We start from the raw sequence: 144,179 nt of genomic DNA, 5'->3' as shown, positions 1-144,179 counted from the left end.
AAACATGTACTTCTTATTTTCCATTTGAGTGTCTGTGCAACATGATAAGAAACGTAATTTACACATTTGTCATTTATTTGAGATAATGTTGCTATATTATTACCTTTACACAAAGGTTCTTTGAAACCATCGCTGCACCCTTCAAGGCAACTTCCATTCACATGGTGACAAGTTGTTGACGTACGACACTGGCCACAACTTAACGAACAGTTCACTCCATACAATGTGTCTGGACACTCTTTTAAAATGGAATAGAATAACCATATAAAATGTAGAAAGGAGAATAATTATTACTATGTAGGAGGGATCTTCCCTTATTATGTTTAACGTTTATCACAAACCTACAGCAAACCATAATGCGGTGTATCAGTAGGTACAAATTGGAACTGACATTGTGATGCCAATATATTATATTTATTTCCATGTATGACCTAATCACTACTTTTTACTATATTGACTCCAGATGAAATAAGATATGTTATCTGTGTTAATGAACGATAAGTTGTATTCTGAGACGTTTCATAAGATGATATCACAGGCATACATTCGATTACGTGCGAAAGATCGTACTGCAGACACTACAATAACCAACATATATGTAAAGCAAGTAAATTCAAGTTCTCCACAAAGTCGGGATAGAATGTGTCTATGTTGTTACATACTCTCATGGCACAGCGGGCGTTGATATCCAGCCTCACACCCAGTAGAACATGTCCCATCTTGCCTGGAGCAGTTGTTGTTGTCCTGACAGTGTCCACAGTCCCTGCATAGCGACCCGTAGGAACCAGCCGGACATGCTGTTTAGCAATAAGTACAATTGGAACTGACATTGTGATGCCAAAATATTGTATTTATTCCCATTTGTGATTTAATCACTACTTTTAAATATATTGAATCCAGATGAACTAAAATATGTTACCTGTGCTACACAGTGGAGGTTCATATCCAGGTTTACAGCCAGTCAAACATGTCCCATTAAGCACAGAACATAGGGAATTGTCCTTACATTGTCCACATCCTTGGCAGGGCGGTCCATAGAAGTGAACTGCACACACTGAATGGACGAAGATTATCTTAAAGCCTTGCCTTGAAAGGATGAAATTACCACATCGCATGATGTGTTTATTTTTTAAACAGCTTTAATGACAAAATGCAACATATTTTATCAACAAGATACGTATCATAAGACAATGTTTGTGCAATTTGAAATTGGATTATAAGTTGAATGACAGATTAAAATCTTTCATGGTGAGATTGTTTTTTTACAAGTCACATATATAAAAGGTGGAATGAAGTATGGACTGATCCACGAATAGAGATGTACAGATCAATGTGCAGTCACTCTCTAGGAACTGCGAGGGTATTAACTTCAACTCTCGCAGTTGCTTGGCTGATTTAGATTTCCATTGCCTTCTTGAAATATTTTGAAAGCTACTTGAACATCTTATACGATTTTTTCAGTAAAAACATCATCTCAACAGTGTTCAGGACATTTTCATTAAAATAGCTTCGATTTCACATTTTCTCAACAACGAAATAAACAAATGACATACGTACACTGATTGGATCATTTACAGTAATATGAATTCAGAACAATCATAATGTTAAGACTAAGGTAACAATAAAACATCTACGTAATGTTTTAACTAAGAAATAAATATATGGCATACACACAATGTGTTGTGACGTTTACAGAACTACAATTTCAGAACAATCATATGTAAAGAGAGAGACTGTGTGAAACCAAGCATTACATTTCTAATTCATCATATGTCAAGAAATATTTTCCGGACCTCTTGTACACACATGCATCCATACAATCAGGGGTAAAAAATGTGTCCGAAGTTTATTAACATCCTCCTCGATCACGCTGTTTAAACCTGCTACGTTTCGCACATGATTTCATTTCGACAAAGAAGATAACTTTGAGGAAACCTATTGTCACTACTTTCGAAAATATACGTAATTCCGTTCAAATGACATCACCTCCATTCCAGTGATACAAAAAAGGTTGAAATAGGGTGAAAACACATCGCCATGCAGTTCGATTTGGAATTTGAAAATAGAAAGGAAAGTTTATGCTGATATGATCTTCCACTTTAATGACACCATTTCCCATTGAGATCTATGCAATTCGAGTTTAAACAGAATGTCAAATATTTCTATACAGCGTTTAGCAGTTACCAAATACACTTACCCATGCGTAACAGCTGTTGAAATGAAATGTCGAAATGTCATAGCCTTAGAGATCATCACCATAGTGTTTTACATGAGCCCTATCAATAGAGATAGATATTTATTAAAATACAACACTGACGGATCTTCTAAAGTTATAGTAAGTATGACACTAGCTAAGTGTTACACATCTTATTTAACCCACAGCGTGACATAAGACACCGGGCATTTCAAACGTTGTTAATAGAAGCGACAACATTCATTTCCACAATCATAACAAATTTCATCTAAATACAGACTATGTATAAAATAACTCCTCACTTTTACACAAAGGGAAGAGGTACCCCTGTTGACATCCTTGTGAGCAGTGTCCATCATCCTTCTTACAGTCTGACGACCCGCTACACTGACCACACGTGAAGGAACAGTTGACCCCATAAAGATGTTGGCCACAATCTGTACGGATAGGGAGATATGAACGCTTCTTGATGTTTTATTCTGTGTTTTAGAAGGAAATCCTGAATAGATAATAACTATAATAACTACGTTCACATAAAAAATTACCAAATTATCTTTTGAACAATTACTTAGTTTATGACTTCATGTAAAATATACCTCACGTAAAGTCTTATCATCAGATGGTTACACTTAAACAATTGGTATTGCATGAAAACACAACACTTTTCATACCTAGCTGACAACCCGGCTCTTGTTTCCCGGCAGTACAACCACTTCTACAGTTGCCAGTCTCCTTGTCACATACTTCAGTTGTATCCTGACACTGGCACTGCTTGTCACAGTCAGAGCCAAACCATCCATCGCTGCATTCTACAATAAACATAATATGACGTGCAAATCAGAGCACAGATAATGGACCTGATCCAATAAATGTTTGGGTCCATGTAGTACAATAATATTCCGATTATATACTCCAACTGATACACTTTTCGGGCTGCATGTACATGGAGATATTTACAGTCGCCATGGCGGTGTCCTCGTGGGCTAATAGTTGAAAGAGAGAAGTGCCTTTTGCCCGAAATCTTCAGGATAGACGCTAATAGGCTATACTATGTGGACTTGTGGACCAGTAGTTGAAAGTGAGACGTGCCCTTTGCCCCAGTTCTTCAGTAAGTAAACGCATATGCTATTCATAGAACTCTCATATTTGGCAGTGAAATCTTTGTATGCAGATAATCGACACTGAATATTGTCTGGGCTTGACTTTTATAAAACTGAGTATTGTTTTATACTGGCATAGACATTTCATAAACAGTACTCCTCATTTTGGAACACTTCTGAGAACATTCTTACATAAAGGAAAAGAGTTTAAATAAGAGAGATGATGCCTTTTCCATAATCATGTACGATGATATGCGCATGTATTTATGAATCACTGAGAAATAGTGATGATAACAGGTGTTCGTGAAAAGGTGAACATATCCTGCCCCACCGGTGGCACCCGTAAAACAACAACATGCATAAGCAAGTCAATTATTCACCTGAAAAAAACAGGGTGTATATGGTACAAGTCGAAATAGCGAATAGCATCGGACGTAATTTTTCTCACTGATGTGTCAAATTTCGAAATGTCAATATTACATATACCAATTAACCATGTTATAAGAACCGTCATTTGGACACTGAGGATATATTGGACACATGGATCCATATTAAGTGATGACATAGTCCCGGGTTCCAATTATCATAGCTGTGCGATCTTCGAGTGTTCGCAAAATCTGTGGCATCCATTTCCAGAAAGTCCAAGAAATAAATAATCACCATGTCTATCCAGTCTGATACATTTACTTTTGAATACATGTCTACTACAATCTGAAACGAGATCAATGTCACTTGTCCCAAGCTATCCCGAATAAAGATTCAATTTGTTTCTGATGACATTACTTGTAGTACTAGGCATATTTGAACGCAGTTTAAAGTAAATGTCTCACTTCTACACAAAGGGAAGAGGTACCCCTGTTGACATCCTTGTGTGCAGGTTCCATCATCCTTCTTACAGTCCGACGTCCCGCTACACTGACCACATGTGAAGGAACAGTCGACCCCATAAAGATGTTGGCCACAATGAAGGAAAACTTTAATTTATGACTATATTTACATAAGCCATTAAATGCGAAATTAATGTATTTAACGATTACCTAGTGTAGAGTTCTCCATTATGGCATCAGTTGCCACTGCTTGTGAATGGATTTCTTTTCATCAGACTGTTACAGATAGACAACTGGTAATAAATCGATTTTTTTCAAACCTTGCTGGCATCCTGGACCTTGTTTCCCAGCAGCACACCCACTACTACAGTGGCCAGTCTCCTTGTTACACGCTTCAGAGGCAGTTAGACATTGACAAGGTTTGTTACAGTCAGATCCAAACCAACCATCGTTGCATTCTACAATACACAAGACACATACAAGGACATTATATTTTCTCAGCTGTGTATCACTAAAGTCATTTTAAAAATCCCAATCACAAAACGTTTCACTGTACAAACAATGTGTGTTCAAAACAAATTAATTTAGAATTACGTCGATACTAAACTTTAAGTGAGAAAATCTACCAGATGGACGATTTCCCAATTTCACATTGTGTCAAACCTTGCTGGCATCCTGGACCTTGTTTCCCAGCAACACATCCACTGCTACAGTGGCCAGTCTCCTTGTTACACGCTTCAGAGCCAGTTAGACATTGACACTGTTTGTTACAGTCAGATCCAAACCAACCATTGTTGCATTCTACAATATACAATACACATACAAGGACATTAAATAATTATTGTCTTAAATGTGTGTAACTATACTTTAAAAAGTCACAAAAACAAAACTCTCTGACTGTACAGACAATATTTCTTCAATACAAATTAATTTAGAATTACGTTGATACTCAACTTGAAAATCTACCAGATGGACGATTTCCTAATTTCACATTCTGTCATACCTTGCTGACACCCAGGTCCATGTTTTCCGGCAGCACATCCACTGCTACAGTTACCAGTCTCCTTGTCACATACTTCAGTTGTATTCTGACACTGACACTGCTTGTCACAGTCACCTCCAAACCATCCATCGCTGCATTCTACAAGTACACACACTATGAGATGCAAATCAGAGAACACCTTATGAATCTGATCCATGAGCTTGGTCATGTTAATTTGGGACCCATGTGGAACAAGTATATCCTGATTATTTACTCTAACTAATACACTTTATACATCAGTGCTGTTTGGGCAACATGTACACAGACGCTTTGGACGTGGACTTTTGGACCAATAGTTGAAAGTGAAAAGAGCCCTTTGGGCGAACTGTTCACTACAGACGCCCATATGCTAGTCATGGAAGCCACGTATTTGGTTGTGCTTTGAGATATATGGGGGAGTTGTGCCATAACTTTATCGGGATAAATGGAACGGTTTCTTCGCCTCGTTCTTTGGTCTCGCAACTGTCCTTTTATACGCCGACACAATACTGTCATTAAATCTCTATCTGTTACTTATAATGTTATTATTTAAAGACAGCTCTCGTTATCATATCCTATGTTCGTGCTTATATTCCGATGTTTTTATTTAAAGCCATAAAATAATAATTTGTATTGCTATTAAGTAAAATAACTCACGGAATAGCTGCACCTCACATAATGTCAGGTAGGGTCCATTGACACTTATGTTTACAGATGAACCACTCAAAGCTTCGCCACAGTCTATATTTAAAACAGTCTGTTGTCCGGACAATTTGTAACACAGCTGGTCACTAACGTTCACCTGAAGGCCCACGTTGCGGTCAGTCCCTGTGAACAACAATCATAATGTGATGATACAAGATGTGTATAGGTATAATGTGTAGCCCCGATAAGGCCCTGTGGTACATGTATATGTTTTGATATAAATTACACATGTTGGAATTTATCCTTCTCGTGTTGATAATTGTATAAGAATACGAATTCACCATATATCACATGTATGTACACAGACTGTGTGGTCAGACTGTGTTCACCTTCTTAACTTCTCTTAAGAAACCCGGGTTAGATCCGGGTTAAAATAGGTGTTCAGCAACCAATGCCTGTCGTAAACGGCAACTAGCAGGATCGAGGGTCAGAAGCGCTGACTTGCTTTATGAATGTCATTGCATGCCAATTGCGTAGATCGATGCTCATTATGTCAATCGATGGATTGGACTGTGACTACATACGTTATGTGAACAACATACATTTTGTGATGATACAAGATGTGTCTTGGTATAATGTGTAACCACGATAGGTCCTGGTGGCATGTGTAGCGCGTACATGCATGTTGGAATTTATCCTTTTGATGTTGATAATTGTAAATGTTATGAATTTCGAACTATGGCGTCTGAACAAGTTGAATTTAGAAAAACAAACACAATTTGTAGAACAATGTGAGTAATAGTGTGATGTGATATATTTTTAAGACATTCCTTGGGTTACATAAGAAATGTATCACTTGCTTGATGCATATCGTCGGATCCGAATTGCGGAGATCGATGCTCTTGCTGTCAATCAATTGATTGTTTGGTCGACACTAGACTATTTACAGACTGGCGTCATATAGCTTGAATATTGCTTAGTGGGCGTTCAACAACAAACAATGAAATCTCCTAAGAAAGCAACTAATTGTGTAATATTCAGGGATGGATGCTTAGGATCCTGCCACGCCTAAAGGACACAACGAGTGGGTACTCCTATTGGTACCCGCATGTCCCCTTCCCCATGAACAGGATGTATATTATTTAAACATATGTCAGACTCACGGTCACTACGGAGATATATTCTCATCCGTCTAATCTCCAATGTGGTATTAATGTCAACACGCCACCATTCTCCTGTGGACGTCGTGTTGCCTGTGTGCGTACAACTTCCATGGATCAACGTTTGGTCAGTATTCCCATCGACAGCTTTGTCAGATGGATAGGGACCACCGAATCCTTGCAATTCGCTGCTCTGCGATGTCGACATTTCACGTGCTATGTTGCCTTTAACGAAATAGATCAAATATTAAACACAGTCGTACTCAGCAGCATTATCAATCCAACAAAGTTCGCACTTAGAATGCCGAACGCATTGAACAATTCAACTTAGAAACATATATTTTCAAAAGAGGTATTAAAAGGTATAGCTCAAAATCAAAACGAAGACAAAACGTACGTTTTTACATCATTCAAGTAAATAATATCATTGTTGACATTGTTTTCCTTCTTTGCAAAAGGCTACTTCAACATTTGCTGAAGTTCTCGTTTTTAAACCAGTTCTAGGACATGTTTGGAATTTGCAGGTGACCTTTGCTCGGTAAATTGTTGGCCATCCGACCTATATATATCTGATTACAAATTATGTAAATTAGGTACAGGTCATTGCGTGCTATTTGGGTGGTTCGGCTGACTGAAAATTAAATTCGACCCATATCCTGAATATGAGGTGCTTATGAATTACTATTTTGTTACATCCATAATTTGTATACATGTATATCAATAATAACTCATATTATTCCACAGTATTTCATGATACAAAAATTGCACATTTTATGGTAACTAGAGATCTGCTTACAGCTCTCTGAATGAAAATATTTATATTGTACTTTTACTCACGCTTTTGGCAGTAACTCCCAAACCAGTCTGGTTGGCACATTGTTCCTGGGCAAGGAGAACCAGGGAAATTCGTGCATCCATTTAGACAGTGACAATCTTCTGTAGAAACAAATAGAATGACTGCGAGTATCTAATATCTAAGCATGCCTCTTGTTTAACGTTTCCCCACAATCACCTAATTGTACACCTGTGATATAGTTACAACAACATACACTCCTCACCTACGGACAATATGATGCCTTGATAATTATGTCTTTTACTTTAGGATTGACTGTGTATTGTTTTCGGATAACTGAGGTATGAATCAAAGCACCGATGTGCAAACTGTATGAATCCGCGTAGTAAGAACCTACCTTGTGATGAGTCCGACAATGAGACAAGCAGTAGAACATATACCAGAAACATCATCCATGTGCTTGTCCGAAGAAATCTGAAAACAAATTCAGCCAAATTTAGCCAACCAGAACCACTTAACACGTACACAGCAGGTTGGTCAACATGTAACTGCATGTAAGCAGGAGGTTTCCATTTTCGGGAATTACAAATTATATAAATTAGAATGATATAAGTATCTGCACAAAGGTACAGGTAGATGCAGTTTTTACATGCATAGCACCACACATTGAAGGTGAAATACAATGTATACCGAAATTATCGTCATGTCAGTGAGCCTGACCACCCGGTCCCGTTAGTCGCCTCTTGTGACAAACATGGGTCGCTGAAAACCAACACCAACCAAGATATTCACGAGGCTGTTTAGAATCTAAACAATAAGCATAACAAACACAAGCTTACATAGAAGGAGACATATACCGATAAATTAATTGTGCATTGTTACTGATGTATACATTATTGTTATGTTGTCAAGGATTTTAAAACAGGTTTCAGAAAATGTAGAGGCAATGTCTATACAAACTTGTGTCAGAGGGAACTAAAATGCAATTTTTGTGTACCAGAAAACGTATATGATACTTCCTTGTGAGCGTATCGACGGTTCTCACAAACACTCATGCTTGTTGAATAAATACGCTACGCTATCCTCTGACCTTTGTTCCTTTGTGTCATGTCATAACTAACACATCACGGCGGAGGACACCAAAAATGGGCTTCACACATTGTACCCATATCGGGAATCGATCCCGGGTCTTCGGCGTGACGGGCGAACGCTTTAACCACTATGACCAGACAAATCAGTGACTGACCATCGTTCTACGAAATTGGGACACGATGGCATGCGAGTCACTGAGCAAACCCAACCGATCCCGTTAGTCGCCTCTCACGAAAATGTATGGTCAATAGGTAATGTATGAAGCCCATTTCTAGTGTCCCTCACTGTGAAATAGCTAAAAGCGACATAAAACCAGACTCACTCGCGTACTCACTCATTCACGATACAACCTGCATGTATGAGAAATGTATGTTATTGATTTAATCATTCTGATGACCATGCAATTGCAACAACAGATCTTACTCTCATATATTTGTTTGTTGATAAAATGAGCAAACAATTAAAAATGTTGTTACCGCTCATGTAAAGTTGCCTCGATCTTTATAGCAATAAACGTATGTATGTTTTAAGTTTATGTTCCAGTTAATGACAGAAGCATCATGCGATAAGCTTCTGTTCTTGGTGGTAGTTCAAATTACATGTTTATGTGTGTTTAATACTCATGCAGATAACACTTATCTCACTTCCTTGTCAACTTTTCGATTTTCCTCGCAAATAATACAAAAAACTTTACTTTGTCAAACAACTACCAGCTTAATCTGTTTTTAAAACTTATCAGTCCATAAATCATTTGAGGCGCAACGTGAGAGCCGACCTCACTAACATACACTGTATACGTGTTCATTTGGATACTGGTATATGGCTGTGTGATGTATATTTGAACAATGTTGTAATTGTATTGCATAGTTTCTGTTACGATTCAGTAGAAGTGCAGAAGATTGTATTTGAACAATAAGTAGTTGTCAGTAATGTAAGTAGTGGAGTGGAAGTTACTATATTAAGATGCTTTTAGGGGTCAAGTGTCATCTGTAATCTTCTAGAACAGTTAAAGATTGATCAAGCATGGCATGGAACTTTCTGGAAGGTATTTAGATTATATTAGACGCCGTCACAAGGGCCGCAAACCAATGTGCCAGAAACCATTGTTCGTGAGTTCGAATCCAAGATTCGTCCTGGTTGTGTCAACACAATACCCCTGCTCGCGTGCCTTGAAAGTATGTAAGAGTGAGTTCAATACTCGTCACTGCGGCAATAAAACACATTCACTCACCCTAAGGTTCCCAAAACAGTTTCGTCCCTTAGACGTACGTGGAGCCTGATTTCGAATACAATGTGCAAATCCGAGAAAACGTCATATCAGCATTTGAGCAATGAAGAGATATACAAAAACGATGTTGTCTGACTTTGTCCAATTCAAATTTAGAATGATAAAAACGTAAGCCTAAAAGCCACCAGAAAGCAGTATCATTGAATAGACTATACACGTGTCAATGCGCAACTTGAATAGGAAGGCAAATACTTGAAAGGAGGGAGTTCAAATGGAATGCTATGCCGTGTTACACCAACGCTATTCAGGACAGCCGTGACACATAAAACGGCTGTCACCAGTCACGCCGCGAACACAACATGCACAGTGAAACGCGGACCTACACTACAGTAGCAAAGTGTACATTAAGGATATATGTTTCCTTCTATCATCATAAACATTTTAACATTTACCCTGTACACTCAAGGAACAAACTCTCAAGCGGTGTAACAACATATTAAACTTGAGGTCTCTTCAATATACTTCATACGACTTTAATTGTTGTTTGGTCAGGGTTACATCATTTAAAGAATTGTGTCATACATTCCCGCGTTTGTCAAAATGAACACTTTACTAACCTTTGTATGGGAAATAAATAACTTAACAAACTCCGCGTTATTTTTTTGGTCATACTCTTGGACAAATACATAGCCGAGGGATATTCCTTTCTATGGATAGATCAAAACGCATAAAGCACCCTAATGCTAGGATACTGTTAAGTGTTATTGACATGGGCAAAGCACCTCTTGATATAATGTGTCATAAAAAGCTGGATGGTGGGGGAGCACAAACATAAATAAGAGAGATCAGACTTACCTTTTGCGTGTTGTGGACGTGTTTGGGTGCCTCGCCCTGAGACCAGGAAGTAATGAGATTGTTGTATAAAATTGTATGACTCTTGAGCATACGACTGTCAATAATGTCAAACCTGTTTTCCAGTATGGTATCAGTTTAGAAATAGAACACTGTTAAAATATCAAATGTAGAAACACATGAATAACTATTTGATTGACGTACGTATAGTTATTTGTTTATTTTCCTGTTGCCATGTCACAAGTATTGCACGCACAAAGGTGACTCAACACAATGAAATGAAAGGGAGTTATCAAGAAGGAAATACATATTTTGATATATTGTATGGTTTGAAAGATGAAATCTCCAATATTTTGTTAACAACGCCAGTCCACCTGACCAAAGCTTGTGTTAAGTAAAATCCGTTCTGATAAGAGTAGCGTTATATTTTACTATGTTTTACTAATTCAATAGCATAACATGATTTTTCAAAATTAGGCAAACACTATAAATAAATCCGGAATGTATGACTGTGATGTTGTGTTGCGATACTCTGCAGTCCTAATCTAATTGAGGATATGACTTGCAGGAACTACCTCGATAACAGCTGTGATATGAGTCGCACTTAAACAACTCTGGTTTGATATGACATTCTCAAGCAAGGATGAATTTTCAACATGTTTAAATGTTCTCATATTGTGTGCATTTTAACCACATTACATCAATTTTATGAGTACTGCTGCACATCCTTCTGGGCCTTGACGACAAATGAACGGCTGAGTGACTAATTCACGAAGTATGATACAACAGAGTTAATACAACACTCGGGGATTTGTACTTTCAAGTTACTTTGATCCGAATATTATTTTTGTAACAGTGGATGAGAAAATTGGCCAAAGTAATTGCATCAGACTCATTAACAATCAACAACTAATTGGAGTTATTCGCGAGTGTTGTTTGATGATCGATTATGTTACTTGGCCGATTTGTATCAGACAAGTAATGTAAGCAGACACTCATATTTCAGTCATTTCCTGAGAGTGAGGTGAGGTGAGGTGAAATGGGTTTTAACGTCGCGTCCAAGACTATTGCACTTACGTGTTTGTGTGTTTGTGTGGCTGTTTGTACTAGTCCAGGCTGATGCCGATTTATAGTGCTAGCACACTGAGATACCATGCCGCAGTCTAACATGAATACCCTACTCAGACACAGTATACTGACTTCGAGCCGACTAGTCCTTATTTTAGCCCCTTAATGCCGAGCGCCAGACAGGGTAACAACAAGTACCATCTTTTAACGTCTTTTGGTATGATGCGGTCGGGGATCGAACCCCAGACCTTCCGCTCTCCGGGTGGACGCTCTACCACTAGACCACGGAGGCGGTCTCAGAGTAACTCAGAGTCATTTCATACATCTATGATATTTACAAAGACATAGTGCAATACGTATCAATGCAATTACTATGGTGTGGGTTTCAATGATGATATAGACATTGGAGGTCAAAGAATTTCAATCAAAACATGCTTCAAAAACTGATTCGCCGTTTTGACTTTTAGATAAAACTGAATGTAGGAACAAAATGAGGACCTTTTTTAAGATCTCACAGTTACGGCATACTTGTGACGTATTGGAAAAATGATAACTGCAGGCGTTAATGGCTGTAAATATTTGTTTCATATAAAACACTCAGAATAAATTAAAATGAAAGCAAAGCACCAGTTCGTCTCAACCACAAAATAGTTCACACTGTTTACTTAGATTTTAAACATATTCGTAGCCATTAACTTTCTGGAATAGCGCTGACGCAAAGGACTAATTGCAAAAGTACGTCAACCATTATCTTGGCAACTGATTTCTTACAATTATTTAACATTAAACACAGTATCACCATACGGAGGTCCGTGTCCAAATAAGTATATGTTCTTCATTTTTATGGGTAAGAACAGACGAGCTAACGTTTCACAACAATAACATAACGTGTGTCAAACATGCTTGCTGCATGCATGACCCAAGGTCACCCCACACCTCTGGGAGTCTTGTACAACTCGGTATCCAGCGAGAGCATTGATCTTATCTAGTTTGCATTATCATCATCGCCTTGATAATCCACAGATATACAGAAACCTTTTCGTTTAGAGTCACATTATTAAGGAGTGGTAAGCGGTAAGTCGGGTGATGTCAACGTCGGATGACCGTTATATTATGTATTAATGCGCCACTGTGATCATGAGAATGGACAAAATGCATTGATTTGATGCTAAAAAGGTGCAATTTTAGGGTGTGTAAGAGACAGATTACTGCACTCGTGCCCGTCAGATACCATTTATCTTACAACGAGGTTTTTTTCAAAACCTCTAACGAGCGAAAGCACACTCGTGTAGTAATCTCAATATACCAACCCGTTTTTTCAAAGTGTATCTAAATCGCTTTTGCTCTTTAGATACGTTTTAAACAACACGTAAGATAAATGGTATCTGACAGACACTCGTGTAGTAATCTCTATACACCAACAGTATCGGTATAGGCGAGAAATCGTGTGTAACCTTTTCAATTCTGTTTATTCATGTATAACTGTGTGGCCACAGACCCATAGTGCAGAACGCATGACAATGTTGAACTGTTTAAGATTTTTACAAGGATTCCAAGGATAGAGATATATTTCATAGTGTTTTTGTTCAATATATTTTTCATTTACAACATACAATTAAACCATTAACATGCATCTAAATGTGCTTAAGATATCTGCATTTTCTTATATTTACATCCGTTAAATATTTTTCTGTATCTGTATTTGTATTTGGATTTACTAGAATATCTAGAACAGATCTCCATGTTTGAAAGTACATGTAAAAATTACTGTCTTAATTTCGATATAAACATAGAATGATGCTCAAAGTAACACTGTTTGTCCCAAATATAGCCATACCCACATGTTATAAAGTAGACATTTATATTCCAAATTTTATCATTTTAGCTTGGATGGCTGCATTACACCTATGTTGGTTCCATGATAATTAACTTGAAAGTATCGCACCAAGAGATGTATCAGAGGTTTCAGTTTGAAGTAAATGTCCCCGAAAGTATCACTTTTCATTATTTGACAGTGTATTTCCTTTCCTAAATACACCATTTTTGTCCTATCCAAAATAACATTAGGTTTCCACGTATCGCAGTGCAATTAAAGCTTTTTTATATCAAGGTTTGTACATTTTACATTCCTTGAGAACATAATTCTTTCATCTCCTAATAGTAAAATGAATACTGTTACAATTTCAGGATGTAATTGTATACTATCATCATAATTTATTTTGGTTGGAGCTGCAAGCTCAATGAAAATACCTAACAAAAAATGTCTTAATATACCTTGGCATACACCATAATTAACAAATGATTTGACTTCCTCAGAGAAACTAAATATCAATTTTCCCATTTCATTACTGACACCATGTAAATTATATAGATACCACCAGTTGCCCCTACACACTGAATCGAATGCTTTAGAAAAGCCGACGGATATAGCGTGCAATTTTCATGTTAACAATGAATATGCCTATCTACGAGTGCCTGAATAAGAACCATATAATGAGTGGGAGTCAAAATCCTGTTTGCTCTTCGATCTTATTATGGGTGTTCGACCACAGTACCAGTAATGCTAATAAATATCTTACTGAATATACTGGTACGTTCAATACCCTATAGCCCCTGCCACTGAGCTTTTGTTGTGATTTGGAATTATGGTTCCAAGTGCCCAATCTTTGGGGTGAAACAGGTATCCATCATTGTGTTAAATACTATTTCCAAATACGGCAGGGTGTTATCAAGAGAGTGTTTTAAGAATTCCGTTATTAGTCAATCAGTTCCGGGAGTTTTCAAGTTTCTCAGATGTTAAATAGCGGATTTAATTTCTTCTTTTCAGCTTGTGGAATAAATATTTCTGTTGCAAAATTTGAGGCCAAATGCAAGTTGTCTGTACAATCATCACCGTTAAGATCACCGTTCTGCAAATAGTTTTATACTTGTTGTTCAAAACAGTTTTCTTAGCAGGTGCATCTTTATCCTTTATTTTCCTGGTTTAAAAGAGTGCATCTTTTTGTCTAGAATAACCCACATTCCCAGTCAAACTACAGTTACATTCCCTGCAACAACGATACACTTTCATCAATGTTTGTAAAAACAGAATCAATAGCTTTATGTAAGAGGCATGAGAAAGTGTCACATAACAGACGTTCTTTGAAAATCTCTGATTTGTTTTTATCCCACTTCAACATTGAATGACTACGGTGGGCTTTATCAAATGATGGTTTTCCACATGAATGAAACACTCGTAAAGACAATGTCATAAGCAGACACTGTGATTCGTGTCGTGACGTAATATCCAAATTTTCACATAAGTAAAATATGTTTATGGTGCTCATAATGTAATTATTAACATTTGCCCCAGCATTGCCAACAAATTAAAGTCAACTTTCCCGGAATTACTACCACAGTGGTCACTCCTAATGCGTACATTTAAAACAGAACATATATTAATAAAATATTTTCCAAAATTATTAAGAACTGTATCATTTGAATATATACACAGTTAAATCTGTCTGAGAGAAACTCCCAGTATGAAGTATCCTGGTCATGGAGATATTCAAGTACATCATCCTCCACATTATCTGGCTCTTTACCAGTCCTTGCATTATAGTCACACCGAAATGTGCACAAAACATCACCTGGAATGTCAAGCAGTTATCCGGAAATAGCAATATACCATTCTCAGATTCAACATTACTGCTGTACCATCCTTCTAAGTGAATATATACACAGTTATTTAACACGATTCGCAAAACGGTACTTGTCAAAAGATAGATATACACCACTTTATGTGATCCATGAATTTTTCATTCATCATTAAGAACCTTTTTGATGAGAACACATATTCCACATGAATGTCTTCCAAAACTTGCGATCTGATGTTAGTATTTCCGCAGAACGTATCATCAAAGTTCAGTTTCGGGGTCCACGTTTTTGACAGATCTAATGTCAAGTGATTTTCAAAACTCACACTAAGGTTTACACTCACAATCAGATAACTTTGAGAGCAGTTCAGATATATTCCAAAACACAAGTTCACAGTATTAATGATATTACTAGTAGGTTCTGACGGCTCCATATCCGGACCCTGGCCACACCCGTATCTCTTCTGTATCGGCCTCCTCCCACTACCTGTGTTACCTCTGTCGGCCCGACGTTGATTGCTTCCGTCATGTGACTCGGGTCCAGTCACCTCTGTATTAACTCGTAAGCATACGAATCACGTACGGTGGAAATAATGGTTTCTTGGCGCTTTCTCTTCGCACTGTTTTATTTCTTGAGTGAGTCAGTTGGATTTAACGCCGCCTTTTAAACAGTGCGTGTCAGCGTGTAAGCCCGAAGTGATGCAGGTCTCAGACGTATTCCACTTTCGTGAAACCCCCGAGGATGGGTATGATGCTGACAAACGTTGAAACATGATCGGGGCGATGGATGCAACTCTGCAGAACGAATTACGGCGCCTTAAACCAATGAATGGGTTACCCATCCCCCCAACAACGTTACCACAGAAATCGTGTGCACTAATCTGTATGTTCGGTGACCACGTGTTGACCACCATAGACAGATCGACATATTCTAGGCAGGCGCCAATGGTGATAAGAAACTGGAGGAATAGCTGAAGATTTCGTGTAATGTTTTCAGGTTCACTCTAGACTGACTGGCATGGAACCGTCCTGATTGTTAAATTCTTTGGTTTGTAAACATATAACGAAATCTCCCTCGAGCGAGACTCCATTCAAGATGGCGGCTCCCAGCAGGTGCTTGCGTTCGATGTCTTAGGGTAACTTGTGAGTGGGCAGTGATGTACTTTGTGATGGTAAAAGTGGCATAAGTGCGGTATGTTTGCTGGGGAATTGACCGTTAGACGTTAGTCTGATTCAAAATGCTAATGTATGCGCACGTACATGTGTGTTATCGAAGATAACCGAATAAACAACATAATTGTTTCACCCCCTTGGCTTGATTCTGAATTAACATAACGAACGTCTTGCGAACGTCAACGCAAGGCAGCATGTACGAGTTTTATATCATGCAAGAGTCACTGGACAATACTACCGGAACTACATACAGACACCAATAGTTGTGCCGTTTGTGCGCCACAATAGTCGACGTTTTATCTTTCAAGGCGATGACGGTCGTGCACACGTATCGTAACTGACTACAGCAGCACAACATCACCATGAGTGCGGACCTTTCCCCCAAAGATCACGTCTGGTCCTTCCTTTTCTTTGTCATCTATTACCCTCATTCTATACCCATCTGTAGTTCTGTCATCATCTACTTATCCCTTACTGATTTCGGAGTGTAAGCGTCCCATGCTCTGAAGATATTGTTCCTCATAAGGTGATTATGACATGAATTTGTATTAGCTTAAAAAAGTGGACCAGTCACAATCCGTCCAGAATGCCCCCAAAGTCGTACCACAACTACCAATTTGATGTTTAACACAAAAATATGAATCAGAACCAATTGACGTCCAACGTATCGTTTAGCCTCGCACGCATCGATTCATGGTGATATGACAACTCCAATTACGGATATCTATGATAGGAAAGTCATTGTGAGCTGCTTTAGCGGATTTCTTGAAGGCTCAACTAAATAACGTATGCTTATTATGGTATTGTTAATTCAAATTTATTTAAAAATGTTTGCATTATATATCTTTGCCTGTCATCTGACTTTCAGTAACTCAAGGTGAAAAAAGAGAAGAGAAAAGCCAGTTGTTATGTGCCAAAGCATCGACGTCACATTAAACGCTATTACATTACATGAGCACAACTGACGGGACAATCACAATGATAAATGGTATGTTTGAGAGTGATGTGTTTTTTTCACTCAGAGTTTTATTTTACTTTATTTTAGCGTGGTTAAAACGCTGGTCTGGGTTTTATCCCCTCATTGGCCATGTCTGTATACCCAGTTCAGATTTGGATGGAGTATTTTAAAAAAACTAAATACTAAAAATACTAAAATACTAAAATAGCAGTGTGAACCCTCATGTTTAACACACATGTATTAAATGAGGTGAGAACTTTCAGCTGGTCGCGGCAACATTACAATCATCTCAACCCTAAAGACAACAATGACACACGAGTTGTCCTACAATATCGGTGGTCACTTTTAGGCATTAAATAAATAAACAAGCACATACAGAATAATAATAAGCTGGCCTGAGAAGGATATTGTCAGAGATATGATCAGACTTACCCGTTGCTTGCTGTTGTCAGAGCTGCGAGGCCCGCGCTTGTAACAAGGAAGTGAATTGAACGATTTCTGATCTCTCTGATCCATGTATATTGAAACTGGTTTGCCAGATTAAACATCAGTGTTGAAACAGGAGCAGGTAGCAATTCATTTCACCAGTGGTGCAACTTTTAGATTGCTGGTTAACATAAATAAATGAATTGACCAACTAATACGTTGTAAGTTTGTAGGACTGTAGTTTATTACTGTTACTGTAGGGCATTACTATTGTTCACGTCAGTTTGCTGCAATGCATCGACCCATGCATGGATGCATTTTATGCTCAGACCAACTTGAGCTGTCACATGAATTAAATTCTTTTCTCAAATGTCCCCTGTAGAGGAATATCTACCAAGTCATTTTACTTTTTTATACTTTTCTTTTGTATAATTGCCCACATCAGCGACTGCTTCCACTGCATGGTGAAGGTTGTTTCTCTGTTTCATCATGATGTGAAACAGACAAGCGATGAACGCTTTTGATATGAGTAGAGAAGATACCGCTATGAAGGTAAGCTTTTTACATACACATCCCGTTTAGGTTTTTTAGTTCATCGATTAATAAACACTCCTTCCTCTTGGTTTATCAAATTATTGAAGCAACCATTGAGAGCATTTACGTTTGTGAGCTTAAGATGCTTGAACATTTTGCACAACTGAATATTTGTTGTCCAATTTGTGAAACAAATCAATGCATTTTTTTGTCTAATCTATCTTCCTAAAGTATCAGCTTTCTGGGATGTTATGCTGTCAAGGATGTTAAAACAGGTGTAAGAATATGTCGGGGAAGGTCTATACAAACCTGTGTCAGAAGGAACTTAAATGTACATATTGTATACTGGAAAACGTTCATCTTACTTCATTGTCGTAACGACGGTTCCATTAAACATCCATTCTTGTTGAATAAATACGCTACGCTGGCTGGAAACCAGTGTACTCTATCCTTTGTTCCTTTGTGCCATGTCAAAACTAACACGTGCTATCTGCTGACAGACACCTCAGTCCACTGTTCAACTGTGATACTTAGTTAACGTTATATATGTTATTGAATCACTATTTAACATCATGTATCTAACATTTCATAAACACATATATTCAAAATCTTATACGGATTAAGACTAAAGTACACTATCCCATATGCTGAAGATATTTTCATCAATAAAGGTGATTACAAGGAGTTTGCGGTATGCTTAAAAAAATCTCCGAAGTGGCTCATTCGCTTGGCCTCCAGAATATCTTAAACGTCGTACCACCCTAAACACATTTGACTTTTAACTTCAAACACTCATCCCCTATGAATATGAACCTTGAACTATGTGACATCCAACAAACCAGATAACCTCGCTGATCACACCTATTCAGATGGCATGACATTTCCATTTTCAGGAATTAATAGTTATATAAGTTAAAGTGATATAAAAGTTGCATTAGCGGATTTTACAAACTAGATTTCGAAACTGACATGTTTTTGTGTGCTCCACTACATAGCAAATGCCAATTATACTTCCCTGACCGATGTACCTGTCACACACACATGGAAAGGCAAGTCAATAGTTCACCTGAAAATGGCATTGACCAAGGTTTCCCCACGTGATATCGCTATGACCATGTGTCACCGTTGGTCTACATTGTGAGGTGGCATTGGCGAACATTGGCACTGTTTAGGATATAAATAATAAGAATACCAAAAAAAGCTAACATAGAAGGTGACGTATCCCGAAAGATTAAGTGACGTCTTCGCTGACACTGTCCAGATCCTTGGGGGGTATTTTAGACTAATTCCCTTCACAATATAAATCTTTCTTTTTTTGTTTGTTATTCAAACGCAGCACAGCACTCTATTCAAGCTATATGACGGCGGTCCATAAATAATCGAATCATGACCAGTCAAATCAGTGATTGGCCTCACGAGCATGTATGCTATTAATATGGGGTAAATACGGTAACGGATGTAATTTGAAGATGAAGGTTGTACACGTGAAAGTGGTGGTGTCACGTGGTTATGGTGCAGCGGAGAGGGCAAGGTGAATGAGACACAACTCAGAGCCTTCGCGTCTTTACTGGCAAGCTGTCTTTGTCTCTCTTAAATATATACATATAAAGATAATCAGTATTTTGGTATTTTGGTGTAATACTCGTTGACCGCCTGTTATTGTATTGGTGCCGAATGGTAGGTAAAACCGTTTGGAAAATTGACGTAGGACATTGAGTGCTGTTTAGCACGGCGAAGGGTGTTGCTTTCCTTCAGTGAGTGATCCCACAGAGAGATGATTTAGGAGTTGGGGCATGGATTTTGATACACAGAAGATACACGTCCAGATAAGTTATCTTTATATTTACGAAAACAACATTTCGCGGTAATATTTCATATCATTAATAGTTCGAGCGTCATCTTACAAGGGTATTGCAGCCTTATTTCGTAAGGATTTAATGTGACAAAATTATTAAAACGTACGTTTTTGTTACAGTAAGAATACCGTAGAGAATTCGGAATGTCGTAGTTTGACATGGAATATAACAATACAGTCGCGTGTCTACATGTATGATTCTGTAAATACACCAGCTCGCCTGTCACCAGCGGTAGGCGTTGCCCATGAGTGGAGCATGTTGTCATCGTAAATGTTTTATGCTCAACAAAGTGGTAACCTCTAAAACCTACATAAATTCGGTTTCCTCACCCATCAATCTGGCATGCCATGATGTTACTTAAATATTGTTTAATGTGTCGAAAAACAAACTCACTCACCCTAAGGTTACAAAAACCTGCCGAGTAGCGTCCCTGAGGCGTGCAGGGATCCCGAGATCCTGGTTTCAACTGCAAGGGGGTTATCCGAGGAAAATGTAATACCAGCATTTGAGCAGGGAAGCGATATACACAAACAGTGTTATCTTACTTTGTCCTATTCATATTTAGAATGATAAGCCAAAAATGCATTCGAATAGACTATGCATGTGATAATTGAAATAGGAAGGCAGGAAAGTTGAAAGCCTGTTACGATTTTATCAACGGGTACACATGTATTGTTCAAATGGTGTAAGAGGTGTTTCAACTGAAAGCTATTCAAGCTATACAAATAAATGCTATTCAGGACAGCAGTGACACCTAAAATAGCTGTCACCATTAACGCAGCTTACGCGACATGAAAATTGAAACCCGGCACCTACACTACAGTAGCAAAGTGTACACTCAGTTTCCTTCTGTCATGGTCACATTTTAACATTTACCCCGTACACCACAGTAACACACACTCAAGAGGTGCAACAATATTTTATTATTTTTAATTCCAGGTTTCTTAACATATATTTTCTATGAAGGTTTCAAAAATCGTCGTATGACTTTACAGTCCGTTTGACTCCAAATGAGAACGATGAATTGCAAAATAACTCGAAATCCAGAAAAGTGTATGAAACATCAATACGGTACTTGACCATGAATACCCTGTACCCAAAAAAATCTGAATTTTGTTTATTTTAAGACCCATGACGGATGAAGTTCTTTAAGAAACTATCATGTAATTTTGTATAGAAATGTGTACATGACACGTAGGAGGACAAAACTCTTTCCATATCCCTTAGAATCTCGGCAAAAGAACAGTCATTTGTACGTTAAAGCACTCAGGAGAAATGAAAATGAAAGCACGACACCATTTCGTCACATCCGCAATATAGTTCACACTGTGAACTTAACCTTGCAACATGTAGCCATCAAAGTCTTGAATACTGCTAACGTGAAACACTGGGATATAAGCACCTAATATGTACCCATATACGTTCTTCTGTCCTATTGAGAGACAACCTGACCCATCAAAGAACATAACGATTATGTCATTTTTAGTTGCTGCAGAAATGGACCAATCATCTAGAATCTTGACATTATTAAACTTTACACTTTAACGAGCATACGGTCTGGTATTTAAGAGGAGTATATAATCAGTTTCCCTGAGACTTTCCACTTAACGTTCCCACCACAACATCTCCATGCGGAAACGACCCGTGAAGATCCGGCGTAGAATAGGTCTTCAGCAACTCATGCTTGCCGTAAAACTCAACTATGCTTGTCGCTCACGGCGATTAACGGAATTTGGTGGTCAGGCTCGCTGACTTGGTTGATGCATGTCATCTAAATTCTTTACAATTGAAAGATTCTCATATTTCTCTTTCACCCAAACAAGAGAAGCCGACTTACTTTCATTCTTAATATTAACTAAGACCATTCTAATCTATGGGGCAATGCGTGCACTGGAAGAAACATCATACATACATCAAATAAATATGATTAATATGAATCTTGAAAGGACCGACTGTACTACGTAGTTGATGTGAACATCGAATTAGTAAAGAAACAAACATAATGGTGCTTAACAAACGATTACGCGCCCTTCACTAGACCAAAGCCTCACCCACAGAGGAGCCGCCTCGTAATTGTCAAAAGTTTTAACAGCGATTATACACACATGATGTTGAAAACATATATAAAAAGACAGATCGGTTGCATTAAAATTCATAAATACTAACAAATAACAACCAAGATAAAGCATTAAGCAATAAGTAAAAAATTGACAATTGGACCATCACAGCGTGAGATACCTCTAACAGGCGAATAAAGACAAATTAGCAACACTACTACTGACAGAAACTTGTCAGTTCTAATATACAGCTGAACCATACTCAGAGGGTATTAAAAATCTACATAGGTATAAATTGCCATGACACCTGTCTTAATATATCAACGGACATTGGCTAAAACCACTTATTACATAACCAGCTTCTGTGTGTCAAGCTGGACAGCGACTTCGGTGTTTGAACTTCCGCCGGAGCAATGACGCGGTCAAGTTCGGGATTTTCTTCAGAGGCATCAGTGCCTTTTAACAGGGTTACCCAGCCATGTTTGAATAATTTCTAACACCATGGCTGCTACTGCAAAGGCAGCACTCAACAAATCTGTTACACCCCTTCTGATACATTACAATGATTAAAAGCCTGTTATTAGACACTACATCAGAGAGCTAATTCAAAGGAATTGGGACACTATAGAAGTATAAATAAATTACATAAATAACACCTACTTGAGGGCATAATGCGACGATGACGTTTTGGCCATACTAGCTATAGATATACACATGAATATATATTGCAAGTTGAGGATCCTTCATTCTGTCTCCCTTGTGATGAGAGAATCAGTCAAGTCATCAAAGGTATAATTAGTTGATCGGATGTATAAGATGAAAGGGGGCGGTCGGGTAGCCCAGTGGTTAAAGCGTTCGCTCGTCACGCCGAAGACCCGACATGAGTACAATGTGTGAAGCCCATTTCTGGTGTCTCCGCCGTGATATTGCTGGAATATTGCTAAAAACGGCGTAAAACCATACTCATTCACACACTTTAAGATGAATGTAAATTAACTTGATTTCCATCTTTGGTGTTTGTTGTTTAACTCCAGCTTTATGACGGCGGCATGTATGTAATGGAGGGATCTGATTTGTAGGTTGAGTGGTTCTTTTGCCACGTCACTGTCATGACGAAGACGCATCTGTTTCATCGCCAACCCAAAAGACAAAGCTTGTGCAATCAGGCATAAAAACAGGTGCTTAATGAATCGAAACTGGTCCATCTTTTCAGCCTTTGTTCATATAATATGTGTAGGCCACACCAGATCCCCCGTAATGTGACACTGTATCAACTGGAATATAGATACGGAATTCCCAAACCTCTCTCATTTCCTTTCCTTACATAAAAGAAACAATAACGCAATGACAAATGAAATTTATTTCAATAGCCTAACTGAAAGCTAATACGCCACAAAATACACATGAATGTGTATGTTTGCTTAAATGAGCATAATTGTTTGTTCATGTACACTAGGTGTGGTGTGAGCTTGTTACATGCAACAATGACAAATGAAAGGTCCTTTATTTAAATAGCACAACTGAAAGCCTATATATTGTTCACAATATATAGATGAACGTGTCTGTTTGCTTAAATGAGGATATTTGTATAACAAGATAATTACTATTTGGAATGAACACTTTTGCTGTGAAGCAATGAAAGAAAGCTTAAACGTAGTTGCAACAGAATAATCTTTTTATTGAAAACAACATGCTTACGAATATATGTTTGATCCATTGCATGTGTGGTTTATGCCATGTTACATGTCCATAAGGTGAACGATAACTATATGAATGTGGTGACGTGTATGCATCGTTTTTGTGATAGACATTACAACAACGAGCAGTTCCTACTGTCGACGCGGAACAAAATCAAGACGCGGAACTAAATCAAGATATATCTGAATGGTTTGAAAACAATCAACCGCCATTCAGAATGCAAAATATGCCAATGACTTTGATCTTTAAGTTTCAGACATATTAGAAACAGATCATCGAATATTTTCCATTTGTAATTTCGATTCTCAGTTAATGGGACAAATCAGATCTATGTGAGATAGCATGACACTGCTCTCTGTTAATATTGGTGCCTCTAACATAATGTGATACCAGAATCGCACGGGTTAATTAAGTGTCGTGACATTGTCAGCTATAAGCATTCTAGAAACGTTCACGTTTTATGTTTTTTAACAACAGCTCAGGATATTTCAATCGCATAGATTTGCTCTACAATATAACCTCTACCAAAATAATGATCTTACACACTATGATACCAGAATTGCATGGGTTAATCTATGTGTGATAACATTGTCAGCCATATGCATTCTAACAACGTTCACGTTTTATGTATTTTAACAACAACCCAGGGAGTTTAAACCACATAGACTTGCTCAACAATATAACCCCAATATGGCAGGATAAAGCCAACCGATAAAAGAACGATATCCGTTAGGGTCATATGCGGATAAGGATGCAAATAGCAAAGGTAAAGTAGGGACTACCTTCAGTGTTTATAAACATACATGGCGTTGCCCTTGCCAATCGGTGATCGAATCAGAAGTAACCATCGGGAATCTGGATAAACTACAGGGATAATTGCTATCATTGTCAAAAGAACAGTCTGATATACTGAAAATCAGTGTCTAACTGTGGCATAGCTTAGGCATTTTATAAGTTTGGGCAACTTTGGAGATATAAATTTCGAAACAACTTTGCGAGGGCCCTAGGCCTGGCCAAGCGGGATCAGTAGCCATATCTGTGCTTGTAGACTTCTGTGGCTTGAAACCTTTTCCACAAATTAAAATAGTTGGATTTGGCCGAAATATGTTTGAATTGTTACCTTGTTTCGTTTTGTCGCTGTGTGTACATCTGACTGTACTTCTTAACGTTATGCGCGACATGGGTAGAATGTTTGAAGCCCATTTCTGGTGTCCCCCACCGTGATATTGCTGGAATATTGCTTAAAGCGGCGTCAAACCATACTCACTCACTCACTTATGACAGGACAGGCCGACTGTCAACAACGTCTGAACGTGATCGTGACGTCTTATAGACTAGGGATAGTGTAGCTTCCCTTTGACAAAGGGCAGTTACTCCAGCGGACAAACCGAAGAAATGCCGCGAAAGGCAAGTAAAAACAATTGATGTTTTGCGTACATGTTGCTTCGCCACTGTATAAGAAACAGATTTCAGTCGGAAATATATTGGCTACTGTCATTGTCCGACTGACACATAATTTTCCCTGTGACGTAATAAATATTAATGCCCGCATTCTAGGAACACTCGCAAAGTTTCGGTAATGTTTGTGGGAGATGGAAAGCTATTTTCAAGCACAGAATTAAACAATTACATTTTATGATAAAGAGATTATCACGCTTGTGTGTTTTGGGATGGTAACTAACGTGTATTAGGAATAAACACTATGTATTTAGCTCGCCAAGCCTCTCTAAATACAATGTTTATTCCTAATGCAGGATATTTGTCATCCCCAAACATACTCGCGTGATAACCTCTATATATACTTATCGATGGCCTCTGTGGTCCGGTGGTAGAGAGTGGAGGGTCCGGGGTTCGATCCCTGGCCGCTTCGTACCCAAAAGACATTAACAGATGGTACTTATTGTTACCCTGCCTGCGCTCGGCATTAGGGGATAAAACAAGGACTGATTGGCTTGTATATTGTGACTGGGTCGGGTATTTATATGTAACTATGGATTGGTATTTAAGGTGGCTAGCACTAATAAAATCGGCCTTAGTCCGGACTAGTACAAGCAGTCACATACACATGCACCCCATTTCAAGTAACCTGTAATACCTATCCGAACCGAAACTGACATGTGCGTTTAGGATGCAGTGTGTTCCATTATAAAATGTCTGTGATGTGACTTTTTGAATGACATATATGTGTATGACGTTTCTGTATGATTTATTTTGTCCCTGCCATATAGCTTTACATGACACCCCGTGGTTTACAACGAGGCTGTGTCTTATTTCATTCAAAAGTTACAATATTCTATTTTATTACCCGTCATGTATAGACCCATGCAACATCGGCAAAGTTGATTGTATGTCATATTGCCCTTCTCTCTTGGATCATTGCTTGTGACTATTGTCATGGATTTTCCTGGTTCAGATTTTGTCATATACAGGGTCTAATAATATATCTTGAATATTGCTCTGCGGCGTAAAAATAACATTAATTCACTTCACTGTAATTGGGTTATCAGGAGGTACTTCACCCATCGGAAATACGCCCTTGTCTGTCTGAAGGTGCATGGTGAATATATATATTTTAACAGTTGCACAGCTGAGAACACACGGAGTACTGTAATTATGTCAATAGAACAAATATAACGTGATAAGAAACTGACTTAATAGCCTCCCACCGATATGGTTAAGATCCATGTCGACCCACCCGTGTTACAGGTTGGCGTAGACACTGGAAGCCCTGTGGTATTCTTTCACCATGTCGTAACAGAACTTGTACTGATCCTAAAACAACAGAATATAACAACTAGAGATAATACATGTTGGCGTCTGCTCATCCAGAAGTGATGGGGAACTGAACAGATAACGTATATATGAACCTTAATTATTTTAAAACGGTACGCAACACTGACGCTATTCTATTCAACGTCTTTCTATCCGAAATATGGCAATTTTTATGGAATGAAATAATAGCTCTGAAATAAAGTAATGTTAGCAGCGAGCTGATGTCATGCGGTTCATGTACATACTTAAAGATTTATTCACCGCAGCTTAAATACACAGGCTGTGATTATGACTACAGGCAAAAATAGGGTACTGCAGTCTCACACTGTAGTTCAAATCAATTTGGTCCTGTGGTTTAATGACGAAATATGTAAAAGGATTTTTTTTAATAATAAGTTTTTCAATGCAATATAAAATAACAAGATAATAGGTTTCGTCAGCAAATCAGTATATAACTATGACCTCTGCATACTGTTTTTGTGAGGTCACAATGAGCATTGGATGTGGTGCTGTGGTGAAGAAGTATTTAGTACTCACATACGACTGGATAAACTGGGGTCTGATACACTGAAGTTCCCGGATGGTCAGGTAGATGTCCACTTCTTTGTCCAGTCTGAGTCTGCTGATGATGTTGAGGACGTTGCAGAACACCCCACACAGTCGGGCACCGTCACTGTAACGAGACCAGGGGCATAGGATTGAACAAAGAGTGTCGTTTTTTTGTCTTGAACTAACCTTACAAATGCTGTGGTCTATTCATGTTCTTTAGAACAGAATCTGTACTCACGGACAATACACAAGCGTCTTGTGGTCTTCGGAAGTAGCCTTAGTGTCGATCTCATTCACGAACTCCAGCATAGCTTCCGTGCTCCCAGGGATGCGGGATTTCATCTTGTACACTGTGATCAGGCGACTTGAATCGATCTGGAAACCATACACATTACAGGGAACTTGATATTGATGTAAGTAGCATTCTTCAGTCTTTACGTCCGATCAAAAGTTTGATATAATATGCACGATGTAAAGTGATAGATTGTAGTACATGAATACTCCTATCCTAACAAAGAACCTTAATGGAGATTGGGTAGCAATGCTCTATGAACTGACAGATTGGTGTCACTCCTATTGGGCGTGGTGTGATCCAATCTCATTATAACCAGATCTTCATTATCGCTTCCGCTAAACAAGGATCTGTTGACATCTCATTAAGGGTCACGTCAGAAAGACCTTTTATCTGACAAATCAGAGCGTCGCCGACAAGATCATGTAAAAGACTGTTGGACTGCGATTTCTGATCATGCACGCTCCATAGATTTAACACTGGGTATTCCAAACGACAGTTACGGGTTTTACTACTGAATCCAGACAATCTAGGTCATCTACTAGCCATTCCAGAATGTTCATTTGTTCCGTTTTCAAATTTTTAATCGAGAATTTGTCAAAACAAGTTTCAAAGCATAGCCGCCAGTTTGAAACTAAAGCTGCAAAGCATGAGAAAGCTCCCTTTCAGATTGGCTAATGTCGTCTCTTGTAAGTCATTCCATTGGTCAGTCAAAATTCGCGAAAGGTTGGTCTGATGTGACCCGTTACTTCCGCAGAAGTGAAAACTAAGATCTGATTGAATGAGACTGGACCAACACACCAAGCAGCAAATTCTGATTTAAGTGAGATTGTGCGTCGGTCATGTTTTCAGTCAGGGGTTTGTCTAAGACAGACTCGATTATCTACAGTACACCCTGACATAGCTAGAATGTTGTTAACTACATTCACTCACAGACTTCCTGATACATAAATGATATGAACTGATATGATGCAATCATGTCATCTTAAATATTATGTGCTTTCATATGGCACAATATGATTTGTCGACTGGTGAATGAGGTCTCACCTCTTCATTCAGTGTTACTGTTATCTGAACGATGGTAAAGATGTCTCTTGTAGTGTCCTCTGTGCTGTGTGTGACTCGGATAGGTCCCATCTCCAACACTTGATCCTTCATGGGATACAGTCTCTGAAAGGTTAACTATGAGATGAATACGAAAATATACACATCTGAGATTACCATTAATTCATATAAGACATATATGTAGTTCACAATGATCACCTGCAATCTCGTCACCACTGAAAACCACATATCTAAACAGAAGATGCTATAAGAAACCACAGTATTTATTTAATTCATTAATCACAACTAAAATTGTGTATGAAGCACGTGTTGATAGCATTACAAGTCCCATATTTGAATTTTGAAAGAACTGCAAAATAGTATAGGCTACGTTTGTTTACTTCAAATAAACATATTCTGAATAAGGGACAAAAACAGGGAGCGTTGGATGGTACATTAATCAAAAATGATCTGAAGTGTTCGCAAATTATTGACCGCGCATTTTATTAGGCTTTCTGCAAGGGTGTTGTTAGGCTCTCATGCCATTTGCAGCAGTGTCTGTTGACAACTTCTTCTGCAGTGTAGTGTGACGAGCTGATGCCCATGTTTGATGTCACAACTGAACACTATGTTTACAAAAGCAGAGTAAATCCTTGTGTGCGATACCAACCTTATCGTCTTCGAGACAGACAATGGTGAAACAGTCGTGATCGTACACCAGTCTCCAAAAGTCAACAACAGTCGGTGTCACTGGTGTCTGGGTTGCTATTATACCTTGGGCACGTGTGGTAGTCTGGAGTCAAAACAAATCAAACAATGATCATCGTTATCATGCATGAAACAAACAGTGGCAAATGATTTCTACATTAATATGAATACTGAAACAGATCCCTGCAGATAAACACTATTACCATGTGATATTTCATGATTTCTACTGATGCAAAGAAGACAGCAGTCAACTTACTGGAAGCACTACTGCGTTGATGTAATCATTATGGCCTGGCACGGGAGTGGAAAGATAGGGTCGAACATTGTTCGCTGAAAGAATAAGGACATTTGTTATTTCATAAAGAAGATAAGGTAAGTAATCTTGGGGGTTCCCTAAACTAAACACTGATAGTGTGGTAGTATATATCAGACTATCTAAACAAAGATTACGACGCAAGAACGAACATAAATACTCATGGCTCTCTCGTTAATATGGAGACGTCTTAGTCAGTTTAATCTTGCTCCTTGTCTTTGTGAGTTAGTCTAACCTAAAATGGAATAATGTTATATTCATCTGACGCAGTCACAAAGATTAGGCAGTGTGTATTTTGTGTCAGAAATTGGAATTGCATATCTTTGTTTGTTATTTCTAAACATTTTAAATCTAGTATGACGATTGCACGTACAATCTTGTGGATTCAAATTTTGAACAAGGTGCGTGTTATTTACAAATAATATCAACTATTAATACCTAATGTCGGTGGATGGAATGCCCGCTCACCGACACAAGTTCCAATTCGTCCTTATGACAAAATGTTAACATTGACTCGTTGACTCATAAAATGTCAACACGTAGAAGTATTTTTATCTTGACTTCACCTGGTACAATGTCCTGATTCCTGTTTTTGCTTCTGTTCTCTGGGAGTTGAGCTGCAGACACTGCATCATCATCTACGTCCTGCTGCATCGCTTTGAGTGACTGCGGAAACAAGCAATGTACGGTGTGGAGTGTTCTTTAAAGCTCACACATCTTTGTCACAAATTGATATGAGAGAAAAACATATATAGACAGTATACGTGTGATCCACGTGTAATTATGTTGCTAGTCTCTGTGTAGATGTGAAGTGTGATATATAACCATGTCTGACATAAGTGTTTGGTACTAGCATCTGTACCGAAACGTCACATAAATAATTGAAAGCTTAAATCCTCCAGTCATTTCCGTCATCACATTCAAGCTGTTTAGATTATGTACGCAAATGTTACTGGTCGGGTGAACACAAATTAGTGAGAGAGTATGTTTTACACCACTTTTAGCAATAATACAGCAATATCACAGATCCGCGACAAGTGAACACCTTCCAACAACACAATAACGAAGCATTGTTTTTGTGTAGATATTTCGTGGCCCATTAGGTGTACCTGAAACTGCCTGCTGATCTCCGCCTCCTCATGTCTGGTATATGTCAAACCACTTCCAATTGTTTTCTCAAATTCAGCAGAGGTATAAAAAGTCCCCTTGCTACCAAGAGCTTCAAGAAGAACATCATGAACAAAGCGGTACTGCTCCTGGAAACATGCAAAAAGTGTATATAACAAATGTCGTCATTAGAATGTAGTCACTTGTGGTTATCATATATGACTTAAAAGTAACATAATTGTCATAATGCTACCAAACAATAATGTTTAGCCTCTTAACGGGTTGGACTTACCACAGTCTGCACCATGTTCATCCTAGCCTCTCTCATCTTGGACACACACGAGAACACGTTTACTTTGTTCAGAGACTCGGCTTCGTCAAAGAGGTTGTCGAGCGCAATGAACGTCCCCGTACGTCCAACGCCAGCGCTGAAAACATAAAAAATACGTTGCCAGCAAGTCAGATATGCAGGTGAGTCATTTGGAGATCAGATACACAGTAGATCAAAAAGAGAAACAACAGCACGAATTATATGTGAAGGTGGAGTACTCGGAGATCAGTGATGATAAGGGATCACATATTAGAGAAACGTCTTAACCTACCCCTATCCTCCATTTCTCAGATACGTTTCCCAAGTTTACATGGCAATAATGCAGTTATACGATATCATTATAGTACAGTAAATTAAGGCACAGTATGTTGTAGAAAAAGATGAAAATGCCTACACACATCCCGTCTTATATTAAGCATGGTTTGGTTTGCTGTCAAAAAATGTTTAAATCTTTAAAATGAGGATTACATGATATAGGTAAAAAGAATATGTAAAAGTGAAAGGATCAGTGTATCCGACTGTATATCACTGGGTATGCTGGATACATATGAAGGTATAAAGGGTCTTTAGACATCCTCTGGACACGGGTATCACTGTGGAGGACTTCAAACGGTGCCACTTGAATGGCTAGAGGTATTTTGTTTCTATTTGAAAGTGCAATCATATCTTGGAAAAGTCACAGGCAACATACCTGCAGTGAACTACAACAGGTCCGGTAATGTCCTCCTCTGATGATGTCAGACTCCTGTACTGCTTCCAGAAGCCGACCAGAGCCGGCGCAGAAGGAACATCGTGGTCAGGCCAGGACGTGAAGTGAAGCTGTGTCACTGTCCTTTTGTCAGAGGGCTAGAAATAACATATTAAATGAAACAGATCTACATGTCTCATATGAAATGGAGGAAGTGTCAATTCCGATAACAACATATTGCACAACTCCGACTTCCAATTTTCAGTACATATAACAAAAATGATAAAAGTGACAAACCCCTTTCAATAGCAAGAAATATCTGCTAAAAGCAGAGTACGATTCCGACTATATAGTAATTATTATAAACTACCACTTACATTGCGCTATATTTCAACACACGCATGCTCAAAGCGTTACACTGTTATCACTCTGATCACAGGATTTTATTCACAGTTCCCTACGACCAAATCTGCCTGTGGATACACCATATGTGCAACATGTGCTCCAGTATCGTGCAGGACCAAAGGACCTACTTTCGTAGAATGGTGAACACTGTATTTTCTGATGGTAAAGTCCGCCCTGACTGTATCCAAAAGTGGTTTGATAACAATGCGACCACACATCTTCTGTTCCTTCCCGGCAGGCCAGTATTGTTCGCACTTTTTCTGAAAAGAAAGGGGGATATGGTTATGTGCATTGTTAACACCTTGCCTGCAGAATTTCATGCTATAACATTAAAACATGAACATATGAAAAAATCACTTATGCGCCTCCGATTCTAAATTTAAAGTGGCTCTCAACAAGTATGCCAAGGTACCTCGAGGGAAGGGGGAAGGTAAAGGGCCCAAAACGCTTGTTTCCATCATAGATTATTACAAAAAGAATGTGTTCAAGTACGCTCTTTACTTCCTCTTACCCTGTTTAGTTCCATGACTCTAGTTAGCATGATGATTATCGATACGTTTTCCTGCCAAACCATCCTCCAGAAATCGTTCACAGTGACAGGGTTTGGTCCTGGAATATAATTACCACGACCATGAGATTACTTCAACCTTTAGATTTGAAAATGGTGTGTGTCCATGAGTAATAAAGAAAGGAATGACTCTGGAATTCCGAGTAAGAGGAGGCCTAAGCGTGAAGATCTGCCGGGCTGGAACAGGTCTCCAGGAACCCATGCTTGTCGTGAGAGGCGACTAACGGCATCGGGTAGTGAGTCTCACTGACTTGGCTGATGCATGTCATCATTTCCCATTTGTGTGGATCGATGCTCATGATGTCAATCACTGGATTGTCTGTTCCACACTCGATCAGCCGTGATATAGCTGGAATAGTGTTGGGTGTGGCTTTAGCAACAAACAAATAAACAGAGGCGGTCATCCAAAATCATGTATGTAAATATAACTGTTGACAGATCCACTTTGTAGGCTTGCAATGAAGGAAATGATATAGCAATAGTGTTGTATATGTGTTATAGAGGAACCAATAATCTATCTACCAAACATATAATAACGTTCAAGACATATACCTTGTGCAGCAATGAACACACTGGATTCGGAGAAGCCCTGAAACAAACACACGTATTGAGCAGTTACAGATGACAAACACATTATACAAAATTATTTTTCCCTCACTCTTTTATTTGCAAGGGGCAGATTTGAATAATATACATACAGGATTAGCTAACCATTTGATTAAGTGTGGCTTACAGTTATGTAGCTGGCGTGGATATAGTCCCATGTGGCATCACCATCTGGCATCAGAACAACGCGACTATCGTCATCTGTTCAAAAGAGAAATTAGGATATGTTTTCATATGACGAAACACACACACACACGATGATATCTACTCAATAAACATGTTTTTAATAGAGACGCTATTTAGAATACTAGTGTCACATCATCAAGGAAATTGAATAATAAATTCATTTTGTATAGCAAAATCAGCATTTTCAAAATGAACATTCCTGTTCGCTGCATGAGGCAAATATGAATATGAGGCCAGTCAATATGTTTATTCTACCAATCATATATAAATCACCCCGAACGTATGAGCTGAAATCCTGAAACTTTGATTTACGTATGACTGTGACATCTACCTATGTAGCAGGACATATATATGATATCTTCTTTAGAACAGAGTAAAAGTAAATATACCCGGAAGTGCAACTATGACAAATACGGATCTGATGATCGTTTTCTTTTCAGATTTGAGGGTGTAAGTGAGCATGTGATGTATGAAATAGAGCAAGTTTTCAAACGAGGTTAAAATCCTATTTAGTTATTGATTTTATTAACCAGTAGATTGCAGCACACACGATTCATTGTAAAACAATACCCCCAAAACGTACATGTACGCCAATAATGGGCTCTTTCATGTACATTATTATTTCACTAAAACTTACATGGAAATAGTTCCAAGAAACGGTTCCTCTTTTTGTTTTCAGGTTTTCTACCTTCGACATGAGCTCCGTGTATTCCGTAACGGAGTAGCTGAAAATATAAAACATCAATGCTATAACTACTCTTGATTCTCCTCCGAAACAGATTCAATTTGGCGTAAAGGGCAAAATAACTGTGGAAACTATGCGAATGGATCACTGATAATCAGTAATGATACCAGGTGTTCGCAGTTTTTACGTCTCGAAAGAATTCATCCTTCTATACCTTACTGATAATATGTATATTCATGTTGACAATGCCATATACAAAACATGAAGGTAACCTTTAAGGTAAGATTTCGATTGGCAAAATAGTTAGGGATTTACATACTTTCCTCTGTTATAACGAAAGAATAACGCCATTATAACACCACTCCTTTGCGAAACGAATGAACATGTGCCTTTAAAGAGGCATGTCTTTACTTTAGCTTACAGTTGTATTTATCAATTTAACCACGCCCTACCTTGTACTCGTGTTCGAATCCCACGCCCGTCACTCTGTCCCTGACGTACTGCTTGAGCCTGTCCAGGGACACAGGAGCTGGGACGACGTTGTAGTATGGCTCCGAGTTCTCGTACACGTTGTCTGCAGGAGGTTTTGGTTTCTTCGCAGGCTTTTCAGGTAGCGCAGGTTTACCTGCAGCAGGAGCGTCCTTCTCACCTTAAACAAGAGCAATAAGATATTAATGCAACATCTTGCTCATTTCAGGTAAATGCCTTTAAAAAGATATACTAAATAGGGTGTCTGATGTATTGACTATGTACGTATACTTATACCCTATGTGTCATGGTTGTATTGAAACACACGCGACACGACGTTGTCACTCTTAAATCGTAATTATTTCTATCACATTCGGTGTTAGGTACTCCTGATATAGACAGAGATAAAGCATAGCATGATCATCAGTGCGAGCAAATTGTGGTTCCTGATTTGCGAAAAAAAAAGGGAAAATTCTAAAACGAGAATAATAGTTCATAACCGTAGTACTAACATGTTAGGACACACCTTTTACTTTACCTAGAGAAATTGTATTTTCCTCTTGTTGAGACTTCATATTACGTCTTCTGGAACATAAACCATCCCCTGTTTTAATGTGTATGTACATGTTGGTACAATTAAAGATAGTTTCCGTAGAACTAATACTCATTGCATAAACGTCTTTTAGAAGTGTGGTACAATGTGCAATGCCAAACAACTTTCATAATGTTTATTTTGTCATAGTGTGTTCCGTTGTGTATATTCAAGTAAAACCTTCCATATATGCTTCAGTGGTTGTGTGACTGAATATTGCTTGACATCAAAGTAAGCAATATTCCGGCTATACGTCACGATCTGTAAAACATTGAGTCTGGCAAGCGGGTGACTGAAGGCAAGATGTTCGGATTCATGCCTATCCACATTGTATGCTGCCTTAGGTACTTGGGACCTACTCTGTTGTGGAATCAACCGCAAGGTAAGAGACTCCTTTCTCATGAATATAAGATGTTACAGGACTACAATGATCACTGCAACTAGTATAGCTACTGCCGCCCCACTTATTGCCCAAACTGTAGAACTGGCCATGGAACCGTCGCCCCTTTGAGAGCTTGTAGACACTATAATATTAAAAAGTCAAAAACAGTTTCATGCTTTGGTTCATGAGTGAGTTATTAAGGTGTTACGTGCGGTTAAGTTTAATATATCTATTTCATTTCGGGGTAGACTATGAAAGATATTGGCAAAGGTCAAAGATGTATTGATATTCCAAAACAATTTCGGTCACAAATAAATAATATCAAATGTCTTTATTAACGTCTAGCATAAAGAAGTGGAAAATTGTTAAATACCTAAAGCTGTTGATCTACTCACGTTTGCAGGAATCGCCCTTGTAGCCTTCCTCGCAACCAAGTATGCATGAGCCATTGGATGGCTGACACGTCCCATTAAGACAATTGCCACAGGGATACTGGCAGTTTTCTCCATAGGTGTTGTTGACACACTCTATATCCATGAAAATGTGAAGGCTGATTTTTTTATGAAACTGTTAGGGAATCAGTTTTTCTTCATACCATCATTCGGTATTCCTGTTTGTTTACTGGCTGACACTGGTACAATTATGTATGTATAAATGGCTTATTGATTGTGCAAGGTATTCTTAAAATATTTGAAGTCAATCCTCATACATTACCTGCCAGATTTGGTCGTAACCCTTCTTAGAGGGTGTACATGTGTAACGGAGCATTTTTGGAAGATGCCACCATCCCCCCCACCCCCACCCCCCCCCCCCCCCCCCCCCCCCCACCCCCCAACCTGAAAGCAGATGTGAAAGACTAAATGACGCAACTCTGAAAGCAGGTGTTGTGAGAGGTTTAATAGGCTTAATGACTGACATTCTGAAAGCAGATGTTGTGAGAGGTTTAAAGACGCACATTCTGAAAGTAGATGTTGTGAGAGGCGGAATGACGCACATTCTGAAAGAAGATGTGAGAGGCTAATTGACGCACATTCTGAAACTATAGTCTTGTGAAAGCAGATGTGAGAGGCTAAATGACGCGCATTCTGAAAAAAGATGTTGTGAGAGGCTTAATGACGCACATTCTGAATGCAGATGTTGTGAGAGGCGTAATGACGCACATTCTGAAAGTAGATGTAATGAGAGGTTTAATGACGCACATTCTGAAAGTAGATGTTGTGAGAGGCGTAATGACGCACATTCTGAAAGCAGATGTTGTGAGAGGTTTAATGACGCATATTCTGAAAGCAGGTGTAGTAACAGGCTCAATGACGCACATTCTGAAAGTAGATGTTGCGACATGTTTAATGACCTGTGTAGGTGTAGTAACAGGTGTAGTAACAGGCTCAATGACGGACATTTTAAAAGAAGTTGTTTTGAGAGGCTAAATGACGCCCATTCTGAAAGTAGTTGCTGTGAGAGGCTTAATAACTTACATTCTGCAAGCAGATGTTGTGAGAGGCGTAATGACGCACATTCTGAAAGTAGGTGTTCTGAGAGACTTAATGACGCACATTCTGAAAGCAGATATTGTGAGAGGCTTAATGACGCACATTCTGAAAGTAGTTGTTGTGAGAGGCTTAATGACGCACATTCTGAAAGCAGATGTTGTGAGAGGCGTAATGACGCACATTCTGAAAGCAGATGTTGTGAGAGGCATAATGACGCACATTCTGAAAGTATATGATGTGAGAGGCGTAAAGACGCACATTCTGAAAGAAGATGTGAGAGGCTAAATGACGCACATTCTGAAACTAGAGTCTTGTGAAAGCAGATGTGAGAAGCTAAATGACGCGCATTCTGAAAGCAGATGTTGTGAGAGGCATAATGACGCACATTCTGAAAGTATATGACGTTAGAGGCGTAATGACGCACATTCTGAAAGCAGGTGTTGTGAGAGGTTAAATGACGCACATTCTGAAAGTAGTTGTTGTGAGAGGCTTAATGACGCACATTCTGAAAGCAGATGTTGTGAGAGGCGTAATGACGCACATTCTGAAAGCAGGTGTTGTGAGAGGTTAAATGACGCACATTCTGAAAGTAGTTGTTGTGAGAGGCTTAATGACGCACATTCTGAAAGCAGATGTTGTGAGAGGCGTAATGACGCACATTCTGAAAGCAGGTGTTGTGAGAGGCATAATGACGCACATTCTGAAAGTATATGATGTGAGAGGCGTAATGACGCACATTCTGAAAGAAGATGTGAGAGGCGTAATGACGCACATTCTGAAACTAGAGTCTTGTGAAAGCAGATGTTAGAAGCTAAATGACGCACATTCTGAAAGCAGATGTTGTGAGAGGCTTAATGACGCACATTCTGAAAGAGGATGTGAGAGGCTTAATGGCGCACATTCTGAATGCAGATGTTGTGAGAGGCGTAATGACGCACATTCTGAAAGTAGATGTAATGAGAGGTTTAATGACGCACATTCTGAAAGTAGATATTGTGAGAGGCGTAATGACGGACATTCTGAAAGCAGATGTTGTGAGAGGTTAAATGACGCACATTCTGAAAGCAGGTGTAGTAACAGCCTTAATGACGGACATTCTGAAAGTAGTTGTTGTGAGAGGCTTAATGACGCACATTCTGAAAGCAGGTGTTGTGAGAGGTTAAATGACGCGCATTCTGAAAGTAGATGTTGTGATAGGCTTAATGACTCCCATTCTGAAAGCAGATGTTGTGAGAGGCGTAATGACGCACTTTCTGAAAGTAGTTGTTGTGAGAGGCGTAATGACGCACATTCTGAAAGTAGATGTTGTGAGAGGCGTAATGACACACATTCTGAAAAAAGCTGTTGTGAGAGGTTAAATGACGTGCATTCTGAAAGTAGATGTTGTGATAGGGTTAATGACTCATATTCTGAAAGCAGATGCTGTGAGAGGCTTAAAGACGCACATTCTGAAGGTAGATGTTGTGAGAGGCATAATGACGCACATTCTGAAAGTATATGATGTGAGAGGCGTAATGACGCACATTCTGAAAGAAGATGTGAGAGGCTTAATGACGCACATTCTGAAAGTAGATGTTGTGAGAGGCATAATGACGCACATTCTGAAAGTATATGACGTGAGAGGCGTAATGACGCACATTCTGAAAGAAGATGTGAGAGGCTAAATGACGCACATTCTGAAACTATAGTCTTGTGAAAGCAGATGTGAGAGGCTAAATGACGTGCATTCTGAAAATAGATGTTGTGAGAGGCTTAATGACGCACATTCTGAGAGTAGATGTAATGAGAGGTTTAATGACGCACATTCTGAAAGTAGTTGTTGTGAGAGGCTTAATGACGCACATTCTGAAAGCAGATGTTGTGAGAGGTTTAATGACCTGTGTAGGTGTAGTAACAGGTGTAGTAACAAGCTCAATTGCGGACATTCTGAAAGTAGTTGTTGTGAGAGGCTTAATGACAGACATTCTGAAAGTAGATGTTGTGAGAGGCTTAATGACGCACATTCTGAAGCAGACTTTGTGAGAGGCGTAATGACGCACATTCTGAAAGCAGATGTTGTGAGAGACTAAATGACGCACATTCCGAAAGGAGATATTGTGAGAGGCTTAATGACGTACATTCTCAAATCAGATGTGAGACGTTTAAAGACGCACATTCTGAAAGCAGATGTTGTGAGACGTTTAATGACGCACATTCTGAAAGCAGATGTTGTGACAGGTTTAATGATGCACATCCTGAAAGTAGATGTTGTGGGAGGCTTAATGACGCACATTCTAAAGCCAGGATATTGTGAGAGGCTTAATGACACACTTTCTGAAACCAGATGTTCTGAGAGATTTAATGACGCAGGTCACAATATGAAACATTCAATGTCAGTCAGCAGACAGTTATTTTTAATTCAAATGACATAACATTTTGTGTGGAATTGATTCCATATCAACTTAAGTGTGATTAAGATAATCTGCATGAGTATTGGTATTAAGCAGGATCTCAAGTATTTCTATCATGGTTTTTTTGTGAAACGTATCTGGTCTTTGACAGTTGTTACCACAATAGAAACGTATATATGGTGCCGCTAGAAAGTATGATTTTGCACTTAAGGAATTGTGTCATTACTCAAATATAAGTGACAATACTTTTGCCATAACCGTGAGAAATCGCTGTCCATTGTACGATTCCCACTATTTCATAGCATGTGCTTATGAAGCTCTCTATAAAGCGTTTCATGCCCCATCGGTGGGCCATCCGGTAAAATCACCATCAAGCAAGGCTTCAGGATGAAGTTCAGTGCTGCTGAGTAGGATATATTGATGGATGATCGAGTTTTTCTATATTTAAGCTCCAAACATGTCATTCTTATTTTCCATTTTAGTGTCTGTACAACATGATAAGAAACGTAATTTACACATTTGTCATATATTTGAGATAATGTTGCTATATTATTACCTTTACACAAAGGTTCTTTGAAACCAATGCTGCATCCTTCAAGGCAGCTTCCATTCACATGGTGACAAGTTGTTGACGTACGACACTGGCCACAACTTGACGAACAGTTCACTCCATAAAATGTGTCTGGACACTCTTTTAAAATGGAATAGAATAACCATATAAAATGCAGAAAGGAGAATAATTATTACTATGTAGGAGTGATCTTCCCTTATCATGTTTAACGTGTATCACAAACCTACATCAAACCATAATGCTGTGTATCAGTAGGTACAAACTGGAACTGACATTGTGATGCCAATATAATATATTTATTTACATGTATGACCTAATCACTACTTTTAAATATATTGACTCCAGATGAAATTAGATTTGTTACCTGTGTTAATGAAAGATAAGTTGTATTCTGAGACGTTTCATTAGATGATATCACAGGCATGCATTCGATTAAGTGCGAAAAATCGCACTGCAGAAACTACAATAACCAACACATGCAAGTAAGTTCAAGTTCTCCACAAAGTCGGGATAGAATGTGTCTATGTTATTACATACTGTCATGGCACAGCGGGCGTTGATATCCAGCCTCACACCCAGTAGAACATGTCCCATCTTGCCTGGAGCAGTTGGTGTTGTCCTGACAGTGTCCACACTGCCTACAGGGCGACCCGTAGAAACCAGCCGGACATGCTGTGTGTAGAGTACAAATTGGAACTAACAGTGTAATGCCACTATAATGTATTTATTTCATGAGTTATGTATTAACTACTTTTCATATAGTCACTCCAGATGAAATAGAATATGTTACCTGTGTTGCACAGTGGAGGTTCGTATCCAGGTTTACAGCCAGTCAAACATGTCCCATTAAGCACAGAACATGGGGAATCGTCCTTACATTGTCCACAACCTTGGCAGGTAGGTCCATAGAAGTGAACTTCACACACTGAATAGATGACGATTATGTTTAAAGGCTGCATATTGAAAGAGGTTTAATGGTGCACATTGGGTTAACATTAAATGAGCCGGTAAGGCAATTATGCCGTGCATACATTTCTTTAATTTAAAATCAAATCAAGATTCGATATCAACCGATATACAACATATTGAGAGACACATTGCATGAATCATGCATTGTCTCACTATCTGGTACTCCATATTTCCTTCTTGATGCTCAGCTAAACTATACGGATTGGTCTGGATTGAGAAAGAGTGAGAAGATTTTCAAATGGATCAAAGGTGTTCACGTGCATGTATATCCTACTTGTATATAATGTGTAATTTTCTAATCATAGCGCGGACTAGTTCAGTTACGTTGTGTATGTAATCTAAATGTAAGATACAGCTACCTTGACACAGTGGATACTGATATCCAGTTTGACAGCCAGAATCACATCTCCCATTCGTCAGGTTACAAGGCTGCATATTGTAAGAGGTTTAATGGTGCACATTGGGTTAACATTAAGCTCAAGTGTGATTAAGATAATCAACAAGAATATTGGGCAGGATCTCTGGTCTTTGAATATGACTATAGGCATTGAGCAATATCCCTGCGAACACCCGGTCTCATCACTTAGTTTCACTGATCCATTCGTATAATTTTCACAGCTATTTTGCCCTTCACGCCAAATGGAATCTGTTTCGGCGGATAATAATGACTGGTTATTCTCTTCCATAGACGCTTTAGATTTGTTTGTTACACTCTCTTGGCTTTTTAGTGAAACGTATCTGGTCTTTGACAGTTGTTTACACAATAGAAACGTATATATGGTGCTCCTTAAAAGTATGATTTTGCACTGAAGGAATTGTGTCATTACTCAAATATATGTGAGAAAACTCTTGCCATAATCATGAGAAATCGCTGTCCATTGTACGATTCTAACTATTTCATAGCATGTGTTTATGAAACTCTACATATAACGTTTCATTCCATCCGGTAAAATCACCATCAAACAAGGCTTCAGGATGAAGGTCAGTGCTGCTGAGTAGGAAAGAGTGATGGATGATCGAGTTTTCTTTATTTAAGCTCCAAACATGTCATTCTTATTTTCCATTTTAGTGTCTGTACAACATGAAAAGAAACGTAATTTACACATGTCATTTATTTGAGATAATGTTGCTATATTATTACCTTTACACAAAGGTTCTTTGTAACCTTTGCTGCACCCTTCAAGGCAGCTTCCATTCACATGGTGACAAGTTGTTGATGTACGACACTGGCCACAACTTAACGAACAGTTCACTCCATAAAATGTGTCTGGACACTCTTTTAAAATGGAATAGAATAACCATATAAAATGCAGAAAGGGGAATACTTATTACTGTGTAGGAATGATCTTCCCTTATCATGTTTAACGTGTATCACAAACCTACATTAAACCTTAATGTTGTGTATCAGTAAGTACAAATTGGAACTGACTTTGTGATGCCAATATAATATATTTATTTCCATACGCATGTATGACCTAATCACTCCTTCTTAATATATTGACTCCAGATGAAATAAGATATGTTACTGTGTCAATGAAAGATAAGTTGTATTCTGAGACGTTTCATTATATGATATCACAGGCATAAATTCGATTACGTGCGAAAGATCGCCCTGCAGACACTACAATAACCAACATATATGTAAAGCAAGTAAGTTCAAGTTCTCCACAAAGTCGGGATAGAATGTGTCTATGTTGTTACATACTGTCATGGCACAGCGGGCGTTGATATCCAGCCTCACACCCAGTAGAACATGTCCCATCTTGCCTGGAGCAGTTGGTGTTGTCCTGACAGTGTCCACACTGCCTACAGGGCGACCCGTAGAAACCAGCCGGACATGCTGTGTGTAGAGTACAAATTGGAACTGACAGTGTGATGCCACTGTAGTGTATCTATTTTCATGTGTTATGTAATCACTACTTTTTCATATATTCATTTCAGATGAAATAAAATATGTTACCTGTGTTGCACAGTGGAGGTTCGTATCCAGGTTTACAGCCAGTCAAACATGTCCCATTAAGCACAGAACATGGGGAATCGTCCTTACATTGTCCACAACCTTGGCAGGTAGGTCCGTAGAAGTGAACTTCACACACTGAATAGAAGACGATTATGTTTAAAGGCTGCATGAAAGGATGAAACTACCCATCGCGATGTTATAATCACATCTTCTTCTCTGAGCTGCTTGGCTGATGTAGATTGTAATTGCCTTTTTGAAACATTGTGAAAGCTACTTGGACGATTAAGACACTCCATAGGTCTATAAACAATCAAAACAGCTGGTAAACTTATGCTTAAATCTTTTGATACAATAGAATGCATTGTCATTAACATTCATTGAAGATGTAACTGGTACCATTTAACATTCGTTGTAATGACATTATAAGGTTAGACATACATTTGCATAATGAACTCTGATGTCCAGTTTGACACCCATTACCACATGTCACATACTGACTACAAGCAGCTTTGTTCAGACAGTTGCCACATCTTGTACACGGGTTTCCATAATAACCAGAAACACAAGTTGTATCAGGATACGACTTTGTCAGTAAAACATCATCTCAACAATGTTTCTAAAATACACTGCAATGAGCCGGTAAGGCAATTATGCCGTGCATACATTTCTTTAATTTAAAATCAAATCAAGATTTGATATAAACCGATATACAACATATTGAGAGACACATTGCATGAATCATGCATTGTCTCACTATCTGGTACTCCATATTTCCTTCTTGATGCTCAGCTAAACTATACGGATTGGTCTGGATTGAGAAAGAGTGAGAAGATTTTCAAATGGATCAAAGGTGTTCACGTGCATGTATATCCTACTTGTATATAATGTGTAATTTTCTAATCATAGCGCGGACTAGTTCAGTTACGTTGTGAATGTAATCTAAATGTAAGATACAGCTACCTTGACACAGTGGATACTGATATCCAGTTTGACAGCCAGAATCACATCTTCCATTTGTCAGGTTACAAGCAGCAGTGTTCTGACAGCGGCCACAACTTGTACACGTGGACCCATAGTACCAAGGAGCACAAGCTGTAACAGAATGAAGAAAATACATGTTCAGTACATGTTCAAAACCACTGTTTTAATTGTGCAGTGAACATATTTGTGATATACGCATGTGGATAATTACGTGTCTTTTAGCACAGTGCAGCTGTGTCATTGGTGTTTGTAATCAAAATGTGAGTTGTATATCCTTTGACACAGTGGCCTCTGATATCCAGTTTGACACCAAAAACCACATCCCCATATACCGTGTTACAAGAAGCTTTGTTCCGACCTTGGCCACATTGTGATGTACACTTGGACCAATACAAACCAGGCACATATGACGTATGGAGATAGGAGTAAGGTATTATTCGGTTAATTTTGGAAATAGGTATGTTCATCCTACTGGTTATAAATGCAGGGAATGGTAAACACACACACACACACACACCAATAAGGGCCACTTACATAAATCGCAATCTAGACTTATCATATGTTAAGACCATGGTAGCTCTTAAACATTCAGGTAATGTTATAACTATGAAATAAACATATAATATACACACAATGTGTTGGGACATTTAGAGAACTTCAATTTCAGAACAACCACATGTCATGTAAAGAGAGAAAGGGTATGAAACGTAGCATGACATTTCCAATCCACCATGCGTCAAGGAAAATGTTTGGATAGTGTCAACCTCATGTACACACATGCATCCATAATAATCAGGGGAACAGATTGAATCCGAAGGGGAACCTATCCAGCTTAGTCACATCACTTTGGGTTCCACTAGGGGTAACTTTGGGATATCCAGACTGTATCTTTACTATTTATACCTTCCACGTTTCGCACGTGATTATTCTTCTTTCAGTTTTAAATTAGAATTGAGTGAGTGAGTTGGTTGGGTTTAACGCCGCTAACAGTAACAGTATTCCAGTTATATCAAGGCGTGTCAGCTTAATGTGGGAGGAAAACCCGAAGTGATGCAGGTCTCAGACGTTTACCACTTCAGTGAAACCCACGAGCACGAGTATGGTGCTGACAAACCTATACACATGATTGGGGCGAACCGGGATTCGAACCCACAATTATAGGTTTCATGCGTGCCCAAGGGACGCAACTCTGCACAGCGAATCGCGGCGCCTTAGACGACTGGGCCACCCGTGCCCCCTTTAAATTAGAAACTAGAGGAAAGTTTATGTTTATGTTGATGACACCATTTCAGGTTGGGGTGTATGCAATGCGACTCTGAAACAGAATGTCCCGTATCTCTGTATCTCGTTTGGCAGCTACCAAATAAACTTACATGTGCGTAATAGTTGTTGAAATGAAATGACATTGTTTTGGAGATCATCTCCATAGTGTTTTACATGAGACCAAACAATAAAGATTGATATCTATAAAAATACAGACGGATCTTCTAACATTATAGTAAGAATGATGCTAGGTAGGTGTTACACACAACACCAAACACCACCGCTTATACCCACAACCTAACAGAAGACACCAGGCATTTCAAACGCAGTTGATAGAAGCGAAAACATTCATTTTCACAATCATTACAAATTTCAGCTAAAAGCAGAATTCATTGTATCTTTCCGACTATGTATAAAATAACATCTTACTTTTACACAAAGGGGGATTGTAACCCTGCTGACATCCTTGTGTGCATGTTCCATCATCCTTCTTACAGTCGGACCACCCGCTACACTGACCACAAGTGGAGGAACAGTTGACCCCATAATGATGTTGGCTACAATCTGTATGGATAGGTAGATATAAACACGTCTCAATCAGATCAGAGAACATACCTACTTTTGTGTTACAATTTATAATCGCTGCTTTTAAGAAGGAAAACTTGTATTGATGACTACATTTACATAATCCATTAAATACGAAATAAATGCTTTCAACGATTACCTATATGGCATCAGTTGACGCTGCTTGTGAATGGATATATTTTCATCAGACTGTAACAGATATATAATGGGTACAAATAGACGTTTGTCAAACCTTCCTGGCATCCATGACCTTGTTTCCCAGCAGCACACCCACTACTACAGTGGCCAGTCTCCTTGTTACACGCGTCAGATGCAGTTAGACATTGGCACGGCTTGTTACAGTCAGATCCAAACCAACCATTGTTGCATTCTACAATATACATTACACATACAAGGACATTAAATAAGTATATTCTGAAGTGTGTGTTCCTTAAGCCATTTGAAAAATCACATCAACAAAGCTTTCTGAGTGTACAGACAATATTTCTTCAATACAAATAAATTTAGAATCACGTTTATACTCAATTTAAATATTTACCAGATGGACGATTTCCTAATTTCACATTCTGTCATACCTTGCTGACACGCTTGACCTTGTTTCCCGGCAGCACATCCACTCCTACAGTTGCCAGTCTCCTTGTCACATACTTCAGTTGTATCCTGACACTGACACTGCTTGTCTCAGTCATCTCCAAACCACCCATCGCTGCACTCTACAAGCACACATACTATGAGATGCAAATCAGAGAACACCTAATGAATCTGATCCAATAGGCGTTTGTCATTTTGGACCCATGTAGAATAAATATATCCTGATTATTTACTCCAACTAATACACTTTATACGTCAGTGCTGTTTGGGCTGCATGTAAACACAATAGTTGAAAGTGACAGGAGCGAACTGTTCACTATAGACGCTCATATGCTAGGCATGGAAGCTGCGTATTTGGCTGTGCTTTGAGACGGGGGAGTTGTGACATAACTTTATCGGGATAAATGGAACGGTTTCTTAGCCTCATTCTTTGTTCTCGCAACTGTCCTTTTATACCCTGATACAATACTGTCATTAAACCTCTATCCGTTACTTATAGTATTATTATTTAAAGACAGCTCTCGTTATCATATCCTATGTTCGTGTTTATATTCCGATGTTTTTATTTAATGCTATAAAATAATAATATGTATTGCAAATAAGGAAAATAACATGTCAGCATGACTACTCACGGAATATCTGCACCTCACATAATGTCAGGTAGGGTCCATCGACACTTATTTTTACAGATGAACCACTCAAAGCTTCGCCACAGTCTATATTTAAAACAGTCTGTTGTCTGTTGTCTGTGGGCAATGTGTAACACAGCTGGTCACCAACCTTCACCTGAAGGCCAGAGTTGCGGTCAGTATCTGTGAACAACAAACATTATGTGATGATACAAGATGTGTATAGGTATAATGTGTAGCCCCGATAAGGCCCTGTGGTACATGTATATGTTGTGATATAAATTCCACATGTTGGTATTTATTCTTCTCGTGTTGATAATTGTATAAGAATACGAATTCACCACATATCAAATGTATGTACATAGTCTGTGTGGTCAGACTGCGTTCACCTACTTAACTTCTCTTACAAAACCCGGGTTAGATCCGGGTTAAAAGAGGTCTTCAGCAACCAATGCCTGTAGTAAAAGGCAAGTAACAGGATCGAGGGTCAGAATTGCTGACTTGCTTTATGCATGTCATTGCAATCAAATTGTGCAGATCGATGCTGTGACTACACACGTTATGTGAACAACAAACATTATGTGATAATACAAAATGTGTATAGGTATAATGTGTAACCCTGATTAGGTCCTGGTGGTATTGTAGCGACATACATGCATGTTGGGATTTATCCTTTTGATGTTGATAATTGTACATATTATGAATTTCGAACTATGGCGTCTGAACAAGCACAATTTGTAGAACAATGCGAGTAATAGTGTGATGTGATATATGTTCAAGACATTCCTTGGGTTACATAAGACATGACTTTATATCATATGTATGACTTACTTGATGCATGTCTTCGCATCCGAATTGTGGAGTTCGATGCTCATGATGTCAAATTAATGTATTTACAGACTGACGTCATATAAATTGAATATTGCTTAGTGGGCGTTCAACAACAAACCATGAAATCTCTTAAGAAAGCAGCTAATTGTGTAATATTCGGGGATGGGGCTTAGGATCCTGCCACGGCTAAAGAACGCAACGAGCGGGTACTCCTGTTGGTACACGCATGTCCCCCACCTCTTGAACAGGATGTATATTATTTAAACATGTGTCAAACTCACTTTCATTACGGAGATATATTCTCATCCGTTTAATCTCCAATGTGGTATTAATGTCAACACGCCACCATTCTCCTGTGGACGTCGTGTCGCCTGTGTGCGTACAACTTCCATGCTCCAACGTTTGGTCAGTGGTGCCATCGACAGCTTTGTCAGATGGAAAGGGACCACCATATCCTTGCAATTCGCTGCTCTGCGATGTCGACTTTCCACGTGCTATATTGCCTTTAACGAAATAGATCAAATATTAAAACACAGTCGTACTCGGCACTATTTTCAATCTAGCAAAGCCCGCACTTAAAAGGCCGAACACATTGAACAATCCAACTTAGAAACCTGTATTTTCAAAAGAAGTATTAAAAGGTATAGCTCAAAATCAAAACGAAGACAAAACGTACTTTTTTAACATCGTCCAAGTAAATAATCTCATTGTTGACATGTCTTTCCTTCTTTGCAAAAGGCTACTTCAACTTTTGCTGATGTTCTCGTTTTTAAACCAGTTCTAGGACATGTTTGGAATTTGCATGTGACCTTTGCTGGGTAAATTGTTGGCCACCCAACCTACATTGTATATATATCTGATTACAAATTATGAAAATTAGGTACAGGTGATTGGGTGCTATTTGGGGGATTCGTCGGCTGACTGATTATCAAATTCGACCCATATCCTGAATATGTGGTGCCTATAAATTAATATTTTGTTACATCCATAATTTGTATACATGTATATCAATAATAACTCATATTATGCCAAAGTATTTCATGATACAACAATGGCACATTTTATGCTTACTAGATATCTGCTTACAGTTCTCTGAATGAAACTATCTATGTTGTACGTTTACTCACGCTTTTGGCAGTAACTCCCAAACCAGTCTGGTTGGCACATTGTTCCTGGGCAAGGAGAACCAGGGAAATCCGTGCATCCATTCTGACAGTGACAATCTTCTGTAGAAACAAATAGAATGACTGCGAATATCTAATATCTAAGCATGCCTCTTGTTTAACGTTTCCCCAAAATCACCTAATTGTACATCTGTGATATTGTTAGAACAACAACATACACTCCTCACCTAGGCACAATATGATACCTTGATAATTACTTCTTTTACTGTGTATTGTTTTCGGTTAAATGAGGTATGAATCGAAAAACCGATATTCAAACTGTATGAATCCGGTAGTAAGGACCTACCTTGTGAGGATTCCGGCAATGAGACAAGAAGTAGAACATACACCAGAAACATCGTCCATGTGCTTGTCCGATGAAATCTGAAAACAAATTCAGCCACATTTAGCCAACCAGAACCACTTAACACGTAAACAGCCGGTTGATCTACATGTAACAGTTGGTGCAACTTTGAGATTGCTGGTTAACATAAAATGAATCCAACAAATCAGCTAACCTCGCTGCTCAAACCTATTCAGATGACATGTCATTTCCATTTTCGGGAATTACAAATTATATCAGTTATAATGATATAAATATCTGCACAAAGGTACTGGTAGATGCAGTTTTTACATGCATAGCACCATACACTGAAGTGAAATACAATGTATACCGAAATTATTGTCATGTCAGTGAGCCTGACCACCCGGTCCCGTTAGTCGCCTCTTTTGACAAACATGGGTCGCTGAAAACCAACACTAACCCATCTCTCCCCGAGGCTGTTTAGGATATAAACAATAAGCATACCAAACAAAAGCTTACATAGAAGGAGACATATACCGATAAATTAATTGTGCATTGTTCCTGATGTATACATAATTGTTATGTTGTCAAGGATTTTAAAACAGGTTTCAGAAAACGTAGGGGCAATGTCTATACAAACCTGTGTCAGGGGGAACTAAAATGAACTTTTTGTGTACCAGAAAACGTATATCATACTTCCTTGTGAGAGTATCGACGGTTCTCACAAACACTCATGCTTATTGAATAAATACGCTACGTTATCCTCTGACCTTTGTTCCTTTGTGTCATGTCATAACTAACACATCACGGCGGAGGACACCAAAAATGGGCTTCACACATTGTACCCATGTCGGGAATCGAACCCGGGTCTTCGGCGTGACGGGCGAACGCTTTAACCACTATGACCAGACAAATCAGTGATTGACCTTCGTTCTACGAAATTGGGACACGATGGCATGCGAGTCACTGAGCAAACCCAACCGATCCCATTAGTCGCCTCTCACGAAAATGTATGGTCAATAGGTAATGTATGAAGCCCATTTCTAGTGTCCCTCACTGTGAAATAGCTAAAAGCGACATAAAACCACACTCACTCACGATACAACCTGAAATGTATGTTATTGATATAATCATTCTTGTGATCATGCAATTGCAACAGCATATCTTACTATCATATATTTGTTTGTCAATAAAATGGGCTAACAATTAAAAATGTTGTTCCCACTCATGTAAAGTTGCCTTGATCTTTATACCACTAAACATATGTATGTTTTAAGTTGATGTTCCAGTTAATGACAGAAGCATCATGCGATAAGCTTCTGTTCTGGGTGGTAGTTCAAATTACATGTTTATGTGTGTTTAATACTCATGCAGATAACGCTTATCTCACTTCCTTGTCAACTTTTCGACTTTCTTCACAAATAATACAACAAACTTTACTTTGTCAAACAACTACCAACTTAATCCGTTTTAAAACTTATCAGTCCATAAATCATTTGTGGCGCAACATGAGAGCCGACCTCACTAACATACACTGTATACGTGTTCATTTGGATACTGGTATATGGCAGTGTGATGTATATTTGAACAATATGTAATTGTATTGGATTGTTTCTGTTAAGATTCAGTAGAAGTTCAGAAGATTGTATTTGAACAATAAGCAGTTGTCAGGAATGTAAGTAGTGGAGTGGAAGTTACTATATTAGGATGCTTTTAGGGGTCAAGTGTCATCAGTAATCTTCTAGAACAGTTATAGATTAATCAAGCACGGTATGGAACTTTTTGTAAGGTATTTAGACTATATTAGAAACCATTGTTCGTGAGTTCGAATCCAAGATTCGTCCTGGTTGTGTCAACACAATACCCCTGCTCGCGTGCCTTGAGAGTATGTAAAGGTTCAATACTCTTTACTGCGGCTATAAAACATATTCACCTACCATATGGTTACAAAACCATGCTGAGTTTCGTCCCTTACACGTGCGTGGATCCTAAGAGCCTGATTTCGAATACAAGGTGCAATTCCGAGAAAACGTCACATCAGCATTTGAGCAATGATGACATATACAAACACAATGTTATCTGACTTTGTCCATGAGACATGCACAGTGAAACGCGCACCTGCACTACAGTAGCAAAGTGTAATTCCTTCTATCATCATAAATATTTTAACATTTACCCCGCACACTCAAGGAACAAACACTCAAGCGGTGTAACAATATATTAAACTTGAGGTCTCTTCAATATACTTTTTCTATGACGATTTCAAAGAGCGTCATACGACTTTAATTGTTGTTTGATCAGGGTTACATCATTTAAAGAATTGTGTCATACACTTGACTAACCTTTGCATGTGAAATAAATAACTTGAAAAACTTACATAGCCGAGGGACATTCCTTTCTATGGATAGATCACAACGCATAAAGCATCCTAATGCTAGGATACTGTTAAGTGTTTTTGACTTTGGCAAAGCACCTCTTGATATAATGTGTCATAAAAAGCTGGATGGTGGGGGAGCACGAACATAAATAAGGGAGATCACATTTGTTAACTTTCCTGTTGCCTTGTCACATGTATTGCACGCACCACGGTGACTCAACACAATGCAATAAAAGGTAGTATTCTTGAAGGAACTACATATTTTGATACATTGTATGGCTTGATAGATGAAATCTCAAATATTTGATTAACAACACCTGACTACCTGACCAAAGCTTGTGTTAAATAAAATCACTTCTGCTCAGAGTATTGTTGTATTTTTCTATGTTTTATTCCTTCAACAGTATAATGTGGTTTTTTTTCAAAATTGGGTAAACATTTCACGTATGCCGGTTATGAGATGCCAATTACATCGCGCATTTTTCCAATTCAGTGATACATACATCCATGAATCCCTCATACATTTTAGAATCAATCTCAAATGACCTTCGTCACCAATACAAACTATCTAGATGAAATCAACCGTAAGAAATTAGGCGTACATTTGGAAACAAATTCTGTGCTTAGAAACCTGTACTTGTTTGAAATGTAAACAAAGCAAAATTCAGATTTTCCACTGAGTGTCAATCTCTCCTATTTGTCTATCCACTTGTCTAATTGTTGAATATATTGGCTCACGTGTTTGAGAATATTCATGGGTAGAGCGCGACTTATGGAATTAAAAATATATTCATTACAATGATGATGTAAATTCAACAGAAATGGTGAAATCTTCCGTCCTGTGTGACGCAGTTATCTGCGTTCTGGACTAATTCTCTTGGTTACATTGGAAAACGTATAAACAAATAACAGTACGCAGAATGTCAGATTGTTTTTGATTACTTACATGACACATTTCTGTATATATACGATCCCTCGGTCAACGATATCCTCATTAAAAAAAATGAGGAAGTGCTTAACATTTTTTCAAGGATTCATTTCTTGATAACATGGCATGATATTTTAATAGAGATAGATTTCCTGTTGAGATTAAAGAGATAAACTTGTAATTGTTTGGAAGAACATAGTGTTTTTGTTCAATATATTTTATATTTACAACAAGCAAAAAGTGAAATTCATCCTCGACGACATTTTGTGAACATTGTCGATATAAACATAGCATGATTCTCTTAGAAACATTGGTTGTCCCAAGTATAACCATACCCACATTTATTCCGTAAACATTTCACATTGTATGCAGCATTGTGAAGTCCATTTCTTTCATACAATAACATCATTTTATGGCATGTTTGGTAATCTATTTCTGGCATTCATAATTTTGGCCAATATCTTATTATGTTTCTATAGTGATATATATATACAAGGGTATGCGAACATATTCACCATAATCCATTACAAGTACTATGTTTTAAAACAAGTAGTCTTTTACAAGTGTATAAGTGTACAGTTTCAATTTCTTTAGCCCCTGCAAAGCCCCATATTTCTGAACAATAAGAACGAATGGGATATATTTTTGTGTAAAAAATGTTGAAGAAAGATTTAAAAAGAACAGTTGCTAATATGTTTAAACGTTTGGAAAATTCCCAATAATATTTTTTTAGCTTGGGTGGCTGCATAACACATATGTTGGTTTCATGATAATTTACTTGAAAGTATCACACCAAACTATTTATAAGAGGTTTCGTTTGCAGTAAATGTCACACATCCTTGGCGTACATCATGATTAACAAATGATTTAACTTCCTCATAAAGACTACATAACAAGTTGTCCATTTCATTCTTGACATCATGTAAATTAAATAGATGCCACCAGTTGTCTCAACAGACTGAATCAAATGCTTTAGAAAAGTCTACAAACTTAGCGTACAATTTTTCACGTTCACGATGAATAAACCTATCTGTAAGAGCCTGGAGAATATACATTATTAGTGGTTTGTTTGTTGTTTTACGCCGCACTCAGCAATATTACAGCTATATGACGGCGGTCTTTAAATAATCGAGTCTGGACCAGACAATTCAGTGATTGAGATCATGTGCATCGATCCACGCAATTGGGACAAATGACATGCATCAACCAAGTCAGCGAGCCTGACCAACCAATCACGTTCGTCGCCTTTTACGACAAGCATAGTCGCCTTTTTCGGCAAGCATGGGTTGCCGAAGACCTATTCTCCCCGGAATCGTCACGGGTCTTATTACCAGTGGTAGAGTGACCTTGTCAAAATCCTGTTTGTTCTTCGGCCTTGTCAAGGGTATCCGATTACAATACAAAGCGTTTGTTAATAATGCTAATAAATATCGTATTGAATATACTGGTGCGTTGAATCCCCTATGATTTGTAACCTCTGTCACTAAGCCTTTCTTGTGAATTGGCACTATAGCTCTAAGTGTCCAATCTTTTGGAAGTAACAGGTACCCAACATTGTATTAAATGATATTTTCAAATAAGGCAGGATGTTTTCGAGAGACTACTTAAAGAGTTTTGTTATAAGTCCATCAATTCCAGGACTTTTCAAGTTTCTCAGATTTTATATGAAGTGATATTTTCTTTTTTTTCTGTTTTCTAGCTTTATTCTTATTTCGTAACAGTATACCTAGCATGTGCATCATTATCCTTTATTTTCCTGAAATGGTTTTAAAGAGTGCATCTTTCCTTCGTTAATAACTCACATACCCAGTCAAACCACAGTTACATTCCATGCGTATACACTAGCTTCTGTAAACAATGATACACTTCCTCATCAATATTCGTCAAAACAGAATCAATAGCTTTATGTAAGAAGCATGTGAAAGTGTCAGATAACAGACGTTCTTGGAAAATCTCTGGTTTGTTGTTATCCCGCTTAAACATTGAATGACTAGGATGGGCTTTAACAAATGATGATTTTCCTAATGAATGACATTGTAATTAGCAGATACTGTGATTCGTGTCGTGACTTCACATAAAATAATTCACACAAGTAAAACATATCTATGGTGCTCATGATGTAACCAATAACACTTGCCCCAGCATTGCCAATAAAAGTAAACCCTTACCCTGACTCACGTCCGTATCGATCATTCATTATGTGTACATTTAAAACAGAACATAAATTAATAAAATATTTTTCAAAATTATGAAGAACTGTACCATTTGAATAAAATCTGTCTGAGAGAAACTCCCAGTATGAAGTATCCTGGTCATGGAGATATTCAAGTATATCATCCCCCCCCCCCCCCCCCCCCCAATACCTGGCTCTTTACCAGTCCATGCATTGAAGTCCCACCATAATGTGCACAAAACATCACCTAGAATGCCAAGCAGTTATCCGGAAATATACCATTCTTAGAATCAACATTGCTGTTTGTACCATGTAAATACTAGTACAAACAGAACGCCACTGCATATGGTCTATGGAAGGGTATCAGGGCAACACTACCGTGACTACATCACTGTGGTTCTGACCTTTCCCCTATAGGTTATGTTTGGTCCTTTCTCTTCTTTTTCAACCATCACCATCACTCGGAAACTCTTTGAACTTCGCTAATCATCTGTTACTGTTAAATATCCCCAACTTCTTTGGGAGTCTATAGAACCCCATGATCTGACAATTATTTTCCACAAATAAAGGTGATTATGACATGAATTTGCCTCACATGAAAAACAAGAATTTGACCAGAATGCCAGAAAAGTCCCCAAAAGTCGTACCACATTCCTCCATAAATATGAACCAGAACCATTTGACAACCGACGTATCTTTTAGCCTCGCTCACATACGTTCATGGTGAGGACAACTCCATTTTCGGATATATATAATAGGAATTTCATTATGAATTGCTTTAGAGGATTTTCCAAACTGGAATCTGAACATGAGTGAGAGAGTAAGTATGGTTTAACGCCGCTTTTAGCAATATTCCAGCAATATCACGGCAATATCAGAAGTGGGCTTCACATATTGTACCCATTTAGGGAATCGAACCCGGGTTTTCGGCGTGACGAGCGAACGCTTTAACCACTAGGCTACCTGACCGCCCCAATCTGGACATGAAACATTAGGTCACATGAGCACATCTGAGGAGACAATCACAATGCAACATTTGAAGACAAGTGATGATAAATGGTCTGTTTGATGGTTTTTTTTAACTCAGGGGTTATATTACATGTACACCAGTTACATTAAAGAGCGTCTGGAAAGACTGCAGTGGTTAAAACGATGACGCGAGTTCGATCCCCACATGGTCAACGTCTGGTATACCCCGTCGTGATATAATTGACTATTGCTAAAAGCGGCCTAAAATCACCCTACACTGATATTTTGCAGAAACATTGGTTTGGACAGTGAAGCGACAAAGGAGGTTGGCGCATGTGACCCTCACGTTCAACACACGTTTATTAAATTAGGTCAGGACTTTCAGCTGGCCAGGGCAACATTGTGATGATCTCATTCCTGAGTTGTGTGTAAGCGGGGGTCCTACCATGTCACTATACAGTGGTCACTTTTTGGCATTTAATAAATAAACAAACACATAAAGATTAATGATAAGCTGGATTGAGAAGAATGTTTGTAGAGATGTCCCCCAAGGCTGGGAGGCCCGCGCTTGTAACAAGGAAGTGAATTGAAAGATATTTAATCTCTCTGATAGCCAGGTTTACCATAACTGTTGAAACAGGAGCAGGTAGCAATGCGTGAATTCCAGCGTACATAATCACTGTGTGACCGAAGTAATGTTCATGCGCCGAATAACTCACATGCACATAAATTAACATCAATGTTTCAAATTGGATTAGGTAACACTGCATGTATTCTAGCTTGATGCATATGCACATGTACACATGCATGATGACAAAAGAATATAACATGGAGTTAACTGAAAGACCTATCACGCTAAGCAAAAAACGTTTGTTTGTTTAGTATAGATATACAGTACAGCCATGACCCATGCAATGAACACACCATGCACATTTCAAGTGACACGCCGCACCCACACTGCAGTAGAAAAGTATGTACTGTAAATATATAATTTCATCCCGTCATAAAAAAATGTTTTAACATTCCACCCACAAATCATAGGAACAAACACAACAGCTGTGAAACGATATATTTGTGTTTTCTTGAATATGCTCTCTCTACAAACATTTCAAAGCGCGTCATACGACTTACGTTCGAAGGTTTTTTTATCAGGGTTACATCACTTGAGGCGTTAGTACTTCTTTTGAGTAGACATGCAATGGTTCACTATTTACAAGCCTTTGCATGTGTACCGTCCTGATGACCTGTATCATCATTACAATGGTGACTCATAAATATATGCTAATGGCGTAGTCGGAATCGTCCAATGGACTTTGGTGCAATCACACAACTCTTACGGATAAAGAGAAAGTTGTATCACTCTTGATTCCTGCCTTGTATCAGTCTTGAAATGAGACATTGTGTTACGTGTTGATTCGAAATTGAAATAATATGTTAACCTAGAAATCTGTACTAAAAGAGTTGTGTGTAATACCGTTACAATCATTGTTCTACAATAAAATAAACTGCCAAATATCAATTGTTACAATCTTAAGTGTTTAACTTGCCGAACCACACAGCTTTGACTGGAGCATTGTTATTTATTCACGTGCTGGATACGTGTTTCTTTCATATGTTCACTCACCATGGTGACTCAGCACGAATGTAATAAAGGGGAGTTGTCCAGAAGGAAATACAGATTTGGTGACATTATATGATATAAAAGGTAAATACAATTATTTAAATAAAACACCAGCCCATCAAACCAAAGCTTTTGTTGAAAAAACGTGTTTTTATGAGCACCTGATAATAAAACAACCATTTTGCGTTGTACACATTTATAATATACACATGTGAAAGTATCATGCACGCAACAAACACATCAAACATCAAATTGTGCGTCTAACATGAAGATGCACATGTACCTGCAAATTGTGAATCACTACCTTAAAGTCTAAGAGATGTCTTCTAGAATATGTATAGAAAGATGCATTATTCAATTTCAGAATAATATCATTTTAATTGAACAATTTCTTTTTCTTGTTAGCATGGGATATAGCAATCGCTTTCATTTCATTATTATATTAATAGTTCAAAATCATTATGCAATGGTGTTAACGAGTCGCAGTATTTCAGTAACTCTTTATACACCGCATACAAAGAAACTAACCGATGTTCAGCAATGCATTCTTGTCAGTGATCATTCTTCGCCTGTTACAAAGGGCTGGAATATTGTAAACGCGGCGTCAAACCACACTCACACACTTGCATGTTAAAACGTGAACGCCAGCGATTAACTAGTTTTGATTATTGACAATCCGACGAAACAGATACCATTTGGCGTAAAAGGGAAAATAGATGGGAAAATTATATGAATGGATCAGTGAAAGTCAGTGATGACACCAGGTGTTCGCGAAAGGGGAAAGAATGTCCCACATTACCCGTAGCACCCGTCATTCACACAGTTTGTGTTTGTTGCCTGACGCTGCTGTAAGCAGTGGAGAGGAAGGTACTATATTTAGATACGTTTGGGGTCAAGTGTCATCTTGAATCTTCTAGAACAGCCATTAACTAATCCAGCATGGTATGGAACTTTTTAGAAGGTATTTAGACTCTATTAGAATATAGACGTAGTCAAAAGGGCCGCAAATCAGTGCGCCGGAAACCAATGGTAGTGGGTTCGAATCCCAGATTGTTTGTGTTAACACCAATACCCCTGCTCATGTGCTTCAACAAATTGGTAACCTCTTAAACCTACATCAATTCGGCTTCCTCACCCATCAAGCTGACATGCCAAGATGAAACTAAAATACTGTTCACGGCGGCGATAAAACCAACTCACTCATCCTACAAAATCATACTGAGGTACGTCCCTTTGACGTGCGTGGATCCCAAGATCGTGGTTTCGAATGCAAGGTGAAAATCCCAAAAAATAATCACATCACCATTTGAGCAAGGAAGAGATATACATAAACGCTGTTATCTGACTTTGTCCAATTCAAATTTAGAATGATAAAAACATAACTCTAAAAGGCATCAGGTTACAATCTATTCAAATAGACCATACGCGCGTCAAAGTGCAACTTGAATGGGAAGGCACATACTTGAAACGAATGAAAGAGGGAGTTCAACTGGAAAGCTATTTCAAACCACACAAACACACGCTATTCAGGACAGTATGTAAACATAACATAGATGTAACCATTCAGCTAACACAAAATGCGCAGTCAAACGCGGCAGCTACACTGCAGTAGAAAAGTGGACAGTAAAAATATAGAGTTCCCCCCGCCATTATAAACATGTTAACATTTCCCCTGTAAAACATTCAAGCGATGAAACAATGTTTTAAACTTCAGTTTTCTTCAACTTACTTTATTCTACGAAGTTTTCAAAGAGCGTCATAGGGCTTTTGCTGAAATGTTGTTTGCTGGGGGTTCAGAATTCAATGCCTTGTACCGTGAGTTTCTTCATGTGACCAAGCGTACACTTTACTAACCTTTGCATGTGGAAATGAATACCTTGAATAAGTTATTTCTTTACTCATACTCATGTACAAATACACAGCCGAGGGATATTCCTTTGTATGGATGGATCACAACGTATAAAACACCCCCCTGCTAGGATACTGTTTAAAGAAAGTGTTATGAACTTGGGCAAGCGTCTCTGGATATGATGTATCGTAAGAAAATGGATTGTGGGGGGAAACATAAAACATGATATGAGACATGAATATGAGAGATCAGGCTAACGCTTCGCGTGTTGTGGAGGTTTTTTTGCAGCCTCGCCCTTGAGACCAGGAAGTAATCTGAGTGTTGCATCGGAATGTGCGACTGTGATGTTGTGCTGCGATACTTTGCAGTCCTTATCTGATTGAGGATGTGACATGCAGAAACTTCCTCGATGATAGCGACGAGTAACACTCTGGGTTGAAGTCGCATTTTCAAACATAAATGTTTATCATGTATAAATGTTCTCATTTTGTATGCATTTTAACCACATTACATCAGTTTTATGACTACTGCTGCACATCTGACCATAAATGGACTAATTCACGAAGTGAGATACAGTTTTGATGCAACAGGAATATGTGATTTCAAGTGATAATTTTTATAACAGTGGTTGTAAAAAATTCGCAAAGTAACTTGCTCAGACTAATTAACACTAAATCAGTAAGTGAGAGACAACAGGGTTTATACAACACTTAGGTATTTGTGATGTCATGTTACTTTGAGCCGAAGATTATTTTTCGTAACAGTGGATGGGAAAATTGGCTAAAGTAACTGGATCAGACTCATTACCAGTCAACAACTAGTTGGTGCAATTCATGAGTGTTGTTTGATGATCGATTACGTCACTTGGCCGAATTGTATCAGACAGGTATTGTAAACCAGACACTCATATTTCAGTCATTTCCTGAAAGTCATTTCATACATTCAAAGTGTAACATGTATCAGTGCGATTACTGTGGTGTGGGTTTCAATGATGACAGATACGTTGCTATGATCAAGTAAATTCAACAGACATCGTGAAAGTTTCCGTTTTGTCTGACCCCATGACTGAAACAAAATCAAGCGTAGCGACAACAGTAGTTATCTGCATTTCCCGACTAATTCTCTTGGTTACATTGGAAAACATAAAACAAATAACAGCACGCAGATTGTCAGATTGTTTCTGATTACTTACATGAGACATTTATGTATATATACGATCCCTCCGTCAACGACATCCTCCTCTGAAAATCCCACGTAGTGTTCACGCCATTTCCTAAAAGACCGTCACCGGTAGTGATGGCATATGGAAGTAAACATTGTTTTACATAATAGGTAATTTCTTTTAGGTGAAAATTAGTAACTCGGCATCCAGCGGGTTTATTGATCTTATCTCGTTTGCATTATCATCATCGCCTTGATAATCAACAGAAATAGCGGAAACCTTTTGGTGTAGGGTCACATAAGTTATGAGTGGTATGCGGTACGTTTGGTGACGTCAATAATGACCGTTGTATGATGTATTAATGCACCACTGTGATCATGAGAATTGACAAAATGCATTGTTTCAAAGCTACAAAGGTGCTACTGTGTAAGAGACAGATTACTGCACTCGTGCCTTTCAGATGCCATTTATCTTACAACGAGGTGTTTCAAAACGTCTAACGAGCGTGGTAATCTCTACATCACAAGAGTCTCCGTATGGGCGAGATATCTAAATTGTGCTGAAGATATTCTGCATTTTCTTATATTTACATCAGTTTAATTATTGCCTGCAATTGCATTTTAAAATATCTATGATATTCACATTTGCTAGAAATATCTAGAATGGATTTCCATGTTTAAAAGTACATTTAAAAATGTCTTTTTTCGATATAAACATAGAATGATTCTCTAAGAAGCACTGGCTGTCCAAAATATAACCATACCCACATTTATAAAGTAGACATTTATATTCGCAAGTATATCTTTTTAACTTGGATGCTTGCATTACACCTATGTTGGTTCCATGATAGTTTACTTGAAAGTATCACACCAAGAGATTTATAGGTTTCAGTTTGAAGTAAATGTCCCCGAAAGTATCACACCAAGAGATTTATAGGTTTCAGTTTGAAGTAAATGTCCCCGAAAGTACCACTTTTCATAATTTGACAGTGTATTTCCTTTGCTAAATACGTCATTTTTGTCCTATCCAAATTAACATTACGTTTCCACGTATCGCAGTGCTATTCGAGCTTATTGATCAAGGTTTGTAACTTTTACAGTACTTGAGAACATAATTCTTTCATCTGCTAATAGTAACATGAATATAGTTTTTTTAATTACAGGTTGTAATAGTATACCATCATCATAATTTCTTTTGATTTGAGCTGCAATCTCATTGATAAAAATACCTAACAAAAAAGGGCTCAATACACATCCTTGGCGTACACTATGATAAACACATGATTTGACTTCCTCATGAAAACTACATAACAATTTGCCCATTTCATTATTGACACCATGTAAATTAAATAGATACCATCAGTTGCCCATACACACGGAATCGAATGCTTTAGAAAAGTCTACAAATATAGCATACAATTCTTCACGTTCACAATGATTATACCTATCTATAAGAGCCTGGAGAAAAACATATCATCAGTGGCAGTCAAAATCCTTATCAAGAGTGTCCGACTACAATTACAATAATGCTAATCAATATATTACTGAATATACTGGTACATTGAATCCCCTATAATTTTCAACCTCTGTCACTAAGCCTTTCTTGTGAATTGGAATGGTAGGACCAAGAGTCCAATCTTTTGGAAGTAAGAGGTATCCATCATTGTGTTAAATAATATTTCCAAATACGGCAGGATGTCATGAAGAGAGTATTTAAAGAAATCCGATATTAGTCCATCAATTCTGTTACTCAGATTTTCAATAGCGGATATAATTTCTTCTTTTGAGATAAGGGAATCTAATATTTGTGTTGCAAAATTGGTTTCATCACTTTAAAAAGAGTCCAAATGCTAGTTGTCTGCGGAATCATCACCTTTAAGAAGATATGTGAAGTCATTAAACCACTCATGAATTTTTCTGTGTTACTTTTGATTTTCTTCTTTTTGCTAATAGTTTTCAAGGTCATCTAAAATTGTTTTGATGAACTGATATCAATGAATTTTTTATAATTTTTTTTCTGCAAATAGCTTTATATACTCTTAAAAAAAACCGCAATACGGATATTTTTGGCCATAAAAGCAAAATTAGGGGACCAAGAGGTGCAAAATGAAGAGGTTAAATGTGTTATAGTATCAGTGACAAATTTCCCAGATACAAGTGATCACAAGGACGTGCAAACCATTAGTCGGAAAAACGCACCCAGTGCATTAACAAAAGGGCCATGGAGCTGCACGTACTGCACGTGCAGCCGCACTATGAACGGTATTAAAGTGCAGGGGGTTTGATTGCTTGGGACCTGCGTCAATGCAACAGTGACAGTTCAACATCATGCCAAGATTAACAGAACTGCAGGACAGGTTTTGTCCATATCCATCCAGGGCAATCTTATGGTTCAACGATACATCAACGAAATTTTCCACACGTCCCCAATCGCAACCAGCGCCAACGGTGTATTCCAGCAGGACAACGTTTAGCCGCATGCAGCACGGATCACAAGAGCCTGTCTACACAACAAACGTTGATGTTCTCCCCTGGCCCTCCAGATCCCCGGATTTGAACCCGATAGAGCACCTGTGGGGTAAATTGGATAGACGGCTCCGCCGACGTCAACCACAACCCCAGGCGTTGCAGGAGTCGGTTTTTGCGTTTCAGGCCGAGTGGGATGCCATTCCCCAAGGTGTGATTCGCATACTTATCTCTTCCCTAGGCAGGAGATGTCAGGCTGATATTTTTTTCCTCATAAAGGTCATTATGACATACATCTGCACTAAGTTAAAAAGAAGCGGCCCAGTCACAACTCTTCCAGAATGCCCTCAAAATCGGACCACAACTACCCATTTGATGTTTAACAGAGACTCATCCCTCCAAAATAATGAGCCAGAACCATTTGACACCAAACGTATTTTTTAACTTCGCTCAAACCTATTTATGGAGATACGACAACTCCATTTTTGGATATTTATAACAGGAAAATCATTATGAGTTGGATCCACTAAATAACGTATGTTTATTATTAAATCGTTAATTCAAATTTACAAACATTAATTTTCGAAGAAAAATGTTTGCATGATTTCTATGTAAACCTGCTAGCGGACTTTCAACAACTCAAAGTGTGAAGAGACAGCTGTTAAGTGACAAGTCATTGACAGTACGTTAAACGCAATTACGTCACATGAGCACAACTGACGGGACACAATGGAGGATTTGAAGAAAAGTGATGATAAATGGTCTGTTTGATGTGTTTTTTAACTCAGGGGTTTATGTTACTTGAACATCAGTTACATTAAACATAGAGCTGTTGGATCAACGAGGGTGTTTGAAACGCTGACCCGGGTTCGACCCCCTCATTTGCCATTTCTGTATACCGCGTCGTGATATGGCTGGAGTATTGCTAAACTAGCAACGTGGACCCCCACGTTCAACACACAGGTATTAAATGAGGTTAAAAGTTTCAGCTGGTCACGGGAACATTGCAATGATCTCATTCCTAAAGAAAACAATGACACACGAGCAGTGTGTAAGCGGGGGTTGTCCTTCCATATCACAATACAGGCTACGGTGTTCCGGGGGTAACTTTTCGGCATAAAATAAATATACAAACAAACACATAAAGATTAATGATAAGCTGGATATGGTATTGATATTGGTAGAGATATGATAAGACTTACCGTTGCTTGCTGTGGAAAGAGCTGTGAGGCTCGCACTTGTAACAAGGAAGTGAATTGTACAATACCCAATAGCTCATATATTGAAACTGGTTTGCCAGGTTTACCGTCAGTGTTGAAACAGGAGAAGGTAGCGATGCATGAAGTCAAGTGTACATACTCACCGAGGGAATGAAATAATGATGTTGTGACTTTTGTGTTTACTTCGATCACAAACATATAAAATGAAATCAATATTGAAATGGGATTAGGTAGCATTCTAGCTTGATTCATAACTACGTGTACAAGTGCATTATGATTAAAAAGTAAAGTAAAGATTGCTACAGAGCACCAATTATTCCCCGCCATTTAATGTCATATGCAGAGGAAGGAAGTGTAAGCAATGGGAGGAGAGGATTGGTGTCAAGTACAAATTGGTTGTTATTAATGTAGTTATCTTTTGAAATCACAAGAAAAGTGTCTTTAAATGGCAAGTACAATGAAAACCAATAAACCAAGAAAACACATAACTGGGCCTGTCATATTGTACATACCCACCATTGGTAACAATGATATATAAATTACAATAATTGATTACGAATCCTATATAGATAACACAAGAAATGTCATTCTACAACATGCTTTGGCAGCAAATATCAATCTTTCAGATTAAAATGTTGGCTGGGTTAAAGAAAACAATCTTTTGAAATAGTAAACACAAAAAAATGTTATGAATCCACTGTAAATAAACTTCAGTCCAAATATAAAAGTATGTTCACGCATTCATTTAGGGATTCCCATTTATCCAACAGCAAGTTAAGAACATACAGGTTGGTCAAGTCATCAATAAATATTGTGAATTATCTTACATATATTGTAAAAACAAAGCTCAAAGGTCACATTTCTCAAAACATCGATTAAGCAATCGCAAACTATAAATTGAAACTGGCATATATATACAAAAACACCAACCACATTAGAACAACGTCCCTTCTCAATCATGAAAAAGAATTTGGTACACTCTGTTGAAAGGAACCAATTTGTATAACTTTTACCAACAGTTATCCAGAAACAATTTCCAAGATCTTTTATCATATCTACAATTATGAACAAATTTCTTGTATGTTCAGCATTACCATAGTTTTGCTGAATTCTCATATTGATTCCATATAATTATAATAAACTTGTTTTAAAATAAATTTGATATAATGTACCTCCTTTGTATTTTAAATGTACCTGTGTGTTTCGCACTTATTGTGCATATATTTTGAAGTTTGTGATAGTGTAATATTGCCACTGTTTCTTCATGGAATGTTACGCAATACATATCTCATCAAAAACATCTTTGTTGTATGATAGTTTGTTATAGTTGTGTACGGACGCACGGTTGGCCCAATTGTCGAAGCGCTGCATTCGTTATGCAGAGTTGTGTCCCTTGGGCACTCCAGAAATCTATGACAGTGTGTTCGAATCCCAGTTGGCCCGATTATGTGAACGTCTAATCACTTCGGTCTTTCCTCCCACGACACACTGACACGCCATGGAATACTATTCAAAGTGGCGTTAAACCCAACTCACTCATTACTCTTGTGTACAGTTCCGTTTGGTTAACTTGGTTTGTGTTGTAATTACTTCCGGTTTAGATCTGAAGTATGTTCAGAAGAATGCTGCTATATTCAACCCAAACATCGTGAATATATCATGCAACCCTATTAATGCTTAGGAAAATATTTGCAAACTACAGTCCAACCTGTTGATTTACTATGTATCCAGAAGCAAATCACATATATGGTTGTAAAATTTCAGTCGGAATTTAAAAACATTGTCAAAGCAATGAACCATGCAGAACCGTAAACCGCCGCATGAAATGGTATGGATCATACATTACATACAGTGAACGTCTTGAAACAATACTGTGCTCAACTGTGCACAGCAAGCATCATACATGTGATTACGAAGACAACTAATTACAATTTTCTCATATCATAAAGCTCTATACTACGTCTATAGCTAAAGGAGATAATCGCTTAAAGCGAAATAGTTTATTCTTACAAAATATAGACCGGTTACCTTTATCGAAAGGATATATATTTCCCCTAAACATTTTTACTTCTTTTATAAACCAAATGTACAAAATGCATGGATTATCTACATTACGAAACATGACTAAATCACAGAATGTGACAGGCGATTAGTGAAAATCACTCTCATTTCATTTGGAAAAAAACCCTCCAATTTCTTTAGAGAAACCAAAATGGCGCTCGCCTTCAGTCAAAAACAAACTAAACTTTATACTTCCCCGCCTTCAGGTGTGTACAGTTAATGTATAATTGCCATCGCGTCATCAAACATGTTTTAAGATTCCACCTATACGCCACAGGAACAAACACAAAAGCAGTGAAACCATATTTTCAACTTAAGTTTTCTTCAATAAACTCTTTCTACGAAGATTTCAAACCACGTCTTAGGACTCTCGCTCAAAAGTTGTTTGATCAGTGTTACAACATTTAAGGCGTTAGTAATGCTTTTTTGGTAGACATGCGAAGGTTTACTATTGACTAGCCTTTGCATGTGTTTGTGACGGGTATGTAACAGGTCATAGTCGGCATCGTTCAATGGACGTATTATATTATACTATATATTTCTTATGATTAAAGAAAGGGTTTTGTTGCTTTTGATTCCTGTCTTGTATCAGTCTCGAAATGAGACATTGAGTTACGGACCCGTGAAGATTCAGGGGTAGAATAGGTCTTCAGCAACCCATGCTTGCCATAAAAGGAGACTATGCTTGTCGTAAAAGGCGACTAACGGGATCGGGTGGTCAGGCTCGCTGACTTGGTTGATGCATGTCATCGATCCCAATTGCGTGGATCGATGCTCATGAAATTAATCACTGGATTGTCTGGTCCAGACTCGATTATTTCAAGACCGCCGTCATATACATGGAATATTGCTGAGTGATGAAACCAGCCAACCAGTCCAAATTTGAAGAAGTCATTATGCGACGATGTCGTATTGGCCACAACAGATGGTGTGATCCTCCATTTTGTATCCCTTGTGATGAGAGAATCACGGTAAAGCATCAATCTCATTAAAATCAGATCTTGGTTCTCGCTATCGCTAAAACAAAGATCTGAGGATATCCCATTAAGTGTCACGTCAGAACGACCTTTCATCCAACCAATCAGAGCGTCCCTTCCCAGATCATGAAAGTGACAGTCGGAATGGGTTTTCTTATCATGCAACCACGAAATATTTAACACGAGGGTATTCCGAACGACAGTTACGGGTTTTATGATTATATCCATACAATCTAGGCCATCTATAAGCCATTCCAGAATATACTTCGTATCAGTTTTAATTTTTTTAAAGAAAATGTGTCACAATATGTTTCGAAGCGTAGTCGCCATTTTGAAACTTGTGTCGTAAAGCTCGAGAAAGCTGCCTCCTAATTGGCTAATGTCGATTTCTTGTCAAAATTCGCGAAAGGTCGTTCTGACGTGACCCGTAATGGGATGTCCTCAGATCTTTGTTTAGCGGTAGCGAAAACTAAGATCTGATTTTAATGAGATTGGGTAAAGCAACATGTTCTGTATTGATTTTGCCATCACAAGGGATAAATATTTCAAATCATCAACTATCAAGGATCTTTTAATTGTATAAGTTCTCATTTAATTAGTGTTTTTTTAAAGAAAATTAAATTGTTTGAAATTGTCTATATGGTCATTTTTGAAAATTGGTAGATTAAAATTGCAAACTGAGATTGTCAGTGGCTTTATCCCTGAAGGGGGTTAAAGTGCTGTAAAATTATTGTAAGTTCCACATCATTCAAAGTACATTTGGGTCTACCCCATTTTTAATCGTAGTATATTTGTTCGTTTTAACTGATAACCACAATTGACTATAATCACCAGCGGAGGAAGTCATAGTGTAAATCCTGCTGGGGAGCCGTGAAGGAAGCAGAAATATTATAAGTCCCCACGGTCCCCAGTATGGTGGCCTAACATTGGTTGCTGGCGATCTCTAACTCGTTTTTATCATGTTTTGTTATGTATATTACTATGGTTTTATCGTCACATACTAGTTTTAAATATGTCTCAGATACGCCGACGTCAACCACAGCCCCAGACGTTGCAGCTGTTGGCCGAGTGGGCTACCATTTCCCAGGATGTGATTCGCATACTCGTCTCTTCCATTTGCAGGAGCTGCCAGGCCGCTATCGATTCCAACGTGGGACACAAGCGTTATTGATGGACTTTTCCTATGTCTTATCTTATTTCCGATAAGTGAGATGACTACAATCACCAGGTGTTCTCTCCACAACATTTTATCTCAATACCTTGTACGGTTCCTCGAATAAATGTATTTTCCTACCTCGCACAAATCTGGCTTTTTCTGAAGGGAGTATTTATATGTAGCTATATCTTTCTCTTCATATCTCCCTCTCAATGTATCTCTCTAAATTTGATCTATCTATCTATCTATCTATCTATCTATCTATCTATCTATCTATCTATCTATAACATGTTGCAGTATCTGGGGTAAGAGATTTACAACAAAACGGTCAAGTTTCATGTCATGAAATCCTTTCCTTACATAGCAAGGAACAATAACACAATGACAAATGAAATGGTCGTTTATTTAAATAGCACAACTAAAAGCTGATACATTGTTCACAATATAAAGATGAACGTGTCTGTTTGCATAAATGAGCATAACTGTATGACAAGAAAATAACTACTTGGAATGAACACTTTTGCTGTGAAACAATGAAAGAAAATGGAAGTGTAGTTACGACAGAATAATGTTACTACTGAAAACAACATGCTTTACGAATATATGTTTGATCAATTGTATGTGTGGTTTATGACATGTTACATGTGCATAAGGTGTACGATAACAACTTTATGAATCTGGTCATGTGTATACACTATATTTGTCACAGACATTAGAACAACGACCAGTTACTCCTTTCGCCACAAAAACTCTGTACGTCCGACGTGGAACTTAATCAATAGATATCTAAATGGTCTGAAAACGAATCAATCACCATTCAGAATGCAAAATATCGACCTTAGTCTTGACTAGTACAAACAGCCACATACACACACGTGCATGCACGTCGCTATGTAAGTACAATAATACTTATATAGCAACGTTAAACTCCATTTAACCTCACCTCACCTGTAATAATTATACCAAAAAAGGATATGTGCATTTAGGATGCAGTGTGTTCCTTTACAAAATGCCTGTGATGTGAATTGTTGAATGACATATCTGTGTTGGGCGTTTCTGTATGATCTTGTCCGTGCCAAATAGTTCAACATAACACCCCTTAGTTGACAACTTGGCTGTGTCATACTTTCTCATATTACATGCAAAAGTTTCTTGAATTGCATGCAATAGTTACACTATTCTATTTTGTTTGCCCGTGTTGTTTGACCCATGCGACATCGATAACGTTGTTGATTGCGTGTCATAGTGCCCTGATATCTCGGATCATTGCTTGTGTCTATTGTTAATGGTTTGTGTGGTTCAGATTCAATCATGTACAGGGCCTAGTGATATATCATGAATATTGCTAAGCGGCCTTAAATAACATTGACCCCCTTCACCGTAATTGAGTGATCAGGAAATACTACACCCATCTGAAATACGTCCGTGTCTGTCTGCAGATGTATGATGAAAATGTATATTTTAACAGTTGCACAGCTGAGAACACATGCATTACTGTAATCATGTCAATAATACAAATATACTGAGATAAAGAACTGACTAAATAGCACCTGAGACATAAAAAGTCTCCCAACAATAAGGTTAAGATCCATGTCGACCCACCCGTGTTACATGTTTGCGTAGACACTGGACGCTCTGTGGTATTCCTTCACCATGTCGTAACAGAACTTGTACTGATCCTAAAACAACAGAATATAAGAACTAGAGATATTACATGTTGGCGTCTGCTGATCAACGAGTGATGGTGAACTGAACAGATAACGTATATATGTACTTCAATTAATTTAATACGGCGTGCAACACCGACGCTATCCTATCCTATGCCAATTTTGGGGAATGAAATAAGAGCTCTGAAATAAAGTGATGATATTTAGCCGTGAGCTCATGTTATGCGTTTCATGTGCATACTTATAGATTTGTTCACTGCAGTTTGAATATACGGGCTGTAAATATGACTACAGGCAAGAATAAGGTACTGCAGTCACACCCTGTAGTTCACCCTGTAATAAAATTGGTACTTGTACGAAATATGTGAAAGGATTTTTCTTAATCATAAGTGTTTTTAACGCTAAATAACAATAGTTTTCATCAGTAAATCTGTATAACAGCGACAACAACGTTCTGTTTCTGTGATGTCACAATGGGTGTTGGATATAGCACAACGGTGAAGCAGTATTGAGCACTCACATACGACTGGATGAACTGGGGTCTGATACACTGAAGTTCCCGGATGGTCAGGTAGATATCCACTTCTTTGTCCAGTCTGAGTCTGCTGATGATGTTGAGGACGCTGCAGAACACTCCACACAGTCGGGCACCGTCACTGTAACGAGACCAGGGGCATAGGATGGAACAGAGAGTGTCCTTTTTTTTTTGTCTTGAACTATGCTTACAAATGCTGTGGTATATTCATGTTCTTTAGAACAGAATCTGTACTCACGGACAATGCACAAGCGTCTTGTGGTCTTCGGAAGTACCCTTAGTGTCGATCTCATTCACGAACTCCAGCATAGCTTCTGTGCTCCCAGGGATGCGGGATTTCATCTTGTACTCTGTGATCAGTCGACTTGAATCGATCTGGAAACCATACACATTACAACTTGATATTAATGTCCTGATTCCTGTTTTTGCTTCTGTTCTCCGGGAGTTGAGCTGCAGACACTGCATCATCATCTACGTCCTGCTGCATCGCTTTGAGTGACTGCGGAAACAAGCAATGTATGGTACAGCGTGTTAAAGATCACACATCTTTGATGTAGACAGTATACATGTAATCATTTAAAAAAATATATATAAAAATTAAAGTGATTTTACGAGCTGAAGGACCAGGATTAGCTTTAACAGTACTGACTTTATTTGACAGCAGGGTATTTATTGCATCGGCTTACCTTTACTACATCACATAGAATCACATAACATCACTGTTGTAACATGATGTTGATAGTCTCTGTGTGTATGTAACCTTAGTTATATAACCATGCCCTACCTACTTGTTCGATACAAGCATCTGTACCAAAACGTCACTTAAATAAATGAAAGCTTAAATCCTTCAGTCATTTCCGTCATCACATTCCAGCTGGTTAGATTATATACGCAAATGTTACTGGTCCAGTGAAAACAGTTAGTGACAGAGTATGTTTTACACCACTTTTAGCAAGTCCAGCAATATCACAGAACCGTGACGTGTGAGCATTTTAGCCACTTTGCAAAGCCCCTTTCCAACAACACAATAACGAAGCATTGTTGTTATGTAGCTATTTCGTGGCCCATTAGTTGTACCTGAAACTGCCTGCTCATCTCCGCCTCTTCGTGTCTGGTATATGTCAAACCACTTCCAATTGTTCTCTCAAATTCAGCAGAGGTATAAAAAGTCCCCCTGCTCCCAAGAGTTTCGAGAAGAACACCATGAACAAAGCGGTACTGCTCCTGCAAACATGCAAAACATGTTTATAAAACAATGTCGTCATTAGAATGTCTCTTTCAATGTGAGTTATGTGGTTATCATAATATAACTGAAAAAGTAACATAATTGTCATAATGCTACCAAACAATAATGTTTAGTCTCTTCACAGTTTGAACTTACCACAGTCTGCACCATGTTCATCCTAGCTTCCCTCATCTTGGACACACACGAGAACACGTTTACTTTGTCCAGAGACTCGGCTTCATCAAAGAGGTTGTCGAGCGCAATGAACGTCCCCGTACGTCCAATGCCAGCGCTGAAGCCATGAAAAAATAAGTTGCCAGCAAATCAGATATGCAGGTGAGTCATTTGGAGATCAGATACACAGTAGGTGATATGGAGATAACAACAGCATGTAATATATTACCAGGGATTTATATGTGAAGGTGAAGTACTCGGAGATAGAAAATACAGTGATGATAAGGAGATACAATAACTTCAGTCATCATAGGGATCACATATTAGAGAAACGGTATAAACCTATACTTCACTTCTCATTACGTTCTTGCAGATACGTTTCCCAAGCTTACGTGGCAATAATGCAATAATTCGATATTTTTATAGTACAGGAAACTGTGGCACAGTATGTTGTAGAAAAAGATGAAAATGCCTACACACATCCCATCTTATATTAAGCATGGTTTGATATGAATCCTGCAGTTTTGCTGTCAAAATAAGGGTTAAATCTTTCAAATGAGGATTACATAATATAGGTAAAAGAATATGTAAAAGTGAAAGGATAAGTGTATACGACTTTATATCACTGGGTATGCTGGATACATATGAAGGGGTCTTCTGACATCCTCTGGACACGGGTATCGCTGTGCAGGTTTTCAGACGACGAGTTGAATGGCTCGAGATATTTTGTTTCTATTTGAAAGCACAATTATATCTTGGAAATGTCACAGGCAACATACCTGCAGTGAACTACAACAGGTCCGGTAATGTCCTCCTCTGATGACGTCAGACTCCTGTACTGCTTCCAGAAGCCGACCAGAGCCGGCGCAGAAGGAACATCGTGGTCAGGCCAGGACGTGAAGTGAAGCTGTGTCACTGTCCTCTTGTCAGAGGGCTAGAAATAGCATCTTAAATGAAACAGATCTTCAGGTCTCATATGGGATGGGGGCGGCCGGGTAGCCTAGTGGTTAAAGCGTTCGCTCGTCATGCCGAAGGCCCGGGTTCGATTCCCGACATGGGGCCGTGATATTGCTGGAGTATTGCTAAAAGCGGCATAAAACCATACTCACTCATTCACTCACTCATATGGAAGAGAGGAAGTGTCAATTCGGATAACAACATATTGCACAACTCCGATTTCCTTAAATTAACTATTTTGAAGTACAAATAATGGTAATGATTAAAGCGACAAACCCCTTTTTAATAGCCACAAGAAATATCCTAGATGGTTAACAGTGACTGTCACATTACCGTTTCATTCTACCGGGTACCCATTCACAGATAGGTAAACAGGAATATTTCGTAAAAGTAACATGCCCCAGGAGATGTGCAACCTATGTGCAACATGTGCTTCAGTATCGCGCGGGACCAAAAGACCTACTTTCGTAGAATGGTGAACACTGTATCTTCTGATGGTAAAGTCCGCCCTGACTGTGACCAACAGTGGCTTGATGACAATGCGACCACACATCTTCTGTTCGTTCTCGTCAGGCCAGTATTGTTCGCACTTTTTCTGTAAAAAAAGTGGATGGTTATGTGCATCCTTGACTGCAAAATGTGATGTTTTAACACTTAATATATAGGTAATATAATTAATATCTGCAACAATTAAATCATGCGCCTCTGATTCTATTTTTAGACGGCTCTCAACACCTATCAGTTATATCAAGGTTGCTCGAGGAAAGGGCAAAGGCAAAGGGATACAGACGTTGCCATCACAGATTATTACAAGAGGAATGTGTTCATGTAAACTCTTTACTCTTCAGTTCAGCTTACCCTGTTTAGTTCCATGACTCTAGTTAGCATGATGATTATCGAGACGTTTTCCTGCCACACCATCCTCCAGAAATCGTTCACAGTGACATGGTTTGGTCCTGGAATAAAATTACCATGACCATAAGATTACTTCAACCTTTAGTTTTGAAAATAGTGTGTGTCCATGAGTAGTGAAGAAAGGTATGACTTTGGTAGTGCGATGGGGAATTCCGAGTCAGAGCAGGCCTTCGCGTGAAGATCCGCCGGGTTGGAACAGGTCTCCAGCAACCCATGCTTGTCGTGAGAGGCGACTAACGGCATCGGGTAGTGAGGCTCACTGACTTGGCTGATGCATGTCGTCATATCCCAATTGTGTGGATCGATGCTTATGATGTCAATCGCTGGATTGTCTGGTCCACACTCAATCATTTAAAGACAGCCGTCATATAGCTAGAATACATGTATGTGTGCTGACTTGGTTGATGCATGTCATCGATCCCAATTGCGTGGATTGATGTTCATGATGTAAATCACTGGATTGTCTGGTTCAGACTCGATTATTTACAGACCGCCGTCATATAGCTGGAATATTGCTGAGTGCGCGTAAAACAACAAACCAAACCAAACCCAAAGAATATTGTTGTGCGTGGCGTTAAACAACATACAAATCAACAAATCAACAGAGGAGGTCATCATGTATGTAAAAAAAAACGTTCACAGATCCACTTTGAAGGAAATGATATAGCAATAGTGTTATAGAGGAATCAGTCATCTATCTACAAAACATATAATAACGTTCAAGACATATACCTTGTGCAGCAATGAACACACTGGATTCGGAGAAGCCCTGAAATGTAACAAACGCATTGTGCAGTAACAGATGACAAACACATTATACGAAATTACTTTTCACTCATTTATTTGCCAATGCAAGGTTTGGAATAATATACATACGAGAAAAGCTAACCATATGATCAAGTGTGACTTACAGTTATGTAGCTGGCGTGGATATAGTCCCATGTGGCATCACCATCGGGCATCAGAACAACGCGACTGTCGTCATCTGTTCAAAGAAAAAATTAGGAGATGTTTTCATCTCTGATGAAAAACACAAATGATGGTCATTTAATCATTAAACATTCAATGGAGACACTATTTAGAATATCACACCATCAAGGAAATTGATATTCTATAGCAAAGTTAACACATTCAAAATGAGATTTCCTTACCGCTGCATGAGACAAATATGGATATAATGAGAATAAGTGCATTAATAATACGCCAGATTACATTCACCAAGTGATTGCTCATAGCGCTACATTATTAGTTAATATGCATCTTCTTCCAATACCCCCAAAATATACACATTCGCCAATAATAGGCTGTTTTATATGCAATATTATTTCACTAAAACTCACATGGAAATAGTTCCAAGAAACGGTTCCTCTTTTTATTTTCAGGTTTTCTCCCTTCGACATGAGCTCCGTGTATTCCGTAACGGAGTAACTGAAAATATTAAGCGTCAATGCAATAACCTGCAATAACCTTGATTCTCCTCCGAAACATTCCATTTGACGAAACGGCAAAATAGCTGTGAAAACTATATGGATATGAAAATCAGTGATGACACCAGCTGTTCGCCCAAAAGGTGTAAAATCAGTGATGACACCAGGTGTTCGCGAAAAAGGTGTAGCACCGCCTAACGGTAGCACCAGACAATTTGCTTTGCAAACGTAAGTATTAGTTAGCAGACGCCGCACAGCAGTCCTCATGCCATTCGACGGCTACCAGTAAACAAACCAGTCATGCCTATTCATGTTGACTGTGTAGACAAAACATGAAAGTAACCCACAGGGTATGATTTCGATTGGCCAAACAGTTAGGGATATTCATCCTTTTGTTTTCCCCTTTGGTTAAAATAAACATGAAAACAAACGAAGCAGCGGGATTATAGATACCCACACGTCTGAATAACGCCATGAAAACACCACGCCTTTGCGAAACAAATGAACATGTGTTTTTAAAGAGGTATGTCAAAACTTTAGATTACAGCTGAATTTATCAAATCAACCATGCCCTACCTTGTACTCGTGTTCGAACCCCCCGCTCGTCACTCTATCCCTGACGTACTCCTTGAGCCTGTCCAGGGGCACAGGGGCCGGAACAACGTTGTAGTATGGCTCCGAGTTCTCGTACACGTTGTCTGCAGGAGGCTTTGGTTTCCTCTCAGGCTTATCAGGTGGTACAGATGTCCCTGCAGCAGGAGTGTCCTTCTCACCTTAAACAAGAGTAATTGTGCAAATTGTAGTTCTTGATTTGTTATAAATTGCAAAGAGACAATTCTAAAATGACAATAATAACTTTACCGAGAGAAAGCGTATTTCCTTCTTCTTGAGACTTCATTTTACGTCTTCTGGAACAAATGAAGTGTTAATGTGTATGTACGTGACAATTAGGGGTAGTTTCCGTAGAACTAATACACATTGCAATCATGTCTTTAGAAGTGTTGAAACATGTGCAATGCCAAACATCTTGTATTATGCTTTATATTGTAATAGTGTGTTCCGTTGTGCACATTCCAGTCAACCCCTTTATGTTATCCTCAGTGGTTGTGTGACTGAATATTGCTTCACGTCAAAGTGAGCAATATCCCTGCTATACATCACGATCTATGTAACTCCGAGTCTGGCAAACCAGTGACTGAAGGCACGATGTTCGGATCCATGCCATCATGTTCATATCCAATCCACATTGTATGCTGCCTTAGGTACTTTGGATCTACTATTTTCTGTAGTCAACCCAAAGGGGTCAGTGACTTCATGTGTAAGAAATACAATATGTTACAATACGATATTATAAGCATGACACATACCTCTTGATGACGACCAACAGGACTACGAGGATCACTGCCACAAGAACTGCTACAGCCGCGCCACTTATTGCACCAACTTAGAACTGGATATGGAACCGTTGCCCTTTTGAGAGCTTGTAGTCCCTGTAATATCAAACAACCTCCTCTACTTTTTGCGGTAATCAAAATGTCAGACTAAGAAATGTGCCTCATCTAGCTACCGAATCAAAACCCTGCAGTGTTTTGTAATTAATTAGGACTTGGAGATAACATTATGGTATCTATTGGTAGGTTGGTCTTACATGATTTTTCTATATTTGATGTACGACATGTTTCGTATTTACCTTACAGAAATATAATTTAAAACGTCCTGAACTGAATACAAGCGTTTCACGTGTGACGTCAAATGTAATGTCATGCTTTGGTTAGTCACTGAGTGATTAAGGTGTTACACACGACTGAGCTGAATATAGCTATCTCACGCTGAAGGACGGTATGAAAGGTATAAACAGTAACAAAAATAGTATTGATCTACAAAAGAATCCGAAACCAAACAATTTCACAAATGTCACAAATAAGTAATATGATTGTTTATGCATATCGACGAATAACGTCTGACAAACGGAAGAGGACAATTATGAAATACATACCGTTGTTTGTCTACTCACTTTCACAGGAATCGCCCTTGTATCCTTCATCACATCCATATATGCATGAGCCATTGGAAGGCTGACACGTCGCATTAAGACAATTGCCACAAGGATATTGGCAATTTTCTCCATAGGTGTTGTTGACACACTCTATATACATGATAAATTGAAGGCTGATTTTGTATGAAACTGATAGGGAGTCAACTTTACTTCATACTGTATAACTGTTTGTTGACTGGATAAAATTGTGCAGTACAAGTTGTTTCATGATTGTGCATGGGTTACTCGTGAATTAGTTGATATCTAAGGCAGAGAGCGAAAGCCCTGGAGAAGAGATGCAACAATGTATTGAATTGCAAAGAGACTATGTTGAAAAAAAGTCCAATTGTTGGGTTATATGTATGCTATTCTTAAAACTGTATGATATCCACTCATGAAAATATAAAACTTACTGCAATATATACAAGAAAACATCGTGAAAGAATTCAATACCAAATGCAATGATTTAATTTTATGTGTCTGCTGTTTGACCATTTCCTTACCTTGTTGACACAGTGGACCTTCATAGCCAGGCTCGCATCCTTCAGTACACTTTCCATCGTGTGGGTTGCAGTTGCTTCCCTTGCATTGACCACAAGCAGAACAGTTGGAACCATAATAACCATCAGCACATTCTGAAAGCAGATGTTGTGACAGGCTTAATGGCGCACATTCTGAAAACAGATGTTGTTAGATGCGTAACAACACATATTCTGAAAGCAGATGTTGTGAGAGGTTTAATGACGAACATTCTGAAAGCAGATGTTGTGGGAGGCATAATGACACACATTCTGAAAACAGTGTTGTAAGATGCGTAGTGACGCACATTCTGACAGCAGATATTGTGAGAGGCTTAATGACACACATTCTGCAAGCAGATGTTGTGAGAGGTTTGATGACGAACATTCTTACAGCAGATGTTGTGAGAGGCTTAATGGTGCACATTCTGACAGCAGATGTTGTGGGAGGCTTAATGACGCACATTCTGACAGCAGATGTTGTGAGAGGCTTAATGACGCACATTCTGACAGCAGATGTTATGAGAGGTTTATGACGCACATTCTGAAAGTAGATTTTTTTGTGTGAAACGTATCTGGTCTTTGACGGTTGTTTACACAATAGAAAGGTGTATCTGGTGCTGCTGGAAAGGATGGTTTTGCAATTAAGGAAATGTGTCATTACTGAAATAAAAGTGACAAAACTCTTGCCATAATCATGAGAAACCATTGTACGATTCTGACTATTTCATAGCATGTGTTTATGAAGCTTTTTGAAATAGCGATGAGAACACGCGTTTGCGAAAGGTTTAGCGTATCATGCCTAATCGGTGGGTATCACAGTAAAGTCACCATCAAACAAGGCGATCACGATGAAGATCAGTGCTGCTGAATAGGATAGATTGGATGATGAACGAGTGTTTCTTTATTGAGCTCCAAACATGTCACTGCTATTTTCCATTTTAGTGTCTTTACAACATGATAACAAACGAAATTCAAACATGTCATTTATTCGAGATAATGTCTCTATATTATTACCTTGACACAATGGTCCTTTGTAACCATTGCTGCACCCTTCAAGGCAGCTTCCATTCACATGGTGACAAGTTCTTGATGTACGACACTGGCCACAACTTGACGAACAGTTCACTCCGTATAATGTGTCTGGACATTCTTTCAAAATGGAATAGAATGATCATATAAATGATGAGCAGTTGAGAGAATAGTAATACCTGTATAGGAGTGATCTCCCCTTATCAGGTTTAACGTTTATTACAAACCTACATCAAACCATTAAGCTGTGTATCAAAAAGTACAAATTGGAACTGACATTGAGATGCCAATATAATGTATTTATTTCCATGTATGATATAATCACTACTTGTTAATATATTGACTCCAGATGAAATAAGATATGTTATCTGTCACAGGCATAAATTCGATGGAGGTGCACAGCGGAGGTTCATATCCAGGTTGACACCCATTACCGCATGTCCCATAGTAATCACTACAAGCAGCGTTGTTCAGACAGTTGCCACATCTTGTACACGGGTTTCCAAAATAACCAGGAACACAAGGTGTATCAGGATACGACGTTTTCAGTAAAACATCATCTCAACAATGTTTCTTAACACACTGTAATGAGCCGGTAAGGCAATTTTGGTGTACATACATTTCTTTGATTTAAGATCAAACCAAGATTCTATATAAACCGATATACAACACATTGCATGAATCATGCACTGACTCAATGTCTGGCACCCAATTGTAAGTACTTAATAATATCTTCTGTATTCTCAGCTAAACTATACGGATTGTATACAAAGGTGCATTGAACATATTTGTGATGTACGCATATGGAAAAATACGTGTCTTTTATCACTGTGTAGCTGTGTCATTGGTGTTTGTAATCAAAATGTGAGTTGTATACAGACACGGTGGCCTCTGATATCCAGTTTGACACCCAGCGCCACATACCCCATATGCCATGTTACAAGAAACGCTGTTCCGACATTGGCCACATTGTGATGTACACTTGGACCAATATAAACCAGGCACACATGCTCTATGGAGATAGGAGTAAGTTAACATTCGGTTAATGTTAGAAATAGATATGTTCATCCTACTGGTTATAAATGCAGGGAATGGTAAACACACACACACACACACACACACACACACACACACACACACACACACACACACACACACACACATCGATAAGGGTCATTTACATATATCGCATTCTAGACCAATCATCTGTTAAGACTAAGGTAGCTTTTAAACATTTAGGTAATGTTATAACTATGAAAAAACCTCACGTTGGGGTGTATGCAATGCGACTCTCTATCTCGTTTAGCAGCAACCAAATAAACTTACCCATATGTACTAGTTGATGAAATGACATTGTTTTAGAGATCATCTCGATCGTGTTTTACATGAGACCAAACAATACAGATTGATATCTATAAAAATACAACACTGACGGATCTTCTAAAATCATAGTAAGTATGACGCGAGCTAGGTGTTACACACAACACCAAACACCACAGCTAAAATTCACAACCTAACAGAAGACATTTCAAAAGCAGTTAATAGAAGCGACAACATTCATTTCCACAATCATTACAAATTTCAGCTAAAAGCAGAGTCCATTGAATTATACCGAATGTATATAAAATAACGTCTCACTTTTACACAAAGGGGGATTGTAACCCCGCTGACATCCTTGTGTGCAGGTTCCATCATCCTTCTTACAGTCCGACGTCCCGCTACACTGACCACAAGTGGAGGAACAGTTGACCCCATAATGATGTTGGGCACAATCTGTACGGATAGGTAGATATCAACACGATCAGATCAGAGAACATACCTTCTTTTATGTTACAATTAATAATCGCTGCTTTTAAAAAGGAAAACCTGTATTGATGACTACATTTACATAATCCATTAAATACGAAATAAATGCTTTCAACGATTACCTATATGACATCAGTTGGCACTGCTTGTGAATGGATATATTTTCATCAGACTGTTACAGATAAACAATGGGTTAAAATAGACGTTTGTCAAACCTTGCTGGCACCCTGGACCTTGTTTCCCAGCAGCACACCCACTACTGCAGTGGCCAGTCTCCTTGTTACACGCTTCAGAGGCAGTAAGACACTGGCAGTGCTTGTTACAGCCAGAGCCAAACGAACCATTGTTGCAATCTGCAATATACAATACACATGCAAGGAAATTAAATAATTATATTTTGAGGTGTGTGTTCCTAAAGCCATTTGAAAAATAGACATTGACAAAACTGTCCGAGTGTACAGAGAATGTTTGTTCAATACAAATACATTTAGAATCACGTTTATACTCAACTTGAAAATCTACCAGATGGACGATTTCCTAATTTCACATTCTGTCATACCTTGCTGACACCCAGGTCCATGTTTTCCGGCAGCACATCCACTGCTACAGTTGCCAGTCTCCTTGTCACATACTTCAGCTGTATTCTGACACTGACACTGCTTGTCACAGTCATCTCCAAACCATCCATCACTGCATTCTACAAGTACACATATTATGAGATGCAAATCAGAGAACACCTACTGAATCTGATCCAATAGGCCTTTGTCATTTAAAGTTGGGCCCCTTGTAGAACAAGTATATCCTGATTATTTACTCTACGTCAGTGCTGATTGGGCTGCATGTACATAGATGCTTGGGCTGTGGACTTTTGGACCAATAATTGAAAGTGAAAAGAGCGAACTTTTCACTATAGACGCCCATATGCTAGTCATGGAAGCTGCGTATTTGGCCGTGCTTTGAGATATATGGGGGAGTTGTGACATAATTATATCGGGATAAATGGAACGGTTTCTTCGCCTCGTTCTTTATTCTCGCAACTGTCCTTTTATACCCGAATACAATACTGTCATTAAACATAGTATCTATTACTTATAATGTTATCATTTCAAGACAGCTCTCATTATCATTATCCTATGTTCGCGTTTATATTCCGATGTTTTTATTTAATGCTATAAAATAATAATATGTATTGCAAATAAGGAAAATAACATGTCAGCATGACTACTCACGGAATATCTGCACCTCACATAATGTCAGGTAGGGTCCATTGACACTTATTGTTACAAATGAACCATCCAAAGCTTCGCCACATGTAATATTTAAAACAGTTTGTTGTCTGTTGTCTGCGGACAATGTGTAACACAGCTGGTCACCAACCTTCACCTGAAGGCCCACGTTGCGGTCAGTATCTGTGAACAACAAACATTATATGATGATACAAGATGTGTATAGGTATAATGTGTAGCCCTGATAAGGCCCTGTGGTACATGTATGTTCTGTTATATAAATTCCACATGTTGGAATTTATCCTTCTCGTGTTGATAATTGTATAAGAATACGAATTCACCATATACCATATGTATGTACACAGACTGTGTGGTCAGACTGCGTTCATCTACTTAATTTCTCTAAAGAAACCCGGGTTAGATCCGGGTTAAAATAGGTCTTCAGCAACTAATGCCTGTCGTAAAAGGCAATCAACAGGATCGAGGGTCAGACGCGCTGACTTGCTTTATGCATGTCATTGCATCCCAATTGCGTAAATCGATGCTCATTATGTCAATCAATGGATTGAACTGTGACTACACACGTTAAGTGAACAACATACATTATGTGATGATACAAGATGTGTATAGGTATAATGTGTAACCACGATTAGGCCCTGCTGGCATGTGTAGCGACATACATGCTTCTTGGAATTTATCCTTTTGATGTTGATAATTGTAAATGTTATGAATTTCGAACTATGCCGTCTGAGCAAGTTAAATTTAGAAAAAAACTAAAGATTTTAGATTTTAGATAGTAGATTTTCTACTTTGTAGAACGATGTGAGTAATAGTGCGATGTGATATATTTTCAAGACATTCCTTGGAATACATAAGAAATGTATCACTTGCATGATGCATACCGTCGCATCCGAAATGCGGAGATCGATGCTCTTGATGTCAATCAATGGATTGTTTGGTCGACACTAGACTATTTACAGACTGGCGTCATATAGCTTGAATATTGCTTAGTGGGCGTTCAACAACAAACAATGAAATCTCCTAAGAAAGCAACCAATTGTGTAATATTCGGGGATGGATGCTTAGGATCCTGCCACGCCTAAAGGACACAACGAGTGGGTACTCCAATTGGTACACGCATGTCCCCCTCCTCATGAACAGGATGTATATTATTTAAACATATGTCAGACTCACTATCACTACGGAGATAAATTCTCATCCGTCTGATCTCCAATGTTGTATTAATGTCAACACGCCACCATTCCCCTGTAGACGTCGTGTTGCCTGTGTGCGTACAACTTCCATGGTCCAACGTTTGGTCAGTTTTGCCATCAACAGCTCTCTCAGATGGAAAGGGACCACCAAATCCTTTCAATTTGCTACTCTGCCTTGTCGACTTTCCACGTGCTATGTTGCCTTTAACAAAATAGATCAAATATTAAAAAACAGTCGTACTCGGCAGCATGTTCAATCTAGCAAAGTCCGCACTTAAAATGCTGAACACATTGAACAATCCATCTTAGAAATCTTTATTTTCAAAAGAAGTATTGAAAGGTATAGCTCAAAATCAAAACGAAGACAAAACGTACTTTTTTAACATCGTCCAAGTAAAAAATCTCATTGTTGACATTTCTTTCCTTCTTTGCAAAAGGCTACTTCAACATTTGCTGATGTTCTCGTTTTTAACCAGTTCTAGGACATGTTTGGAATTTGCATGTGACCTTTGCTCGGTAAATTGTTGGTCATCCGACCTCTATATATCTGATTATAAATTATGACAATTAGGTACAGGTGATTGGGTGCTATTTGGATGATTCGGCTGACTGATTATTAAATTCGAACCATATCCTGAATATGTGGTGCCTATAAATTACTATTTTGTTACATCCATAATTTGTATACATGTATATCAATAATAACTCATATTATGCCACAGTATTTCATGATACAACAATGGCACATTTTATGCTTACAAGATATCTGCTTACAGTTCTCTGAATGAAACTATTTATGTTGTACGTTTACTCACGCATTTGGCAGTAACTCCCAAACCAGTCTGGTTGGCACATTGTTCCTGGGCAAGGAGAACCAGGGAAATTCGTGCATCCATTCTGACAGTGACAATCTTCTGTAGAAACAAACAGAATGACTGCGAGTATCTAATATCTAAGCATGTCTTTTGTTTAACGTTTCCCCACAATCACCTAATTGTACATCTGTGATATAGTTAGAACAACGCAAACACTCCTCACCTAGGCACAATATGATACCTTGATAATTACGTCTTTTACTTTAGGATTGACTTTGTTTTGTTTTCGGTTAATTGAGGTATGAATCGAAAAACCGATGTTCAAACTGTATGAATCCGCGTAGTAAGGACCTACCTTGTGAGGTGTCCGGCAATGAGACAAGAAGTAGAACATATATCAGAAACATCGTCCATGTGCTTGTCCGATGAATCTGAAAACAAATTCAGCCACATTTAGCCAACCTGAACCACTTAACATGTAAACAGACGGTTGATCTACATGTAACAGTTGGTGCAACTTTGAGATTGCTGGATAACATAAAATGAATCCAACAAATCAGCTAACCTCGCTGCTCAAACCTATTCAGATGACATGTCATTTCCATTTTCGGGAATTACAAATTATATAAGTTATAATGATATAAATATCTGCACAAAGGTACTGGTAGATGCAGTTTTTACATGCATAGCACCACACACTGATGTGAAATACAATGTATACCGAAATTATCGTCATGTCAGTGAGCCTGACCACCCGGTCCCGTTAGTCGCCTCTTGTGACAAACATGCGTTGCTGAAAACCAACACTAACCCAGATCTTCACGAGGCTGTTTAGGATATAAACAATAAGCATACCAAACAAAAGCTTACATAGAAGGAGACATATACCGATAAATTAATTGTGCATTGTTACTGATGTATACATAATTGTTATGTTGTCAAGGATGTTAAAACAGGTTTCAGAAAATGTAGGGGCAATGTCTATACAAACCTGTGTCAAAGGGAACTAAAATGAACTTTTTGTGTACCAGAAAACGTATATCATGCTTCCTTGTGAGCGTAAATAACTTGAAAAAAGTCGCGTTATGTTTTTGCTCATACTCTTGGACAAATACATAGCTGAGGGATATTCCTTTCTATGGATAGATCACAACGCATAAAGCACCCTATTGCTAGGATCTTGTTAAGTATTATTGATTTGGGCAAAGCACCTCTTGATATAATGTGTCATAAAAAGCTGTATGGTGGGGGAGCACGAACATAAATAAGAGAGATCAGACTTACCTTTTGCGTGTTGTGGACGTGTTTGGGTGCCTCGCCCTGAGAACAGGAAGTAATGAGAGTGTTGAATAAAACTGAATGCCTCTTAAGCATACGACTGTCAATAATGTTAAACCTGTTTGCCAGGATGGTATCAGTTTAGAAATAGAACATTGTTAAAATATCAAATGTAAAAACACATGAATAACTATTTGATTTACTTACGTATAGTTATTTGTTTACTTTCCTGTTGCCTTGTAACAAGTATTGCACGCACCGCGGTGACTCAACACAATGCAATGAAAGGGAGTTATCAAGAAGGAAACACATATTTTGATATATTGTATGGTTTGAAAGATGAAATCTCCAATATTTTATTAACATCACGAGTCCACCTTACTAAAGCTTGTGTTAAGTAAAATCAGTTCTGATAAGAGTAGAGTTATATTTTACTTTGTTTTACTAATTCAATAGCATAACGACATTTTTAAAAATTAGGCAAACACTATAAATAAATCCGTTACATAAAAAGCATCGGAATGTGTGACTGTGATGTTGTGTTGCGATACTTTGCAGTCGTAATCTAATTGAGGATATGACTTGCAGGAACTACCTCGATAGTATCAATGATATGAGTCGCACTTAAACAACTCTGGTTTGATATCACATCTCAAGCAAGGATGCATTTTTAACATGTTTAAATGTACTCAGTTTGCATCCAGTTTAACCACATTACATCAATTTTATGACTACTGCTGCACATCTGTCAGGGCCTTGATGACAAATGAACGACTGAGTGACTAATTGACGACGTGTGATACAACAGAGTTAATACAACACTCAAGTATTTATACTTTCAAGTTACTTTGATCCGAAGATTGTTTTTGTAACAGTGGATGAGAAAATTGACCAAAGTAACTGCATCAGACTAATTAACAATCAACAACTAGTTGGAGTTATTCGCGAGTGTTGTTTGATGATTTATTAGGTTACTTGTATCAGACAGGTAATGTAAAGAGACACACATATTTCAGTCATTTCCTGAGAGTCATTTCATACATTTATTATATTTACAAAGTCATAGTAAAATACGTATCAATGCAATAACTATGGTGTGGGTTTTGGTGATGAAATAGACATTGGAGGTGAAATAATTTCAATCAAAACATGCTTCAAAAGTTGTTTTGCCGTTTTGATTTTTAGATAAAACTGAATGAAAGGAACATCGCAAAATGAGGACCTTTTTTAAGATCTCACAGTTACGGCATACTTGTGACGTATTGGAAAATTGATAAAAGCAGGCGTTAATGGCTGTAAAAATGTGTTTCATATAAAACACTCAGAAGAAATTAAAATGAAAGCAAAGCACCATTTCATCTCAACAACAAAATAGTTCACCCTGTTTACCTAGATTTTACACATATTCGTAGCCATTAGTTTGCTGGAGTTTGACGCAAAGGACTAATTACAAAAGTACGTCAACCATAATCTTGGCAACTGATTTCTTAAAATTTTATCACATTAAACACACAATCACCCTACGGAAGTCCGTGTCCGAATAAGCATATGTTCTTCATTGTTATCATGTAAGTTTGTGACTGTTGACATGGATTTGTAGTGGGGGTAAGAACAGACGAGCTAATGTTTCACAACAATAACATGTAACTTCTTTCAGTGGCATTTAGAAGTTGGAGTGATGAAGTAAGACGAGTTCTATGGATGAACAACTTCTTTATTACAATTTAGTGCGACGTTTCGGTGTAGATTCTAACACCTTTATCAAGCAATAGACGGATAGGGCTTACTTACTTACTTACTTTGGAGATTTAACGTGCGCTTTCCGACTGATGCGTATTTCGCACACGGGCCCGGCCAGGCCATTTAATGTGTTTCCGAAAGGGGCGAGGGTGGTCTGTGCAACCCAAGAGGGGGCTTTAGGGGTTGCTTATATAGAATTTGGAAATTTTGAGATTTGGAATAGATGCCGATGGGGTTGGGGAGGAGAACTAAGGGAGCTGGGTATGGTGGATGATTGTTTGTTTATGTGATTTTGATTTGGTAGGTTATTATGGTTTTAGATGCGTTTTATCAGTTCCGTTTTTATTAAGAATACGCCTAAGGCCTTGAAGTTTTCTAGTATATTTTGTGGGTTTAGTATTGCTTCTAGAGTGAGAACCTTGTTTAGATTGAGGGTGGTTTGTAATGCGGTTCGATGTGTTAGGTAGTGTGTGCAGTGGATGAGTGCGTGTTCTGGGGTTTCTGGTTGTTTGCAGTGTGGGCAGTTACCTGTAGTGTGTTTTTTAAATTTTTTTAGGTGGTTATTTAGGTTGGTGTGTCCTGTTTGGAGTTTAGTGATTACTCTGTCGATTTTTTTTGATGGATGGAGAATTTTTGGTTTGGTTAGTGGTTTGCTGAGCACTCTTTTGATTTGGCTATTTGAGTTTAGATATAGGTTATGCCATTTTTTTGTGATTTTTTGTTTGTTTACACTTTTAATTTCTGATTTTGAGATGGGTAAGTTTAAGCTTATTTCTGGGATTTTGAGGGATAGTTTAGCTGCTTTATCATTACCGTATATTCCTACGTGGGCGGGTATCCACAAGAAGGTTATTTGTTTGCCTGCTTTTGTTAGGTTGTTGGAGCTTTTAAGTATTTGATTTATTAATTTAGGTCGGTTTTTGGTATTTTTGTTTTGGAGGGCTTGTAGTCCACTTAGGGAGTCAGTAAGTATTAGGATTTTTTGGTGGTTTTTTGATTCTTGATTGTGGAGGGCTGAGGCCATGCCCATTAGTTCGGCCGTGAATATTGATTGGTTATTTGGGAGTCGGAAGGATTGTGTGGTTTTAGTTGGTTGTGTGGTATGGACTCCGAAACCCGTGTGTTTGGAGGTCGGATCTGAGGATCCGTCCGTGTAAATGTGACACCAATTTGGCCAATTTTTGTGTATGTATGCTAGTGTGGTAGTTTTAGCTATGTTTGGGTCGGTTTGTTTATTTATTTGGCTAGCTAGTGTTGTGTCTATTTTGGGTATTTTAAGTTTAGGGGTGAAGATATTTGATTGTTTGCAGTTTTGTTTAAGATTTTTAATTTGGTGTTCATTTAGGTAGTTTGTTATTCTTTGGGATATTGGGGTAAGTAAGGGGTGTTTACGAGCTAGAGCTTGGTTTTTAGGGCTGATGTTTTGGTTTATTAAGTTTTGGATGAGAGGGTTTGATTGGGACGCGGCCCAGAAATTTAAGCTTAGCTGTTCCCTGCGTAGACTTAGTGGCATTTCTCCTGTTAACGCCTGAAGTGAGGTGTAGGAGGTGCCATGTTGGGTGCGTGTAATGAGTTTGAGAGCCTGATATTGTATTGAGTCAAGTTTTTTAGATAGAGAGTTGTTTAGGGTGTTGTATATGGCGCAGCCGTGGTCTAGTTTTGATCTAATTAGGGATATGTAGAGAGAGAGGAGAGTATCTTTGGAGGCTCCCCAGTTAGAGCCAGTTAGGCATCTTAGGGTGTTTAGGTCTTTACTGCATTTAGTTGTTAGGTTTTGGATGTGAGCATCCCAGGTGAGATGTTCATCGAAAATAAGTCCTAAGAATTTGGTTTGTTTTTGAAATTTGATTGTTTGATTGTTTAGCTGGAGGATTGGGGAGGCGGGTTTCATGTTTTTATGTTTGAATACTATTCCTGTTGTTTTTTCTGAGTTAAGGGAGAAGCCCCATTTGTCAGCCCATTGTTGTATTTTATTAAGAGATTTTTGGAGTAGATTTTTGGCCATTTTCATGCTTTTAGTGCGGATCCAGATGGCTCCATCATTCGCGAATTTTGATGTGTTTACTTTAGGGGATAGACCCTCGAATAGATCGTTTATCATTATATTGAAGAGGATGGGGCTGAGGATACTGCCCTGTGGAGTGCCATTTTCTAGGGGACATTGGTCCGATAGAGTTTGGTCTATACCCACGATTATTTTACGATTGTTTAAGAAGTCCTGGATGTAGTTTATTATCTGTCCTTTGAGTCCTATTTTTTTAAGTTTTTGTATTAGCCCATCGTGCCATACCATGTCGAAAGCTTTAGAGAAGTCTAAGAAGATGCCTGTGGTATATTGTTTATTTAGTTGTCCTGTCTTAATATCTTGTTCTAGTCGGGCGAGGTTATTTATCTAGGGTTGAGCGGCCAGGAGTGAAACCGCTTTGATCTGGGTTTATGATGTTATTTTGGGTTAAGTAATGTTGTAATCTATTTTTAGCCATCGATTCCATTACTTTATATAAGTTTGAAGTTAGGGATATTGGCCTATATGAGTTAGCTTGATTAGCTGGTTTATTAGGTTTAGGGATTGGTATGACTAGGGCCTGTTTCCAGGGAGTATGAACCTGTCCGTTTAGGTAGATGAGATTGTATAGTTTGAGTAGTGCCTGGAGTAGTTTTAGGGGGAGTTTTTTAATTATTTGGTAAGAGGTTAGGTCTAATCCTGGGGCTGTGCCCTTTTTCCTGTTTTGGATTACGTAGAGGAGCTCCTCCATTGTGTAGGGTTGATTTATTTCTAGATTGTTATTGTTTGGTTCTTTTGTGGGTTTGTTTTCTGTTTTAAGTTTATCTTGGAATTTTTGGCTGAAGTTGCTGTTACTGCTAACGGCCGAAAAGTGGTTGGCGAGATTATTTGCTTTTTGGGCGGGGTTGGTTGAGTTGTTAATGTTAGGTTTTTTTTTATGTCGTTTTAAGCCTCTAATGGCGTGGATTTTGCGCCAGACCGTTCTGGCATCTGTACGGTTATTTATACCTTCGCAGAATTTTTTCCAGTCTCTACTTTTGGCTATTTGGACTAGTTTTTGAACCTGGTGGTTTAGTTCGTGGGCTATGTTTAAATATTTGTAGTCGCGTTTTGCTTTATTGAAGGCTGATTTACGTTTTCGTCTAGTCTGTTCTATTGCATCATTCCACCAAGGTACCGTCGGTTTGCCTGTCTTAGATGTTTTGAAGGGGATGGAGGTTTTGGCTGCGTTTATTATATAGTCTGTTAGGTTTTTACAATAGGTTTCTGGATCATTATTTTCTATTTCGTTTAAGTTAGCTTCGCTGCAGATATCTTGGAATTGGTCCCAGTTAGCTTTATTGTAATGGAATTTTGGTTCTTGGTTTTCTGTTTGGATTGGTACGTTTGTATTTCCTATGGTTATGTTTATGGGGAAGTGGTCGCTACCTAGCGGGACGTCGTGCACTTCCCATTGAGTGCTTTGGGCTAGATCTGCGGTGCATATGGTTAGGTCGATAGCCGACATTTTTTGGTTTATCTTATCGTACCTCGTGGGTTGGTTGCTATTAAGGAGTACTAGGTCGTTTGTTTCTATCCATTCGGAGATTAATTTGCCATGATTATCTATTTTATCATCTATGCTCCATGTAGGATGGTGAGCGTTAAAGTCTCCTAGGAATATAGTAGATTTATCGCTTATTTTGAGTAGTTTGTTTAGATCCTCAGGTTGGACTTTTTGTTCCGCCCAGTGGTAAATATTTATGATGTTTATGTTTCAGTTATTTAATGTGATTTTAATGCCGTCGGCTTCTAGGTTTGGCATGTCTATTTTTATTTCTTCGTAATTTATATCTTCCCTGATAAATATGATGAGTCCTCCTGCGGCTCTTCTTGTTTTCGGTTTAGCTCTGTCAGTTCTAACTGAGTTGTAGTTAGGTAGTGTGAATTTCGATTTTTTTGAGAATTTGGTTTCCTGTATACAAGCAATGTGAGGGCCTTTATTTAGTTTAAATTTAGTTTTTAGTTCATGGCCGTGGGAGGTGAGTCCGTTGGCGTTCCACTGAAAAATATTTAGTCCTTCCATTATTGGTTTCGGGTGATTGGTGATTTAGTTTTTAGTTTTTATTTTATTCGGTGAGTTCTTTTAGATGGAGGTTAAAGAGGAAGAAGGGAAGATCGGTTAATTTTAGATTGAAAGCTACTTTGTGGAAGGATTCCATACTAGCTTTTGGTGAGTTTTGACTATGCATATATGCTAGGAGTAAGGTGAGGTTATTTAGGTTTGGGGTGTTGGCTGGTTGGGAAGTTTGGTTTGTTTTAGTTGGAGTAGTGTCTATTGTTTCCTCAGTAGTGGAGAAATCTTCGTCATGGGTTGGATTAGGTTTAGCTGGTTGAGTTTCCATGGGGGAGGCATGTGATGTGGAGGGTTGTGAAGGTGTTTGCGGGATGGGTGTAGCTGATGTTTTCTTAGTGTTTGTGTTTTGTTGTTGTGCTTGCTTGTGGGAGAGCGTTGTTGCCATATGGGCTGTAGGGTGCTTGGATGAGGGTCGTGTTGTGGTGGTCATTTTGAGGTTTGTTTTGCATGCGGGGGTTGATGTTTTGGGAGGGTTCGTGGTTGGTTGAGTGGCTGCTTGTGTGTGTGAGGTGGGTGCGGTTTCTCGGTAGGGGTCCCAGACAGAGCTGTCGGTTATGGGTGTGGTGTTTGTTTGTCGGATGGTGTTTGGGTGTGGTGTAGGGAGGAGTGGTTTAGATGCAGGTGTAGCAAATTTTCGTGTTTGGATTTTAGCCGTTTCTATGTTTATGTGTTTGTTGGCCTGCTGGGTGAGTGTGTGTCTGTGTGGGCATTGGTTTGAAAGTGAGGTGTGTTGGGTGGATTTGCAGTGGATGCACCAGCGTGTGCATGTGCTTGGGCAGTCTGTTTGTGCGCATTTTTTACATTTAGTTTTAGGGTAGGTGCATTGGGAAGCAGTGTGGTTGTATTTGAGGCACTTTGAACATTGCTTAACCTGCTTTATATAGGGTTTGACTTCTAAGTTGGTGTGGGCTCCGAAGGATATGTGTTTGGGGGCTTCAGGGAATTTAGCGGTTTTTTTAAAGTTGATTATGACAATGGAGGTTGGGACCGTTTTTCCGTTTCTAGTTGAGGTTATTCTGCGCGTGCTGGTGATTAGGGGTTGAGGGTTTTGGTCTTGGTTTATGTTGGCTTCTAGAGAGTATAATTGTAAGTCCTCAGTTGTTTCCCTTGGGTTAACCCTAATTACGCCTCGTGTATATTGTTGCCAATTAGGTGTTTGTTTGATTACCGTGACGTGGAATATTTGAGTTATTTTATTTGCTGCGTTGTAAGATTCTCGGTTAGGAAAGATTATCTGGTTACCTTTGTTGGCTTTTTTAATATTGTTGTAATTTATTTTTTGTCCTATTTTGTCTGCCGAAAGTTTTAGTGAGAGAGTGGTGCCTGAGCCTGCTGAGAAGAAGTAGAGGGCGAAGGTGGTGAGGAAGGCGGCCGGGGAGGGTGTTGGCGATGGAGGTGGAGTGGATGTGTCGAGTTTGCGTTTTTTGGTGTTTTGTGGTGGCGAGTTAGCTGGTTTGGTTGGGGTGGTGTATGTCGTGTTTTCGCCATACTCGGTCGGGACGATGTTTTCGAGTGACCTCCCAGAAGTGTTGTGCGCTTCCGCAGGCGTGGGCGAGTAAGGAGCTGGAATGTCTGCGAGTGTGGCGTTGCGGGTGTCAGTCATAATGTTTGGGTGTTGTGTTGGAGAGCGTGTGTTGTGGTGGGCGGTGGTGGAGTGTTTTGGGGAGGTGAGTTGGTTTGTTGTTTTTACTTGGTGAGTTGTGTTTAGGAGGCGGAGGAGGTTGCAGTGGTTACTTACTTACTTACTTTGGAGATTTAACGTGCGCTTTCCGACTGATGCAGTGGTTATTTGTTGTTGGTTTTAGTAGAAGGGTTTGGGAAATGGATTATTTATTGAAGATTAAGTTTGATTCTGGAAGGCTTGGATAAGGTGAGACAAGTGGAAAGCGGGGATTAAGAGATATTTAGTCGAAGGAGTGGAGGTATGTGAGTGGTGGGCGTGGGTGGTGAGTAGGAAAGAGCGAGCGTTGTGTTTAGGAGAAGGGGGGATTAGGTGTTTTTTGTTTTTAGGAGTTGGGTCAAAGGGTGTTTTTGAGTGGTGGGCGTGGGTGTGAGTAGAAATGAGTGCGAGCTGTGTTAGGGAGATTGGGTAGGATAAGGTGTTGGTTATTTAGTGTTGTTGTTTTTTAAGGATTTAGGGGTTTTATGATTAATTCGGTGAGAGTGATTTTAAGAGTATGTGAATAAGGATAACGTGATAATTACCGATGATGGAGTTTCCTTGGCTGGCTATCAGGCAATGCTCTGTGCTGGCTTGGGAAGTGTTGCTCGCTGGGAGTACAAACTGCAACTGATTGTCTGACCAAGACTCGTTTATTTTCAAACCGCTGTCCTGTAGCTGGAACAATGCTAGGTTCGGCGTTAAACAACAAACAAACAAACGGTGAGAGTGATTGTAAGAGTATGTGAATAAGGCTGAAAGGATGACGTGATAATTACCGATGTTGGAGTTCTCCTTGGCTGGCTATCAGGCAATGCTCTGTGCTGGCTTGGGAGGTGTTGCTCACTTGGGGTACAAACTGCAACGGATAGGGCTTACTTACTTACTTATATTGGAGATTTAACGTGCGCTTTCCGACTGCAAGCGTATGTCGCACACGGGCCCGGCCAGGCCATTTAATGTGTTTCCAAAAAGGGGAAAAGTGAGTTTGTGCAACCCAGGAGGGGGCTTTAGGGGTTACTTATATAGTAATTTTGAAATTTTGAGATTTTGAAAGAATGCCAAGAGTGGGTGGGGGACGAACTAAGGGAGCTGTGTGTGTTGGGTGGTTATCAAATAAGGTAGTTTTGGTTTTAATATTTTATTTGGGGTTTAAATGCGACTAATTAGTCCTGTTTTCATTAGGTACGCGCCCAAGGCTTTGAATCTTTCTAATTTATTTTGTGGATTTAGGATTGATTCTAGTGTAAGTCCGGTTTTAAGATTTAGGGTGGTCTGTAGTGTTGTTCGGTGTGTTTGGTAGTGTGTGCAGTGAATGAGTACGTGTCCTGGTGTTTCTTGTTGTTTGCAATGTGGGCAGTTTCCTGTTGTGTGTAGTTTAGCTATTTTACGGTGATTATTTAGTTTGGTGTGGCCTGTTTGTAGTTTGGTAATTATTCTGTCGATTTTTTTGGATGGGTGTAGTATTTTGGGTTTATTTAGGTTTTTTTTGAGTACTTTCCTGATTTGGCTATTTGAGTTTTGGTATATATTTTGCCATTTTTTGTTAATTTTTTTGTTTAGTGACACTTTTGATTTCTGATTTTGATAGGGCTAAACAACATAGGTATATATACACTTATTGACATCTAAGTTGTTACAGTGACTAGTTGGTGGACACAGAGAGGTGATTAAGCTAATTGGAAGCCAGTGGATGACTAATGAACACAGAGTAAACAAGCAGACAGATGGAGATGATGGAAGCCACTGTATTAATTGGACGGATAAAAGGATTTAGCAATTAGGTGATGGTAAGCAGGCGGGATGTAATAGCCTTGGTCTCTGTTCATTGCTGGCTGGATCCTTTTGATGTAGATGGCTTCTAGGAGTTTCCTGATTTTGTAGTCTGATTGGTTGTTGGCCAGGATCTTGATGTTGTTCCACTGGATGTTGTGATCGGGGTGGGTTTGGGTGTGGTCGGAGATGGCTGATTTTGAGTCATTTTTTTGTACTGAGGTCTTGTGTTCTTTTATTCTAATGGGTAGGGGCCTGGATGTTTCTCCTACATAGGAGTCGCCACAGTCACATTGTATGTGATATACGGCTCCTGCTGGGTCTTCTTTCATTGATGTAAGGGGCTCTGTGGGTTTCTTACCAGTTTGCGAGCTCAGCCTATGTTACCGCTTATAGATGAAAACCAAGCCTCGCTTTCACACAGGTTATAAATAGATTCAATGCTAAAATCACCATAGTGACGTCACAACCCCTGTCACAGGAAGTGAAAAATCCTGGGCTCTACACCTACCTCATATAAACCTTTTTTTACAAATCCTATTTGAACATGTAATGTTTTCATATATTTCCCATTTCCACATGTGTCAATTTATCAAAATACTACCAAAATATAACCAATCCATGCACTGTAGAAGTTGTGAGAACATGTTTATTGAAGTCACGTGACCTCAAAATATTCTCTCACAGGGTAGAAGTCATTCACAAAAATATGGGTTCCATCTATCTCAAGGGGAGGAGGGGCCAATTCCTATGTTTCCTGCAATCACTGATCACTAAGCTTCCTATATCCAACTTAAAATAGGTGGAGCTAGAACCGTAAACATGTTTTTAATTCGATAAAAGACCCCAGTTTCCCCCTCGAAGTGACCAAAAAGTCCCACATAGAGCGTCCAGAAACATAAATAAATCTGGCACCTTACTGAAAGCATCACATTCTAATGACAGATATGTTATTTTAGGGCAGTTTTACCCCGTTTGTTTAAATTTGTGTTGACTGATATGTCATTGAGGGTCTAATTTGTGTGTCAGGGTTCTAAACTGATGGTTTACAGGTTGTGGTGTTTGACATTTGGTTCTTTCTGTCTTAAGCTGTTTGTGAGTGTTATCACCCTGAACAGACATTTGCGCTTAAATAAATCAGAACTTAAATCTCAAATATGTATTGGTTTGTTAGTTTTAATTAGGAAAGGTAACCCTTCACAGCACCGGAAGTAGTCAAGGTTTTAGTCACGTGACCTCTATCAGTAAAATGAATGGCTCAAACCCATCGTCTGCTGTAGCAGTATTCTACTGTTTCTGTTGTGGTGGACGATTACTTTTGGATTATACCTTGGCTATTGCATTTTTATGGTCAGTCATGGCTAAATTGTGTGTTTCAACTGTTATTTTCTTGGCACTCACTTGGAATACCAGTTTCTTACTAACTATTTATCATGATGCGACTTCCAACTGACACCACTGAAGATTTGTCAAGAAAGGTATGAATATATCAAGAGTACATTTTTACAAATAAGGCTTGTGTATGCATTAATATTATGTAGAACTTGTAAACGCTCGCAGAATTTTGCATCTTGTGAATGTGTGTGCATTTATGCCATCCAAAAAGTCAGAAAGGAAATAGAAACAAAAGCTGGAATGATGGCATTCCCCCTGAGAAAAAAATGTAAGACATCGTATCATTATGTTATTAAGAAATGAATCCTTGTAACATTCCTAACCGCTTCCACATTGTCATGTATTCTGTACTATGGGCCTGTGGCCTTACAGTTATATATGAATAAACTGAATGATTATGGTAGCCCATGTAGTCCCTGTCAGGTATGCATACAGTTAGGAACATTTCATCAAAGATGGTCCTCATCATAAAATGAATAAACCTTATCACCCAGGTGAAAAGCATGAATATTCAGTGAATATATTTCGTAACATGGAAAACTAATAAAAGTACAAAAACACAGTTGTTTTAGTAGAAACCTGTTTATCCAGCTGACAGAAACTAGAGAGTGAACTTGTCATCTGCTAGCAAATTGTATTTACTGTTTGTAGGTCGCATTTGAGAACGAGGCTTGGTTTTTACGGGAAAATATATCAATTACAAAATTGAGCCTAAGCTCGCACACTGTACACAACTCGGCGTTCAGCGGGTGCATTGATCTTATCTAGTTGCATTATCATCATCGCCTTGATAATCCACAGATATACAGAAACCTTTTCGTGTAGAGTCACATTATTAAGGAGTGGGAAGCGGAACGTCAGGTGATGTCAAGGATGACCGTTGTATTAATGCGCCACTGTGATAATGGAAAAAATGTATTGATTCGATGCTAAAAAGGTGCAATTTTAGGGTGTGTAAGAGACAGATTACTTACACTCGTGCCTGTCAGATACCATTTATCTTACAACGAGTTTTTTTCGAAACCTCTAACGAGCGAAAGCACACTCGTGTAGTAATCTCAATATAACAACTCGTTGCTCTTTAGATACGCCTTTAAACAACTCGTAAAATAAATGGTATCTGACAGACACTCGTATGGTAATCTCTATACACTAACAGTATAAGTATATGCGAGAAATCGTGTGTAACCTTTTCATGTATAACTGTGTGGCCACAGACCCATAGTGCAGAACGCATGACAATGTGGAACTGGTTAAGGTTTTTACAAGGATTCATTTCTTATAATTAATATGGCATGGTATATTAATAGAGATATATTTCATAGTGTTTTTGTTCAATATATTTTTCATTTACAACGTACAACTTAAACCATTAACATGCATCTAAATTGTGCTAAAGATATCTGCATTTTCTTATATCTATATCAGTTAATTTCTTTCTGTATTTGCATTTTAAAACATCTATAATATTCACATTTACTAGAATATATCTAGAACAGATCTCCATGTTTGACAGTACATGTAAAAAATGACTGTCATAGTTTCGATATAAACATAGAATGATTCTCAAAAAAACATTGGTTGTCCCAAATGTAGCCATACCCACATTTATAAAGTAGACATTTACATTCCCAATTTTATCTTTTTAGCTTGGATGGCTGCATTACACCTATGTTTGTCCCATGATAATTAACTTGAAAGTATCGCACCAAGAGATTTATAAGAGGTTTCAGTTTGAAGTAAATGCCCCCGAAAGTACCACTTTTCATTATTTGACAGTGTATTTCCTTTGCTGAATACATCATTTTTGTCCTATCCAAATTAACATTAAGTTTCCACGTATCGCAGTGCTATTCGAGCTTATTGATCAATGTTTGTACCTTTTACAGTACTTGAGAACATAATTCTTTCATCTGCAGATAGTAATATGAATATTTTTTTTATAATTACAGGTTGTAATTGTATACCATCATCATAATTTCTTTTGGTTGGAGCTGCAAGCTCATTAATGAAAATACCTAACAAAAAAGGGCTTAATACACATCCTTTGTGTACACCATGATAAACACATGATTTGACTTCCTCATGAAAACTACATAACAATTTTCCCATTTCATTACTGACATGATGTAAATTAAATAGATACCCTCAGTTGCCCCTACACACAAATCGGATGCTTTAGAGAAGTCTACAAATATAGCTTACAGTTTTTCATTATAAGAGCCTGGAGAAAAAAAATATCATCAGTGGTAGTCAAAATCCTTATCAAGGGTGTCCGTCTACAATGCCAATAATGCTAATCAATATCTCACTGAATATACTGGTACATTGAATCCCCTATAGCCTCTGTCACTGAGCCTTTGTTGTGAATAGGAATTATAGTTCCAAGTGTCCAATCTTTTGGAAGTGAGAGGTAGCCATCTTTGTATTAAATAACATTTCCAAACACGCGTACGGCTGGATGTTATCAAGAGAGTATTGAAATAATTCCGTTATTAGTCCATTAGTTTTCAAGTTTCTTAGATTTTGAACTGCAGATTTCATTTCTTCTTTTGAGATAAGGCAATCTAATATTTCACTCATGAATTTCTATGTCACTTTTGATTGCCTTCTTTGTTGCTTATATTGTTCAAGGTCCTCCAAAATTGCTTTGATGAACTGATATTTTATTCTAGTTATTTTCTGATTCTATCCATGAAATATTGTTCCTTTTTTCTGCAAATAGCTTTATACTTGTTTTTTCGAATCAGTATATATTTAGCAAGTGCATCTTTATCCTTTAGTTTCCTGAAATGGTTTAAAAGAGTGCATCTTTCCTTTTTTACATAATTCACATTCCCTGTCAAACCACAGTTCCATTTGATCAAATATCAAAATATCAATATTTTCACACAAGTAAAATATATCTATGGTGTTCATGATGTAATCAAAAATACTTGCCCCAGCATTGCCAACAAATGTCAAGTCACCTTTCCCGGAATCAGGTCCATGTGTACATTTAGAACAGAACATAAATTAATAAAATATTTTCGAAAATTATGAAGAACTGTACCAATTAAACAAAATATGTCTAAGAGAAACTCCCAGTATGAAGTATCCTGGTCATGGAGATATTCAAATATATCATCCTCAACATTATCTGGCTCTTTACCAGTCCATGCATTGAAGTCCCCCCCAAATGTGCACAGACATCACTGAGAATATCAAGCAGTTATCCGGAAATAGCAATATACCATTCTCGGAACAAACTTTACTGCTGTACCATGTAGATACTTCTGGGTGAATATATAAACAGTGGTATAACAAACAGTACTTGTCAAGTAACAGATAAACATCACTTTCTGTGATCCGTGAATTTTTAACTCAATCTATTAGAACTTTTTTCATATTCGACCTGAAAGTCTTACAATATTTGCGATCGTGTCTGCCTTTTTTTAATGTTACTATTTTCGCAGAACGTATCATCAAAATTCAGTATCGGGGTCCACGTTTCTGTTAAACCAATTATGGTCACGTGATTTTCGAAACTCACACTATGGTTTACACTCACAATAAGATAACTTTGAAAGGATTCCTGATATATTCCAAACGACGAGTTTCACGGCATTACTTTTACTAGTAGGTTCACTCTTTATCCCGACCCTGGTCACACCCCTATCTCTTCTGTGTCGGTCTCCCACCCCTGCTGTGCTACCTCTTTCACGTACATGAGGAGACAGTTTACCGTCTTTTTGGAAATAATGTTTGCTTGAGTCTTTCTCTTTGCACTTTTTCATTTCTTGAGTGAGTGAGTGAGTGAGTGAGTTGGATTTAACGCCGCCTTTTTAACACGGCGTGTATGATGCTGACAAACCTTGAAACAAATTCGGTGCGATGGACGCTGCTCTGCAGAGCGAATTGCGAAGCCTTGAACTAATAGGTTACCCACGACCCCACAACGTGACCACAGGTGTCGTGTGCACTAATCTATTGACCACCATGAACAAATCGACACATTCTAGCCACACGCCTATGGTGATTGGCACGTAGAAACTGGAGGAATAGCTGACGATTTCGTGTAATGTTTTCAGGTTCACTCTTGACTTACTGGCATGGAACCGTCCTTACTGTGAAATCTGAAACGTTGGTTTGTAAACATATAACGAAATCTTCCTCTAGCAAGACTCCATTCACGATGGCGGCCCCCAGCGAGTGCTCGCGTTCGATGTCGTCAGGGTAACTTGTGATTGGGCAGTGATGTTCTTTGTGATGTGGCGTAAGTGCGGTATGTTTGCTTGGGAATTGACCGTCAGTCGTTAGTCTGAATCAAATTGCTGCTGTGCGCGCACGTACATGTCTGTTATCGAATATAACCGAATAACAACATAGTTGTTTCACCACTGGGTATGATTCTGACTTAACATAACGAACGTCTTGCGAACGTCAACGCAAGGCAGCATGACTAATTTATGGATGGGTATTGATATGAGATGGGACCACTATGACTTTCAGAACTCCGTTGTATATCATATCATGCAAGAGTCACTGGACAATACTACCGGAACTACATACAGCCACCAATAGTTGTGCCGTTTGTGCGCCACAATGGTCGACGTTTTATCGTTCAAGGCGTGCACACGTATCGTAACTGACTACAGCAGCACAACTTCACCATGAGTTCGGACCTTTCCCCCAAAGATCATGTCTGGTCCTTCCTTTTCTTTTTCATCTATTACCCTCATTCTAAACCCCTTTGTAGTTCTGTCATCATCTACTTATCCCTTACTGTTTTGGGAGTGTAAGCATCCCATGCTCTGAAGATATTGTTCCTCATAAGGTGATTATGACATAAATCTGCATTAGGTTAAAAAGAAGTGGACCAGTCACAACCCTTCCAGAATGCCCCCAAAGCCGTACCACAATTACCCATTTCATGTTTAACACTAAAACACTGATCTCTCCAAATATATAAACCAGAACTATTTGACATCCAACGTATCTTTTAACCTCGCACGCATCGATTCATGGTGATATGACAACTCCAAATATGGATATCTATGATAGGAAAGTCATTGTTAGTTGCTTTAGCGGATTTCTTGAAGGCTCAACTAAATAACGTATGTTTATTTGGGTATCGTTAATTAAAATTTGTTTAAAAATGATTCCATTATCAAAGCCTGTCATCTGATTTTCAGTAACTCAAGGTGAGAGAAGAGGAGAGAAGAGCCAGTTGTTATGTACCAAGGCATCGAGGTCACATTAAACACTATTACATCAGCACAACTGACGGGACAATCAAAACGCAAGATTTGAAGACAAGTTATGATAAATGGTATGTTTGAGTTTGATGTGTTTTTTTCACTCTGGGTTTTATTTTACTTAAACATAGAGCTACTGTGGTTAAAACGCTGACCCAGGTTTGATCCCCTCATTGGCTATGTCTGTATACCCCGTACAGATTTGGATGGAGTATTATTAAAAAATACAAATACTAAAAATACTAAAATAGCAACGTGAATCCTCATGCTCAACACACATGTATAAAATGAGGTTAGGTCACGGCAACAATACAATCATCTCAATCCTAAAGACAACAATGACACACGAGTTGTGTGTAAGCGGGTGTTGTCCTATAATATTGCTATAGAGGCTACGGTGGTCACCTTCAGGCATTAAATATATAAACAAACACATAAAGAATAATAATAAGCTGGCCTGAGAAGGATATTGTCAGAGATATGATCAGACTTACCCGTTGCTTGCTGTGGTCAGAGCTGGGAGGCCCGCGCTTGTAACAAGGAAGTGAATTGAGCGATATCTTATCTCTCTGATACATGTATATTGAAACTGGTTTGCCAGATTAAACATCAGTGTTGAAACAGGAGCATGTAGCAACCCATAAATTCTAGCGTACATAATCACCGTGTGAGTGAAATAATGGTCATGCGTCGTAGATGTTTATCTTGCTCACATACGCATAAAATAACATCAGTATTGAAATGGGATTAGGTAACACTGCATGTATACTAGCTTGCTTCATATGCACATGTAGACATGCATATTATGAATATAGCATGTTAACTGAAAGACATATCAAGCTCAGCAAAGAAAACGTTTGTTTGCTTAGTATAGGTTTACAGTACAGCCATGACCCATGCAATAAACAAACCAGGCACATTTCAAGTGACACGCCGCACCCACACTGCAGTAGAAAAGTGTGTACAGTAAATATATAATTTTCATCCCGTCATAAATAATGTTTTAACATTCCACTCACAAATCATAGGAACAAACACAACAGCTGTGAAACGATATATTTTTGTTTTCTTGAATATGCTCTCTCTACAAAGATTTCAAAGCGCGTCATACGACTTACACTCGAAAGTTATTTGATCAGGGTTACAGCACTTGAGGCGTTAGTTCTTGTTTTGAGTAGACATGCAAAGCTTCACTATTGACTAGCCTTTGCATGTGTTTCATCCTGATGATCTGGTATCATCACTATAATAGTGACTCATAAACACATGCTTATGACATAGTCGGAATCGTCCAATGGACTTTGTTTAATCACACAATTCTTACGAATAAAGAGAAGGTTTTATCGCTTTTGGTTCCTGACTTGTATCAGTCTCGAAATGAGACATTGTGTTACGTGTAGATTCTCAAATTGAAACAATATGTTAACCTAGAAATCTTTTCTAAAAGAATTGTGTGTAATACCGTTACAATCATTGTTCTACAATAAAATAAACTGCCAAATAACAACTGTTACAATCTTAAGTGTTTAACTTGCCGAACCACACAGCTTTTATTGGAGGATAGTTATTTATTCACGTACTCGATACGTGTTTCTGTCATATGTTCACTCACCATGGTGACTCAGCACGAATATAATAAAGAGGAGTTGTCCAGAAGGAAATACAGATTTGGTTACATTATATGATATAAAAGGTAAATACAAATATTTAAATAAAACACCAGCCTATCAAACCAAAGCTTTTGTTGAACATGAGCACCTGATAATGAAACAACCAGTTTGTGTTGTACACATTAAAAAACACACATGTGAGAGTATCATGCGCGCAACAAACACATCAAACATCAAATTGTGCGTCTAACATGAAGATGCACATGTACCTCCAAATTGTGAATCACGTCCTTAAAGTAAACGAGATGTCTTCTAGAATATGTACAGAAAGATACATTATTATTGAACAATTACTTTTTCTCGTTAGCATGGGATATAGCAATCACTTTCATTTCATTCATATATTAATAGTTCAAAATCATTATGCAATGGTGTTAACGAGTCCCAATATTTCAGTTACTCTTTATACACTGTATGCAAAGAAACTAACCGATATTCAGCAATGCATTCTTGTCAGTTATCATTCTTTGCCTGTTTAAAAGGACTGGAATATTGTAAACGAGGCGTCAAACCATACTCACACACTCGCATGTTAAAACGTAAACGCCAGCGACTAACTAAGTTTGAATATTCATTATCCGACAAAACAGATACCATTTGTCGTTAAAGGTAAAATAGATGTGAAAATTATATGAATGGATCACTGAAAAACAGTGATGACACCAGGTGTTCGCGAAAGGGGAAAGAATGTCCCACCATACCCGTGGCACCCGTCATTCACACAGTTTGTGTTTGTTGCCTGACGCTGCTGTAAGCAGTGGAGAGGAAGGTACTATTTTTAGATGCGTTTGGGGTCAAGTGTCATCTGGAATCTTCTAGAACAGCCATTAACTAATCCAGCATGGTATGGAACTTTTTAGAAGGTATTTAGACTCTATTAGAATATAGACGTAGTCAAAAGGGCCGCAAATCAGTGCGCCAGAAACCAAAGGTATTGGGTTCGAATCCCAGATTTGCCTTGGTTGTGTAAACACAATACCCCTGCTCATGTGCTTCAACAAAGTGGTAACCTCTTAAACCTACATCAATTCGGCTTCCTCACCCTTCAAGCTGGCATGCCAAGATGTAACTGAAATACTGATCACAGCGGCGATAAAACCAACTCACTCATCCTACAAAATCCTGCTGAGGTGCGTCCCTGTTACGTGCGTGGATCCCAAGATCGTGGTTTCGAATGCAAGGGGTAAAATCCTAGAAAATAATCACATCACCATTTGAGAAAGGAAGAGATATACATAAACGCTGTCATCTGACTTTGTCCAATTGAAATTTAGAATGATAAAAACGTAAGCCGAAAAGGCATCAGATTACAATCTATTCAAATAGACTATACGCGCAACTATAAGTGCAACTTGAATAGGAAGGCACATACTTGAAACGAATGAAAGAGGGAGTTCAACTGGAAAGCTATTTCAAACCACACAAACAAACGCTATTCAGGACAGTATGTAAACATAACATAGCTGTCATCATTCACGCAGCGAACACAAAATGCACAGTCAAACGCGGCAGCTACTCTGCAGTAGAAAAGTGGACAGTAAAAATATAGAGTTCCCTCCGCCATTATAAACATGTTAACATTTACCCTGTAAAACATTCAAGCGTTGGAACAATGTTTTAAACTTCAGTTTTCTTCAACATACTTTATTCTACGAAGTTTTCGAAGAGCGTCATAGGGCTTTTGCTGAAATGTTGTTTGCTGGGGGTTCAGAATTCAATGCATTGTATGGTTAGTTTCTTCATGTGTCCATGCGAACATTTTACTAACCTTTTCATGTGGAAATGAATACCTTGAATAAGTTATTTCTTTACTCATACTCATGTACAAATACAGAGCCGAGGGATATTCCTTTGTATGGATGGATCACAACGCATAAAACATCCCCTTGCTAGGATACTGTTTAAAGAAAGTGCCTCTGGATATGATGTATTGTAAGAAAATGGATTGTGGGGGGAAACATAAAACATGATATAAGACATGAATATGACAGATCAGACTAACACTTGGCGTGTTGTGGAGGTGTTTTTGCAGCCTCGCCCTTGAGACCAGGAAGTAATCTGAGTGTTGCATAAAACTGTTCGGCATCGGAATGTGCGACTGTGATGTTGTGCTGCGATACTTTGCAGTCCTTATCTGATTGAGGATGTGACTTGCAGAAACTTCCTCGATGATAGCGACGAGTAACACTCTGGGTTGAAGTCGCATTTTCAAACATAAATTTTTATCATGTATAAATGTTCTCATTTTGTATGCATTTTAACCACATTACATCAGTTTTATGACTACTGCTTCACATCTGACCATAAATGGACTAATTCACGAAGTGAGATGCAACAGGAATATGTGATTTCAAGTGATAATTTGTATAACAGTGGTTGTAAAAAATTCGCAAAGTAACTTGATCAGACTAATTAACACTAAATCAGTAAGTGAGAGAAAACAGGGTTTATACAACACTCAGGTATTTGTGATGTCATGTTACTTTGAGCCGAAGATTATTTTTCGTAACAGTAGATGGGAAAATTGGCTAAAGTAACTGGATCAGACTAATTACCAGTCAACAACTAGTTGGTGCAATTCATGAGTGTTGTTTGATGATCGATTACGTCACTTGGCCGAATTGTATCAGACAGGTATTGTAAACCAGACACTCATATTTCAGTCATTTCCTGAAAGTCATTTCATACATTCAAAGTGTAACATGTATCAGTGCGATTACTGTGGTGTGGGTTTCAATGATGACAGATACGTTGCTATGATCAAGTAAATTCAACAGACATCGTGAAAGTTTCCGTTTTGTCTGACCCCATGACTGAAGCAAAATCAAGCGTAGCGACAACAGTAGTTATCTGCATTTCCCGACTAATTCTTTTGGTTACATTGGAAAACATAAAACAAATAACAGCATGCAGATTGTCAGATTGTTTCTGATTACTTACATGAGACATTTATGTATATATACGATCCCTCCGTCAACGACATCCTCCTCTGAAAATCCCACGTAGTGTTCACGCCATTTCCTAAAAGACCGTCACCGGTAGTGATGGCATATGGAAGTAAACATTGTTGTACATAATAGGTAATTTCTTTGAGGTGAAAATTAGTAACTCGGCATCCAGCGGGTTTATTGATCTTATCTCGTTTGCATTATCATCATCGCCTTGATAATCCACAGAAATAGCGGAAACCTTTTGGTGTAGGGTCACATAAGTTATGAGTGGTATGTGGTACGTTTGGTGACGTCAATAATGACCGTTGTATGATTTATTAATGCACCACTGTGATCATGAGAATTGACAAAATGCATTGTTTCAAAGCTACAAAGGTGCTACTGTGTAAGAGACAGATTACTGCACTCGTGCCTTTCAGATGCCATTTATCTTACAACGAGGTGTTGCAAAACGTCTAACGAGCGTGGTAATCTCTATATCACAAGAGTCTCCGTATGGGCGAGATATCTAAATTGTGCTGAAGATATTCTGCATTTTCTTATATTTACATCAGTTTAATTATTTCCTGCAATTGCATTTTAAAATATCTATGATATTCACATTTGCTAGAAATATCTAGAATGGATTTCCATGTTTAAAAGTACATTTAAAAATGTCTTTTTTCGATATAAACATAGAATGATTCTCTAAGAAGCACTGGCTGTCCAAAATATAACCATACCCACATTTATAAAGTAGACATTTATATTCGCAAGTATATCTTTTTAACTTGGATGCTTGCATTACACCTATGTTGGTTCCATGATAGTTTACTTGAAAGTATCACACCAAGAGATTTATAGGTTTCAGTTTGAAGTAAATGTCCCCGAAAGTATCACACCAAGAGATTTATAGGTTTCAGTTTGAAATAAATGTCCCCGAAAGTATCACACCAAGAGATTTATAGGTTTCAGTTTGAAGTAAATGTTCCCGAAAGTACCACTTTTCATTATTTGACAGTGTATTTCCTTTGCTAAATACAACAATTTTTGTCCTATCCAAATTAACATTACGTTTCCACGTATCGCAGTGCTATTCGAGCTTATTGATCAAGGTTTGTAACTTTTACAGTACTTGAGAACATAATTTTTTCATCTGCTAATAGTAACATGAATATTGTTTTTTTAATTACAGGTTGTAATAGTATACCATCATCATAATTTCTTTTGATTTGAGCTGCAATCTCATTGATGAAAATACCTAACAAAAAAGGGCTCAATACACATCCTTGGCGTACACTATGATAAACACATGATTTGACTTCCTCATGAAAACTACATAACAATTTGCCCATTTCATTATTGACACCTTGTAAATTAAATAGATACCCTCAGTTGCCCATACACACGGAATCGAATGCTTTAGAAAAGTCTACAAATATAGCATACAATTCTTCACGTTCACAATGATTATATCTATCTATAAGAGCCTGGAGAAAAACATATCATCAGTGGTAGTCAAAATCCTTATCAAGAGTGTCCGACTACAATTACAATAATGCTAATCAATATTTTACTGAATATACTGGTCCATTGAGTCCCCTATAATTTTCAACCTCTGTCACTGAGCCTTTTTTGTGAATTGGAATGGTAGGACCAAGAGTCCAATCTTTTGGAAGTAAAAGGTATCCATCATTGTGTTAAATAATATTTCCAAATACGGCAGGATGTCATGAAGAGAGTATTTAAAGAAATCCGATATTAGTCCATCAATTCCGGGACTTTTCATGTTACTCAGATTTTTAATAGCGGATTTAATTTCTTCTTTTGAGATAAGGGAATCTAATATTTGTGTTGCAAAATTGGTTTCATCACTATAAAAAGAGTCCAAATGCTAGTTGTCTGCGGAATCATGATCTTTAAGAAGATATTTGAAGTCATTAAACCACTGACGAATTTCTGTGTTACTTTTGATTTCCTTCTTTTTGCTAATAGTTTTCAAGGTCGTCTAAAATTGTTTTGATGAACTGATATTTTCTTTTAGTTTCTATCCATGAATTTTTTTATTTTTTTTTCTGCAAATAGCTTCATATACTCTTAAAAAAGAAACGCAATACGGATATTTTTGGCCATAAAAGCAAAATTAGGGGACCAAGAGGTGCAAAATAAAGAGGTTAAATGTGTTATAGTATCAGTGACACATTTCCCAGATACAAATGATCACAAGGACATGCAAACCATTAGTCGGAAAAACGCACCCAGTGCATTAACAAAAGGGCCATGGAGCTGCACGTACTGCACGTGCAGCCGCACTATGAACGGTATTAAAGTGCAGGGGTTTTGATTGCCTGGGACCTGCGTCAATCGAACAGTGACAGTTCAACAACATGCCAAGATTAACAGAAGTGCAGGACAGGTTTTGTCCATATCCATCCAGGGCAATCTTATGGTTCAACGATACATCAACAAAATTCTCTTACCACACGTCCCCAATCGGAACAAGCGGCAACGGTGTATTCCAGCAGGACAACGTTTAGCCGCATGCAGCACGGATCACAAGAGCCTGTCTACACAACAACGTTGATGTTCTCCCCTAGCCCTCCAGATCCCCGGATTTGAACCCGATAGAGCACCTGTGGGATAAATTGAATAGACGGCTCCGCCGACGTCAACCACAACCCCAGGCGTTGCAGCAATTGACTTTTGCGTTTCAGGCCGAGTGGGATACCATTCCCCAAGATGTGATTCGCATACTCATCTCTTCCCTAGGCAGGAGATGTCAGGCCGATAATTTTTTCCTCATAAAGGTCATTATGACATACATCTGCACTAAGTTAAAAGGAAGTGGCCCAAGCACAACCCTTCCAGAAAGCCCTCAAAGTCGGACCACAACTACCCATTTGATGTTTAACACAAAAATATAAGCCAGAACCATTTGACATCCAACGCATCTTTTAACCTCGCATCGATTCATGGTGATATGACAACTGTAATTCCGGATATCTATGATAGGAAAGTCATTGTGAGTTGCTTTAGCGGATTTTCTTGAAGGCTCAACTAAATAACGTATGCTTATTATGGTATCGTTAATTCAAATTTATTTTAAAATGTATGCAATATATATCGTAGCCTGTCATCTGACTTTCAGTAACTCAAGGTGAAAGAAGAGAAGAGAAAAGCCAGTTGTTATTTGCCAAGGCATCGACGTCACATTAAACGCTATTACATCAGCACAACTGACGGGACAATCACAATGCAAGATTTAAAGACAAGTTATGATAAATGGTGTGTTTGAGTTTGATGTGTTTTTTTCACTCAGGGTTTTATTTTACTTTATTTTAGGGTGTTTAAAACGCTGGTCTGGGTTTGATCCCCTCATTGGCCATGTCTGTATACCCAGTATAGATTTGGATGGAGTATTATAAAAAAACTAAATACTAAAAATACTAAAATACTAAAATAGCAACGTGAACCCTCATGTTCAACACACATTATTAAATGAGGTTAGAACTTTCAGCTGGTCACGGCAACATTACAATCATCTCAATCCTAAAGACAACAATGACACACGAGTTGTGGGTAAGCGGGCGTTGTCCTACGATATCGGTGGTCTCCTTTAGTTATTTTACTTTTTTATGCTTTTCTTTTCTATAATTGCCTACATCAGCGACTGATTCCACTGGATGGTGAAGGTTGTTTCTCTGTTTCATCATGATGTGAAGCAGACAAGTGATGAGTGCTTTAGAGTTGAGTAGAGAAGATACCGATATGAAGGTAAGCTTTTTACTTCATATGCCGTTTAGATTTTTCAGTTCATCGATTAATAAACACTCCTTCCTCTTGGTTTATTAAATCATTGAAGCAACCTTCAGGAGCATTTACGTTTGTGAGCTTATGATGCTTGAACATTTTGCACAACTGAATGTTTGTTGTCCAATTTGTGAAACAAATCAACGCAGTTTTTTTTTCCAATCTATCTTCCTAAAGCATCAGCTCTCTGGGCCTTATGGTTTCTGAGAAAACGGTGATGAAATAAGTTCAACTCTTAATCTCATTTCCCCTACAAAATATCACTGTTTCAGATTCCTGAACATTGTACTCGAAAAATAGAACACATTGTTTTTGTAACTGATGTACACATAATTTTTATGTTGTCAAGGATGTTGGTTTCAGAAAATGTCAGGGAAGGTCTATACAAACCTGTGTCAGAAGGAACTAAAATGTACATATTGTTTACTGGAAAACGTTTATCTTACTTCATTTTCAGGGTATCGACGGTTCTCATAAACACCCATTCTTGTTGAATAAATATGCTACGCTGGCTGGAAACAACAGTACTCTATCCTTTGTTCCTTTGTGCCAAAACTAACACGTGCTGTCTGCTGACAGACACCTCAGTCCACTGTTCAACTGTTATACTTAGTTTACGTTATATATGTTATTGAATCACTATTTAACATCATGTACCACCATTTTATAAAAAAACATATATTCAAAATCTTACACGGATTAAGACTTAAGTACACTATCCCATTTGCTGAAGATATTTTCATCAATAAAGGTGATTACAAGGAGTTTGCGGAGCGCATAAAAAACCCTCTGAAGTGGCTCATTCGCTTAGCCTCCAAAATATCTTAAACGTCGTACCACCCTAAACACATTTGACGTTTAACTTCAAACACTCATCCCCCATGAATATGAACCATGAACTATGTGACATCCAACAAATCATCTAACCTCGCTGCTCTCACCTATTCAGATGGCATGACATTTCCATTTTCAGGAATAAATAGTTATATAAGTTATAGTGATATAAAAAGTTGCATTAGCGGATTTTCCAAACAAGATTTTGAAACTGACATGTTTTGTATGCTCCACTACATAGCACATGCCAATTATACTTCCCTGGCCAACCGGTTGCACCTGTCACATACACATGCAAAGGTAAGTCAATAGTTCACCTGAAAAAGGCATTGACCAAGGTTCGTTTCCCCACGTGATATCGCTATGGCCATTGGTCTACACTGTGAGGCGGCATTGGCGCACATTGGCGCTGTTTAGGATATAAACAATAAGAATACCAAACAAAAGCTAACATAGAAGGTGACACATACCGATACATTAAGTGACGTCTTTGCTGACACTGTCCAGATCCTTGGGGAGTTTTGAGGACTATTTTAGAACAGTTCCCTTCATAATGTAAATCTTTCTATGATGTTTTTTTGTTTGTTTTTCAAACGCAGCACTTAGCACTATTCAAGCTATATGACGGCGGTCCATAAATAATCGAGTCATGACCAGACAAATCAGTGATTGACCTGACGAGAATCGTTCTACAAAATGTAATTACTACGGGGTAAATACGGTAACGAATGTAATTTGAAGATGAAGGTAGTACACGTGAAAGTGGTGGTGTCACGTGCTAATGGTGCAGCAGAGAGGGCAAGGTAAATGAGACACCACTCGAGGCCTTCGCGTCACACAGGCGAACTGTCTTTGTCCTCTTAAATATATACATATAAAGACAATCAGTATTTTGGTGCAGTGCTCGTCTGTGTTGGACCACCTGTTATTGTATTGTTACCGAATGGCAGGTAACACCGTTTGGAAAATTGCCGCAGGCAATTCAGTTAATGATCCAATCGAGAGACATGGCTTTGGATACACAGAACAAACACGTCCAGATAAGTTATCTTTATATACAAAAAGTAGATTTTGCAATAGTTTTACATATTAATTTATATTAATAGTTCAAGCGTGATATTACACGGATATTGCAGCCTCATTTCGTAAGGATTTAATGTGACAAAAATATTAAAACGTACGTTTTTGTTACAGAAAGAATACCATAGAGAATACGGAGTGTCGGTGTTTGACACGGAATATAACGGGTGGCCCAGTCGTCTATGGAGTTCCGTCCCTTGGGCACGCATGAAACCTATGATTGTGGGTTCGAATCCCGCTTCGCCCCAATTATGTTTCCAGGTTTGTCAGCACCATACGGGTCCGTGCTCGTGGGTTTCACCGAAGAGGTAAACGTCTGAGACCTGCATCACTTCGGCCTTACCTCCCACATTAAGCTGACACGCCTCGATATAACTGGAATAATGTTAAAAGCGGCGTTAAACACAACTCACTCACTATTCATGTGTTCCGCGTCACATTAGGCTGTATATAAACAAAACCTAGACATATAATGTAAACGTAACGCTAAGCCATAAGGTTTATCAGACACAATAAAACAATAAATACATGTATAAAAGATAAGAAGGACGCTATTCGCATCCTGTACGAAACATGATTTTACATAATAATATACATAGTTAACAAATTGTTCATAAAATTAAATCATTGTTTACGTTTATACATTTCATGAAGTGTGCTTGATAAAAGGAGTTGTGCATTTTTGTGGGCAAATTCTATCTAGAAGAGAGGTTGGTGGTTAATCATCATGAGAGTAGTTTACTTTAGTAGCTTCAATGATGTATCCCTCATATAGATGTAGAGAAATTTATCTCATAAATAATTGCATCCAAAACATGAATGAAATAGCACTTCTACTTAAATTCAGAAATACACAATAACTCCAGTTATAGATTCCCCTTTGAAATGTGTTTTTTCATCGACAGTACATCACTCATCTTCGCGAGTAAGCAAAATAACTGCCGGTGTATAAATTTTGAACTAATTTCAGTAGATTAAACATTTTGTTTAGCTTTTGTCTTTCTTAGTTTTTAGTGTTTACCTTCACAGCTTGAATTAAATATTTGCGTCCAACAGTTAGAGTGAGTGAGTATGGTTTTACGCCGCCTTTAGCAATATTCCAGCAATATCACCGCGGTGGACACCAGAAATGGGCTTCACACATTGTACCCATGTCGGGAATCGAACCTGGGTCTTCGGCGTGACGAGCGAACGCTTTAACCAGTAGGCTACCCGACCGCCCACAACCCCCCCCCCCCCCCCCCCCCCCACCCACCCACCCCCCCACCCGTTAGACACTCATGTTAAGTGGCATATTTCTTTATAAGACAAGGGACGGTGAAGTAGCCTAGTGGTTAAAGCGTTTGTTCGTCAAGCCGAAGACCCGGGTTCGATTCCTAACATGGCAGTGCAATGTATAGTTAAACAATGATGTAATTGTATTGCATTGTTTCTGTTAAGATTCAGTAAAAGTTCAGAACATTGTATTATAACTATAATTAGTTGTCAGGATTATATTACTATCTGGTGTAAGCAGTGGAAGTGGAAGTTACTATATCTAGATGCTTTTAGGGGTCAAGTGTCATCTGGACATCATAGACTATAGACTAATCCAGCATGGTATGAAACTTTCTAGCAGGTATTTAGACTATATTAGACTATAGATGCCGTCACAAGGGCCGCAAAACACACTTACTCACTCACCCTAACGTTACAAAAACCTGCTGAGTTGCGTCTCTTAGGCGTACGTGGATCCAAAGATCGTGGATTCGAATACAAGGTGCAAATCCGATGAAATATCATATCAGCATTTGAGCAAGGAAGATATGTACACAAACAATGTTATCGGACTTTGTCCAATACAAATTTAGCATTATAACATGTAATCCTACAGGCATTAGAATACACTCTATTCGAATAGACTAAACATGTGTCAAAGTGCAACTTAAATAGGAAGACAGATACGTGAAAGCCTGTCACAACTTCGTCAACAGGTACACATGTATTATGGAATAAGAATGTAACAGGAAGCTATACCAATAAAAAATTGTCTGCGTAATATTGCTATACAGGACGACCATGACACATAAAATAGCTGTAAACATTCACGCAGTGAACATGAAGTACACACTGAAACGCGACACCAACACTGCAATAGAAAGGTGTTCAGTACGGATACAGTGTTCCCTCCGCCATTATAAACATGTTAACATTTTCCCTGTAAAACATTCAACAATGAAACAATGTTTTAAACTCGAGTGTTGTTCAGCATACTTTATTCTACGAAGCTTTCAAAGAGCGCCATAGGGCTTTTGCTGAAATGTTTGCTGGGGGTTCAGCATTCAATGCCTTGCATGGTACGTTCCTTCATGTGTCCAAGCGTACACTTAACTAAATTTTACATGTAGACATGAATACCTTGAATAACTTCGCGTTATACCCATGATTAAACAGACACATAGACTAGGGATATTCCTGTTAACGTATAAATCACAGTGAACAAAGCATTCCCTTGCTATTTAAAAAAAGAGCTATGAATGGATATAATGTGTCATCAAAGGTGGGGTAAAAATAACATAAATAAGAGAGATCAGACTTACCCTTTGCGTTTTGTGGACGTGTTTGGGTACCTCGTCCTTGACACCAGGAAGTAATCTGAACGTTGCATAAAACTGTAAACCTCTTTAGCATACGACTCTTGATAATGTTGAACCTGTTTTCCAGGATGGTATCAGTTTAGAAATAGAGCTTTGTCAAGGTATCAAATGTAGCAACACATGAATAACTCTCTGATTGACGTATAGTTATTTGTTTTCTTAATGCCTTGTCAGAAGTAGTGTATGCACCACGGTAACTCGACACATTGCAATAAAAGGGAGTTATCCAGAAGGAAATACATATTTTGATGTATTGTATTGTGTAAAAGTTGAAATCTCAAATATTCAATTAACAACACCAGTCTACCCGAACAAAACTTTTGTTAAGTAAAATCAGATCTGATAAGAGTGTTTTATTCCTTCAATAGCAAAACGTGGTTTCTTTCAAATTGGGTAAACAGTATAAATATATCCTTTACATAAACGGCATCGGAATGTGCGACTCTGATGTTGTGTTGCGATACTTTGCAGTCCTAATCTAACTGAGGGTGTGACGTGCAGAAACTCGATGACAGCACTTAAACAACTCTGGGTTGAAGTCGCAGTTTGAAACATGCATGAATTGTTTAAATGTGCTCATTTTTGTGGCATTATAACCACATTTAAAAGTTTTATGACTACTGCTCCATATCTGTCTGGGCCTTGACCACAGATGAACGACTGAGTGACTAGTTCACAAAGTGTGATACAACAGTGTTAATACGACACTCAGGTATTTGTACTTTCAAGTTAGTTTGATCCGAAGGTTGTTTTTGTAACAGTGGGTGAGAAAATTGTCCAAAGTAACTGGATCAGACCAAATAACAATCAACAACGAAGGACTTCGGGACTAATTACAAAAATACGTCAACCACCACTTTGGCAACTGATTTCCCACAATTATTTCCCATTAAACACACAATCAGGCTACGTAAGTCCGTGTCCGAATAAAAATATTTTCTTCATTGTTATCATGTGACTGTTGACATATTAACATTTTGTTCAATATATTTTTTTTTATTTACAACAAGCAAAAAGGGAAATTCATCATCGATGACATTTTTGGAACATTGTCTGCAAAATCTTAAACATTTTGTTATTTTTTGTGTGCCTGCCAACATCAACCATTTACCTGTGTGACCTGCATCTAAATTGTGCTAAAGGTATTCTACATTTTCTTATATTTATATCAGTTAAATACGTTTCTGCATTTGCAATAGATCTGAGGTAGAAACAGTACAATAGATTTCCTTGTTTGAAAGAACATGTAAAAAAATGTTTGTCTGTATTTTCGATATACACAGGAGCATGATTCTCTAAGAAACATTGATTGTCCCATATATAATCATACATACATTTATACAGAAAACATTAAACATTGTATACACAATTTTGAACTCCATTTCTTTCAGGCAATAACATCATGTTATGACATTTGTTTGGTAATCTATTTTCTGACATATATAATGTTTATAATACTGGTACATATACAAGGGTATGCGGCGATATTCACCATAAACCTTTACAAGTACTATGTTTAACACCAAGTAGTCTTTTACAAGTGAATAAGTGTACAGATTCAAGTTCTTTAGCATTTGCAAAACCCCATATTTCCAAACAATAAGAAAGAATTGGAGATATTTTTGTGTAAAAAATGTTAAAGAAAGATTTATAAGCACAGTCGCTAATATGATTAAACGTTTGCAAAGTTCCTAATAATGTTTGTTTTAGCTTGGGGGGCTGCATTACACACATGTTGTTTCCATGATAATTCATCACACCAAGCAATTTATTAGAGCTTTCAGTTTGAAGTAAATGTCCACGAAGGTACCACTTTTCATTATTTGACAGCCTTCTTCCTTTGCTAATTACACCGTTTTTTGGTCCTATCCAAATTAACATGGAGTTTCAATGTATCACTGAAAAATTCCAGCTTATTTATCAAGGTTTGTACCTTTCACTTTACTTGAGAACATAATTATTTCTTCTGCAAATATTAACATAAATAATTTTTTTTAATTTCGGGATGTAATTGTATACCATCATCATAAGTTCTTTTGATTTGAACTGTAAGCTCATAAATGAAAATACAGAACAAAATGGAGCTAAATACACATCCTTGGCATACACCATGATTAACACATGATTTGATTCCTCATAAAAACTACATCACAATTTGCCCATTTTATTACTGACACCATGTAAATTAGATAGATACCATCGGTTGCCTCTACAGACTGAATCGAATGCTACAAATATAGCGTACAGTTTTCACGTTCACTTTGAATATACCTAACTATAAGAGCCTGGAAAATAAACACATTATCATTGGTAGAGTTACCTTGTCAAACTCCTGTTTGCTCTTCGATGTTATCAAGTGTATCCGTCCACAATACCAGGCACTTGTTAATAATGCCAATAAATATGTTACTGAACATACTGGTGAGTTGAATCCCCTAAAAGTTTCAACCTCTGTCACTTAGCGTCTCTTTTGAATTGGAACTATATATAGTACCAAGAGTCCAATCCTTTGGCACGAAGAGGTATCCATCATTGTATCAAATAATATTTCCAAATACGGCAGGATGTTATCAAGAGAGTATTTAAAGACTTATGTTATTCGTCCATCAATTTCAGGACTTCCAAATGTCATAGATTTTGAAATGCGGGTTTAATTTCTGCTTTTGAGATAGGGGAATCTAATATTTGTGTTGCAAAATTGGTTTCATCATTATCAAAAGAGTTCAAAGTTGTCTGTGGAATCATCACCGTTAAGAATATATTTGAAGTCATTGAACCTCTCATGAATTTCTGTGTCACTTTTGATTTCCTTCTTTTTGCTTATATTTTAAGAGGTCGTCCAAAATTGTTTTGATGAACTGATATTTTCTTCTATTTTTTTCCGTTTCTATCCATGAAAATGTGTTTTTTTCTGCAAATAGCTTTATATACTCTTGACATAGAAAAGCCCAATACGGATATTTTTGGCCATAAAAGCAAAACTAGCAGACAAAGAGGTGGAAAATGAAGAGGTTTAATGTGTTATAGTGTTAGTGATACATCAAAATGATCACAACAAAGACATGCAAACCATTAGTCGGGAAACACGTACGATTTGGAAAAACGCAACAAGTGCATTAACATAAGGGCCATGGAGCTGCACGCACTGCACGTGCAGCAGCACTATGAACGGTATTAAAATCCAGGGTTTTTGATTGTCTGGCATCTGCATCAATCGAACAATGACAGTTCATCAACATGCCAACAGAACTGCAAAGAAAGAACGTAATAGGCAGCTTGCAGGAAGGGGAATCCCGACCAAGAGTAACCGGCCCCGCCCAAGATCGCTACATCCGACTGCGCCACCTACCTAAAAGGACGACTACGGCCACCTCAACCGCATCCTAAATCCCCAGGCTGCGCAGAATCTCCGACAGACCATACGAAACCGGATCTACGAGCAAGCGTCCTGTTCGACACGTCATATGAGTCAACAACATCGTCAAAAACGACTGCATTGGTGTCGTGAGATGGTGTGGCCTCAACTGCGATGGAGAGATGTCTTGTTCAAAGATGAATCAAGATTTTTCCTTCCTTCGTCGATGGGATGAAAAAGGACGGGTCTACAGACGTCGGGGTGAACGTTGCGCCAGAAACCGCGTATAGGAAGTGGACAGGTTTTGTTGGGGTTGCGTTATTATGTGGGCGGATATATCTCATCATGGCAGGAGAGGTTTTGTCCACAATCAAGGCAATTTTATGGCTCATCGATACATCAACGAAACTGAGTACACCACACGTCCTCCCAATTGCAGCAAACGGCGACGGTGTATTCCAGCAGGACAACGCTCGATCGCATGCAGCACCGATCACAAGAGCCTGTCTACACAACAACAATGTTGATATTTCCCCTGGCCCTTCAGATCCCCGGATTTGAACTCGATAGATCACCTGTGTGATGAATTGGATAGACGGCTACGCCTACGTCAACCACAATTGGCGTTTGAAGGCCGAGTGGGCTACCATTCCCCAAGATGTGACTCGCATACTCGTTCCGTCCGTTGGTAGGCGATGTCAGGCCGCTATCAATTCCAGCGGGGACATACGCGTTTTTGATGGTAGCTTACCTTTACCTTGCACTTGCCCTATGTACCAATAACTGAGATGACTGCAATCACCAAGTGTTCTCTCCACGACATTTTGGCTTATACCTTGAATGGTTCCTCGAATAAATGTATTTCCCTACTTCACATAAATCTGGCTTTGCGTTTCTTTTTTTGTAGAGTATACTTGTTTTTCGAACTAGTATACGTAGCAAGCGCATCTTTATCCTATATTTTCCTGGTTTAAAAGAGTGCATCTTTCATTCTTTCCATCTTTCATTCTTTAATGACTCACATTTCACTGAAACCACAGTTACATTCCCTGCATATACACCAACTTCTGTAAACAGCGATACACTTTCATAAATATTTGTTAAAACAGAATCAATAGGTTTATGTGTAAGAGGCTGGGAAAGTGTCAGATAACAGACGTTCTTGGAAAATGTCTGATTTGTTGTTATCCCGCTTAAAATGAATGACTAGGGTGGGTTTTATAAATTGATGGTTTTCCACAAGAATGAAGCACTCGTAAAGACAATGTGATATACAGATGCTGTGATTCATGGACTCAATATGAACATTTTCACACAAGTCAAATATATCTATGGTGCTCATAACATTGCCAACTAATGTAAAGTCATCTTTCCCGGATTCACGTCCACAACGGCCATTCATAATGTGTACGTGTAAAATAGACCATAAATTAATAAAATATTTTCCAAAATTATGAAGAACTGTACCATTTGAACATCTACGCAGATCAAACCTGTCTAAGAGAAAGTCTCAGTGTGAAGTAGCTTTGTCATAGAGATATACAAGTATATCATCCTCCACATTATCTGGCTCCTTACCAGTCCTTGCAGTAAAGTCACACCCCGATGTCCACAAAACGTCACCAACATCACCTAGAATGTCAAGCAGTTGTCCGGAAGTAGCAATATACCATTCTTAGATTCAACATGACTGTCGTACCATGTAGATCCTTCTGGGTGAATATACAAACAGCAGTGGAGTCCAAACAGTACTTGTCAAGTGATAGATATACACCACTTTCTGTGATCCATGAATTTTTAACTCAATCAATCAGATTCTTTTTGATGAGAACACACATTCAGCCTGAATGCCTTCCAAAAATACTAATCTAATAATATTCGCAGAACGCATCATCTAAATTCAGTTTCAATTTTCAGTCCATGTTTCTGTCAAACCAATTATGTCAGTTGATCTTAAAAACTCACACTGAGGGTTACACTCACAATCAGATAACTTTGAGAGGAGCCCTGTTATATTCCTAAACACGAGTTTCACATCATGAATTATTATTACTAGCAGGTTCAAACTGCGCTCGCTCTATATCCGGACCCTGGCCGCTCCCCTATCTCTTCTGTATCGGTCTCCTACCCTTGCCTCTGTTATCCATGTCGGCCGACAAGGGTTGTTTCCATCACGTGACTCGAGTCAAGTAACCTCTGTATTAAAAGGTGAAACGTACGTATCACCTACATGAGCAGACAGTTTACCGTCTTTGAGGAAATAATGTTTGCTTGGGTCTTTCTCTTTACACTCTTTAATTTCTTGAGTGAGTGAGTGAGTGAACTGGATTTAACGCCGCCTTTTTAACGCGGCGTGTGAACCCGAAGTGATGCAGGTCTCAGACAAATACCACTTTCGTGAAAGCCATGAGCATGGGTATGATGATGACAACCTTGAAACATAATCTTGCCAGCGGCCTTTCAGTAACTCATAGTGTGAAGAGGCAGTTGTCACCTTAAACGCTATAACGTCACATGAGCACAACTGAGAAGGCAATCACAATGCAACATTCGAAGACAAGTGATGATAAATGGTCTGTTTGATGTGTTTTTTTACTCAGGGGTTATACTACTTGTGCACCAGTTACATTAAAGAGCGTCTGGAAAGACGAGGGTGGTTAAAACGCTTACCCGAGTTCGATCCCAACATGGTCAATGTCTGGTATACCCCGTCGTGATATAATGGAGTATTGCTAAAAACGGGTAAAAATCAACCTACACTGACATTTTGCAGAAACATTGGTCTGGACTGTGAGGCAAGATAGAAGGTTGGCGCATGTGACCCTCACGTTAATCACGCGTATATTAAATTAGGTCAGGATTTTTAGCTGGTCAGGGCAACATTGTTATGATCTCATTCCTGAGTTGTGTGTAAGTGGGCGTTGTCCTACCAAGTCTCTATACGGTGGTCACTTTTCGGCATTAAATAAATAAACAAACACATACAGATTAATAGTAAGCTGGACTGAGAAGGATGTTGGTAGAGATATGATCAGACTTACTCGTTTCTTGCTGTGGTTAGAGCTGGGAGGCCCGTGCTTGTAACAAGGAAGTGAAGTGAAAGATATTCAATCTCCCTGATAGCCAGGTTTACAGTCAGTGTTGAAACCGGAGCAGGTAGCAATGTGTGAATTCCAGCGTACATGATCACTGTGTGACCGAAATAATGTTCATGCGCCGAAGAACTCACATACACAAATTAACATTTATGTTGAAATTGGATTAGGTAACACTGCATGTATTCTAGCTTGATGCATATGCACATGTACACATGCATTATGACAAAAGAAAATAACATGGAGTTAACTGAAAGACCTATCACGCTAAGCAAAAACATGTTTGTTTGCTTAGTATAGATATACAGTACAGCCATAACTCATGCAATGAACACACCATGCACATTTCAAGTGACACGCCGCACCCACACTGGAGTAGAGAAGTGTGTACAGTAAATATATAATTTTCATCCCATCATAAAAAAATGTTTTAACATTCCACCCACAAATCATAGGAACAAACCCAACAGCTGTGAAACGATATATTTTTGTTTTTGTTCAATATGCTCTCTCTACAAACATTTCAAAGTGTGTCATACGACTTTCGTTCGAAAGTTATTTGATCAGGCTTACTACATTCAAGACGTTAGTACTTGTTTTGAGTAGACCACACAGGTTTGACTGCAGCATAGTTATTTATTCACGTACTCGATACGTGTTTCTGTGTTTCAAATATTTAAATAAAACACCAGCCTATCAAACCAACGCCAGTGTTCAACAAACGTGTTTTTATGAGCCCCTGATAATAAAACAACAATTTGTGTTGTCGATATTATAAAAGCACACGTGTGTGAGTATCATGCGCGGAACAAACAAATCAAACATCAAATTGTGCGTCTAACATGAAGATGCACGTGTACCTGCAAATTGTGAATCACGACCTTAAAGTCGAAGATATGTATAGAAAGATGCATTATTCAATTTCAGAATGGGACACGGGTGGCCCAGTCGTCTAAGGCGCCGCGATTCGTTGTGCAGTGTTGCGTCCCTTGGCACGCCAGAAACCTATGATTGTGGGTTCGAATCCCGGTTCGCCCCAATTATGTTTCTAGACACGTCAGCACCATACCCGTGCTCGTGGGTTTCATCGAAGTGATAAACGTCTGAGACCAGCATTACTTTGGGCTTTCCTCCCACATTAAGCTGACACGCCGTGATATAACTGGAATAATGTTAAAAGGGGCGGTAAACCCAACTCACTCAATTTCAGAATAATATCATTTTTACTTTTACTTTTTATTTTTACAATTGCTTTTATTTCATTCATATATTATTAGTTCAAAATCATTCTGCAATGGTGTTAACGAGTACGAGTATTTCAGTAGCTCATTATACACCGCATAAAATAAAACTAACCAATGTTCACAATATATTCTTGTCAGTTATCATTCTTCGCCTGTTACAAAGGGTTTGAATATTGTAAAGGCAGCGTAAAACAATGCTCACTCACTCGCATGTTAAAACGTCAACGCCAGCGAATAATTAGTCCTTATTATCTGATGAAACAGATTCCATTTGGCGTAAAAGGCAAAACAGTGGTTAAAATTTTATGAATGGATCACTAAAAGTCAGTGATGACATCAGGTTTTCCCGAAAAAGGAGAAAAATGTCCTTCCATACCGATAGCACCCGTCATTCGCACAATTTGCACACACAGTTTGTGTTTGTTGCCTCGTGCCGCTGTAAGCACTGGAGAGGGAGGTACTATATTTAGATACGTTTGGGGTCACGTGTCATCTCTATCTTCTAGAACAGCCACAGACTAATCCATTATGGTATGGGACATTCTAGAATGTATTTAGACAAAATAAGACCCTGGACGCCGTCAAAAGGGCCGCAAATCAATGTGCCAATGATAGTGGCTTCGAATCACAGATTCGCCCTGATTGTGTCAACACCATACCCCTACTCGTGTGGTTCAACAAAGTGGTAACCTCTAAAACCTACATCACATTGAAATGCACATGCGTTCCCCCATTTCCTGCCCTATAAAAATCCTCCCAGATCGGATAATATTCATTCGTTATTGAATTGCTACCACGTGCCAAGATTGACAAAAATCAGCGACACCAAGCCCTTGGACGATTTCAAGCTGGACAAACCTCCCGGCAAGTAGCCAATGCATTTCAAGTCCACGTAAGGACCATATACAGGCTCCAGCAACGGCACAAGACCAACGACACTACAGATGACCGGCCACGTAGTGGAAGTCAAAGGGTCACCACCCGGCGTCAGGATCGTCAGATTGTGCGACAGCATCTTCAAGATCGCTTTGTTACTGCTGCGAAAACTGCTCGACAGACCATGGGGACACACCAGCGACACATTAGTGCGAACACCGTGCGTCAACGATTGACGATCAGACACCTCCACTGTCACAGGCCACACCGAGGACCCATTCTGACACCACGTCATCGCCGAGACCGTCTTCAGTAGACAACACGGCACCAGCATTGACGCCACCAGCAGTAGTCCTCTTCTCAGACGAGAGCCATTACTGTATCTCAACAGCAGATGGCAAAGAGAGAGAGAGAGAGAGAGAGAGAGAGAGAGAGAGAGAGAGAGAGAGAGAGAGAATCTGTCGACGCCGTGGGGAACCTTATGTGGATGCTTGTGTTGTTGAGAAAGACTAGTTGGGTGGTCCGAACATCATGGTGTGGTGTGAGCTCTTGCACAGAGGATCGGCCCTGTGGTCATCCAGAACATCGGTCCAGGGAGAGGTGATGGTGCCACAGCAGCTCGTTACATGATCAAGTCTTGAGACCACACGCCATACCTCATTTGGCAAATGTCGCTGCAACCGCGAGCTTCAACATGATAACACCCGTGCCCACACTGCGAGAGCGACAAGAGACTTCCTCCAGCAGAATGGCATTAGAACCATGCAGTTGCCTGCTCTCAGTCCCGATTTATATCCCATTGAGCACCTGTGGGACGAGATTCAAAGACGGCTGAATGACGTCCAACCAAGGTCGACAACTGCAGCAGAACTGTGTCAGGCGTTCCTCGGCGTATGGGCTCAAGTGCCTATTGCCTTCATCAACCGCCCCATCAATTGCATGTATCGACGTTGCACGACAGTCATCAATGCACATGGCGGACACACGAGATACTGACTTGTGATGTCATCTTCTCAGAGACTAGGGTTGTGTTTCACTTTAAGAACATTTGACACTTTAATTTCAACCTTGATAATCAGTTTTGGCAAGTTTCATCTTTTTAATATGTCTCAAAGTCTGTTTACAGTGTTTGGATAAATACGGTTTCTCATATATCTATCCATGGTGACGTTTCTTTTGCGGTTCAGTATACTTAAACTATGTCATCTGACTTTGTCCAATAAAAATTTAGAATGATAAAAACGTGAACCTGAAAGGCATTAGAATAACTCTATTTGAATAGACCTGTCAATGTGCAACTTGAATAGGAAGAGGGATTAGGACTGGAAAGCTTTTTCAATCTACACAAACAAACGCTATTCAGGACAGCCTTTACACATAGAATAGCTGTCAACATTCACGTAGCGACACGAAATGCACAGTCAAACGCGGCAGCCACACTGCGTACAGTAAGGATATAATTTTCCTTCTATCATCGTAAACAATTTGACATTCCACCCCGTACACTATAGGACAACACTCAAGGGGTGAAACAATAAATTAAACTTCAGCTGCAGGTTTCTGCAATTTGACATTAATTATTGTTTGATATGGGTTACATCATTGAGACATCGTGTCATACGTTCCCGCGATATTCCTTTTTGTGTACAAATCACAACGCACAAGACATCCTGCTTGGATACTGTTTAAAGAAAGTGTATTAACTTGGGCAAAGCGCCTCTGGATATAATTTGTCATAAAAACCTGGAAAAAGCTAACATAAATAGGAGAGATTAGACTTACCCTTTGCGCGTTGTGGACGTGTTTGGGTGCCTCGCCCTGAGACCAGGAAGTAATCTGAGTGTTGTATAGAACTGTACGCCTCTGACGCTCTCGATAATGTTATACCTGTTTTCCAGGATGGTATCAGTTTAGAAATAGAACATTGTTGAAATATGAAATGTAGCAACACATGAATAACTCTCTGTTTGAGTATAGTTATTAGTTTATTTTCCTAATGCCTTGTCACAAGTACGACACGCACAATTGACTCAACACATTGCAATAAATTGTTTTGGTTTGTTGTTTAACGCCGCAATATATTCCAGCGATATGACAGTGGTCTGAATATAATTGAGTCTGGACCAGACAATCCAGTGACTGACATCATGAGCAATAAAAGGGAGTTACCTAGAAAGACATACATATTTTGATATATTGTATGGTGTGAAAGATGAAATCTCAAATATTCAATTAACAACACCAGTCTACCCGACCAAAGCTTGTCTTAAGTTAAATACTTTCTGATAAGAGTAGTGTTATGTTTTACTATGTTTTATTCCTTCAATAGTATAACGGGGTTTCTTTCACAACGGGGAAAAATATCAATAAATGAAGGATCCGTTACTGTGATGTTGTGTTGCGATACTTTGCAGGACTTCTCAAATTGAGGATGTGACTTGCAGAAACTACTTCGATAATAGGGATGGGTCGCGCTTGAACAAACATGCACTGCACATTATGCATTTAACCACATTACGCCAGTTTTATGACTACTGCTGCCGCATCTATCTAAGCCTTATCCCCTAAATGGACGACAGCTAATTCATGAAGTAAGATATATTGTTGCTACAACAGGAATCTGTGATTTCAAGTGATTATTTTTGTAACAGTGGAAATGAAAAATTGCCAAAGTAACTGGATCAGACTAATTAACAATCAACAACTAGTTGCAGTAATTCACAAATGTTGTTTGATGATCGATTACGTTACATGGCTGAAAGTGAAATGAGCATCGCCAAAATGAGAACCCTTTTGATGGTCTTAAAGTTACGACATATTTGTGGTTTTTGTATGGTTTTGATTTTTCAACCACATACGTAAATGTCTGTAAAATGTGTTTCATACAAACATATTTTACTACGTTTGAGGGACGAATTATTTTCTTACAACGTCTGAAAGCACAAAAAGGGAGGTAATATGGTCTATTAAAGGGTACATAAGGAAAGGCACTAACCTGAAACTTCATTCTCAGTTACGGTGCACTCGGGGTTGGCTATATTAACCATGTTCATTTTTTTATGACCCAAAAGAAGAGGAGCCGACATTTTTAAAATTCTTATTATCAATACCAAAGAACATTCTAATCTATGGGTTAATGTGTGTGCTGGAAGTAACGTTATACATATTTAAATATCATTAACATGAATCTTAAAAGGACCCACTGTACTACATGGTTGTTGGTACATGAAATTGGTTAAGAAATAAACTTTAAGGTGCTTAACTAACGATTATGCAGTCAACACTAGAGGAAAGCCTCACCCACAGAGGAGCAGACGTGATTAGCGAGCGTGATTATAGACAGGTGATTTAGAAAACATATATAAATAGGCAGAACGATTGTAATAAAATTGATAAATACTAATATAATAATCACCAAGCTGAAGCATTTAGTAATAAGTAAACAATTAAACATTGGACCCACACAGCGTGACGTCTGACAGACGAATATATACAAATTAGCAACACTTAAAGAAACTGGTCAGTTCTGAAATACAGCTGACCCAATCAAAATATGCAGAGGGTATTACAAATCGGCACAGGTATAAGTTGCCACGACGCCAGTCTGAATATATCAACGGAAATTTGCTCAAACCGGTTATTACATAACCAGCTAATGTGTGCCAAGTTGAACTGCAACTCTGGTCGTTGAACTGACGCGGTTAAGTTTTGGATTTTCTCCCATAGGCATCAGAAAATTAACTTTTAACACTTAGGAAGCGACAAAGCGCGGACATCCCAGTTTGAAACCTCCGCTCGGGTTGTCTTTCACCCCAAGCGGCTGAAAGGTTATTTTGTAACACACTTCAATCTGATACAATGGATTAGCATTTAAACTAATGTAAGTAACTTGACCATTAAGGTAAGGTGTAGCGTTTGCACATTGAAAAGATGTTAAAGAAACAATAAAGGCCAAAGTGTTTTTTAGGTTACTGTCTTTTTGGTAACTTAAACCTAGATGGAAATTAGCATTTAATGTACAGAGGCAGTTATAAATACAAGGTCCCTCACACAAACCGATGACACAGAATGTCACTGTAGGTAAAAGATGACCCATTCTTCATTGCTTGTTCAGTTGTTCCAGTTATGTACATGAATGTATATAAAAGGCAACAGTAATGTACAGAAGCAAATATCAAATCAAGGAGGCGGTCCCACAATCTGAACACTCATGTTGCCGTAGTGATGATAACAACCAAGACTGTCCTTTGAAACTGTAATTTGGAAATGTTGCAGAGTTAAAAGTGAAGTGTGTTTGATGTTAAACCAAGGTATCTAAATACACACATGCATCTTTGTCAATTTTTATTCGGATCTTGGTCACTATCCCCCTGAATGGACTCATTTGCATACACGCTCCTCTCGGCAATGACGTCATAAACAGACGATTCCCCTCGAACCTGAAGAGTTGAGTACTGTTGCATTTGTTCAGCTTTGAGTATCTTCATGCTGCGTCTGATTCTGAAAATTAGAATTAAATCACTTAAAGTTTATTTTGAAAATGTTCGATCATCAGGTATTAAAACAGTTTAGTTTGGTTATATATACACATGTAGACGTACATGTATATGTGTCATTTTAACCCGCGTTGTATTGGATTCCATGTATTACCTGTAGATAGTTGCAGTTGTTATTACTGCATACACACACGAAATGGCCAGAAGGCAACTGACAACAATGAGGCGGACATCTGAAATTTGCAAGAAACATGATGTTTGAAAATGAATACATACCACCGTTATTTTGTGTATTAGTGACGCATGTATTCTTAGTAAGCTGATGGAATGAGGCCGTTTGCAACTCATAAAAAGTTTAATGAAACCCGCTCAGTGCATGACCTGTGTGCGAGACCTTCCACTGCTTGCCATTAAAACAATGTGAAGATAAGACAGCCACAAGACATAAACCTGCTCAGTATGGAGGATAGAGAAATAGAAAAGGTTCTGACAAATCAGTGATCAAGACGAATCCAGGACCCCCGCACACGCACACACGCACACACATACTTAGTACGGACGAGGGTGAAACCAAGAAGCACAGGAAGGTACTGACAAATATGTTATCGTAATCAAGACGAATCCAGAACCCCCGCAAACACACACGCACACACATACGCGCGCACGCCATCACGTATTCACCGACGCATGCACACACACGGACGCGCACACAAAACTGTCAGGATCTACACATAACTGAAACTATTGTACTGACTATATTGTTACCATCATATCCTTGACCCTGATGTGTTGCTGATGCTCCTGCTGCTGCTGTTGTCGTTGATTGATGCCCCGTTCTACAATCACCTGTGATTTTGTCACATACCTCAGACTGGTTCAGGCAGCTGCAGACACCGGAACAGTTGATTCCGTAGGTGTAGTCAGCACATTCTGAAAACATGCATACTGTGGATGTACACGTGGTATTAGAAACTGGTACGTTATATATTTATACCTTATACCAGTTCATTGGAGAAGTAATAAACAAGGGTATTCTCCCTTTATCAAACTACAAACAAGTAACTTCTTATCACCTTGTGTGCACAGTGGTCCCATATATCCTGGTTGGCAATTGCGTTCGCAGCGTCCAGTCTGTGCATTACATGAGCCGTTGATCTGGCAGTGACCACAAGTATGAAGACAGTTTTCTCCATACCTTCCTGGGATACATGCTATTGAAACAATTTATTAAATTAATTATAAACTGCTGGGCAAAGAAAGTATACACCCGTGTTTGATGTTGGCTAAAATGAAACAAAGGAATGGGTATTCGATGCTGATGTATTTGATATGGGTGTCATAGCTACCTTATATTTTGCACAGTTTCCGCGACTGTAACAGCCTAGTAAAGTTTTGATAACGTTTGTAATTTCCAGTCAAATTAAGTTTTCTCGTGCATACATCTTTTCTCGGCAGTTTATTATCATAAAGCTTATAGTTGTGTGTCATGTACTGATTTGCTTCAGAATATTCTTACTCAATATCTAATGAAATGTTTATGGAATGTGGGCTTATTTGCATTGGTCGATGAAGTAACATATTTGTTTCTCAATCGCCCTCTCTTCTTTATGCAGTATAAATACCAGTGTGCACTGCATTACTAATGATCTATCAATTAAAAAACATTCACATTTACTCCTTTGTAAAGCAGATGGTTTTGATAGAGAGGATGTACACGACTCAGAGTTTTCTTTCTAGAAGAGGCAGTCCTCAAATAGTTCATTTGTGCATTGTGGAATATTTCCCATACAACAATGTTAAACATAAAAACGTTTGTTACGTTTGCAATGGTTTTATGAACAACGACAGAAACACAATTTCTTTTAAGATATTTCGAGGCGACTTAATGCATCGCAAGGTCAGGTTCGCTGGCTTGGTTGATAGTGTTTAAGCGTGGATCGTTACTCATAACATCAGTGACTGGACTGTCTGTTTCAACTCGATTATCTACACGCTGCAACAGGGACCTCGGGTGATTACTCAATCTAACCGTACCCATCCTAAGCTATGTAGTTATGTAAATTTGTCAATTGATTTGGGATAATGTTTACATATTACGGTAGATATCAACTGTACATAAAGGCCGTCTGTAACCAGCTCGTGACTACCAGCTGTTTCAAATGCGCCTAAAGATGTGATTGGCGATATGCCGATTGTGGCAGTAATTTTCAAATTTACAGATGGTCAGTTATTGTGACAGGCTTCATGGCGCATATTCTGACAGCAGATATTGTGAGTGGCTTCATGGCGCACATTCTGAAAGTAGATGTTGTGAGAGGCTTAATGACGCACATTCTGAAAGCAGATGTTGTGAGAGGATTAATGATCCACATTCTGAAAGCAGATGTTGTAAGAGGCTTAATGATCCACATTCTGAAAGCAGATATTGTGAGAGGCTTAATGACGCACATTCTGAAAGTAGATATTGTAAGAGGCTTAATGACGAACATTCTGAAAGTAGATTTTGTAAGAGGCTTAATGAAGCATATTCTGAAAGTACATGCTGTGAGAGGCTTAATGACCCCCATTCTGAAAGTAGATGTTGTGAGAGGCTTGATGACACACATTCTGAAAGTAGATGTTGTGAGAGGCTAAATGACGCACATTCTGAAAGTAGATGTTGTGAGAGGTTTAATGACGCACATTCTGAAAGCAGATGCTGTAAGAGGCTTAATGACGCACATTCTGAAAGCAGATGTTGTAAGAGGCTTCATGACGCACACTCTGAAAGCTGGTATTGTGAGAGGCTTAATGACGCACATTCTGAAAGTAGATGTTGTAAGAGGCTTAATGACGCATTTTCTAAAAGTAGATGCTGTGAGAAGCTTAATGACGCACATTCTGAAAGTAGATATTGTGAGAGGCTTAATGACGCACATTCTGAAAGCAGATGTTGTGAGAGGCGAAATGACGCACATTCTGAAAGTAGATTTTGTGAGAGGCTTAATGACGCACATTCTGAAAGCAGATATTCGAAGAGGTTGAATGGCGCACATTCTGAAAGCAGATATTGTGAGAGGCTTAATGACCCACATTCTGAAAGTAGATATTGTGAGAGGCTTAATGGCGCACATTCTGAAAGTCGATATTGTGAGAGGCTTAATGACGCACATTCTGAAAGCAGATGTTGTAAGAGGCTTCAGGACACACATTCTGAAAGCAGATGTTGTGATAAGCTTAATGACGCACATTCTGAAAGCAGATACTCGAAGAGGTTTAATGGCGCACATTCTGAAACCAGATATTCGAAGAGGTTTAATGACGCACATTCTGAAAGTAGATATTGTAAGAGGCTTAATGGCGCACATTCTGAAAGTAGATGTTGTGATAGGTTTAATGACGCACATTCTGAAAGCAGATGTTGTGAGAGGCTTAAAGACCCACATTCTGAAAGTAGATGTTGTGAGAGGCCTAATGACACACATTCTGAAAGTAGATATTGTAAGAGGTTTAATTGTGCATATTCTGAAAGCAGATGTTGTGAGAGGCTAAATGACGCACATTCTGAAAGTAGATGTTGTGAGAGGTTTAATGACGCACATTCTGAAAGCAGATGCTGTAAGAGGCTTAATGACGCACATTCTGAAAGCAGATGTTGTAAGATGCTTAATGACGCACACTCTGAAAGCTGGTATTGTGAGAGGCTTAATGACGCACATTCTGAAAGTAGATGTTGTAAGAGGCTTAATGACGCATTTTCTAAAAGTAGATGCTGTGAGAAGCTTAATGACGCACATTCTGAAAGTAGATATTGTGAGAGGCTTAATGACGCACATTCTGAAAGCAGATGTTGTGAGAGGCGAAATGACGCACATTCTGAAAGTAGATTTTGTGAGAGGCTTAATGACGCACATTCTGAAAGCAGATATTCGAAGAGGTTGAATGGCGCACATTCTGAAAGCAGATATTGTGAGAGGCTTAATGACCCACATTCTGAAAGTAGATATTGTGAGAGGCTTAATGGCGCACATTCTGAAAGTCGATATTGTGAGAGGCTTAATGACGCACATTCTGAAAGCAGATGTTGTAAGAGGCTTCAGGACACACATTCTGAAAGCAGATGTTGTGATAAGCTTAATGACGCACATTCTGAAAGCAGATACTCGAAGAGGTTTAATGGCGCACATTCTGAAACCAGATATTCGAAGAGGTTTAATGACGCACATTCTGAAAGTAGATATTGTAAGAGGCTTAATGGCGCACATTCTGAAAGTAGATGTTGTGATAGGTTTAATGACGCACATTCTGAAAGCAGATGTTGTGAGAGGCTTAAAGACCCACATTCTGAAAGTAGATGTTGTGAGAGGCCTAATGACACACATTCTGAAAGTAGATGTTGTGAGAGGCCTAATGACACACATTCTGAAAGTAGATATTGTAAGAGGTTTAATTGTGCATATTCTGAAAGCAGATGTTGTGAGAGGCTAAATGACGCACATTCTGAAAGTAGATGTTGTGAGAGGCCTAATGACCCACATTCTGAAAGTAGATATTATGATAGGCTTAATGACGCACATTCTGAAAGCAGATATTTGAAGAGGTTTAATGGCGCACATTCTGACAGCAGATATTGTGAGAGGCTTAATGACCCACATTCTGAAAGTAGATGTTGTGAGAGGCTTAATGGCGCACATTCTGAAAGTCGATATTGTGAGAGGCTTAATGACGCACATTCTAAAAGCAGATGTTGTAAGAGGCTTCAGGACACACATTCTAAAAGCAGATGTTGTGATAAGCTTAATGACGCACATTCTGAAAACAGATGCTCGAAGAGGTTTAATGGCGCACATTCTGAAACCAGATACTCGAAGAGGTTTAATGGCGCACATTCTGAAACCAGATATTCGAAGAGGTTTAATGACGCACATTCTGAAAGTAGATATTGTAAGAGGCTTAATGGCGCACATTCTGAAAGCAGATGTTTTGAGAGGTGTAATGACGCACATTCTGAAAGTAGATGTTGTGATAGGTTTAATGACGCACATTCTGAAAGCAGATGTTGTGAGAGGCTTAAAGACCCACATTCTGAAAGTAGATGTTGTGAGAGGCCTAATGACACACATTCTGAAAGTAGATATTGTAAAAGGTTTAATTGTGCACATTCTGAAAGCAGATGTTGTGAGAGGCTAAATGACCCCCATTCTGAAAGTAGATGTTGTGAGAGGCCTAATGACCCACATTCTGAAAGTAGATATTGTGAGAGGCTTAATGGCGCACATTCTGAAAGTAGATGTTGTGAGTGGCTTAATGGCTCACATTCTGAAAGCAGATGTTGTAAGAGGTTTAATGGCGCGCATTGGGTTAACATTAAGCTCAATTGTCATTAAGATAACCAACATGAATAAACCAACATAGGTTTAATCACGCACATTCTGAAAGCAGATGTTGTGAGAGGCTTAAAGACCCACATTCTGAAAGTAGATGTTGTGAGAGGCCTAATGACACACATTCTGAAAGTAGATATTGTAAAAGGCTTAATGACGCACATTCTGAAAGCAGATGTTGTGAGAGGCTTAATGACCCACATTCTGAAAGTAGATGTTGTGAGAGGCCTAATGGCGCACATTCTGAAAATAAATATTGTGAGAGGCTTAATGGCGCACATTCTGAAAGTAGATGTTGTGAGTGGCTTAATGGCTCACATTCTGAAAGCAGATGTTGTAAGAGGTTTAATGGCGCGCATTGGGTTAACATTAAGCTCAATTGTCATTAAGATAACCAACATGAATATTGGGCAGGATCTCTGGTCTTTAGTCTATGACTATAGGCATTGAGCAATATCCCTGCGAACACCTGGTATCATCACTTAGTTTCATTGGTCCATTCGTATATTTTTCACACCTTTTTTGCCATTGACGCCAAATGGAATCTGTTTCGGCGGACAATAATGACTGGTTATTCGCTTCGTTAGACGCTTTAGATTTGATTGTTACACTATCGTGGCTTTTTAGTGAAACGTATCTGGTCTTTGTCCGTTGTCTACACAATAGAAACGTATATATGGTGCTCCTTAAAAGTATAATTTTGCACTAAACGAATTGTGTCATTACCCAAACACAAGTTAGAAAACTCTTGCCATAATCATGAGAAATCGCTGTCCATTGTACGATTCCCACTATTTCATAGTATGTGCTTATGAAGCTCTATGTAAAGCGTTTCATGCCCCATCGGTGGGCCATCCGGTAAACTCACCATCAAACAAGGCTTCAGGATGAAGGTCAGTGCTGCTGAGTAGGAAAGATTGATGGAGGATCGAGTTTTTCTTTATTTAAGCTCCAAACATGTCATTCTTATTATCCATTTTAGTGTCTGTACAACATGAAAAGAAACGTAATTTACACATTTGTCATATATTTGAGATAATGTTGCTATATCATTACCTTTACACAAAGGTCCTTTGAAACCATTACTGCACCCTTCAAGGCAGCTTCCATTCACATGGTGACAAGTTGTTGATGTACGACACTGGCCACAACTTGACGAACAGTTCACTCCATAAAATGTGTCTGGACACTCTTTTAAAATGGAATAGAATAACCATATAAAATGCAGAAAGGAGAATAATTATTACTGTGTAGGAATGATCTTCCCTTATCATGTTTAACGTGTATCACAAACCTACATTAAACCTTAATGCTGTGTATCAGTAAGTACAAATTGGAACTGACTTTGTGATGCCAATATAATATATTTATTTCCATACGCATGTATGACCTAATCACTCCTTCTTAATATATTGACTCCAGATGAAATAAGATATATTACTGTGTCAATGAAAGATAAGTTGTATTCTGAGACGTTTCATTATATGATATCACAGGCATAAATTCGAATCAGTGCGAAAGATCGCACTGCAGACACTACAATAACCAACATTTATGTAAAGCAAGTAAGTTCAAGTTCTCCACAAAGTCGGGATAGAATGTGTCTATGTTGTTACATACTGTCATGGCACAGCGGGCGTTGATATCCAGCCTCACACCCAGTAGAACATGTCCCATCTTGCCTGGAGCAGTTGGTGTTGTCCTGACAGTGTCCACACTGCCTACAGGGCGACCCGTAGAAACCAGCCGGACATGCTATGTGTAGAGTACAAATTGGAACTGACAGTGTGATGCCACTATAATGTATCTATTTTCATGTGTTATGTAATCACTACTTTTTCATATATTTATTTCAGATGAAATAAAATATGTTACCTGTGTTGCACAGTGGAGGTTCGTATCCAGGTTTACAGCCAGTCAAACATGTCCCATTAAGCACAGAACATGGGGAATCGTCCTTACATTGTCCACAACCTTGGCAGGTAGGCCCGTAGAAGTGAACTTCACACACTGAATAAAAGACGATTATGTTTAAAGGCTGCATGAAAGGATGAAACTACCCATCGCAATGTTATAATCACATCTTCTTCTCTGAGTTGCTTGGCTGATGTAGATTGTAATTGCCTTTTTGAAACATTGTGAAAGCTACTTGGACGATTAAGACTATAAACAATCAAAACAGCTGATAAACTTATGCTTAAATCTTTTGATACAATAGAATGCATTGTCATTAACATTCATTGAAGATGTAACTGGTAATGACATTATAAGGTTAGACATACATTTGCATAATGAACTCTGATGTCCAGTTTGACACCCATTACCACATGTCACATACTGACTACAAGCAGCTTTGTTCAGACAGTTGCCTCATGTACACGGGTTTCCATAATAACCAGAAACACAAGTTGTATCAGGATACGACTTTGTCAGTAAAACATCATCTAAACAATGTTTCTAAAATACACTGCAATGAGCCGGTAAGGCAATTATGCCGTGCATACATTTCTTTAATTTAAAATCAAATCAAGATTCGATATAAACCGATATAAAACATATTGAGAGACACATTGCATGAATCATGCATTGTCTCACTGTCTGGTACTCCATAATACCTTCTTGATGCTCAGCTAAACTATACGGATTGGTCTGGATTGAGAAAGAGTGAGAAGATTTTCAAATGGATCAAAGGTGTTCACGTGCATGTATATCCTACTTGTATATAATGTGTAATTTTCTAATCATAGCGCAGACTATATAATATACACACAATGTGTTGGGACATTTACAGAACTTCAATTTCAGAACAACCACATGTCATGTAAAGAGAGAAAGGGTATGAAACCCAGCATGACATTTCCAATCCACCATGCGTCAAGGAAAATGTTTGGATAGTGTCAACCTCATGTACACACATGCATCCATAATAATCAGGGGAACCGATTGAATCCGAAGGGGAACCTATCCAGCTTAGTCACATCACCTTGGGTCCCACGAGGGGTAACTTTGGGATATCCAGACTGTATCTTTATTATTTATACCTTCCACGTTTCGCACGTGATTATTTTTCTTTCAGTTTTAAATTAGAATTGAGTGAGTGAGTTGGTTGGGTTTAACGCCGCTAACAGTAACAGTATTCCAGTTATATCAAGGCGTGTCAGCTTAATGTGGGAGGAAAGCCTGAAGTGATGCAGGTCTCAGACGTTTACCACTTCAGTGAAACCCACGAGCACGAGTATGGTGCTGACAAACCTATAAACATGATTGGGGCGAACCGGGATTCGAACCCACAATCATAGGTTTCATGCGTGCCCAAGGGACGCAACTCTGCACAGCGAATCGCGGCGCCTTAGATGACAGGGCCACCCGTGCCCCCTTTGAATTAGAAACTAGAGGAAAGTTTATGTTTATGTTGATGACACCATTTCAGGTTGGGGTGTATGCAATGCGACTCTGAAACAGAATGTCCCGTATCTCTGTATCTCGTTTGGCAGCTACCAAATAAACTTACATGTGCGTAATAGATGTTGAAATGAAATGACATGGTTTTGGAGATCATCTCCATAGTGTTTTACATGAGACCAAACAATAAAGATTGATATCTATAAAAATACAGACGGATCTTCTGACATTATAGTAAGAATGATGCTAGGTAGATGTTACACACAACACCAAAAACCACCGCTTATACCCGCAACCTAACAGAAGACACCAGGCATTTCAAACGCAGTTGATAGAAGCGAAAACATTCATTTTCACAATCATTACAAATTTCAGCTAAAAGCAGAATTCATTGTATTTTTCCGACTATGTATAAAATAATGTCTCACTTTTACACAAAGGGGGATTGTAACCCTGCTGACATCCTTGTGTGCATGTTCCATCATCCTTCTTACAGTCCGACGACCCGCTACACTGACCACAAGTGGAGGAACAGTTGACCCCATAATGATGTTGGCTACAATCTGTATGGAAAGGTAGATATAAACACGTCTCAATCAGATCAGAGAACATACCTACTTTTATGTTACAATTTATAATCGCTGCTTTTGAGAAGGAAAACTTGTATTGATGACTACATTTACATAAACCATTAAATACGAAATAAATGCTTTCAAAGATTACCTATATGGCATCAGTTGACGCTGCTTGTGAATGGATATATTTTCATCAGACTGTAACAGATAAATAATGGGTACAAATAGACGTTTGTCAAACCTTCCTGGCATCCATGACCTTGTTTCCCAGCAGCACACCCACTACTACAGTGGCCAGTCTCCTTGTTACACGCGTCAGAGGCAGTTAGACATTGGCACGGCTTGCTACAGTCAGATCCAAACCAACCATTGTTGCATTCTACAATATACATTACACATACAAGGACATTAAATAATTATATTCTGAAGTGTGTGTTCCTTAAGCCATTTGAAAAATCACATCAACAAAGCTTTCTGAGTGTACAGACAATATTTCTTCAATACAAATAAATTTAGAATCACGTTGATACTCAACTTAAATATCTTCCAGATGGACGATTTCCTAATTTCACATTCTGTCATACCTTGCTGACACGCTTGACCTTGTTTCCCGGCAGCACATCCACTCCTACAGTTGCCAGTCACCTTGTCACATACTTCAGTTGTATCCTGACACTGACACTGCTTGTCACAGTCATCTCCAAACCATCCATTGCTGCATTCTACAAGTACACATACTATGAGATGCAAATCAGAGAACACCTAATGAATCTGATCCAATAGGCGTTTGTCATTTGGGACCCATGTAGAACAAATATATCCTGATTATTTACTCCAACTAATACACTATATACGTCAGTGCTGTTTGGGCTGCATGTACACAGACACTTGGGCCGTGGACTTTTGAACCAATAGTTAAAAGCCAAAGGAGGGAACTGTTAATTAAACCTCTATCTGTTACTGATAATGTTATTATTTAAAGACAGCTCTCGTTATCATATCCTGTGTTCGTGTTTATATTCCGATGTTTTTATTCAATGCTTTAAAATAATAATATGTATTGCAAATAAGGAAAATAGCATGTCAGCATGACTACCTACGGAAAATCTGCACCTCACATAATGTCAGGTAGGGTCCATCAGCACTTATTTTTACAGATGAACCACTCAAAGCTTCGCCACAGTCTATATTTAAAACAGTCTGTTGTCTGTTGTCTGCGGACAATGTGTAACACAGCTGGTCACCAACCTTCACCTGAAGGCCAGAGTTGCGGTCAGTATCTGTGAACAACAACATTATGTGATGATACAAGATATGTATAGGTATAATGTGTAGCCCCGATAAGGCCCTGTGGTACATGTATATGTTGTGATATAAATTCCACATGTTGGTATTTATCCTTCTTGTGTTGATAATTGTATAAGAATACGAATTCACCACATATCATATGTATGTACATAGTCTGTGAGGTCAGACTGTGTTCACCTACGTAACTTCTCTTACAAAACCCGGGTTAGATCCGGGTTAAAATAGGTCTTCAGCAACCAATGCCTGTAGTAAAAGGCAAATAACAGGATCGAGGGTCAGAATTGCTGACTTGCTTTATGCATGTCATTGCAATCAAATTGTGCAGATCGATGCTGTGACTACACACGTTATGTGAACAACAAACATTATGTGATAATACAAGATGTGTATAGGTATAATGTGTAACCCTGATTAGGTCCTGGTGGTATTGTAGCGACATACATGCATGTTGGAATTTATCCTTTTGATGTTGATAATTGTAAATATTATGAATTTCGAACTATGGCGTCTGAACAAGCACAATTTGAAGAACAATGCGAGTAATAGTGTGATGTGATATATATTCAAGACATTCCTTGGGTTACATAAGAAATGACTTTATATCATATGTATGACTTGCTTGATGCATGTCTTCGCATCCGAATTGTGGAGTTCGATGCTCATGATGTCAAATTAATGTATTTACAGACTGACGTCATATAAATTGAATATTGCTTAGTGGGCGTTCAACAACAAACCATGAAATCTCTTAAGAAAGCAACTAATTGTGTAATATTCGGGGATGGGGCTTAGGATCCTGCCACGGCTAAAGAACACAACGAGCGGGTACTCCTGTTGGTACACGCATGTCCCCCTCCTCTTGAACAGGATGTATAATATTTAAACATGTGTCAAACTCACTTTCATTACGGAGATATATTCTCATCCGTCTAATCTCCAATGTGGTATTAATGTCAACACGCCACCATTCTCCTGTGGACGTCGTGTCGCCCGTGTGCGTACAACTTCCATGCTCCAACGTTTGGTCAGTGGTGCCATCGACAGCTTTGTCAGATGGAAAGGGACCACCATATCCTTGCATTTCGCTGCTCTGCGATGTCGACTTTCCACGGGCTATATTGCCTTTAACGAAATAGATCAAATATTAAAACACAGTCGTACTCGGCACTATTTTCAATCTAGCAAAGTCCGCACTTAAAAGGCCGAACACATTGAACAATCCAACTTAGAAACCTGTATTTTCAAAAGAAGTATTAAAAGGTATAGCTCAAAATCAAAACGAAGACAAAACGTACTTTTTTAACATCGTCCAAGTAAATAATCTCATTGTTGACATTTCTTTCCTTCTTTGCAAAAGGCTACTTCAACTTTTGCTGATGTTCTCGTTTTTAAACCAGTTCTAGGACATGTTTGGAATTTGATGTGACCTTTGCTCGGTAAATTGTTGGCCACCCAACCTACATTGTATATATATCTGATTACAAATTATGAAAATTAGGTACAGGTGATTGGGTGCTATTTGGGTGATTCGTCGGCTGACTGATTATCAAATTCGACCCATATCCTGAATATGTGGTGCCTATAAATAACTATTTTGTTACATCCATAATTTGTATACATGTATATCAATAATAACTCATATTATGCCACAGTATTTCATGATACAACAATGGCATATTTTATGTTTACTAGATATCTGCTTACAGTTCTCTGAATGAAATTATTTATGTTGTACGTTTACTCACGCTTTTGGCAGTAACTCCCAAACCAGTCTGATTGGCACATTGTTCCTGGGCAAGGAGAACCAGGGAAATCCGTGCATCCATTCTGACAGTGACAATCTTCGGTAGAAACAAATAGAATGACTGCGAGTATCTAATATCTAAGCATGCCTCTTGTTTAACGTTTCCCCACAATCATCTAATTGTACACCTGTGATATAGTTAGAACAACAACATACACTCCTAACCTAGGCACAATATGATGCCTTTTACTTTAGGATTGACTGTGTATTGTTTTTGGTTAATTGAGGTATGAATCGAAAAACTGATGTTCAAACTGTATGAATCCGCGTAGTAAGGACCTACCTTGTGAGGAGTCCGGCAATGAGACAAGAAGTATAACATACACCAGAAACATCGTCCATGTGCTTGTCCGATGAAATCTGAAAACAAATTCAGGCAAATTTAGCCAACCAGAACCATTTAACACGTAAACAGCCGGTTGATCTACATGTAACAGTTCGTGCAACTTTGAGATTGCTGGTTAACATAAAATGAATCCAACAAATCAGCTAACCTCGCTGCTCAAACCTACTCAGATGACATGTCATTTCCATTTTCGGGAATTACAAATTATATAAGTTATAATGATATAAATATCTGCACAAAGCTACTGGTAGACGCAGTTTTTACATGCATAGCACCACACACTGAAGTGAAATACAATGTATACCGAAATTATGGTCATGTCAGTGAGCCTGACCACCCGGTCCCGTTAGTCGCCTCTTGTGACAAACATGGGTCGCTGAAAACCAACACCAACCAAGATCTTGACGAGGCTGTTTAGGAGATAAACAATAAGCATACCAAACAAAAGCTTACATAGAAGAAGACATATACCGATAAATTAATTGTGCTTTGTTACTGATGTATACATAATAGTTATGTTGTCAAGGATGTTAAAACAGGTTTCAGAAAATGTAGGGGCAATGTCTATACAAACCTGTGTCAGAGGGAACTAAAATGAACTTTTTGTGTACCAGAAAACGTATATCATACTTCATTGTGAACGTATCGATGGTTCTCACACACTCATGTTTGTTGAATAAATGCCCTACGCTATCCTCTGACCTTTGTTCCTTTGTGTCATGTCATAACTAACACATCACGGCGGAGGACACCAAAAATGGGCTTCACACATTGTACCCATGTTGTGAATCCAACCCGGGTCTTCGGCGGGATGGGCGAACGCTTTAACCACTATGACCAGACAAATCAGCGATTGACCATCGTTCTACGAAATTGGGACACGATGGCATGCGAGTCACTGAGCAAACCCAACCGATCCCGTTGGTCGCCTCTCACGAAAATGTATGGTCAATAGGTAATGTATGAAGCCCATTTCTAGTGTCCCTCACTGTGAAATAGCTACAAGCGACATAAAACCACAATCACTCACGATACAACCTGCATGTATGAGAAATGTATGTTATTGATATACTCAGTCTTGTGGTCATGCAATTGCCACAGCAGATCTTACTATCATATATTTGTTTGTCGACAAAACGAGCTAACAATTAAAAATGTTGTTCCCGCTCATGTAAAGTTGCATCGATCTTTATAGCACTAAACATATGTATCTTTTAAGTTGATGTTCCAGTTAATGACAGAAGCATCATGCGATAAGCTTCTGTTCTGGGTGGTAGTTCAAATTACATGTTTATGTGTGTTTAATACTCATGCAGATAACGCTTATCTCACTTCCTTGTCAACTTTTCGACTTTCCTCGCAAATATTACAAAAAACTTTACTTTGTCAAACAACTACCAACTTAATCCGTTTTTAAAACTTATCAGTCCATAAATCAGACGCAACTTGAGAGCCGACCTCACTAACAGACACTGTATACGTGTTCATTTGGATACCGGTATATAGCAGTGTGATGTGTATTTGAACAATGTTGTAATTGTATTGGACTGTTTCTGTTAAGATTCATTAGAAGTTCAGAAGATTGTATTTGAACAATAAGTAGTTGTCAGGAATGTAAGTAGTGGAGTGGAAGATATTAAGATGCTTTTAGGGGTCAAGTGTCATCTGTAATCTTCTAGAACAGTAATAGATTAATCAAGCATGGTATTGAACTTTCTGGAAGGTATTTAGACTATTAGACTATAGACGCCATCACAAGGTCCGCATATCAATTTGCCAGAAACCTATGATCGTTGGTTCGAATCCAAGATTCGCCCTGGTTGTGTCAACACAATACCCCTCCTCGTGTGCCTCAACAAAGTGGTAACCTCTAATACCTACATCAATTCGGTTTGATAGTTGAATAGACTCAATGTGTCAACTTGAATAGGAAGGCACATACTTGAAAGGAGGGAGTTAAACTGGAATGCTATGTCGAGTTACACAAACGCTATTCAGGACAGCTGTCACTAGTCACGCAGCGAACACGACATGCACAGTGAAACGCGCACCTACACTACAGTAGTAAAGTGTACATTAAGGATATAAGTTTTCTTCTACCATCGTAAACATTTTAACATTTACCCCGTACACTCAAGGAACAAACTCTCAAGGAACAAACTCTCAAGCGGTGTAACAACATATCAAACTTGATGTCTCTTCAATATACTTCATACGACTTTAATTGTTGTTTGATCAGGGTTACATCATTTAAAGAATTGTGTCATACGTTCCCGCGTTTGTCAAAATGAACACTTAACTAACCTTTGCATGGGAAATAAATAACTTGAAAAACTCGTTATGTTTTTGCTCATACTCTTGGACAAATACATAGCCGAGGGATATTCCTAGATAGATCAAAACGCATAAAGCACCCTAATGCTAGGATCTTGTTAAGTGTTATTGACTTGGGCTAAGCACCTCTTGTTATACTGTGTCATAAAAAGCTGGATGGTGGGGGAGCACAAACATAAATAGAGAGATCAGACTTACCTTTTGCATATTGTGGACGTGTTTGGGTGCCTCGCCCTGAGATCAGGAAGTAATGAGGGTGTTGTATAAAACTGTATGCCTCTTGAGCATACGACTGTCGATAATGTTAAACCTGTTTTCCAGGATGGTATCAGTTTAGAAATAGAACATTGTTATTTGTTTATTTTCCTGTTGACTTGTCACAAGTATTGCACGCACCACGGTGACTCAACACAATGCAATAAAAGGGAGTTATCAAGAAGGAAATACATATTTTGATATATTGTATGGTTGGAAAGATGAAATCTCCAATATTGTATTAACAACACCAATCCACCTGACCAAAGCTTGTGTTAAGTAAAATCAGTTCTGATAAGAGTAGCATTATTTTACTATGTTTTACTAATTCAATAGCAAAACGAGATTTTTCAAAATTAGGCAAACACTATAAATAGATCCGTTATATAAACGTCTTCGGAATATGTGACTGTGATGGTGTGTTCCGGTACTATGCAGTCCTAATCTAATTGAGGATATGACTTGCAGGAACTACCTCGATAATAGCTATGATATGAGTCGCACTTAAACAACTCTGGTTTGATGTCGCATTCTCAAGCAAGGATGGATTTTTAACATGTTTAAATGTACTCATTTTGCGTGCATTTTAACCACATTACATCAATTTTATGTCTACTGCTGCACATCTGTCTGGGCCTTCACGACATGTACAAATGAACGACTGAGTGACTAATTCACGAAATGTGATACAACAGTGTTAATACAACACTCAGGTATTTGTACTTCCAAGTTACTTTGATCCGAAGATTGTATTTGTAACAGTGGATGAGAAAATTGGCTAAAGTAACTGCATCAGACTAATTAACAATCAACTAATTGGAGTTATAAGTGTTGTTTGATGATCGATTATGTTACTTGGCCGAATTGTATCAGACAAGTAATGTAAACAGACACTCACACTTCAGTCATTTCCTGAGAGTCATTTCATACATTCATGATATTTACAAAGTCATAGTGAAATACGTATCAATGAAATTACTATGGTGTGGGTTTCAATGATGAAATAGACATTGGAGGTGAAAGACTTTCAATTAAAACGTGCTTCTAAAGTTGTTTCGCCGATTTGATTTTTAGATGAAACTGAATGAAACTGAATGAAAGGAACATTGCAAAATGAGGACCTTTTTATAAGATCTCACAGTTACGGCATACTTGTGACGTATTGGAAAATTGATAACTGCAGGCGTTAAAATGGCTGTAAAAATGTGTTTCATATAAAACACTCAGAAGAAATTAAATTGAAAGCAAAGCACCATTTCGTCTCAACCACAAAATAGTTCACCCTGTTTACTTAGATTTTTAAACATATTCGTAGCCA

The 144,179-nt window shown here is 38.5% G+C and overlaps 1 protein-coding gene and 3 pseudogenes across 1 annotated transcript in view; all 4 read right to left on the bottom strand.

Moving 5' to 3' along the window:
* Positions 1-8,214, bottom strand: part of LOC139461071 (receptor-type tyrosine-protein phosphatase alpha-like) — a 20,177-nt gene extending 11,963 nt beyond the window's left edge. Inside the window, exons 1-11 of the mRNA XM_071242587.1 lie at positions 8,138-8,214; positions 7,785-7,883; positions 6,951-7,172; positions 5,800-5,970; positions 5,125-5,262; positions 4,785-4,922; positions 4,442-4,579; positions 2,497-2,631; positions 920-1,054; positions 663-797; positions 104-238 (exon numbers count right to left, since the gene is read on the bottom strand). Of these exons, the coding sequence (XP_071098688.1) occupies positions 104-238; positions 663-797; positions 920-1,054; positions 2,497-2,631; positions 4,442-4,579; positions 4,785-4,922; positions 5,125-5,262; positions 5,800-5,970; positions 6,951-7,172; positions 7,785-7,883; positions 8,138-8,192 (1,501 nt within the window). The 5' untranslated portion in view covers positions 8,193-8,214. The remainder of the gene's footprint in view (positions 1-103; positions 239-662; positions 798-919; positions 1,055-2,496; positions 2,632-4,441; positions 4,580-4,784; positions 4,923-5,124; positions 5,263-5,799; positions 5,971-6,950; positions 7,173-7,784; positions 7,884-8,137) is intronic.
* Positions 8,215-25,172: 16,958 nt separating this feature from the next.
* LOC139461069 (receptor-type tyrosine-protein phosphatase alpha-like) lies at positions 25,173-56,861 on the bottom strand (annotated as a pseudogene).
* A 13,434-nt stretch (positions 56,862-70,295) lies between these two features.
* On the bottom strand, positions 70,296-140,261 carry LOC139461074 (multiple epidermal growth factor-like domains protein 10; annotated as a pseudogene).
* On the bottom strand, positions 79,508-102,106 carry LOC139461266 (protein draper-like; annotated as a pseudogene).
* Positions 140,262-144,179: the final 3,918 nt, after the last annotated feature.

Source organism: Haliotis cracherodii, unplaced genomic scaffold, assembly GCF_022045235.1.
Source record: "Haliotis cracherodii isolate W230 unplaced genomic scaffold, xgHalCrac1.p SCAF_14, whole genome shotgun sequence".
In the NCBI taxonomy this organism is placed as follows: domain Eukaryota; kingdom Metazoa; phylum Mollusca; class Gastropoda; order Lepetellida; family Haliotidae; genus Haliotis; species Haliotis cracherodii.
Note: the sequence above shows the minus strand (reverse complement) of the source record. Positions and strands in the feature narration are given on the sequence as shown.